This window comes from Rhinolophus sinicus, chromosome 17 (assembly GCF_057876585.1).
Source record: "Rhinolophus sinicus isolate RSI-liver-muscle chromosome 17, RSI-T2T, whole genome shotgun sequence".
Taxonomy (NCBI): domain Eukaryota; kingdom Metazoa; phylum Chordata; class Mammalia; order Chiroptera; family Rhinolophidae; genus Rhinolophus; species Rhinolophus sinicus.
Window position 1 is genome coordinate 25,559,008 of NC_142517.1, and position 144,179 is coordinate 25,703,186.

Here is a 144,179-nt window from a genome sequence, read left to right on the forward strand (position 1 = left end):
GATATTGATATGCAATATTTCATTGTTATTCAGTCATAAGTTTTTAACTTTCATTATGATTTCATCTTTGATTCACATCTTATTTGTTAAAAAACAAAATTCAATGGAGTAAATTTTAAAGATCTTATCATCTGAGGTTTTGCTTTCTGTGGTTTCAGTTACCTGCAATCAACTATGGTCTAAAAATACTAAATAGAAAATTCCAGAAATAAACAATTCATAAATTTTAAATTTAAATCATCTTGCTGAACTGATTACTCTCCTTTCTGGTAAAATTTAAAATCTATTTTATCTGACTACAATATTGCTACATCAGCTCTCTTTTGGTTAACATTTGTCTGATATATCTTTTTGCATCATTTTGCTTTTAACTCTTTTAAGTCTTATGTTTTAGGTATGTCTCTCAAACAGAAGATAGCTGGGTTTTATTTATTGTATTACAAATTTTTGTCTTCTAATTGGAGAATTAGGTCCAATTATATTTATTGTGAGTAATATATTTCTACCATCTTATTCTGTACTCTCTGTTTGTCTTTTTCTAATATTTAATTTTTTCTCTTGTCTTCCTTTAGATTGCCTTTTATTTAATTCTAGTTGTTTTCTCTCTGCAACATTTGACCTTATGCATTCCATTTCTTCTTCTTCTTTTGTTTTTTAGTAATTACACTAGTACTTATACATCTCTTACTGATGATCACTGTATTTTCAAACAAGTGAAGTTTTGCCATTGTTTGCTTAGTTCTTCCCTTCTTTTTCCTTTTCTCTTCCCTCTTTCCTTTTCTTCCTCTCTTTCCTCCCTCCCCTCTCTCTATATATTTCTTTCTTTCTTTCTTTTCTAACTGCATAGTCTAGGCTCTCTAAATACAATACTTATGTTGAATCAAACTTGTATATATAAAGTCTAAAATTAATATCATTATCCTCCTTTTCAATGTTAGGGATAAAGAAACTTTTCTCTACCTTTCTACCTTCTTCCAACTGGTCTAATAATCATATCAACATGAGACAGATTAATAAGAGAAAAACAACCAAATTTAATGACATACATACATACAGGAACCCCACATACATGACAGAGTCAGAAACCCCATCTACATGGGAGGTTCAGAGACAGGAAGGGAAAATTATATATTATTTGTTAAATGTCATAGGGCTGAGAGAAAAAGAAAGAGGCTGACAACTCCAGCACTACATCAAAAATGTATTGAGGGGGGAATACATATGAGGTATATCACTGAGATGCAGGTACTAAAGCATTATATAGAACAGGGCAGAACAAATATGGGTACTGGAGCGTGACTTGTCTCAGATAAGGGAAAATGCTTACCTTGGGCAGGGCAACTGCCTGTTCCAGGAGTCAGCATGCCATGGGACATAGAGGAGAGGTCAGTCAAACAGTCTCAAAGAGGATTTACGGGAAACAATCTCTGTCTAGCCTCTATCTAGCTCAAAGGTCTGCCAGTGGTCACGTCATAGAACGGTCTCTCCTCCACAGGTATATATGACATTCTGAACTAAGGATGCAGCAAGTCACCTTGGGACTACAGAGGGGGAGGAAGTTTATTGGCAGGATAGGAGGAGCAGATATTCAGTAATTAGATGTTTGCCCTCCCTTATATAAAGGTCATAAAAAGTTATCTCTGGTAGTAACTCTTCTTATGGGCAAGGCCCCAAATTTAAATTATCTAAGAAAGAGGTAAAAATTTTCCATGACCCTGCAGGGTCTCAATTGCCTTCACCTCAAAATAACACCAAAGTGGCACATCTTGGGGAAGCCTGTTTTGAACCCCTTCACAAATAACAGAAGTAAGCACTTTAGAGTGTTTTAACTTTAATTCATACTATCTTGAATTACATACCACGATTGTCCAATATTTTTTATCCCCATACATTGTTTTAGTCAATGGTTGCTTAGATTTACCTATGTTGTTATTGTATTGTTTGCTTATCATTCCTTCTTTCATAGTAGATCTTCTATCTAGTTTCATTTTGTTTCATAAATTCATTCTCAAGAATTTCCTTTAGTGAAAGTTAAGTGGTAATAATTCTCTAAGTTTTTGGCATAATCTAGCTGAGACCACTTTATTATAAATTTTTGCCTTGGAAGTTTTCAGGCCACAACAATTAGAATAACTTTTACATCCTGGAAGAAATCATCTAAAGCCTGGCTTGACCATGAATTTTCACCAGAAGCTTTTTGTTGTAAATGTACCGGTCTGAGTCAAGGCATAGGAAAGCAAATGTCTTTATGTTTGTGGGCCGGCGGTATGAGGGAGTAGGAATGGGGTTTGAGTTTTGTTCTTTCTTTTTCCTAGTTCACCTTTTCACTGCACTTTTTTTTTTTCAGTGGATCAGTTTTATGTAGGAATCTCTTATCTGACTTTTCATCTTGTTCTGTGCTAGGCTCTGTATGAAGCCCCTGGCGTTTACAAATCCTGTGAAAATTGAAGTTCTAGGTCTCCTAGGTTTGGTGAGACCTCCTGAGATAGGCAGATGCCCAAGGGCGGTGCCATCTTTAGCACTCACATACCTTTCTGGATTTCTGGCTCCCCATGTTTAGGGATTCTGAGGTTTTCTTTTACATTCTGGCTGGCTCAGTGGTGCATTTAAAGAACCTTTTAAAAATACTTTATCAAGCATTTGTAAATGTTGCATACAAAGGCAGCTTTTAAGAATCTACCCTGCATCTTGCCAGAACCAGTGCATTCCACTCTTAATAACTCATACGGGACAGCCATGAGGACTATTTTCTCCTCCATCCCCATAACTCAAAAAAACTGCACAACCTTAGACAATATCTGTAAACACCAGTTTTCTGAGTTTCCTTGCTGAGGGCTCTTTATTTGATTCCTTAAAAAAATAAATAAATAAAAAAGTCTTCTTAAGCTTGCAAAACTTTCTTCTGGAAAGAGATTTAGCGTTCTTGATTAAAAATTCTTAAATATCTGTAAACTTTAATGAGATTAAGACCAGCTGAAAGTCAGAGTCTAAAAACAACTTTATGCATTTTCTTTTGCTATATATTCTATATCCATTTTTCCCCCTGTGAAATATCCCTTCCAAGAGTGAATCTTTGAATTGACTTACTACTGGTTTCTTCTCTTGCAACAAGATAAAACTGTAAACCAAAATTAATTTTGGAATGTAATAGGAATAAAAGCATTTATTTGAGCAAAAAGAGCTGCAGCCTGGAAGACACAGATTCAGGTAGTAACCTAAATTGTGCTCCGCCGCCGAGAGAAAAGAGAGGTTCTTTATAATTTTCCTGCCTACAGTTCCCTTTTTAGTCTATTTTATGTAAATGAGTTTTGCAAATTATACACTTCTGGTAGGTCTAAATCGTGCAATTCTAATTGGTCTGTACTGATGCAAATAAGGATATAATTTGTGTAGTTCTGATTGGACAGAGCTAGTCTCAGTCCATTGGTCAAAAGAGGAAACCAGGGCTTCCCTGCAGTGGTTGACTTAGACTGCATAAACAAGCATGGTAAAGTGTTGGAAAACCAAGAGTTCAATCTGAGGCTCTTCCTGGTGTAAAGAGAAATGAGGGAGCCCCTGTCAGCAAATGGCCACTAGACTTTTATTATTCATAAAATTTGGGCTCTTTGTTGACCATGGGGAGTCCATCTCAGCAGATAAATTCCTTCTCAGGGTTCACATCAAATTAGTTTTTCTTCTCTGGGGTTCACAGTACCCATAACTGAATAGTCTGATAAGTTTTCATTAACAAATCTTTAATATAAAAATATTTAAGTCAATTTTTGAACTTTCAGCTCTAAGTCTAGAGGCACTGTAAACAAATCAAACCAACTTATTTTCCACTGATGTTCATGAACTGCGTAGATATATTATTACCTTTCAAAGGAACTTTTCCTGTTTAAAATTTTTCTGCATATTAGAAAACAAAACCTTGTTTGAAAAGTTCAAATTGAAATGTTAAGACCAAGCATATGAGTTTATTGCATTTCCTGATCATATGCAAATTTGGGGATTATTCTGGCCTTGGCATTCCCCCACCACCAACATTCATTGTTATGTTAATCAGAGGAAATGTATTAAATTTTTAATGCATCTGGCTCCTTATGAAGAAACTGAGGACTGGCTACATTAAAAAAAAGGGGAAAAAAAGAAAAAAGAAAGAAAGAAAAGACGTTTCTAATTCATTATAATTCATTGCTGATTATGTAAGGTTGAAATAACATTTTGGTAATTCAGCTGAAGGGTAATAAAAATGAAGCATTGAAGTATTAGAAGATCTAGCTTTCTCACTGAAAGAAAGTATTTTAGTAAATCACTGTTCTATGCTTCAATCCTTTCTGTAAAAATGAGGGTAACAATAACTCAGCATTTGAGTCCAAATGAACTGGGTTCAAATTCTAGGTGAGGCATTTCCCAGTGGTTTTAACTTAGCCAAGCTCCTTATGTTCATTTGTGGGGTAATTACACTCATATTATTGGTTGCTGTGAAGATTAAGTGGCATCTGCAACACACACCACGAAATAGTAAAGCATAGAACTATGGAGAGAGTGCTTTTGAAGTCCATTTATTGGATTTCTTTATATTAATCTAATGATTGTTTTAACTTCTTTTAATGTCTCTCCATTGCATTCCATTAACTATTTCATTAGCAAGAACCACTTTTTCTCCTTGCTTTCAGCTTTCTCTACTATAAAAAGGATGTAAAACTTATGAGTGCAAAGGGTCTCTTCTCTCAAGCAGTGAGTCGTTTTGATGTTGAAAGCAGATAATTGCAAGTTCAAGAAAACCCACAGGTATTTCAGTACGTTGGCAATTATATGTGATTCAAAGAAGGAAAAGGATCAATGATAAAGCTACTTATATACTTGGCACTAAATATTGAAGCTAAAGATTAGAGAAGCAAAAAAAAAAAAAAAAAATCAGGGGAGGTTCCGTTCTTCTGAGCCCCTTGACACTCATAGTTGTTTAAGGCAGCTTTTATGAAGGAATAGCTCTTGTGCAAAAAGTTTGTGTGTTTTTTTACCCCCCTTGAAAAGGAATCACAGATATTACATGAAAATAATGTGCTGCTTGGCTGCATTAAAATAACGAGGGTCCAGACACACTTCAGCTTCTTTTTCTCTGACTCTCTCACTCCCCATCCCAAAGCCCTCAGGTACACTCATTACAAGATTCCCTAGAGTCAGGAGGTGGGAGTAGTGAGTTGCAGTACAGAATGTAGCTCTTGACGTACTGGTCTGACCAACAAAAAGAAAGGAAGGGAAGAAAGAAGAGAGGGAAAGCAAAGAGGGAGAGGGGGGAACAAAAGAAGGACAGAAGGAAAGGGGGGGGGGCAAAGAAAAGAAAGGAAAAAAAGGAGGGAGGGAGAGAAAAAATTAAAAAATGAGAAAGGAAGGTTGTTTGGATGAAGAGAGGAAAAGGAGCAAGAAAGAGAACGAAAGAAGAATGTGAGAAAAAGAAAGAAGGTCCAACAGGGAAAGAAATAGAACCTTTACCAGCACTACAGAATCTCCTAGAGACAATGTATTGTATTCTTGAAAAACCCCGAAGCTAAGCAATTCCAAGAATGTTTGGCAAAACCCTTTTGGGAAGGGTGAGGTGGGGTACGGGGGGAGGGTATGTTTCTCACACACATACACACCCGGCCCCCATACAAGATGTGACAAGATCAGGGAGACCTAGCGGAAACCTTCAGGTCACCCAGAGAACTGCTCCTCTCGCTGGTCCTGCGGCGGCGAGGCGGGTGGGGGGTGGGGGGGGGGGTGAGAGCAACGAGACGCGCGGGGCGCGGAGATGAGCAAGTGGCGAAGCTTGACCGAGTGCAGGCGAGAGCAGCCGCCCAACTCCAGGCGCGGGATCTGCTGAGAGGCCACGGTGAGTCGCTCCGGGTGCGGGTCCGAGGGATGCCCGGGGTCCCCGTCGCCTCCGGGCCCGGGCCGAGGCGGGCCCGTAACCTTTCCGGAATCTGGCCTCGGCTCAGCGCTGCTACCCGCAGCCTGGAGCCGGCGCCGCTCGGGGCGCGCCTGGGCGGACACACGGACCGACCCGCGCTCGGCGGGGCTCTTGGCCCCGCGCGCTCATTGGTGGGGATGTGTCTGCTCAGCAGCCTCCAACTTCTCCCGAATCCCACTGGTGAGTCCCAAGAGAGCGAACTGGCACCTGGGAGCTGGGGGAGAAGGGTCTGAAGGGCGCGAGAGCCGGGGGGAGTTGGGTGTGTGTGTGTAGGGGGGTGGGGGTGGGACCGGAGCCGGAGGGCAGAGCCGCTGGGGGGAGCGTTTGCCCTGGAGGCGCGCCAAGCAGGGTCAGCGGATCAGGTCCGCTGCGATCCGAGCGCCCGGGACCCCGCGGCCGTGGGCGAGGGAGGCGTGCCTGGAGACAGAGCCGTAACTGGGACCTGAGTGGGGGAAAGGGGCCAAGAGGGTGACCTGGAGGAGGGCTCTGAAGTGCGGTCAGGTCGACTCTTCAGGTTCATTTCCATAGCTCTTGCCTGGGTTATGTTTGGTTGCCGAGATCAGCGCTACCGAATTGCAGAGGGGCTGATTTGGAGGCTGGAAATTTGCCATTCCGTTGAACAGACACTGATTTTTTTTTTTTAAGCAAGGTTTGTTTTCATTTTGATTTCTGTCGGATTTTCTCCTCATTTGTAACTCACTTTTCTATTTTTACTTTTCCTAACCTGAAGATCTTTTCATTATCCCACCTCTTCATCTTGCTTAGAATTTTAGTTTCCTGTTACATAATTTATGCGGTTAGCGTACTTAAATCACACAAGGGTTGGTTGGCAGGAGTAGGGGGGGGGAGTGCTTTTGTAGATAAAGTTTCCTTACTCGGTCTCAATCTATTTGTAGTATGTGAAAGTAAGCGTAATTGCAACCTTACGTTCTTTAGCCACTTGGTAAAGTCAAAGTCTGTGCTTCCCCCATATATGATGCAAATGTTAAGTTTATTAAACTGAAAAGTAGTACCTGGCTTACAGTCTCAGTATTTGGGAACTCCTCATCGGAAAAATCGGCCATGAAAGCGTGTAGCTTCTTCACTCTGTTGCATTATTGCTGGCTTCCATCACTTTTAAAACAATTGTCCAATAGTTTCTCAGATTCAATGCTGTGACTTTCATTGTTGCACAGCTATACTGCATGTGGGAGTAATGTGATTGGGACTTTGTATCCAGAACTCCATATTCCGGGCCGAGAAAACACCTACAAATTAATGTCCAGGGGAAAACAATGAGATGATTTCTCTTGAATACCTGCCTCCTTACTTACTTGGTTTAAATATGAAACCTGTTTCTCCTGCTTTCTGTGCCTCAGTTTCCATAATACAAACTATAATTGCATGGCATACCTTCAGGCACTTGCCGAAATGTTAAGGTGGTAATGTGTTGTGAAGATGAAAATTGCTTAGGTTTATAGACTTCCCTTTAACAAACCAGTTATTCTCTAAGTTCCTTGATTTGACTATATGATAAAGTGATGTGTATACTCAACTGGTATAAGCACTGTTGCTTTGTACTGCTTGGAAATTCAGCTTCTACGTAAGCAAAATAGTCATGTTTCCTTTCAGTGTTGTCAAGCTGAAGTTTGCAGGGTTCTTTTTTGGGTTAGATCTCCTAGTTCTCTATTTTCTCCTTCTTGGAAGTGTCTACTTTTTGGTTTAAGCTTTCTAACGTATCTCCAATTAAGCTGAAATATATTGAAAATGTAGGTATGTTTTGGCATATCCTGTTTATTATGGGACTACAAATATCTGTCTATGTCTATCTGTCTATCTATCTATCTTTTTTTGTGTGTAATTGCTCTCATTTCCAGCGCCTCTCTCAAATGGGGTTGGGTGTGGTTGAGTTGCACATTCAAGTATCTGAGGGGTTGATGATATGTTTCATCCTGAGGTTCAAGATTCTGACCTCTATTTTCTTAAAAGAAAATACTAGATCCACTGGAATTAACTGGAAATGAATAACAAAGTTAATTTGGGAGATTCAGTTTGCGTCATTTCTGCTTTTACTCAGTGATGTTGAAAAGAGTTGCTGCTTAGGAGCAAATGACTTAGAAAATTTGCAGAGGGTTTAGGAGAAGGGCCCATGGAGAGTTTGCAGGCGATTCAAAGATGATATTCTTTTGACGTAGGTAAAAGGACTAAAGAGCTTCAGTTACTGCCTTCATTTCCCTGTAACAATTTCCGCAGCCTTAGGTGCAGAACCATTAATAGCCCAGATGTTTTCCTGCAGAAGCCTGATGGTGCTAAAGAGCACCTTTAATTTAACCCCGTGGCTGCCCTGGTTCCTGGCCCTCAGTTTTCCTGGAGAAACTGAATGTTGTTTCTAAGAAAGAACTAAAAGGAGAAGTGGGTCAGATTTATACCAGGACCACTTTAGATTGTCTTCTGAAATATTATTAGAGTAGGGGGATAAATACTCAAGAAAGGGAAATATTTGTGCAAATGTGATTAACATTTAGATGTTCTTTAGGTCAGTCTTGACTTCTTCTGCGGGAACTAGAAAAATTACTCTTTTTATTGTTTGTCTCTCTGTATGGTGTCCAAGTGTTAACTTTGTTCCCATCTTTTCTTTACCCAACCACCACCCCTATTAAAACTACAAGAACTACAATCAATGCAATTCCATATCATAACCCCAGGGGCTGTGAGACTAAGCCAACATGAGATACATAACCATTAAGGAAAACATTTTAACATTCAGGTACATTGCATTCCACATTTATTGAGCAGACACAGTTTTCATGGTCTAATAAAATATTTTTGTTTGATAGTCTGTCCTTGGTTATAGCCTCATGTAATCAAGAGGACAGCATGCTTAAGACTTTGTATCCAGAACTTTAAAGCCCAGCTGTGGTTCACTTATTAATAACTCACTGGGGAGATTAAATTCTTAGTTGTCTGCTGGATCTCCCATGCCACACTTCACATGTAGATCCTGTTTCTACTTCATCCTTTGCCTCAGTTTCCACAAAACACACCCTCTGGGAATTGTGTATATTCATCAGAGATTTTCAACTGTAAGAGCATTTCTGAGCAGTCATTTCACCTAGTAACTAAATTATACGCCTAATTTGGAACTAAATTATATATTTAATTTGTATCAAGCTGTAAAAAGATAATCTGTTAGTTTACAATGTTCTTTACAGTCCTGCAGAAAAATTGCAGTTGTCTGGGCTTAGGTGGATGGCCCATAGAGAATCAACAGGCCTCTAAAAGAAACATAATTAAATCTGATATTTAGGCTTATAGCCCCTAAATTTTTCCCTAAACTTATGCAGTGTGATCTAAAGTGGCTCTTATTATATGATGATACAATTGTATTTCAAACAGTGACCAAATGTATTCTTCAGAAAGAACATTTACTAGTTGTGTAGTCTTGGGCAAGTTACCTGACTTTTCTGTGCCCCAGTTTCCTAAGACATGGAATTGGAATGTTAATATCCACCTTACAAAGATTAAATGAATTAGTACATGTAAAACACAAAGAACTATGATTGACACATGGGAAGTACTCAATAAATGTCAGCTATTATTAGTAGAAGTATTAATAGTAATTTAAATACAAGTTAAATATCTTAACCATCATTACCCTGACCTACAAGGTAGAATTTTTTTAAATTACATATTTTTTAACTTATTCAGTTGTGAAAAGAGACTATGGTTAATATTGTTCATCCCTGGAGGTAAACTGCTGACATTTGGTACAGTGAGTGACCTTTTTCAGAATGTTGTCTAAACAGTTAATAGATACCCATTTTGGCACTAGTCATAATTTTGAACTGTAAAATCAAAAGTTGTTTTTAAGACTAAACTATCACAAGTGTCATTTTTTGTTTTTATCTGTATTCCTATTTCACATTATTGCTTAGTCAAAGCCTCAAAGAGTGAGTCATTGATTTCCAAGCTTCTAAAGGAAGCTATTGGAAAATGATATAAAATTTACCTTTGACATTGTCCAAAGTTCAGAACAGTGAGTTTAAAACTTTCCTTAATGATAGTACACTAATTACTTGCTTACAAACTGCTGAAGGAATCCTACGTGAGTATTTAACTGAGTCTCCTTGTCTAATTTTGCTTGGATCTTCTGTCATATATCAAAACAAAAACAAAAGGTTGTGACGGGGACCTGTCAGATTCATCTGGCTCTATATTCTTCACTATCAGAATCAAGATTTTGACTTTCAACAAAAAACTTTTATTATTTAAAACAAATTAACCTTTTACTTTTATTCAGCCACATTAAGTATTTGGAAAATTGTATATGTATTTCCTCTTCTCTTTATTAATTTGTTATTAGTGTGTTTTTTTAAAAATTGTAATTTTTTGCAGATTTTAGGTGATGGGCAGATCAGAAAGTCAGATGGATATAACTGATATGAACACTCCAAAGCCAAAGAAGAAACCGCGATGGACCCCGCTGGAGATCAGTCTCTCTGTCCTCGTTCTTCTCCTCACCATCATCGCTGTCACGATGATAGCACTCTATGCAACCTATGACGGTGAGTTCCCCCGACACCAGTGCACACGGAAATACACAGGAGAGTGAAATCTTCATCTTACGCTTTTCCCGTCTACCAAACAAATGTGTTAAGGAGAAAGACAATGAAAGACAGAGCTACAAAGATTCATTTATAAAATGTGACATCAGTATGTCAAAACAATTAACTTGGACTAAAGTACAATGTCTTTTATGTTTGAGCTAACTTATTGATTGCCAAGTATATTTAGTGCACTTATGCTTACTTTATGGGAATTATAATGTACAATTTATTTGATTAAAGTATACACAATTTTATAACCAACTTCAATTAGTTCACTTTTATTGTGTCATTGAAATTCTAAAGCTTCGTAGGAATTTAAGCAGTCTGATTTGAGTCTTAGAAGTTTTTCACAATGAGGATTAGAAAAGATTGGTTCCTTAATGGCAAAAAACATGGTTACCAGACTAAAACAATAGAATAATTTAAAAGACCTGTGGCTGAGTGGGTAGAGAATGTAATAAATACATTTTTCTTCATAATAAAAATTTTAAACTTAGGATTTTCCTGTTTTATTTCTCTATGTTTTTTTCTAACTACTGACAATGGTATATAATATTCAGGTTTAGTTTTTGCTTCAAGGAATTGATTATTTAATTGGCAGTTTTTAGAAGAATAAAAGATAGGGAGAAATTAGAAAACTTGTATTGCAAATATTTATGCATATACTCTTCTTTTTGTAGATGGTATTTGCAAGTCATCAGACTGCATAAAATCAGGTAAGAAGAGGACTTTTAAATAGTTTTATAATTAATGTATAACATTTAAAAATCGAATGCTAATAGATATATCTCCAAGTTTGCTTTCTTGATGCTTTTATTCATTATAGATCACTTATTTATAGTGAAGGAAAATAAAAATGTATTTAAAAACTTGTTAATTAACTAGTCTAAAAAGGAATTCACCGTATTCAGCCCTGGAGTGTATGGTAGGGTGATAGAGAACTCTATCGCTAGCTCTATGGAGTTGGAAAGAGAAAATCAGCTTGTATGAAATAGTGAGCATTATCATTCAGTATGAAATTTCCCCATGCAAATCAGTAGAGGGATGAAAGGGGAGTAACAGTTAGTCATTTAAGCTACATAGAGAAATTGAGATTTGGGAGGCCTTGTAGTAGGGCTAGGATTTGGAAGTGGAGGTACAGAAGAGGGAATTCCAAACAAGGAAAAAGAACAACAGGAATAAATCATATCATGGAGATACAGTGAAAATGTAAAATTGATAGAGAGGGGCACATTACTGAGAGCTTTGAAAACCTATGTTTAGCCTTGATGTTGTAATAACAGAGAAATGGTTATTTTCCTGACGAGATCACTCAACAAGGCAAGAGTTGAAAGATGATTCTAGGAATGCTAGGCTGGGGAGATCGAATGAGAGGTAATAAGCCAGGAAGAGTAGGCAGGTCGGGACTGCCTACCTAATGCAGGTGTGAGCTGAGGAGGTCAGCCTCTGGCGGGATGAGAGAGCTATGGGACAACATGAAGGCAGAATTGGATGGCTCAATAGAACTGACTTGCTAAATGAAGGGTGTGGATAATTTGAAAATCACGACTACTTTTAAAACGTAAGGGATTCAGGAGAATGGTGGCAGTGCACGCAGAAATAGAGAAGGCAGGAGGTAAGTTTATTTTAGGGAAGGATTTGGTTAATATGGATTTGGACATGTTGAGTCTAAGCTAGAGTAACATCCAAGTGGGGACAGACAGCAGGAAGGTAGAGATGGGGTGTTGGAGAATCTCTTATGTGGTAGATTTAGCATCTGTCAGCTCAGAGGTGACAGCTGAAGACTTGGGAGAATTTAAGTTCCCAAAAGGAGAAAAAAAGAGCTGAACTGAAGAGGACATCAAAAATTAGAGTAGAAGACAAAGAAAAGTCAGAGAAGGGAACAGAGAAGTGTATGGAGCTACAGAGGTCACATCCATTAGTGTGTGGTGAGAAAAAAAAAGAAGAGCATTTTGAGAAGAAGAAAGGTGTAGCTGGACACAGCACCCTGGATGTGAATGCAATATTAATGCCCTTTGACAAGAGATTCTAAACTTCTTTCCTTCCAAGAAATAACATGCTCCAAGTGATGTTTAACCATTTTCTGTTGGATATTTTAAATTGCGTTTGTGTTATTCAGACCTTTGTAAAATAACGATGATAAAACATCTTGGGATTTTAGGTTATAGTCTGATATCCCAAATATGTTGCCCTTTCCTTTTCTATATTGCGTAATGATGATGATTTTTCCCCCTCGATCTCAAGTACACTAGCCATACTCCTGAGACCTGATGTAGGTAGATTGGGATATCAGCAACATAATAACAGGCACTTTCCCATCTTTGGGCTTTCCCAGAAAGTTTCTCTGTTACCCAGGGAAATGGTTGTAGAGGTACCTTGGCTGGGAGACGTCCATGGTCCCTATACCAGAGTTTTACGTGCCCAAATTGGCAGTTGCCATTTGCTCTATCCCCAAATCCTCTCCCTCCTTTCTCTCTACCAGCTGCCATACTATATGCTTATACCTAGCCTGTTTTGAGACTTCCAGTTGTATAATGAGCTCTATGTCCAAGTTTCTCAGTTCTTAATACACTTGACATGTTTAAGTCTCTTAATCTATATGTTCTCTTTCACACAGTTTCTTCTCCCTCTTACTCTTTTTTTCTCTTTTTGTTTTCTTGCATTTTGTTTTTGAAGAAACGAGATCCTCTGACTAGGTAGGTAGGCCTGACAATCTGAGCAGATTCCTCTAGTGGCACCCACCCCAACGAGCAATGTGATATTTGGAATCTGGAGTCTTAGATGTGACTTAATGTTTGGGAGTATGGCTTTGGTTTTTTTTATACCGTTTAGCAAGTCTCAGCTCATTAAAGTGTATTTAACCTGTATCCATTAATTGTAGCTTAGAAATCATACCAAGTGTAAAACACCTCCCTGAACTGTATCTTGGCAGTATACAAATGTATACAATAGAAATAGCCTCAGTGGTAAACAAGGTTGCTGAATAGCTTTGTGTTTTTCTTCATTCTGCTGTGTTGGTTCACAATCTGTTAGAATACTTTCTACTCATAGATCTTATTCTTCCTGGGTGGAAAAATGAAATTGAAACTCTCCCTTATGGATGCCGTCTTCACACCCATGCACACACACATAGTTCTCTGCTGGTTAAGAGATCTTTTCTGCCACAGAAAATACAACTATTGCTTTTGGAAATTACTGCAAATTAAGAAAACTCTAGGGGAAATCTTAGACAGAAAAATGCAATAAAGAAAGGGAGACAGTGGGAAGAGTGGAGTGGATGGAAAGGAAAAGGAAGGTGGAAAAAAAGATGTTGAAAAACATATAAAGTCTCCTACTAGCAATTCTGAAGCTTACTTTAAAAGAATGGGAGAATTCAAACCTGAGCGCAGAAGTTCTTGAGGATTGGAAAATTAATTATTGAGACCCAAGGTCCTTACTTTACGTGGAAGTTGGTTCTAACTTAATTCTTTCTAACGGGGGAAGGCAATATCACAATAAGTTCATGTAAGTCTTTTATCCTGAAAAGTCAAGGAATAGAAATCAGGCCATACCAAGGCAAAAATAAAATATTGCCGAAGCCTGTGGGTCACCTTGTGTTAAGCACTTAAATCTGAACATCTATGAATTTAAATACTCATAATATGCATAAAATGATGTTTATAATAGACACTTTAACTTCTCTGTATATGACATACAGCAATAGGAAAAACTACACCAGACCTAAAATAAAACACTACTTAACAAATAACAAGTTAAGGCAGTGTTCAAAACCCTGCTACTAAAGTATAAATAATATTATCCATCTCTTATTTACTAAGATTGTCAAAACCATGGAGTTGTAGAGCTTGTATGTGATTTCTCAAACTTCTCTATGTAAATCTAAATCCTGGAACTAGCTTCTATTGCAATGTAACCTTACTAACTCAAAATATTTCAAGGAATTTTACATGTTTTCAATCAGGGGTTCTCAGCTTCATTACTGTTGACATTTTGGGCTGGATAATTCTTTATCAGAGGCAGGCAACTGTCCTGTGCATTATAGGATGTTTAGCAGTGTCACTGGCTACTACCCACTATATTCCTAGTAGCAACCCACCTCCCAGCTGTGACATCTAAAAATGTCTCCAGATATTGTCAAATGTCCCCTGGGGCAGCATAATCACTCCGGTCAGGTACCACTGGCTTAAATGATCTCAAGAGATCATCTACTGTTTTTCCCCATGTAGTGACCAGAATAATGCCTCCCCAGAGGTGTCCATGTCCTATCCCAGGGGATCCAGTGAATGTGTTACCTTATGTGACCAAAGGCACTTTGCAGATGTGATTACATTAAGGATCTTTACGTGGGGAGATTATCCTGAATTATTTGGGTGGCATTACATGGTCACATATATATTATAAGGGGAAGGGAATATGAGGGTCAGAATCACCGAAAGAGATGTGGAAACAGAAGCAAAGGAAGCAAAGGTTGCAGTGATGTGGCCACAGCCAAGGAATGTGTAGAGCTCCTGGAAGCTAGAGAGGGAAAGGTATGGTTCTCCCCTAGAGTATCCAGAATAAACACAGCCCTGTTGACCCTTTTTAGACTTCTGACCCCCAGAATTATAAGGTAATAAATCTGTGTGGGTTTAAGCCACTAAGTTTATGATTATTTGTTATAGTGGCAATAGAGAACTAATAATACACCTCCCATAGTTCCTTTATTTTAAGACTATCTTTGAAGAGTTAAACACACAGACACACAGACACAGACACACAGACACAGACACACACACACACACACAGTGTTTCCTGCCAAACTGCTTTTTATTACTAATTGAGTTGTGTAATTTACAGGTATAGGGAAGGAATGTTAAATGGATTAAAAGGGGGGTATAATAACAGAATGGTGGATGCTAATAATAGAATAGAATAAAATAAAAACAGAAGATAGTGAAATTGAATAAATATAGCAAACACTTTTTTGACTGTTTCTGAGTCTGGCACTGTTTGAAGCAGTTATCATGTATTAACATATTTGATCCTAATAATGACTCTGTGAGGTAGGGACCATTATACTTTCTTTGTACAGATGAAAAAACTTGGGTTAGGATTCCAGCACAGGAGGCAGCCTGGCTCCAGAGCCGGTATTCAGCACCACTTCATGTCTCAAAGGAGCTGAGAGTTTGTCTAACTTTTAATACCCTACGCCTGTACAAACAGTATAAGAGCAGATTGCTTCCCCTCCTGATAGAATTTGGAGCTAAAAGATATAAGATGACTCTCCAAGAGTTGAAATATTTTTTTATTAGTTTCAGGTGTACAGAACAACATAGTGATCAGATGTTTACATAATTCACAAAGTGATAACACCAACAAATCTATTGCCCACTCGACACTGTACATAGTTATTAGAACGTTATTGACTATATTCCCCATGCTGCATCACACATCCCCATGACTATTTTTTAAATTATAGTTGACATTCAATATTAATTTATGTTAGTTTCATGTGTACAGTGTAGTGGCTAGACGTTTATATAATTTATGAAGTGATCCCCCACTAAGTCTACTACCCATCTGACACTATACACAGTTTTTACAGTACATACTACTGATTGTATTCTTCATACTGTACTTTACATCCCAGTGACACCCAGTAACTAGCACTTTTTGCTTCTTAATCCCTTCACCTTTCTCACCCAGCCCCCCAGCCCCTCCCATCTAGTAACCATCAGCATCTAGTAACCATCAGTTTGTTCTCTGTGTCTATGGGACTGTTTCTGTTTTGTTTGTTCTTTTATTTTTTTCTTTGGATTCCACATATAAGTGAATTCATATAGTATTTGTCTTTCTAAGGCTGACTTATTTCACTTAGCATAACATTCCCTAGGTCCACCCATGTTGTTGTAAATGGTAAGATTTCATTTTTTTATATATATATATATATATATATATATATACCACAATTTCTTTATCCAATCGTTTGTTGATGGGAATTCTTGTTGTTTCCATATGTTAACTATTGTAAATAGTGTGGCAGTGAATATAAGGGTGCATGTATCTTTTCAAATTAGTGTTTTGGATTTCTTTGGATAAATACCCAGGAGTGGAATTGCTGGGTCATAAGGTAGCTCTATTTTTAATTTTTTGAGGAACCTCCATGCTGTTTTCCATAGCGGCTGCACCAGTTTGCGACGCCACTAACAGTGCACAGTGTTCCTTTTTTCTACATCCTCACCAACACTTGTTGTTTATTGATTTATTGATGATAGCCATTCTGACAGGTGTGAAGTGGTATCTCATTGTGGATTTTATTTGCACTTTTGATGTTTAGTGATATTGAGCATCTTTTAATATGTCTATTGGCCACCTGTATGTACTCTTTGGAGAAATGTCTGTTCAGGTCCTCTGCCCATTTCTTGATTGGATTTGTTTTTTTTGGTGTTAAGCTACATAACTTTTATGGGGGCCTTTTATGATTCCATATATATATTTTAGGATTATTTGTTCTAGTTTTGTGAAAAATGCGATTGGTGTTTTTCTATTGATTGTTTTGGGTAGTAAGGACATTATAATGCTATAAATTCTTCCTATCCATGAGCATGATATATACTTCCATTTATTTGTATCTTTAATTTTTCTCATGAATGTCTTATAAATTTCTGAGCATAGATCCTTTACTTCCTTGGTTAAATTTAATCCTTCGTTTTGTTTTTTTTTTTTTAATGCAGTTGTAAATGGGATTGTTTTCTTAATTTGTCTCTCTGATAGTTCGTTATGGAGTATAAAAATGTAACCAGTTTCTGACTGTTCATTTTGTGTCCTGCTCCTTTTCATTTATTAGAACTCTAATAATTTTTGGATGAAATCTTTGGGGTTCTCTGTATATAGTATGTTTCTTGCACCTCTCTAGTAATCGTCCCTCCTCTGGGGCCCAGGGTGAGTGCCTGTGAGTGAGTGACTCTATGTGTAGGCCCTTTATGAGGACGTCTGGGTTACCAGCTGCCCTGTCTCACTGGGACAGACGAAGGGAATCCCCACTGATTTTCACTGCCAGATGTTATGGGGCCTCCTCTTCCCCTCACAGGACTCCTAGGCTGGGGAGCCTGGTGTGGGGCTGAGGCCCCTCTCTCTTCGGGGTGGGGGGGCCTCCGCTGCCGAGATGTCCCTCCCAGTGAGCAACCACTACCTGTGGGTTTGGTGTCAGACTGTTTCATGTCTCCACCCCTCCTACCCGTCCGGATGTGGCCTCTTCTTTATTTCCTTAGTTGTAGGGGTTTATGTTCAGCTAATCTTCAGATGATTCTCAAGGTTGATTGTTCTATAATTTGGTTGTAATTTTATTTCATCCTGGGAGGCAGTAGGCATAGCATTTTCCTATCCTGCCATCCTGGACCTTCCAAGAGTTGAAATATTTTAAGCCAGACTGAGAAAGAGGAGAATACATATTGGTTAGACCCAGAAACCAGTTACTTCACTGAAAGCAGTGAGCAGCTTCATCGGTCATTTTGGTACATCAAATGCAACATGGAACTGAGGGGTTTAAAAAGCCAATATTAGCAGTTTAGTCCTATACTCTCCAGGGGATAGAGAAGCCAAGGTACAGGAGTAATACAGTTCACAAGAGAGAACCAGATCACATGTAGTGTTGTGCACGTTGTACACTGCACAATGGGGACAGCCCTGAGAGACAAGCTCATGTAGCATCAAGGCCTGGATTAAACATCTCAGAACTATCCATTTCCTTTAATTCTGTACTAATCAGGCAAACTTTTGATGAATAGTTAATTATTAATACAAGGAAAGGAGGCATTCTCTTCATCTGAAAGAAATGTATGTTCAGCATGATGAATATATTTACATTTTTATTTATCACCTTTGTGTGGCTTGAGCTATGACCCTTGAATTAATTGAAAGTTCCAAATATCTGGTTATTTCTACAAGGACTAGATCCTGGCAATGCCCCAGGTGAAGTATCTTGGCACTCATTGGTCTTTTCTTGAGCAACAGTGAACCTCTGTCTCCCTGTGCGCCATGATCTCTCATTTCTTACCTACACCACAGAAGCCTCCATGAAGAAAAATGGCACAACTGGAAAAGTACAGGAAGTACTGCAGACTGACTCTTGAGGGCTGCCAGCTGAGTTACAAACTTTCAGAGTAGGAGATGAGGTTATTTTATTACGTAATTAAGTTTGAAAAAAACCATCCTTCAGGCAATAAAAATGCAGCAGGTATCTCAGTGGGAAGACTGCTGAAGCACACCTTTGTTAATTTAAATGTGGCAATTTGCTTCAGGCAACTTCCCTGACACCATTCTTCTGACAACTGTATATCAATATTTGCTTTAAAAATTCTCCAGTCAAAATTAGCATCTGTCAATCAAATTATTTCCAAGAAAGGGAGTCTATTATATGATAAATACACACATACATAACATACTTTTCTTACCTGCTGGGTAGTTTTTAAGCAGTAGTACACCATCGTGTGTTTTTTAATGCATGGTATGCATAAGGTATGGAAAACATAGATAAGTTGAATTAAGCGGTTAAAGGGAAACAAAATTAGTAATGCATTGTAAACTTATTAGAAATCCAAAGGTTTGTTTTGCAGCTGCAATAATTATCTATATGTAAAGGGGAGTAGATGTAAACTGGAATTTAGGCTGGGATGAGGACCCCATCTTTACTTTTAACATTTTAGAGTGTGAGATATGGGAAATCTCCTCTGTAATTGAAGGGTCTTGCCCTGTCATGCTTATCACCAAATCTAAGCTACTTTCCAATAAGCCTTTGACATCATGTGAAGCTCAAGTTGATAAAAATGTATAGACTATTTAAGGAAAATTAAAAAAACAGAATTAAAAAAATCATAAGTTGCATAGCCTTTGAATGGAAAAATTTCCTTCTCTGAGACTATTCAGAAAAGGAGATATGGGGTGCCTAGGGGAAGGGCTAGTTTTGATCCTATTTCTGACTGAAAACTTGAATAAATTCTCTCTGTTCAAAACCCCCTAACCCTATACCCACTAGGAGGGCTATCATAAAAAAGACAGACAATCTCAAGTGTTAGAGACTGGAACCATCATACATTGCTGGTGGAATGTAAAATATTTTAATACATCCCAGCTCAAAATGTAGAAAACCATTTTGGAAAACAGTGTGAACATTTTTATGCGAATTAAACATATGCTTTCCATACAACCCAGTACTTCCACTCCCAGGTATTTACTTAAGAGAAATGAAAACACATGTTGTCACAAGGACTTTTATGTTATTGTTCATTATTGCATTATTTTTTTTTTCATTATTGCATTATTAATAGTAGCCAAAACATGTCACAACTCTGATGTTTATCAACAGTAACTAAACAAAATGTAGTATGGCTGTAAACAAAAATACTACACAACAATAAAAAAAGGAGCAGACTATGACACATGCAATAATATGGATGAAACTCAAAAACATGCTAAGTGAAATAATGCAGACGCAAAAAACTCCATGCTATATAATTCTATTTATATAAAATTTCCAGAAAAGGCAAAATTGTAAAGGCAGAAAGCAGAATAGCTGTTGCTTAGGGCTGGGAATGGAGAAGGGATTGCTGCAAATGGGTACAACGGAATTTTCTGGGTTGATGAAAACATTCTAACACTGGGTCATGGTGATGGTTGCACAACTGTATAGATTTATTAAAAATCACTGGGTTAATTTATGGTATTCAAATTATAGCTCCATATGATGGTTAGGAAACCAAACCAAACCACTCTCATCCCTGTTATTCCATCTCTAATGTCCACTTATCAGTAATTATCTTGTAATTTGATCTCATGCTTGCTATTAAATGTTGAGTCCATTCACTCCCATTTTCACAATTCAAAATATGTGCAGTTTTCAGTGCCTACCAAATCTTTGCTAAATAATTCAAGCCTCTCACTTTGAGTGAAAACCTATTATTTGATTATATTAGGGCTCTACTGATGAAAAATCTACGGAAAATAGTAAATCAACTAGGAAGTTAAAAGCATTTCAGCATTGGACATTGGAAGCATTATTTGCATGCCCTGGGGTTTCACTTTCAGAAGAAGACAGAGATGTATGTGGGATAGCAGGACGAAGAGGACCTGCCATCTCTGAGTCAAAGTCAGAATTCAGGATCTACCAGAGAATAGTTACCAGGGATAATTCTGCTTCTGGACAAATGTGTTGTATTTTCATGCAGATTCTGTGAAATGTTTCCATTTTTACCTTGACTGCTAGTAAGTTGAAACTCAAATTTGTTTTGAACCTATATCTTTTGGACCTCTTTGTATACATTTGATTCACTAGCATTATTCCTGTTCATTTTTTTTTCTTTCTCATTGAATGTATATGAGTTAATTTACATTATGTATTCCTGTAAGGCCACTTTGAATTCTTTTACCAGCAATGTAAGTTAATAATTGGATGACTAGCCTATAGATAAATTCCACCAATAATATATGTGCAAGAGAAAGGCTATTAAATAGTAAACTTTATTTCAAATACATGCACGTGTTATGAATAATTAAGGCACAATCTTTTGAGAGATTACTGCTTTTTTTTTTGCTTTTTTTTTCCTACTAAGCCTACTTAGCATGGGAGCACGAAGATGTCAGTTTTGGCCACATTCTGTGTTGGTAGTATGCGATCTTAATTAAGTCCGTTTAGCGTTCTGCATTTCATTTTCCTTATCTACAGAATTGGAATTAAAAGTGTCTCACTTTATAGAGGAACATTAAAGACTAATGATAGCCCATTTCGTGTTACACATCCTTCAGGGAGATGTGCCATAGGTATAATGCACAGATGTATTCCATTTAATGTGTTCTTCTGTGAACGTTGCCAATGCCCCATTTAAAGCTATTTATTGAGAATCAAAAAGCAGTCAGTATATTTTTGAGGAGGAAGTTATGGCCAAAAAAGAGAGAGGGGGAGAGAAGAAGAGAGAGAGTAGTACATTTTAGATATTCTCAGGTAAAAACGTGTCATTCCTTAGTAACATTTTCCTTGACTACTGCACTCTATCTTAGCATGGGGGAGTGACCGTTTTGCCTGTGAGTCTGTTCAAATGAGCACATTCAGAAATGTGCACTTCGGATCCATGTTTCCTATAGAGCAAAACCTACCAACAGGCACCCCTGGATTTGAACTTGTGGCTAGTCTGCGCTTGTCCTTGCAGTCTCCCACCATTAACCCTTTCCTCATGACTGACTAGCCCCTAAGAGTAAATAAGCCAGAGGCCTGGAGCAAGAGGAGAATGACTAGATCCTTACTATTCAGAGTGTGGTCTATGGACCAGCAGCCTCGGTATCAGCTTCAGCTAGGAACTTGCAAAAATGCAAATTCTCAGGCTCCACCTGAGACGTATTGAACCTACACCTGCATTTTTAGTAAAGTCACCCAGAGAACGGTGTGCACAATAAAGTTCGAGAAGTTGCTGAAGAATAGTGATTCTCAACTATGGCTGCTGATCAGGTTAACGTGGGAAGCTTTTAAAATATGCCCACGCCAGATCTTCTCTCCTCCCTGACACACCAAGTTCCTATTCCTTCAGGGGACTGGTTTCTGTTAGGTGTTAGGAGGAAAAGCAATTTTGGTAAATAAGCGGACATTAAGGTATATAGGAATTCCCTGGACATTTGCATTTTTAAAAGAAGGTATATGTCAACTAACATTGTTTCAAGAGGTACAGACTATGCTCCTCACTGAAAACTAAGGCCGAGTGGGTGAGACACTGGGCCTGTTTAACTGCTAGTAATGGAGAAGCTGAACCTGAAATGTCTTCCTGAATGTTCCCAGTATAATGCGGGCATGAATGCTTTCATGGAGACTTCAGAACAATGTCTTTCCTCATCCATTTATTAATTAACTCATTTGGTTTTTTCCAAAAACATTCATTGAGCACCTTCTAAATACTGAGTACTTTTTGAGACACTGGGAATATGAACTAAGATACCCCTGCCCTCAGGAAAGTGATAGTCTGGTAAGCATAACAAACCAATAAACAAATTACCATATGGTGTCGATAGTGCTATGGTAGCAGTAAGCAGCCTGTGCTACAGGCATGCTGAGAAAAGAGCACCTAAACCACCTCAGTCATGGCAGTGGGCAGCTCGAGTAATTGTATAACTGGGCCAGAAAAGCCTTCTCTAGAGGACATGTCACCCCACTAAATTTGGAAAGATAATCCGAGATTGCCAGACCAATGGAGCAGAGGGCAGCATGTGCACAGGCTGGATGCAAGATGCAAGTGAGGGCTTGGTGAGTTCAGGACTTCAAGCGGTTCATGGTGGCTGGAGTGTAATGCGAGATGCATCAGGCTAGCAAGACATGAGGCCGGAAAAGTAAACAGGGACTAGGTCATATGCTTTGTGGGTTGCAATTCCTACTAGAGTTTATAGAAAATGGATATATTACAGGGAGCATCTGAAGGATGTTAAGCAGAGGTGCAGCATTTTCAAGATCTCCTGTCATCTAGCTCAGACTTGGTGAAGTGGAGGCAAAGATTTACCCATAAAAAGCAATAATATTTCCATGTCCTAGGAGTGAGGGAGAGCTTGGCAAGATTGAAGAACTGAGAGAATAGCTATAGGGCTAACTCACAAAGGGTATTTATGAGGTTGTGAGAGTGGGGGTGAGATAAGCAAGAGTTGGATCTCAGTCCATGTTAGTGTTTGGACCTTCTACTCATAGCAATGAGAAGTTATAGGAGGCAAGGTTTTAAGTGAGGCATGACTTGATCAGAATTGTTGAGAAAGATCACTAAAGAATGGCTGCAGGCAGGACATTAGACTACTGCCCACATCTGGATGAGAGCTAATGGGTGCTTCGATTTGAATGGTAACAGAGTAGAGAGAATGGATGGGTTTGAGAAATATTTAAGAGGTAGAATTCATAAGATAATAGTGTTTGTATAAATACGGCAGGTAGTGCAAAAGAAGTGAATTAAAGTATAACTCAAATTTCTGGCTTGGGAAACTGGAGATAAAGTGTGCTACTCACTGAGCCAGGGAACACAGAGCAAGAGCTGGTTTGGTAATGGGCTGGGGCCAATGCAGTGATAGATTCCCTGGGAGACAGTGTAGATCTGAGATACTGCTGAGCTCCATCTGTCAAAGTCCAGGGAAGTCAGGTGGGAAATAAGGATTTAGGCATCACCAGCATATGGGTGATGGGGTTGAGATTTCCCAGGAAAGAAATGGAGATTTTCAAAGGGGACAGAGGAAGAGTCAGGAAAGTAGAAGGAAAATCAGTAAAGTGCAGCTGAGAGGTTGAGTAAGATAAGAAATGAAAGAAGAGAGGAAAAGTTTGAAGATTCAGGTGGAAGATGGAAAAATGGGTGGCTCTTGCTTTTGGGATGTAGGAGAGCATATACCCAGAGAAAAGATGGCAGGACTGCTCTTAGACGGAGGAAGGCATCCTCTTCCTCTGTTACCAGGGGGAAGAGACAGTGATGGTTTGGATGCAAATACTGCGTTTGAAGGTTAGGAAGAAGAGGAAGCCATGTGGTTCATCATCCAGTCACTTCTGTTTTCTGTGTGAAGTCTGAGGCAAAACCTGCCCCTGGGAGTGAGCTGGCAGAGAAAGGAAGAAGAGTATTGAAAGCTGAAAAGGGTCAGTATGAGGAGTGGAAACGAAGGCTCACCGGGGCCATGTAGAAGGGCTGTGCACAGAATTGATGACCCTGTTGATGTTGAAGGCTATACGTTGAAATGGCATTAAGCCAGGCCGGTAAGGGACTTTCCCAGCATCATGATTAATATCTTCAACAGATATTTATTGAGCACTGTTCTAGGTCCTTCTGATGCAGAAATGAACAACACGTGGAGCTTACAATCAACAATGAGACAATCATCAATCAATCAATATATAAATATCTTAGTCTAAAGTTGGAAGGGAAAAGGAAGGCAGCTGGATAGAGTCGGGGTAGGTTCATTTGCAGGGGGCAAAAGAATGAAATACTTAGGTGAGATGGTGATTTAAACGATGGCACCACAGGATGTAGCACAGGAGGTAAAAGAAAGGCAAAGAAAAAGTAGAGTGAACATAGGGTGAGTGTTCTCAGTAAAGTTGAAGAGGAGGCATAGAGGGACTAAAGAAATTAAAAAAAAAAAAAAAGAAAGAAAGAAAAAACCTCTAAAGATTGGAAGGTCAGAGCACAGGTTACTCAAGTCAAAGAGTGCAGAAGTTGAACTGTTCTGGGTGATAATATCAGGAATTACCATGAAAATTCATGTTACAATGTGGAGTAGAGGCAAAGGTCATGAGAGTCTAGAAGCTTAAGAAATTCGTAAACTAGAGAGTAGCAGAGGATTTTTTGTCCACACGGTACCTGATGTTAGCTGGGAAGATGGTAGAACTTTCACAGAAGGGAAGACTGTGAGCGAGGTGTCAGTCTTTAATAAAGAGAAATGAATGTCAAAGAAGTTAGGAGATGACAGAGATAAAATAGTTGAATCTGGGGTGGTCAACTGGCAGATAGTGGAGAGTAATGATTTGGATGCTGCAGAGAGTGATAATAAAAGGCCCACGTTGCCTTTCAGTGTTGCGAAGTGTTAGAGGGAAAAAGAGCTTCAGGGAAAGGTAGTTTAGGTTAAATCAGAGAGCTGGAGGGAGCATTCTGTGAGTAGGCTTAGGGCTTAATACAGTCATGTCTTCTTGCCCCAGAGAATTCCAGAAATGCTCTTCTAATCCTGTTTTCTCTCACAATTTAAGCAACTAATCCCTTTTCTTTCCTTCTCTAAAGAGATAAGTTTGCAGGGTATACCCTTCTGAATGGAGGTAAATGTTTGCTACAAAAGTAAGATTCTAGAATCATAGGATGTGCAAACCAATCTAGAAATTAGTTCAGACAGGTTAGGGTTTTTGGCTCTTGTGTTGTCATACGTAATTATATCACCCAAGTGGGTAAAAGAAACCAGCAAGAGGAGATGTTGGCCTCATAAGTTATAAAAACAAAAAACAAAACGAAAACACTATGCTGAACACCTGAAACTAGTATAATATATTGAATGTCAGCTGTAACTGAAAAAAAAAACTTTTTTGTGTGTGTTTTTTGTTTTTAAAAAGAGGAGATGTAGGAGTGCCACCTGTCTGGCATATTGTTGTTTAACTCCATTTGCTAGAATTAGAATTATTAATGAATTCATTTTTATTTATCTTTTCACTAGCCTAGATAAAAACTCGAAGTGAATCAATGGGTTCATATCTCAAGATCTTCCTTCAAAATTAAAAAAAAAAAAAAAAAAAGAATTGTCACATTTCAGATATCAAAATGTCGTTTTAATAAACTCTTCAATCCAGAGTAGTACCTTAATTGTGAAGCAAATGAATAAAGGGTTTGTTCACAAACAGACTAGATGACTGGAAAGTCAAATTGAAGTCAGTTAGGAACAACCACTAGCCAGGAGAGGATCTATTTCTCTGTGCTTGATGCTTAAGGCAAAAGCAAGCAAGCCAACTATGAAATGGTAGAGATGGCCCAGGCCATATCTTTTATGTAGTTTCTTTGTTAATCGAGACTTTCCTGAACTTAAATTCTTTTTTAAAGAATTCCTAAATCATTAAAGACTTGTGCTTTAACATGTGCTTGAGGATATTTCCAAAAAAGAAAGCTTTTGTTAAATCCATTGGCTTAATTTTCTAGTATAATTGAAATCTGGATGCTTCTGATACCTCTGCAGGCTGAAACCAAAATGAATTTGTTGTCCCCAAACATGTGTATATAGCAATTAATGACTTCACTAACTTAGAAACCAAGAAGCAAAATAATAATTTATTTTTTTCAGAGAAATAATTTAATTATATTTGAGTGAATCAAATAAAGGACACAATATACAAAAGGTCATTAACTGAACCAAAAATTTCTCGAAGCACTGTATATGATATTCTGTAGCAAGGATATGACAATATATTGAAAAGAAATGGCTCAAGTGATACCCCAAAAGTCCCCTTAAACTCACATCTATGCAAATATGAATCTTTTAAAAGAGAATATAAGATAGTAGCAATAGATGCTATGAAACTTCTCATGATATATTTCAACTGTGGTAATAAAAGTAAAACAAACAAAATACATGTGAAGATTTGAACAGTTAACAAACTGGGTTAGTTCCATGCAGGGCGTGTGGCAGGATCGGGCGTATGGCAGGCCCAGGCACTCACTAAGGCTAAGGTCAGTGTCTCTGGCTCCATACCCAGTCAATTTCACACCTGGTGAACTGCCTCTGACCCTTGCTCTGGTAAGTGGGTTCCTACCTTGACCCTTGGGATCTCACTTCTGGTTCAGTTCTGGAAACGGAGCTTCTGCATTTCTTCCATCTTCTGGGACTGAAATGCAACTTAGCTCTTAACCTCAACACCTTTTGCCAGACCCTGAAGAATGTTCTGGGATCACCACATACTGTCTACTGTTTATAGCTCCTTCATCACAGCTGCCTGCTGGTTTCATCCTGTGTAGCTTCTTTCCATTGCTGTTAGCTCGGAGCTTCCTGTTTCTGATCCCTTGTAGTCTAAAATAAGATTCAGTCTCATTAGACTGGCACAGACTACTTCTACCTGAGCCCAGTTTATGTAGAAGACAAGCATTTTATATGGAAGAAAAATGTTTCTTCATTTGCGGAGGAAGGGACGGCTCATTAATTTTGTTTGCCAACACACAAAGACAAGGATCCTGCTTTTCCCTCAACCACCAGCCACTACACCTATTAATGTGAAAAACTTAGGAGGGAGGAATCAGTTATCTTGTTTTATTTAATACAAGAAAATCTAATTATGTGTGAACGTTCAAAATTTTTCATATATTGCCTATCTGACTTTAAATGAACAATAAAGTCATTTTTAATTCAAGTGTAGCAACAGAAAAAGAAACCAGTATCAAAATATTGAAAAATTCTGATATAGGACTTGTGTGATTTTTAAAGCTTTTAAATAACACATGGTGATAAGTTACTTTAAGAAGACCTAATTAACTGAGAATGAAGGAATCTTTTGGAAAGTCATTATAGACCCATCATTGTGCAAGGTGTTGGAATTAGAATCCTTGCTTTGGGTGGAGGGTTACAATTACCGTTGTTTTTATATTCTGTGGGTTACCTGGAAATATACTTTGAGCTATTTCTCAGAAATTGCACGTCTCATACTGATACCTCATTGCATTGTTGATGGTCTAAGACGCCATCTCTCACCCACCCATGTGGTCATACAAATGATGCCATGATGTATGAACCTTACAGAGGAGGTCAGAGGCAGCTTAACAAGTGCAATCCGCAAGAATTCTGTCTGGATTTGTGGAGGGAACTAGTCCAAGCTAGGGCTCATGAAAGCCTAAGTTGACTTGACAAATCATGTATTAAAGAGATGGTTTAGAACTTTGTGACCAGCCATAAAGATAGATTGAAAATAAAATGACAGCTGTTCCCAGGAGATGGCCATGATGAGAATTTCTAGGACAAGACTGGCTGTTTCCTTCACTCTCAGCAAACGTAAGTTGTCTTCCCTGTGATCAGATCCCTCTACTTCACTGGACAAGGTGACAAAGGCCAAGCCCCTGCTTGTTAGTTGCCACACGTCTGCTTCCACCAATCAGACAGTCAGGGCTTCTCCTGAGGTGCTGAAGCCTTGAGAATGTAGCTCTTCATCTTTTATTCATCCCACATCCTTCCTTCAGAGGATGGCTTACCTCTCCCCACTCAGAGAGAGCCACTCTTCTCTCCAGTCCTCTTTCGGTTGCCTCTTTTGTCAAGGCCATGACCCACCTTCTCTGCTTGGAATACAGCTCACTACCTGACTCATATATTTGTTGGATGGATGGATGGATGGATGGATGGATGGATGGATGGATGGATGAAATGCTCTCTGTCTCCTCCATTTTTGCCTAACTCCTTCTGCACTCCCAGCACACCCTATCCACTGCACACAGAACTTACATCTCACTTGTAGTCAGTTGTCCAATGTCTAGTTTTGCCCACTATCATGTGTTGACTATTTGTATCTTATTCATCATTGTTTCCAGCAATTAGCAAGGTGCATGGCACAGAGTAGATTGTCAATAAATATTGATTGAATAAATGAATATTTTACTCATTTTTTAAATATTTATTCTCAGGTTCCTTATTTTGAGGTCCCAAAACCATTGTTATCAAAGCAAAGTGATTCGTCAGGGCACCTGGTAAACACAGACAACAGTAAAGAAGTGTTTTCGGTCTGGCTTTCTCCCACTTATACAGTCAGATTTTTTCAGTTCAGTATTTCTCTGTCAAGTCTCCTCAGTTTAGCCCTTTTCTGTCTGATCCTTGCTGCCTTTGCTGGCAGTAAAGTCCATTATTCTCTTCTCAGGTGTTGAATTTACCTTGCAAATTCTATCCTCTTAAGCTAGAACTAGGTCAGCAAGGAAACAGTTTCTATATGTATTTCTTTTTCCCACTATTTTCCTGTTTCAGGGATTATTTTCAACTAATTTCCTACCCAGGTAAGTATTTCCAGCTCTCTGGGACTAAAATCTCCATTAGTCTGGCCTTTCTTTTCCGTCTCCCATTCTCTTGCAGCTTCTCCATTCTCAGTAACTCATTTCTGCACTCTCTTAATGATGCCCCAGTGCTCGCCTTCTCTTGGACGCCACTATTTAGCGAGGGTTGCTTTTCAACCATGGTCCTCTAAGGCTCCTCCATCTCTGGTTGCTTCCTTCGTAGCACGCTCACTCACATCCCAGTCAGCTCACCTGTACAAGCATAAGCTCATTTGCAGAAGCCCACTACAAGTGACTCTTTACCCGTAGTTTACATATAAAATAGGAACTTTACTTGTCATCTGAACACTGGGAAAGTTTGAGAGTTGAAAATGAGAACTGAGTATAACAACTCTTCAGATATAAATACAGTTACATTGTAGGAGTTCAGGTACGTTATGAAAGAAACAGCCTATTTCAGAGGAAAACCTGTAGGCTCTGTGAGGGCAGGGGTTATGTCTGTTTTTTCACCATGATATATCCAATTCTACATAGTGTCAGACATAGAGTAGTACTCAAAAATATTTGTGGAAATGAAATGGAAAGTTTCAGTCTTTTCATGCTCCACAAAGAGAAAATCTTTTTGGAGGAGGCAAATGATTTAACACAATCCTCTCGGACTTCTATCATAGAAAGGAGCTGTTTGTTCATTAAAAAATCTAAACATGTGGCGCCAACACTACCTTGTGTCAACTAAATGCTTAGTTTATTAATCTGTACGAAATTTAATAGCGCTCACTAAAAAGAGACTTTTTACAGTTTTGACTTCCTTTTAGGAAGCATTCTAAAATCACCGTTGACCCAGCTTATCCTTCTGCTGTGACCTTTTTGCACCAATCCCTAACCATAATGAATGCAAAGGCAGAGGTTTTGAGTTACTCTCAGTAATTACATATTATGGAAGCCGGTCTGATTATGCTCGTTCAGCAACATGTTCCAAGAAAACAAAATATTTAAGTGGGAAAAACATGGATATGTAATCTCATTGTTTCCCTTTCAGAGACATCCGCCAGTGTCCAGGGACCTTGGCATCTACCTGAGAGAGTTACCAATGGAACAATGTAGCCTTTTCATAACCTTCTATATATTCCCTTTAAAAAAGAACATGATTATTCATTAGCATTGTAATCAACACAAAGCCCTGATAACTAATTTTAAGTGATATATTATATTTAAATTGCAATGTAACCTCTAATAGCTTCTTGCTAGCAAAGAATCTTTTAGGATTCAAAATGCAAATTGGACCTGAAAAAGAAAAATTATTTTTAGACTTACGGCACTTCAACCTAACTGTAACACGGTTTCAGGGTTTTCATTTATTAGCACAATATGTTTTTGGTTATGAGAATTGGAGGAATTCCCTACTGGAAAATTATTGACTGTCCTCTCTTGGCTATGAGCCATTCATTTAAATAGGATATGAGATAAGACTGAAGAATTTCACTAATTTGGGGAGAGCCAACTAAGGATTATTATTGTGGGTCCATTAGACTTGGGATTTCTGTGATTATCTCAGCAATTTCTAAAATCCAGGGCCAAGTGAAGTGAAAAAAATTCATGTAGCTATACTCATGTTATGGAGCAATTAAAATTTTAATTGAGCATCAAAAAAGAAATCCAAAAAACAAAACAAAACAGTGGTTGCTATATAATTTAATTTGGATTATCTCCCTCTTATTGGTGTTATTTAGAGTTAGGCAGAATGATATTGTGGGGGGAAAAAGAAGAAATCAGCTTAAAATTAGACCTGAGCACAATCTATACTCATATTGGTGACCCTGAGCATGTAACAACTCTGTACCTAGATTTCCTGAAAATAGGGGTAATATGTCCTACTTTATAGAGTAATTATAAGGAAGAAAAATAATTAAAACCAGCATCATAGTTAAGAGCTCAGACTCTGGCCACCAGGTTGGCTGTTTGAACTCAAACCTCAGCTTTGCTACTTAACCATGTGACTGTAGGTGCAAATTTCTACATCTCTAAAATGGGTACAAAAATATAGTTACCATATAGAGTTAAATGTTAAAGAGTTTAGAAAAGTGCCTCTCGTGAGTGACACATGTCAAACATTGACTTCATTATTATTATGATTACATAAGTACCTTTGGCTGAACCCCAGTGAAAAATCGCCTAGTTAACATTCTGTATGTAAATCTGATAGAGAGTTCATCTCTAAATATGATAGTGAATGGATTCTAAGTTAACTATTTATAGGCTTGTGCCTGTGCATGCATGCGTGTGTGCGTGCATGTGTGTGCGTGCCTATGCATTTAAGGTAAATTGGTAACATGTATATAAGAGATATAATTATAAACTAGGTATTCATCCAGCTAGAGTCACACAAAAAGGTCTCCTTTCTTGAGAGTTGTAGTTCTACAGAGTAAATTCACTGTGCCTGAAAACTTCCCTCAGATTTACTTCTCTAAATCTACAGTTTCTAGACAGTTGTACAGGATGGCTTTTCTTGGTGCTGGTCAGTTAGACAGGTCTAAGACTGGACCTTGGCTTAGCTGGAACTTCAACAGAGGATGACAGAAGGTTTGAATTAACTGATAAACTAGAAGTCCAGATTGCATTCAGCATCAGGTATTCCTCTGCCCTACCCTAACCTTTCTTCAACCGGAATATCACCAAAACAATTTGGGGAGAGGGATTTCATTTAAAAGTGAGGAGTGGGTTGTGGAAGAATCCACAATGTTTATAATGAAAACCATTTGGTTTTTATTAGCATTAGTCTGTGTGCTTGCTAATTTTCAGTCATTTTCTCTTCAGAAATGGTCCCCCAGATTCTAGTTTCCACATTACTACCTTTTGAATGGAGTCCTTTGTGACCCGTTATGATTACATTGCATTTTCCTTGTGTTCTTTCAAAATGTTCTGACTTTGCCTTAGTTTTAGTTGGAGATGGTGGGAGGGAGCAGGATGGCAGCAGGGGAATGAGGTCAGCAATACTTTCAGGGTGTTGTTAAAGGAGATTTTTAAATTGTCAAAAATTGCCTCGTAAGAAACCTCAGGCTTAGTGTCTGTTAATAAAGCAAACATTTAGGATAGAGGATTGGGTCAGAAATGGCTGTCCTAGGGTCTTGCCAAGAGCATTTACTTCTGGATTCCCAACATTTCTCTGACCTCTCCTGGACACTTCCCGAGTAGTCATAAGCCAGACTGATTATAGTGATTTTAAGATACTGAAATGAAAATGGTGTTTCGTTGGGGTCAAATAGCCAAGGGCTTAGTCAAGTTAGAGAGACCAAGTTGAAAACACGTTTACTCACACACCATTCCCTAAACCTTACTTCCATGCAGAGCAAGAATAGTCAGTGAAGAAATTTCGCATGAAACCGGGTATGTGCTGTATGCATTATAAATAGATACCTAACCTATTTAAAAATGTCTGACATTAAAATATATTGTGACCAGGAGTTTTAAAAATACAGTAGTAATTGAGAAAAACATTACTTGTATGCCATTTCCACTTAATTTTGTTGCTTGTTTTACACATTTTTCTGGATATTTCAAAAAGCCTCAAACTGAAAATGGACAAAAATATAGAAGATCCTAATTATTTACTAATTGCCTATTAGTTAATTTGCCGACTGGCTAAAATTTATTTGTGATCCCCAATTCAGTACTTGTGGTACATACAGACATGCACAGGTCGGTGAAAGATTTGAGTTGCTATACACGCACATACCCAGCTGAGGTCCAACAAGGAGACTTAAGCATGCATCCTGCTCTTGGTCTATTTAGTGCCGCATTTTTCACATTTTCAGTGCTTTATGCTGGTGATTTCACTGTTTAAAATGGCTCTCCAGCACAGTGCTGAAATGCTGCCGGGTATTCCTAAGCACAGGAAGGCTGAGATGTGCCTTACAGAGAAAAGTCGAGTGTCACATTAACTTCGTTCAAGCATGAGTTATAGTGCTTTGGTTGTGAGTTCAAGATATAAGTAATATGTCTTTAAATGAAACAGAAACACACGTCACATATGATGATGTATTGACCAGTTGATGAAAATGTCTTATGATCTGAAGCTCATAGAAACCTTGTGTTTCCCTAAGAGTCAATGATTCAGTTTTTGTTAATTCAGTGTTAGTGGTGACTTTAAAACAAAATTCCACTGAATAATGAGATGTGACTGTATTTGTTTTGTAATTCCCATAAATTACATTGCATTCTTACCAAAAACATCAGTGACCTACTAAGTAGGACAGACCAAGGATTGTCTCTTCTTGAGGTACCATATAGCAGGGTTCCATGGTAGCTGGAATTCCACCGTGCCTAACCAGGTTCCGGTGACTGGTGGAGTGGGTGTGCTTCAATTCCTTTGTCTATGGGGATCTGGAGCCTCCTGAGATAAAGAGAGCTCATCCTAAAGGAACAGAAAGTCAAGCTCAACAAAAACATGCCTTGAACAAAGCCTTGGCCATCAAAGAGAAGTGATGCTGAATATAATGGAGTATTTGCTATTATAATCTCCCCCAAATCCTGGCCTCTTGGTCCTTGTGGTTTTTGGGAGAGGGAGGCATGCATAGAGGTAAAATCTGAAAGAACTCCTCACCTCAAGGCATAAGGAGCCCTCCTCGGGACTCCTGTAAGACAGTGAAAGATGGAAGAGAGGCATTTTCCATGTATCAAACAGCTCCAGCACCAGAGGGAACTAGGTCATGGATGGAGCCCAGGGCAGGAGGTGGTAGACGCCAAAGTCAGTATACAGCAGAGTGGAGGCCTGGGGAAAGTGGGCTTGTACAGGAGACACATGTGTGGCTCCCTGTAATACTGTGCCAGGGACTCATACAGACTAAGGTGCACTTAGAAATATGGGTTGTCATGATGTGAGCCCATTCACACTCACACGCTGGAAAGGCAAGAAGAAATATGCCTGATTTATCTAAATATGGGACCATCTTTACTTTCTGATATTGAATTCTCTTGTCCCCATTTTCCATGTTTCTCTATTGTTTGTTCTGATAGTTCTCTCCTGACTGCACATTAGACTCACCCAGGAAGCCTTAAAAAAATGCCTGGAACACCTCAAAGATTCTGATTTAATTGATCAGAAGTGGGTCCTGGGCATCTGTATATTTAAAAGGCTTCTAAAATGATTTACATGGTTAGCCAGGGTTGAAAAGTACTGCTCTAACAACTTCCCTGAGATTTTTTCCCTCCCCCTAATGCAGTGTATTCTATCCAAAGGTAAGTTAGTCAGAAACCCTGCTTCCATGTCCACCATCTGGGTGTATCTTTGAGTACGAATGGCTTCCATGCCACTTTTCTGTCTGCTTGTCCCTCTGTGAGGAATTCATCAGTTTTTTACCTTTCCTTCTTCCTGGTCACTACAGACCCTCCAAGTTTTGATGTTTTCTCCTGCCTATGACCCAGCACTAGTTGCTTGTGATAAGTCTGACACTGGGGAAGGAGGGAAGCTGTAGCTATGAGAGTGCCAGGGAGAAGAGGAAGTCAAAAAGAGGCAGGGCTGGGGGGAAATAAGGGGTAATTGGGAAGCAATGGGAAAGAGGAAAGGGAAAGAGTATAAGTTACTGCTTTTCACATGTTCCCATCTGCAGTATCCGAAGTATGGGGGGCAGAGGATGAGCTCAGAGTCACACACACCTAAGTACAAGTCCTGGTGCCCCATCGTGTTTCCCCAAAAATAAGACCTAGCCAGACAATCAGCTCTAATGCGTCTTTTGGAGCAAAAATTAATATAAGACCCCATCATATTTTACTATAATATAAGATGGGGTATATTATAATATAATATAATATAATATAATATAATATAATACCTTATATTAATTTTTGCTCCAAAAGACACATTAGAGCTGACTGTCTGGCTAGGTCTTATTTTGGGGGAAATAGGGTAGCTACTTGATCTTAGAGAAATTACTTAATCTTGTATAGTAGCCCCTTCTTATCCAGGGGAATGTGTTCCAAGACCCCAGTGGATACCTGAAATCATAGATAAGTGTCGAACCCTATAGATACTGTTTTTCCTATATTTACATACCTTTTTACTTAAAGAAGAACTTTACAGCTTATCTTTGGCATATCTGAATTGCCAGCATCACTAGTCTTGTGTTTTGGGGCCATTATTCAACAAAATAAGGGTTACTTGAGCACAAACACTGAGATACGGATACAGCCAATCTGATAATGGAGATGGCTACTAAGTGACTTGTAGGCAGTATCTACTGGACACTGATTCACATCTGATCAAGATGGAGCAGGACGGTGCGAGATTTCATCATGCTACTCAGAACAATGTGCAATTTAAAATATATGAATTGTTTATTTCTGGAATTTTCCATTTAATATTTTTGGTCCTCAGTTGATTTCAAGTAACCGAAACCAGGGAAAGCAACACCACGGGTAAGGGGGGACTACTGTACAACTGAAAAGTGGTGATGGTGAGGGATTCAAAACAGATCTGCCTGATTTAAACACCCCAAACATTTTGCCAGCTTATATTGCATCTCCTAATCCATACCCACACAATAGACCCTTGGTAATGAATACAGTAATTAATAACTTCCCAGATGGGAGTTGAGCTTGTTTTTAAATTCCTATAGTCAAATAAGTTGGGAGAATGTTACAAGAAGATTAGTTTGGAAAATAATGGTATGTCATTTACTATCAGCCTGGAACATTCAGAATTGTCATTCATAAGAAATAAGCTCATTATTAGTAGAAGATTACTTTTCTTGCCTTTATGTGACTTTCCTTAAATTAAAAATAGACTTTTTTTATTATTGCAAAAGCAATATGTGTTTATCTAATACAAATTGGAGAGTAAAGATAAGCAAATAATACAAAATTAAACACACTCATAATTTCTCCACCCAGGTATAACTGCTGCAAATGCCCTTTAGACTTTCTGGGCTTTTATGCAGATTTTTTTTAAAAATCACACTAAACTGTCTCTTTTACTTTACAAACATCTGGTCCACAGCATTCCATGTCAATATATTTGCCTTTACTACATCAATTTTTATATCTTCTTATTAAGGTGAGTAATTTTATTTTTAAACACCACACTTGTTTATTCAGAAGTCACAGACCCACAGATAAGGAAACAACTGAAGAGCCCAGATGTGGCTGTGTAGAGAGGTTGAGTAATTCAAAACAAAGGACAAAACATAAAAACAATTACAACCAGTTTGACAGTTTTGCGTCTGTTTCCTATGGCCTTTCTACCCACAATTCTACCGCTGACTTCAAAGAAAAGTCAGCACAGAGGAGGTCCGGAGGATAAGGTGCAAAGCCTGAATCAAACCCACGATAAGAGATTAAAGGGAGGGTGATCAAAGACCCAGCATAAAAGTGCTAGCCCGTGACTTGCCTTGGCCCATGGCCCCAAAATAGTCGTCAGAACAGAGAGCTCTCTTTGAAGTGATTGGAAGCCCTCATGCCCGGATGAGTTCTCTGGTCAGAGGGAGATTTAAAAAGTGGCGCAGGAAGGAGTTTGCAAAGTTGCCCCTTCCTATCTCTTGTCTGCATATTCCTCACAAATTGTTTGAATGCTGCTTCTTTGATTTGTTGTCCAGAGATAAGTGCTTTAACTGTACGGGGTATCAAGTGAAGAATTCAGCCTAAGAGGAGAAGGATCATGGTCTTGTTTCCTGTGGGAGATCTGGGAAGTACAGATGCATTCACCTGGCAGGGGATTTGCACTCATGAGCATATATCTGAAACCACCACTTCTCCTTTTTTGTTCAGGGTGTTTAAAAGGGCATGTGTTATTTCCAAATAGACAGTAAGATTTGTTCATTATTCTTGTTCATTCTACTTGGTCACTACTTGTCCACTACTTGTCCATTGCTCTCTCAACTAAGTTTATTGCTCTTCGTGGTGTTAGGACATAAATCATCCAATTTCCCCAGAGAGGGGAAGACACTAAAAGTATTCCCCAAATGGCAGTAGCCTTTACAATATTCAGCTTAAATTTTTAAAAGTATTTTGAAAGACAAGAGTTACATAAAATTGCTAAAAATGGATGCTTAGAACGTCTTTAGTTAGTACATCTTTCAGGCTCCAATTTTCTGGTCTTTCACTTTACATGATAATCTTTTATGTATTTAAGGTCTTTATTTTCACTTCCCCTGTCATCATATTTTCATTCCCTTCAAAGTTCAAGGGAATTACTTTTTCTCTCCACCTTTTCATAGGTCAATTTTCTAATCTTTACCCGAGATTTCAAGTTAAAGTTTTTACTGACAAGTCGGGATTGAGCATGATGTTAGGGTCTGTGAGAGACTGGGAATATGCCTCCCCTCCTTTACCAGAACCACAGACCAGTTGAGGAGATAATGAGTTTTCCAACAACAACAACAAAAAATGAAAATGATGCTAGTTGATACGAGCTTTTTCATGAAGAATGAAGATTTGAACTGGGACTTGAAAATGCCTGAAATTTCTAAGTATGGAAAAATAAAAAAGGATGTTTTAGTAGGAGTTGAGGCACCATGGTCAAAGGTGCAGAAGCAGAAAATTATAAGGCGTTTCACAGCAGAAACAATACATTCATTTAATTGGAGCAGGTGGCTCATATGAGGACGGAATGAGAGAGAAGCTTCGCTAGATATGTTAGAGAGCCTGGATTTTATAATGAATGCAAAAGGATTATATTAAGAACCTTGAAATGGAAAATGACATGCTGAAATGTTATGAAGACATCAATCTGACTGGAACACAGGGTAGGTCGGGTGGGGAGAGACCTGGGTCCATAGTTTGGGTGAAAAGGCAAGAGTAAAGCCTGAGAGAAGGAGGGAGGGCCTGAAAGAGAATGGAAATGGTGAGGAATGGAAGGATGAGATGGATTCTGGAGTTCATGAAATGAGAGTTGGTCTCATCTGCAGGAGCAAGGGAGGAGAGTATGTAGGAGGAAAGATTAGAGATGATTCAGGAACATTGTCACACATAAACATAGTTGCACACCTTTTACTGAGGTGCAAAGTGATGGGACTACAAAGAGGTTAATTAAGTTCATCAACAGAATGGTTAGGAAGGCAGAGTAACCCAAAGTAGCCTCCTCTAAGCATTAAAGACCAAGTGAGGCAATGAGCTCTCAGTTCACAGAAGTATTTCCTGAAGTTTGGAGTAATGGGAGCTTCAGGGAAGAGATTGGACATAAGCTGAACCTTGAATAGTGGGTAGAAATTGGAGAGAGTGGGAGGAGTTAAAAGGGTGAGGTGGGGGCGGAGCAGAAGCAAAGGCACAAAGTAGGGAAATACAGGAGTGTTTGTGGCACTCGCCCTTCAGGTTGGAGTGGAGAGTTTGTATAAAAACACAGACGAAAAGAAAAGGGAAGGTGGTAGCCTTTGATTGGTTTAGTAAAGATTTAGAGGCCGAGTTAAAGTGTTGTAATTTAACCTGAGGAATGTCAAGCCCCTGATATTTGAGGAAGGGAATGGCCAGTGCAAAAAAGGGTGTGTTGGGAAGTTTAATCTGTGAAAGACATGTGGAACATGTGGAACGTATAAAAGTAGGAAGATAGTACTAGCAAGATGAGTAGTTGGGTGACTTCTAGTCCAAAGAGAATGAAGATGTAAACTAGGTTGACACTGATTGTGGGAAGAGAACAGAAAAGAGACAATGTTGTTACTGATAAGCCCAAGGGCAAGGGAGACGTAGAGTTTTACCCAAGGTTTCAACCCTGGGAAGCCATGATAAATTACAATTGTGCTGTATATCGAAGTATCACAGTCCAGAGAAAACTGGTTTGGAGGCACCCCAGAGAGTTCAGTACTAAAGAGATGGTGCCGGAGATGGCAGCCAAGCAAGCAGGTCCAGAGGGTTAGAGGTGGGGGCTGGAGACTCAATAGATGTACCATTCCAAGTTGAAAAATTCCACATAGCTCAGCAGTTGTGTGAAGTATTTTTAATTAAATAATTTATTTATTCAGAAAGTGAAGTAGTTTCAAAAGCTCGTTTGAGAACTTACACTCTCTTGATACAGATGAATTCTCAAGTGCCCTTTTGTTTTCCTTGCAAAACACTTGAAGTTACATGAGAAAGTGGAGAGAGCAGTGGGAGGGTTTTCTCACTGTTCCAGGTGTAGAAATTGTGGGCATTAGACCTCTTGTACATAATATTCTTCCCTTCAGTGGTAATAATTCATATTTTATACATCTTTCTCTCAGTTGCAGCACCTAGCACAGTCTCAGTGTTTTGTACATTGGAAGTTCTCAATATTGGTTGATTTGCATTTTCATTGCAGTTCTCAAAGATAAGAGTGGACATAAGAAAAACTAACAAGCTTTCAGCCAATTTTGTAATGACAGACTCTACATAAACAAATGCAAATTTGATGTCAAATTTGAATTGCAAAAATTTTGTAAGCCAGGTCCAAGAAGTAATAACCTTAGCATCAGATCTTTACTAAAATGAAAAATAAATCCATTAACAATCCCTCACTCCTTGGAGTCTCAGAGACATTCAAAATTCACAGCCTCTTGAAGAGCAGAGTCAGCAGCTAAAGGTATCAGAGTGAAGAGTGAGTGACTGTGTTAACCCCAGGACCAGGATGGCCAAAGCAGACCTATGTTCTTTTTTTCATCTGAGACAGAAACTAGCAAGGACCTCAGTGATTTGGGAGAGGGGGTAAGATACAGGATAGTAGGACCCAGACCACTCAAGGGTAAAACCAACCAACTATATAGTAAAGGAGGACTATACACAAATAATATTAATTATTCCACCTTGAACTGACAGTTACATAAGAAAAAGGAGATTCAGGCCAGTTGACTGCTCATGAGGGGGGAAAAACATACTTCTTTTTTCCCCTTCCAAACTATTTAAGAAATATACCCTTTGTTTTATCTCATCCTTTCCCCGGTCTCTCAGCTGCCCGACTCATCCAGAACATGGATACTACTGCTGAACCTTGTTCAGACTTTTTCAAATATGCCTGTGGAGGTTGGTTGAAACGCAACGTCATTCCTGAGACTAGCTCCCGTTACGGCAACTTTGACATTTTAAGAGATGAACTGGAAGTCATTTTGAAAGGTTAGTAGAGTTTGTGTCTCTGCATCAAAGATTTCCCTCTTAATATATCCATTTTTTAAGAAATGCTCTTAGCTATTACAAGGAACATTGCACAAAATGGAAGTTGATAATCCCTTCAAGTTTTATGTACCGCCACCTGGTCACCGTGAGGGTAGTAGACACTGAAATGGATATGTGGGCATCTCTAGGCTTTCCTGCTTTCATGTGTAGGTAGACAAACAATAAAGCCCTATCCTCCCTAGAGATGGCATCTTTATGCCATTCTACAGAAGAAGAAATTTAAGTGATTACCACTAAACACCATCTCCATGATCTTTCTACCCTGGCGCTGGGTTGAAGTCGCTGTAAGACGTTATTAGTAAGACTTGCCTTCCCAGAGGTGGTATATTTTTTCTAACCCAGCTAAGACATTCTCCCTGTGAAGTTGAGAAAGTGATGTCTAGTCCTCTACAGTTCTCCACCCTCTGTCCTCCTCTTCTAGAAGTTACTTTGTCGAAAAAACAAGTTTTGCTATTTTCTATCATCCAAAACAAGAACAATCTGTTCAATTCATTTGGAGCATGAATAGTACAAGCACACAAAGGTAATTATTTTTCAGCCATGTAGAGGACTATCATATTAAATTCCAAATTCCTCTGCATTATTATTTCTCTTTTTAATCTCAGTTCCAAAGAAAGTAACTTCTCTATGGCAGAGCAGTACACATCACTGTTCACAAAAAAAGATAATCTAGTGAAAAATACTTTCTTGTAACTTGGCTAATGAAACTAACTCCCAGTTCTGCGCTAGGAATAATGATCAGGTAAGGGGTTTGTTGTTTCCTGTAGGGTTTCAGCACAGGGAGGGAGAGAACATACAAACAAAGAAACAAGTTAGTTACTGAACCTGTGTTGAAAATGTTAATTGCAGCTGCAAATGAGCCATTGATATTGATGTATTTTATTAAATGCCCGATTTCAGATGTTCTTCAGGAACCCAAAACTGAAGACATAATAGCAGTGCAGAAAGCAAAAACATTGTACAGATCGTGCATGAATGAATGTAAGTGCTCTGAATTTTGTTTAATTAAGAGTGTCTATACAATATGCATACACTTCTTAATGAATTTTAATTGTTTTCAAAAGCTGCTATTGACAGCAGAGGCGGAATGCCTCTACTCCAACTTCTACAAGATATATATGAATGGCCAGTAGCAACAGAAAACTGGGAGCAAACCTATGGTAAGGCAGTTTTCCTTCTTTTTTAAAAAAAAAATAATTTCCAATCAAATCTATGTTATTATTATGTTATAGTATCATATGAATGCACTAAAGCATCTAAAGATATATATATATATTTCACCTTTCATTGCTATAGGTACTTCTTGGACAGCCGAGAAATCCATTGCACAACTGAATTCTAAATATGGGAAAAAAGTCATTATTAATTTTTTCATTGGCACTGATGATAAGAACTCTGTGAACCATATAATTCATGTAAGTTCATGTGGCTGTCAGCCAAAGTTACCTTTAAATTGTAATAAAACTTCCACACACGTTATTGATATTTAGAAATAATGCATATTCTCATTTGAATTGCATGAGCAAGGTGGTAATAAATTAATGCTCTGTCCCCGATATCTGGATTCCCCATTTCTAAAGTATTTTCTTAATACTATGTTTTAGACATTCATCTCTTCTTCCTGCTTCCTTTGTTTTAGATAACTCTCCCTTCATAAAAATAAATGGTAAGAAATGAAAGACTTCAGGCCAGTCCTATGTAGAAAAAGCACCAAATTTCTTTGTATGTTCATATAAGGAGCATGGTCTGGTAATAAGTAATGCAGGTCTGGAAACCAGAAATTCCTAATTGCTTCCGAAAAAGAACATAGAGAAGGGATTTTGGACACAGTTTTGCTTCTCACTAAAGAATGTTTGTACTTTTTCCTCAATTAAGGTAAATAAAATGCTATTCTCTTAAAATGGCTTTGGTTAGATTTTTTTTTAAAGTGTAAACCATTCATTTAGGTTTATCTGAAGTGTCACCTAAAATGAGATTAATACTTAATGAGTATACTTGGATTGGATTAAAATACCTATAAAGCTTTTACATGGTCTCCTGTAAAAGAAACTAAACTAAAAGTTGCAGGTCATAGAATCATATTTATGTCACTATTGCATAAATCTTCATGGCCACTTTAATTAAAATCATGAAAGGCATTGACTCCAGCTTTCCTCTACAGTGGACCCCTTTTCTGCCTTCCCACATTCTCTCCTTGGGCCATCAAATGCGAGCATCATGCATGATCATCATGAGGGGAATTTTTAAGAGGGTCAAGAGGTTGGGAAAGGAACAGGGCCCTCCTTGTAGAGATGTCTTCTGGCTCTTTCCATGCCAGTCCTCTGGGTGATGTTTCTTTCGGCCCTGCTAGGATTCTCATTTCAACCCATAAATTCTGATTTGCCCCTGTACCATCTTCTTACCTTGCAATGCATAGGAAGCGACCTCACAAAGCTGCGAGTGTGTCCAGGTAGCTCTCACTTGGTATAAAGGTGGGCTAGACACGCAGCTGGCACTGGCTCTACTGAAGTCCTGAGCAAAGCAGCTTTGGAGAGAACCAAGGAGGTGTCTCCTCTATCCCTGTAGGGTAGAGGATCTCAAAAAAATTTCTGGCAAGATTCCACTAGCCAAAAAGTTCTAGAGTTACTATAGAGGTTTCCCATCTTTTATTTTTTTCCATCCCGGTTAAGGGTGAGGGTGGAAGAGAATGTCCCCCACAGTAGCATATAAGAATCTCAAGAAGTGGGAACATCCTGGAAATGTGTAAAGTAGAAACTCCCCAGTCCTAAACTTTCACCTGTTTTTGTTAACCTGCACCATCAGTTCTGCATTAAAAATCCTTCCCGGTATAGTTTCTGTTCGTTTTCTTTGGTTTTCCTCAAATACCTGCAGCACAACCTTCCAGATTATCTAACTACCCATCAGTTTAACACTTAGAAGTAGTGAGAAAACCATTTCCTGATTACATATAGTCACTCAGTATCTAATTTATGAACAGCAAGGACACTTGGGATCTTGCTCAGACATAGGCATGCTTCTATTTTGTCCAACTGTTCTGTATCAACTGAATGGTTTGTTTTCACCTTTTGTACTTTTTTTGTAGATTGACCAACCTCGACTTGGCCTCCCTTCCAGAGACTACTATGAATGCACTGGAATATATAAAGAGGTAAAAAAAAAAAAAAAAGTGAAATAAAAATAAAACAACAAAATCATTTGGTATAAACTGATATATAATGAAGAAGAATAAGGCTGAGGATAAACTTTAACCCTCCATGTTCTTTACTCTGGACAAATACTTAAAATCACACAGAAAAGTGAACTCCCTTTTCAGTGGTAGAATGAACATTTTCAGTGGAATGAATAGAGGGATTTTAAGAAACAAGGAAACTTGAAATTCCTTACTTGAGTCTTTAGTCTTTGTATTTGTCCTATGACCTATTTTGGAAAGTCAATTTTAAATGCTTTAATTCTGCCTATAAATTGGATGTTTTGAAAAATGAACTTTAATCGTGGTCTAGAGCGGTACCGATGAGGACCAAGAAATGGTCCAGTATGAGCCACATTGTACTGTGTGGCATGTTTCCAGAGCCCTCTGCTTTGACGTTCACAGGACGCCCTAGGTAGGGACATCGGGTTCAAACAGACCTTTGCAGATACCTTCTGACTCAGACGTTGGTCAACTAGCCCAGCCAAGGTGCTTCTGACTGTCTTGCAGCCTTACCTCTCTCAGGCTGGTGTTGATGTGCTCCTGCTTAGTGATGTAAAGGGACAAAAGAAGACAACTCAGTAACATAGTATATTATTATATATTGGGGAAGGTGTTGGCTCTATAAATGTTTTCTTCCTAATTATTTAGTAGCTCAGGAGTAAGTGAAGTTTCCCTTTGACGATCCTAATGGGTCACAGTGTAGTGGTGTGGCTGAAATTACTCCCTAGTTGAAATGATTAGCTAAATATGTTTATGCTAAGTGTTTATTTTGCATAATTAAGTTCAAGTAACATGGAATAAATTCACTATAAAGTGTCTTTTTGAGGGGCTACACAATATTGAAATGTAGAAAAAGATGTGTTATAGAAGACCACAATTAATAGTGCAACAAACAATTAATAGCACAGACAATCAAATGGGTGGGGGATACTTGAGTTCATTATAATCTAGTTACTGTGTGGGTTGCAACTATTGGCTTTACCAGCCTTCCTATTGCAGAGTTGAGGGTGATTGAGGAATTTTGGCTCATCCTACTACATTTTCATCATCATCATCAGTTGGATGCCTTTCATATTTAAGATCATGTCCTAAAAACATATCAAATGTTTTCAATCCTAAAAATATACCAATATTTTTGTATTTTAACATTTCTGATGTAAAGATACCCAGCAGTCGGTATATACATTTGATGTGGTAAAGTTTCTTTTCTGTTGTTGTTTTTTGCAAAAGCTGTGAAGATGATGGTGTATTTGTGCATTTCGTATTCAATGCTATCTCATAACCTAGAACAGGTCACAGACTGGCAGTCATAGGCTTGAGTCTGATATACAGGCACTTTTGTGTAACTTGCAGTTTCTTGTTTGTTTTCATTTGGATTAATTTCCAATATTTTAAAAAGTTGAAAGATTTCACTTAAGAATCTAAATTTCTTGATAAATTAGTAGCACTGGAAACCCTAGGCCTGCATTGCCATGTGGCAGCTGTTGGGCAGAGCTATGTTGTATTTGCCCCCTTCGGGTAAGGCATTTGTTCTCATCTTCATCCATATGGTTCATTAATTTATGTTGACTTCCTGGTTCCTGAAGCATTTAAGTTTGTGATTTAGTTGGGTCCTAGCTAAGCTGCAGTAACAGAGACATGAAAATACTGTAGCTTAAACAAGAGAGAAGTTTGTTTCTGGTTCCTGTTACAGTCCAAAAGTCAGCAGGCAGTCCAGTTGAGGTAGGAAACTCTGTTTCATGGGAATGGCCAGAACCACAGCTTTCTTTGACCTTGTTGCTCGAACATCAACCTCTTCTAGTGTTTTATATTAGTCTAACGGGTCGAAATTGGTTCACTAGTGCCTTGTTCACATTTCAGGCCACAGGAAAAAGAAGAGGGAAATTGTAAACAAACGATTTCTTTTATGTCAGTGAGGAAGAAGTTGTATACATTCCATTGGTTAAAACACTGTCATGTGGCCACAACTAAATGTTAAGGAGGCTGGGAAATGTAGTCGTAAGCTGGGTGTCATGTATGTGCCTTATTAAAATTGGGTTGATGGGGAGAGAGGTTCCATTACTAAAAAGAAGTAAGGGTGCTTAGATATCAGTGACATTTAGCAATCTCTGCCACAGTTTGCATCTACTGGCCTGGGAAATACTATATCTGTAGCCAAATAACAGTGGTGATCAAATCTAGGGTCAGAACTATGTTTATGGAGACTATGGGTAAGAAATCTGAGGTCCAGAGGTTTGCCCTAGAACACTCAGCAAAACAGTTGTAGAACCACAGGTAGAACTTTTGTCCCGGTCTATTGCTCCTTGCAGTTCATCTTTCCAGCTTCGTAAGAGTAGTATTTCATACTAGTAGAGTTCTTTAAATAAGAAAATGATTTAGAAAACTCAGCAGCATTGGCACTTACAGTCTGGAAGTTATTATCAGCTCAAATTAGGTGCCCTCACATGCTCTGAATCAGACTTGCAAACAGAATATGCTTGCAGCCTTGCTGTCCCTCCACAACTATGGCTATTTGGTCACTGCACTCTTTCCTGCTAAGCTCAAACCTCAGAATCCTTCTCTACTTAGTGCTCCAAGCAACCTCCTTCCAGTTGAAGGCAGTTGGCATATAAGAGAAAATATAATTGTCATCCTGGAAATGCGTAATTACTAGACTATTTCTGTACCTTTCCCCTCTTTTAAAATTCATTCTTTTGGGGTTGGGGGAAAGGGGAGAGATCCATGGAAAAAATTCCAATTTTCTCCTTATATCCCCCATGATATTTGCTACTCTTTCCCAAACACTACTACCTGTAATCCCTCATTTGATTTCTTCTGCATTCCCAGCCAACTATCAAATAAAAATTAATTCCAGTTTTCAACTATTCTGCTATCTCTGAAAGAAGTCAACTCTTTTAAGTATTTTTTCTTAGTGTTTTATTGCTTCATGGAGCAAAAAATGGTGAAAAGGATAGAACAACAAAACAACACTGAGTGTAGAAGTTAGAAAGCTGGAAGAAATCTTACCATCATCGATTCAGTATATCACTGGCCTTCATTGATTTTCTCACCTATAAGCTTTTATGTATGCTGTTCCTTTTGCCTGGAACATTTCACACACACACATGCCCAGCTCTCTTCCTCTTATTTTACCCTTTCAATCTAAGTTTGAATTTTGCTTCTTCATGAAGGCCTTTCCTGTAACATTTGACTAGATGAAGATACCTATATGTTCCTATAGCACATGGGTTTCTGTGTACTTTTTTTACTTAATGTCATTTTTTTTTCTTCTAGAAAACTGTAAGTTTAGTGGGAGCACTGTCAGGTCTCACTTATCCTTTGCTTTATTCCCAGTACCCACTTTGGTTAGAAATTATCAAATAAATATTGCTGAATCAGTGGGTGAATAGTTGAGGGGGAAATGGAGGGGAAAAGAGCGGAAAAAAAGAAGATAGAAGAACCCAGTCTCTTAGGGACCCCTCCTAGTTCCTCACCTTGATTCTTGGGGAAGAATGAGCTCTGGGGCATCCATAGCTAATGGAATACCTTTCCTGAGCATCTTACAAACATCTTATAAACCATGTATCCCTTTTCTTCTTTTCAATCTCCAGCTGTTTCTCTGCTACAGTCAATTTGCCTGAGATAGTCACACATTCAGTGAGTCTTATATACTTTTGCATTCCACATTACTTCACTGAAAATAACCAAGAGAAGTTTTGAGGTCTGACATGAGTTCACCACCTTTTTCAACAAAAGACGTGCTCTGTCTTTGACTCGAGAAGCCTGGTTCCTTTGCCTGTCATTCTAGCCAATGATTTTCAAACTATAGTGTGGAGTCTGGTTCTGCAGATGTGCCTCAGGGGTTGGGGAGAGTCATTGATCAAAAGCACCCTAATCATAAATCTCCTTAATCAAAAAATATTACCTAAGCCCATTTCCCAGCATCCTTTTTGATCCCGCTTTTCAGAATATCCAGCTCATCCAGGGAATCTTCTTCCATAATTCTAAAACTTCTTATGAACAATGAAAATAGCACCTACAGTTACCAAAAAAAAACGCCCATTCCACTTTATAGAAGCATATTTTTCACTTTCGATAGCCTAGGAATGGAATTGTTGTGTTGTGATATTTGTATGGCATTCAAAACACAAAATATCTTGTTTCATTATACCACGAGGTTATGAAAATAGATAATGCATTTTTTTCAAGCACCGCCTTCTTTGAAGACAAAACCTACTTTTCTCTTGTTAAAAGGCCTTTCAAACCTGTTATGTGCTTTTATTTCTGGCAGTTTTAAATGCTATATTTTGAGAAATGCATGGTGTATTCCTCTGGTTATTGTTCGAAACTTGAATACCTGAGTTCCTTTTAGTTTTCTGTACTTTCCGTTTCCCTTAAAGAGGGAGCATATCCTAAGGCAATAGAAACCCAACGATTTATGTTCTTATATTATTTACATGACAGAATCGTATGTTTTCTTCAATAATTAAGGTTCCTCATGCACAGACTTTAAGAGCTAAATGGGACATTAGAGGACTTAGTGCAACCCTTCATTTTTCAAATGAGGGAACAGAGACCCAAAGAAGTAAAATGACTTGTTTAAATGCCATAGATCGCAAGATCCACGTGTCAGCTAGGAACATTAATTGTAAACAATAGAAACCTATTCTGATTAACTTAAAATTTTGTTTAAAAAAAAAAAATTTGTCTGTCTCACCTAACTGTAAAGTTCTAGGGATGAACCAGGCATGGTTGGTTCCAGAGGTTCAATTGAGTCATCTTATCTTTTCTTTTCCCATTCTTAAGGTTCTAGTTTCTATTGTGTTTGGCTTCCTTCTCTTGCATTTTGTCTCCATGTGAATCAAAGATAACCATTGGAAGCTTCAAAATATAGAAAAAAAGAAATTTCTTCTCTCCTAATGGCTATCGATTTCTCAGAAAAGGACCCTGATTGGCTCTGCTTGAGCTATCTGTTTTTCTCTAAACCAATCACTATGTGATTTATCAGAGAACCAGGTTCTTTGATAAATTAGTTGGTAGTGCCAACTCATGTCTATGACTCAGAAAGGGAGGCCCCTTGGTCAACAGTTCTACCAACAGGAAACAGAATAGAGGGTTCTGTTGTGAGAAGATAAGGAGAAAACACTATTTATTGTAGCCCACCTTACCATTTTCTGTCTCCTGGTTCCCAATGTAGCTTTCCTACCAGATGGTGCTATTTCTACAAAAAAAAACACACAAAAAACCTGAGAGCAAGTCTCATTTAAAAGTAATAATTAAGCCAGCTCATGTTAATGATACAAGTTGCCAAACAAGACTGAATCAACATTATCTTTTATCATCTATAAAAGTTTATAATTTAAAACTGTTAACTCAGTGTTCTGCAGGCCAAATATTAGGTAGAAGACCATAGAGACATCTGTGTGAATATTGAACAAATACATACACTGAAAATTGACATCTTACCAGTTTGGATGTACCTGTGTGTCTCCTGTTGTGTAAAGTTTCCTTTTCTAGGAGATAAATAGAACTTCCTAAATGTCATGACAGAAGGAACTGTTCTCAAAATGGGTTTATCAAGAAGCTGTCATCCTGGATCTCCCTTGTTAAAGATATAGAACCTGATTTCTATAGAAGTAGTAGTGAGATTTAAAACAATTCTATCCCTTATAAGGGTATAAATTTCTACGCTAGGAAAATAATATGAAAGAAACACATGGCCCATAAAAAATAATCATCCTATTCATGGAAGTTTAAAATGGAACAATTAAATGCTTCATGTGAGAAAGTACTTGTATACTGATTCCCTGAAAGGAATGATGACTGTAATTTTCTTGAAAAATCACCCACCTTCAGAAGAGTCTCTGAACTCGGCACTGAGAATGAATTGGAATTGGTCTCAAAGCTTCCCCTTCTCTACCTCTTTAGCCCATCAGGGGTGTTATCTTGTCCTCCTTTACAAAGAAATCTGCAGGTGAGGAATCCAAAATGTTTGAGTGCAATTGGGTTATAGATATATTGATGGTCTGTGTCTGAGTAGGTAGAGGAGGCGAGGGGTTCCCAACTTTGTGTGTGCAAATGACAGGGTTCTGTGTAGCCACACCATCTTGTATACAGACTTCAGGAAAGTCCACCATGATTGATTTTACTTGTTTATACATCAACAAAATATTTATTTGAACAGACTATTTCAGGGCTAAAAGAAACATGAGAAAACCACTGGTCTAGCAGATGAGAGCCTGAGGAGGTGAGATAAGCGTTGGAAAATAGAAGCTCTGGTATGTAATGCTGTGGAGCCTGGCAGGGGTGAAGGGTGCCAGAGTCGTGAAGACATTTAGAGCTCTTAGAAAAACTGCGGGTTCATAAAAAATGAACACATTCTAGGCATGAGGATAGAGGACTTGGAACATGGTCAGAATGGTCAAAACCAGAAAGAGACGGCCCAGGGGCCAGTATGTCTGACTAAGAGAAAACACAGACCAGAGAAATTCTCTAAGCTGTGCCTACTCAGGAGGCAGCACAAGTGGAGATTTGCAGTCCTGTAGATGAGCAGGTACAAGCTGGAACTGACTGAAACCTGGAGAGGATTTTGTTTGCCCACTTACCCAAATAGAAACTGAGAGCAACTGCTCTAGACTTGGGCTGAAAATAGAAGTCTGATGACATAGGAAATGAGTAAAACTTACTTACGTAGTATACTTAAATTTTAATTTCTTTTTCTTTTTCATTCAAAATGTGTTCATTGAGCTTCTGCTGTGTGACATATACTTTTCTATGCAGTGGGGATACCAACAAAAAAAGGCAGGAAAGGTCCTTTTCCACATGGAACTCATGTTCTAATGGGAGGAGCTAGACAACAAAGAAACAAGTAAATAATTTAAGGAAATAAGATAAATGGAGATAGTGTTAATAAGCAACTAAAACAAGATGATATGATAGCAAGTGAATTACTAGGATAAGGGGATAATTTAGATGTAATTTGATTTGGTTTTTAAAAAGATCACTCTGGCTGCTGCTTGCTTGACTTGATAAAAACAGATCCTGCCCGGGAAACTGCTGACCTCATTTTGTCCTTTCCGGACACCAGGTAACTAAAAGTCAGGAGATTTCACCCAGGTCAGGTTATCTGTATTTAACAAAACAAAAATGAGCTTTTTAACTTGGGAATTAATTAGTGGCTATGACAAGAAAATTGTTTGAGATCGACTGAACCAAGTTTGTAAAAAGAACTACATGCAACTTCCCAAACATATGCAGCAAACCTTAGAAGTTACACAATAACTTCTCATGAATCTGCAGGTTCTCTTTATTAATAACCTGATGAAAGCTCCAAACAGTCCCCATGCTGTTTGTGTTCTGTGTTTCTCCTGCTCAAGTCTCTCTGTGCTGGCAGCTGCATGCTCCCTGATATGCTGTTGAAAGTGGGAAAAATTCCAAGCCTTTTTGATAGGAAACATATCTTCCTTGCTATGTCTTCTGTGTGTTTCTCCAGAAAACTTTGTGTAACGTTATTAAGTATCCCCCAGTATCAGTGGTAGGAATAGTATAGTTCTGTGACTTTTCAGTCACTTCATGCTTCATATTATATCGGTTTTCTTCCTAAAAAGGAGAAAGCAGAAAATTGGTAAGAACTGGGTGTCCCGGAATAGAATCTTTGGAAGTGAAACTCCTGATGCGTAGGTTGTTGGCACACAAAGGTACCAAATATCAGCCAATCTGACTATGGAACTATCTGTTTTTCACTGGGTCTTGCTGTTACTCATTAATAAAGATACTGAAGTTTGAAGGACAATAGTTAAATGGCGTCGCTCTCTTTCTCTATGGCAACTCCAACAAATATCAGCTTTTTTCACAAGCGGAAGGAACCCAACTTCTGAACAGAGCTAATGTATAAATACCATTGGTTGGTCCTGCAAAATGAATAGAGTTCTAATTAGAGTAACAATTCATGGTGTTCGGTATTGATAAATATCTATCATCTCATTGAGATTGTGTAATTTAAAAACTCACAAAACTGCTATTATGGATTTTATCCAACCATTTAAAACCAATTATCATCTTTGGACCTGGTATTTATAAGCACTGGGGTTTACAATGTTTTATTTTTAATGGAAGGGCTACATAGATATTTAGACATTTTTTGTGTTTGTTTTTTTTGTTTGTTTTGTTTTGACATAAAGGATTCACTACATCAAGGCTGCAACCAGGCTGCCTTGTGACTCAAAGAAGATAGGTGACTCTGGCCGTTCTCCTAATATCTAATTGCTGTCCTAGTGACAAAAAAGAGAAATTGAATTTCAATTTTAAAAATATTCTGCCCAATGTACTGTTTAAATGTTAAAATATGTGTTGATTACCTTTTCCTCAATCATGACAATTACTACCATTTGGCATTTTACATAACTAGATGTATCTCCAGGAAGAAAATTAATACCTTAAGGTAGAATTATATCTCGTAGAAAAGATTCAACAGCAGCAGTAAGCCTGGGTTCTGACAGCTACTATATAAATTTGGAAGCTGGAAAAATCAAGATACAAGGCACATGTTTTAATCAGTCACATTGGAATAGTTGCCAGGTAATGGAGCTCATTAAAGGAAGTAGTGTGTTCCATGTAGCTGTATAAATATTTAAGGCTCCCAGAATCTGGTGCTTCCAATTTTCTGGGTAACTTGACCAGCTCAGCCGACCAGAAGCATCACACATACTTGTCTCATGGCACGTTCCATAGTCTTTAGATACGTCCATAAGAAGATGATACTGGAGTAAAACCAGTTTGCAGAGTCAACAAAGTGCAAGAGAGCATTCTTTTTAATTGTTTTCTCACCTGATTAACAAAAAAAAGCATCCCGTAGAGTAAAAAAACTCAGTAGGTTGATATTGGAAAATTCAAATCACCATTTCCTTCATAGTCAGTACTAATTCCCTGCTGAATGCAGATAAATTTATATGATTTGAAATACAGTTAATTCAAAATGCTGCATGCTTATATTTCACAATAGTTGCTCCCATGAGGTATGAACTTAGACACATTTGTTTACTTCAATGTGAAACAAGAATTCTGATTACCTTTGAGAAGAATGGAGTTGACAAAAATACACATAAAAATATTCTATTATCCTGTTACCTTCGTGATTAGGTTTTTTAATACAAACTCACAGCTGAAAAATAGTGTGTTCTACTGAGTAGCAGATCCACAGATAGAGATGCTCGCCAGACAGCCCCAGCATCGCAGGGTATCCATGAAAGAGAGAACCCTCTCCCCAGGGAACTGTTTTCTTAGCATTTAGTAAAGGTCATGGAATGCCAGTATCTAAACCTTACTTAAAGGTGTCCTCTTGACTTTCAAATTGATAAAAACCCTGTACATTTTGCTTAGATTATAGCTTGATAAAATATTTTCATCTCCTTGTAAGTTTTATGTTTGATCCTCTTAATGAGTCACTGTAAATTCAGATGTGCCTTTGCACTCACAATGAATGTAAACAGACCCCATCACTGACAGTTGATTAGCAGAGATATAAAACCCTCTTGAAATTGTGAAAGTGTTGAGCGCTGTATAGCCTTCCTTTGTATTTACCTTATAAACAAGTCTTAGGAGCATACAAGTGCCATCTATCCCAAACTTGTGTGACATGGCTTTCCTAATCATGGTTGATTGTCGTCAAGCTGGTGCTGGGAGCTTGAGTTTTGAGTACATTTTAATGAGGTGGGATCATCATTTATTTTCATAGTTGATAGGTAATAATGGCTAAATGGCAGTGGGTTGAGATTTATGAAGGTGGCATTCAATCTCCGGGAGTTGATGCCACTCTGAACTTGAATAAGGCATTTATGTATTCTGTAAAAGGTTGATAATGTAAGTAGTTTATAGCTTACCTTCACAAAGTTAAAATGTTTGGGAAGATAAAATGGAAAGAATTTGGATTCGTAGAAGAAAGCTGATATCCAAATCTATGCTATCTCAGAGAGAAATTTCATAGTAATGGGAGCCAAGTAGTGAATTAACTAAAACCCACAGATTTATGTTGGAGAAGCTCATGCGAACACAGCCTCATTGAAAAAAGAAGAAAGTTGCTTTGCCAGAGTGGACAGCTAAAGATATCCTGATAATATTATATGGGTTTGTGGCCATCTATTCAATGAATAGTTGAAAAAATATACATATGTGAACAGACAAAACTTGAGAAAAGGAAATTTGGTAAAGGAATATATTACTATTTAACAAAAAAATACTAGGTTATTGCTTACCAAGTGTTTTGCAACTGCATTTTTATTAAGGCAATATAGTAACTTTAAAATAACTTGATTAAAAATTGAAAATTACAAAATCTCCATAACCAAGCAGTTATAAATCACTTAGTGCTTTCAAAGGGATACTTTATTGTATTACTCTACTTCAAAGACACGTTGACTTTTTAAGAACCTGTGCATGTCATTTCTTTTAAGACTTAAGAAAGGATTTCTATTTTACTGTGCTTTATCTGTTACCAAAAATTAATATTGAGTTGAAAATAAATTTTTAAGTTAAAGCACTGTGATGAATATTTAGAATGTTTGACAGCAATTTATTGTTATTTATTTCTTGCAGGCTTGTACAGCATATGTGGATTTTATGATTTCTGTGGCCAAATTGATTCGTCAGGAAAGAGGACTGCCCATTGATGACAGCCAGGTTTCTTTGGAAATGCATAGAGTTATGGAATTGGAAAAAGAAATTGCCAATGTAAAACACATAATCTATGATACAATGAATAATGTTAACCACTTTTTTTTTTTCTTTCTTCACTCTATCCTATTTTAAGAGTAAAAGGTGCATTTCCTTAACCAACAGATAAAAATGCATAGCTCAGTAATGGATCATTGACTTTAAGAGGACCTTTGAAACTGAAATTTTATAGTAAACTGGGTTTCTGACATCTAGGTTTGACAAATATTAAACTAGATACACTGAATCACCTGCTATAAGTGGATTACATCAAAATTCTACTTACAGCCCAACTGTTGTTGAGATGTCCTGGAGGCTCGGGACACATTTGATTGCTAATTGTTCAGCAAAGCTTTTTCAGTCTTGATACTTACAACTTTACTTTTTTTTTTTTTTAAGTTTATAGTAATCACAGAGATTGTCTCTATCCCTTCGCTAAGAAGTATTAGCCCCTGAATGTGGCCCCATGTGATGTCACTGAGTTCAGACTGTAGGCTGCTCAGCTCAGGGGAGACCCTATAGGAAGAGTTTATCAGCAAAGCCCTGGGGTGTATTCATAAATTTCCTCCAGTCCCACAGGAGCCGTTGGAGTCTGAGTTGGCACTTTCTTGTCTGACTGACTGGGTCTGCAGTCTCAAGTGAGTGAACTCTCTTGAAGCAGGATCCAGGTTATTGATTGAACCCCTGGTTAATTTCAGTCTAGAATCCACCGAGCTCTCTTTGACATTGCAAACAACAACCTGCACTCCTAAATCCCTGTCTGCTTGCCACCGTCATCAGAATCTTGAAGACTGAAGCTCTTTGAGGGCAATTTTAGCTTTTCTGGCGCTACATGAAGCCAAAAATCCCCAATCAGAGCGAGACTTTGCTTGGAGCTGCAGCTGGATGAATGGCAGTTTGATAGGTTACATGTGGTTCTGTGTTGAAAACAGAATTGTTAGAGGAGAACAGTTTATTGCACTGGATTTTTACCACTTGCACCTTCCCAGAGTATGTTCTCCTTCTATACGCTTCATCTCTGTGGTACTTGTATCTTACCTCAGAATTATTTGTGTCTATATTTTCTCTCTTCTCTGAGACTTTAAGATTGGGGTGATGCCTTAGTCACCATTGAATCATCTATGTATCTCTAACAGTGTCCAGCTTATTTTTGCATGCAGGAGACGTTCAGTAAATAATTTTTTAAATAAATAAATAAGTGATCTAAAGAGGAAATTGGAACCATTGTCACTGAAAAATAATCCTAATTTTAAACTTTTACCTTTTGTTGCTTCTCACTTAAAATTGCTTTTACTTATTTCAACCATGAATTGGAGGGGGTTGTTATTGCAATTTTCTTTTTTGATTCAGTTAAAAAATAAAACTGGATGCTGTTAAGTATAGAGCACTAAACTGATTAGGCAGGATGGGAGGAGAATCACGAAAGTAGAAGATGCTAGCACTCTCCTCAGATAATATGCAATCTAACTGCTCTATGTACTAGGAATTGTTTTTCTCTCACTTGCTTTAAATTCTCTTGCAGAGACCATTGCAGTTTTTTGTTTTGTTTTGTTTTGTTTTACTGTCTGAATTTTAACTGGGATACTGAATGGTAGCGGTGGGGGATGGGAGACAGTATTTGATAAATTGGACATGACTATATTCCAAAAAATTTATTGTTATATGAAACAAACACAGCTGAGCTGGCCATTAGCCATAGAAGGAAGAAGGCCTGCAAATATTGCTTATGTGGTTTGGCAGTTCTCAAATATAAAAGATTTTTTTTTTTTTAATACTCAACACGAGCCAAATCTTGATAATTGTTACTGAATATACTTAAAACCTCTTAAATTTCACTTTCCTTTTTGATATCACAAAATAAATTACAAAACAAGCACAGAATAGAACTTAAATCAAATTATATTGTACCTATCCCATGTTTCTTTTTCCCTCAAATATATAATTTTCTAAAGAATTCTTAGTTCTAAAATAATGATCAAAAATTAAATCCATAGGCTACAGCTAAACCTGAAGATCGAAATGATCCAATGCTTCTTTATAACAAAATGACATTAGACCAGATCCAAAATAACTTTTCACTAGAGATCAATGGGAAGGTAAGTAGCAAGTTTTATGTATTCTCTTTGTGCCATTTCTAAAAATTATAATATTGAAATAGTTTGTTAAAATTCAATTTATTTATTGAAGTAAATTGAACATCAAATGAACTTAGATGACACCAACCATTTGACTTCATGACAAGACGTGGAAAAAAAACTATTTGAAATTTTTATGTTTATATTTAGTTAGAGGGAATTTCAAAGGGAAAAGTCCTTTCAAAGAAAACATTAAAACTGAAAATTCTTCTCAAAGACCATTTAATAGCCATCAAACTTGGACAGTCAAATAATAAAAGCACTAAATTTCTTTTCAACGCCTAAAAAGAATAATTTATTCATAGAACTTGCTATGTTCTTACCAAGGCCATCTATGGAGGTGTTCAGAGTAATAATGGAGAAATAGAACACAAGAAATAAGAAAAATCTGTCTCACAGATTCCATTTATAAACAGCAATTGATGGCTTTTTGCTTAGTTGTAATTTGTTAGCTAGTATCTAATTATCTCTTTTGGGGGCTGTTCATGTACACTTGTGTATTAGTTGATGCACACAATCGGGAAATAAAGCAATATCCATGGGAAAATCTACAAACTGTCACATTCAGTGATAGATTCTTTTTGGCACTAACTATAATAAACAAGAACTTTTAAAAAGCATAACCTATTGAGTTAATAATTTCTCACATAACTTTTTAATGTAGTATGTGCTTAATAAATATGTTTTGCAAGAATAGTCCAAATCATCAAAATATGTGATCAGCATATTGATATGTGTGCACACACACACACACACACACACACACGGTGCCAAAAAAAATGTATGCACATTTTAAGAAAGGAGAATACTGTCTTAAAATTGTAATACAATGAATGAGACTAGCATTCATTTGATTAACACCATCTTTTGAGTGCACATCATACTACACATTGCTACCGTAATTCAATTCCACTTAGATAACATCTCTTAAAATGTGTACATTTTTTTGGCACCCCCGGTGTATATATAGTCATAGAGCCTAAAATATTGGTAATCTTAAACATTCTCAAGCACTGAAATGTGGCATGTCAGCCAGATTTGCATGATCTCCACTTCTGCTGTTTTTCTTATATCCAATGGTGGTTGAATAACCACAATTCCCATTTAAAATATAATAGACAAGATTCCATCTTTTGGTACCTCCAAACCTAGTTTCCGAAGTATAAAAACTTCATACCTATAGGCCCACTACTGGTAGTTTAAAATGTGTTTTGTTTGGCTTTGTTGGACCATCTGTGATGTATCTATACCATCACTATACCTCTGCTTTGACTGCACTTTGTTTTAATTTATAACAGGATCTCCACTGAGATGTATTACTATAGTTGAATGAATTCTTTATTGATATCCACTTTTAAAAGATAAACATTAAAAAAAAGATAAACATTTTATACCCGTTTAAATTTTTTTTGCATAAACCAAGGAAGTGTTATTTTCAAAGCTAAATGGTTTTCTTCTTTTTTTATTGGTTAGACCAAGAAGATGACACTGAGCCTAATTTCTATTTGTATATTCTCTACACTTTGAGGCTTTTCCTCTGTTCTTAAGTGGTTGGTTTAATTCTGCTATCAAAACAATCATGACGCAGAACTAATTTTTATTGAAAACCAGTTGAAACAATTGAGGAAAAATCCCAAACAAGTATCAAACTGATGACTGTGATAATTATATTGTGATGCAACTGACATCCTCACCATGTCTCACCCCGTAACCATAACTGAGTGTTGGAATCAACAAGAGCAATCCATAATTACTAAATGTTTTGTGCCTGCTTTCTTCCAGTCATTCAGCTGGTCAAATTTCACAAACGAAATTATGTCAACTGTGAATATTAATATTACAAATGAGGAAGATGTGATTGTTTATGCTCCAGAATATTTAACCAAACTTAAAATCATTCTTAACAAATATTCTGCCAGGTAGGTATGTCAGAGTGCCCATGTCCTCAGAGTTTACATTTAATATCACTCTTTAGAAGCTTTACAGCCTCATCTTTTCTGTTGCTGGGTGGTGGGTTTTTTTATACAGAGATCTTCAAAATTTAATGTCCTGGCGGTTCATAATGGATCTTGTAAGCAGCCTCAGCAGAAACTACAAGGAGTCCAGAAATGCTTTCCGCAAGGTGAAGAAACAATCTCTCTTATCTTAAGACTTACAACATAAAGAGATACATGGTTATGAAGGTGCCATGTACACTGCTAGAATTTGGTGAACTTTGCCAAGTGACAAAATGCCAAATGTTGATTATTTTGCCCACGTTTAGCCTATGATGCCTTGAAAAGCCAGTTTTCATGGGCTTTGCCATCCTATGATTATCTATTGTGGCATCATGATTGAAATGCCCTGAAAGGATATGCATTTGGTTATGTGAGCAGTTCATGAAAGATACTGGCTTGGTTTTTTTGTTGTGATAAAAGTAATCGCAGGGTTCTGTCAATTAACTTGATTTTACAGGTGCTCATAGCACACTAGATATACAGACAGATGGACTACATTGACGTGAACACTCCACTGAGAACAAACCTACCTGGAGACAGCCTTAAGGCCTTTTATTAGAATGTACCTACATCTAAACAATCATCATTTAGACCTGTTGTGAGGGGAGAGGGCAGGAGGCATTGAGAAAGGAGAAATTGTAGCAAACATATTGATTGATGTCATGGAAAGGAATTACCTCTAATTTATTGAAATTTTTTAATTTTATCCTTTAAAAGAAAATATAGACACATTTTTGAAATTAAAGAATGTAAAAATGGTGTTTCGCTAAATTTTCGTTGCCTAAGTTTGTCTCCTTATTGATTCTTAACTGTGTACATATGTAGTTCTTTTAAGTATTGGAAGTTCAGCTAAAACATTAAAAAAAAATAAGAATATGTTTTCTTGTATACCAGATTTCTCCCCTGTTACGTTTATTGAACATTACTTCACATTTATGTTTATGCCATGGTAACAGTGTTATTTTTGTTTGTTTGTTTTGGGGTTTTTTTGTTGTTGTTTTCTCCAAAGCTGTCTGGAAGGATATTAACTTGTAATAGCCAGAAGTTCTATTGGGATAGGTACTGAAAATATACTTTATTTTCAGATCATATATAAACAAACAATCCAATTGGATTACATTTTATCATATGCAAGGACAACGTGCCTTGTGAGGAGAAGCAATGAATATTGAAGAACTTAGGAGACATAAAGAATAGAGTCCTGTGAGGTTTATGCTCTTACCATGCTATAGCCGTCTACTGATCAAATGCCATTTCCTTTTGTTCTCCCATAGGCCCTTTATGGCACAACATCAGAAACAGCAACTTGGAGACGTTGTGCAAACTATGTCAATGGGAACATGGAAAATGCTGTGGGAAGGCTTTATGTAGAAGCAGCATTTGCGGGAGAGAGTAAACACGTGGTAATGTTTTCAGCACAGTACACTCGCAGATATTTGTTTTTATTGATAGGCAATTACAATCGTCCATAATTCGGCTAAAATTTTATTAATTGTCAGAGAGTCTTTGAATTATAATTTACCATTATTTCCCAGTAATTCTCATCCTCCCTGTCCCAAGGGTCTGGTTATATTTCTGATTCTAATATCGTTTAGTCTAAAGCCAACTGTCCATTTTCCGGAAGCAGTAGATTCAGAGTACCCAGTCACATGTTCTATTGATATAATCATTTATAAACTCTTCTATTAACAAAATTGACCAAGAATCCATGTTTTCTTAAAAATCTAGAGGGTGAATCTGGGTTTATTTGAAGTGTAGGAAATGTACTCCATTTTTTATTGTTACTGAAGTGAAATCAATGGAGCTTAAATATATGGTGAAAGAATCTATGAAAATGCTGCTTCATGCTTAACTTCAAATTGTAATGACAGCTAATATTTTATGTTAGTCCTTCTTTTATGATAATGGAAACCATTACATTCTAAACATGATTTTTTAAATGTGCATATTAAGGCCTATTTAATCATCAGTGTTGATAGGAGCAATATTGCTTTAAAAATATATTTATCCACATATATCCATTTGTTTAGGTCACAGTTGTCTATAAATTTACATTTATTAACATATTATTGAGTCGCATAAAGATAGCTTATAGCTCTATTTTTTTAAATTTGTGTTAAAAAAAATTATTTAATGGCCCAAATTTCTCTACTGTTCTTTTAATTTGAGGTTGAGGATTTGATTGCACAGATCCGGGACGTTTTTATTCAGACTTTAGATGAACTCACTTGGATGGATGCTGAAACGAAAAAGAGAGCTGAAGAAAAGGTAAAAAGCAAGACAGGGCTATCAAAGAAAATTTTCTTTATAAGGAAATAATAAGAAACTTTGGGAAAAAAACATAATCAAGAATTGCATAAAATAAAAGCAAGCTCCTTCAGGATGTAATATTTCCAGGAACAGTTTTCAATGATAAAGGGTTTTTTTTTCTATAATTTTCACCTTTTATCTCTTGGCAACCAGCTTCTACTCTCCATATTCAGTTTAAAACGGAAAGATCCCGTTTTCCTCTTTTTTTTTTTTTTTTAAGGAAGATTTCAGAAAACAAGAGGAAAATCTTATGTGAACAAGAACAGAATGAAAAGATACTATCAGTGGTTCCTATTTTTCCTCCTCTTATGGAAGACATCTCATTCATTCTCAATATCTAAAAATATGCCCTCAATTTTTAATGTAAATTCCTAGCTAAAGTTTTTTGAAACATGCCCCATTTAGTTTTTTATATATCACCTGGGGAGAAAAAAAATACTGTATTTCTGTTCAAGCAACTGTATTTGAGTATTATAAGGTGCTGTAGTTAGAAGAATGTTGAAGGAGTCTTTTTATAACTATTCCTATCTACCCCCATTTTACACCTTCTATTGGGACTTCTAATATTGTGCATAAGAATAAAGGTGATATTTCAAAGGAAATCTTAGGTTTAAATTTACTATATTTACTATGATCATTTGTCTTGATAATTATATAAAACTAGAAGGAACAACATGTCCAGTGAAAACTACGTGCTCTATGAGCATTCTCATGAAGACTGATTATTCCTCTGCAGCTAGGGTTGCAGAAAGAACAGACTATTCTTTGAACTGATACAGGAGTTCAAAAATTGTTATAATAAGAGAATCAAGCTGTAGTCTAGTTCTCTTTCAGGATTAAATCATGTGGAAGGACTATCTTTTTCAGCACTCACCGAGCCCTGGGTGGGTTAGGTCTGGAATTTAGGTCCCCCCCCACCCCACCCCTATCTCCCAGTATAGCTACCTTTCCATCACTCTGACTAAGTCCTCAGAAATTCAGGCTGGATTTGCTCCTTTCATGTTCTAGCTCTCCGTGGTATGGCTCTGTTTGATATAGCCAATTGGATTGTTCTAGATCATCATTTCCCAAGGTGGTGTTACAAAACACTGGACCTGCCAAGATATTCCACAAAAGAGAGTCCCATGGTCAAAAGAATTTAGGAAACACTTCCTGAAGGAAGGCTTTCCTGATCCCGTCCTAGTCTAGGTTACATGGTCCTAGGGTGTGATTTTTATGGCACCACACATCACGCTTGAGAGTTCATTCTCATTTCATTGCCCATCATTGACCTTTACGATAAGCTCTCTGGTGGCAGAAATTTTTACCTGGCATTGTAGTCTCAACCTGGAAAATTGTAGACCCTTGAGCATATACTGAATAAATAAATGTACAAATTAATTCCTCCTCTTGGATACTTATAATAACCTAATTTTGACCCTAAGAAATCCAGCAATAAAGAAACCTGCTTAATGTTTTTGTCACAGTATTTGCCCAATGTGTTTGACAATAAATTCTTTTTATGTAGTAGCTTTTATTTCAGTAGAGTTTGTGCCCCTTAGAACACTTTTTCAGGAAATGTCTTCTAGAAAATAAAGTACCCTTGAGAGGAGGCTGATTTATAATGAGCCAATGGTGTGGAAACCTGTAAAAAGGTGACTTGGCCTAACTGACTTAGTGATACATATTCTGTCCAATCCACCGGGGAAACCTTGGCCTTATAAAACAGACCTGTAACAAAACCGTATCCATTTTATGGCAAACCCAATAACTCAGAGATACAAGCTTAATTCTCCATGAAAATTTTAAATTCAAAGAGCAATGTGATACGATAGAATCAAAAATCAAATATCTTTGAGAAAAATGCGAAATAAAAAACAGAAAGAATAAGTAGTAAACAAGCAGTGATCATAAAATAATAAAAATAAGCAATTTTAAAATAAACATAAAAGTTAGAAATGGCAGTAAGCAAGTAGGAAATATGAGCTGGTAACAAGGAAAACCCTTGTTAATGTCATTCATTTAACTTTGAGAAGACAGATGCACAGCTCTGGAGACCGAAAGAGAACATAAAAATCCGAGAACCAATATTCAGGAAGAATATTAGCACTAAACCTGTAAGTCCATCTGTTTTTTCAGCCAAATCAGTTAAGTGGAAAGATCATTGTAAGCTGCTAGAATGGAAGATTTAAATATTACCCTCCTGTAAACTGAAGAAAAAGGCCTTTCAGAGAAAAATTTCATGAAAGTACAATACATGTAGAACAATGACTTCTCAGCTTTTGTTTTGATTTTCCTGGGAAAGCCGCAGCCTATGAGAATAGGGCAGTAGAAGCTGAATTTCAGACTGGTTTATTTTGAACCCCACAAAGAAGTCACTCCTAAGATCTCTGTTTAAGTGTTGTCAAATACTCTTTTTGTAAACAATATGGGTTAAGTTATTCAGTTGATATTCATGAGCAAATTATAATGTTTGCATTTGAAAGTTACATAATCATCCTAACATTCAATATTGTAATATTCATAGGCCTTGGCAGTTAAAGAAAGAATCGGCTATCCTGATGAAATTATTTCAGATGATAACAAACTGAATAATGAATACCTTGAGGTAAGTCTCTATAAAAGCTGTGGGCTAATGACACCCAGGGCTCATGCAATGCCTTTTCTGTCAACAATGTAATAGGAATTATGTGACGTAGCCTAAAACCAGAAGTTTTATTATAAAAAGCCTTTAGAACTAAAGACAGATCAGCGTTTGTTTTAGTGTTAGACTTTTATTTCATTTCCTTGGTCTGTATTTGGTTTTTGTTATTTTGGTTTCCATATATCCCATTTTAAGAGCAGTAAGAAAAACATGGTGTCCTTTAAAGAGTATCCAGGGTAGACATCCAATTGTTGAACAATAGGCAGGACTCAGCCTCCTTATCTGTTTTCCACAGTGCTGAAAAGTAAAATCTTCAGGTTTCCATCTACTTTCTAATCATTCCTCCACTGGATAATCCCGGTCATGCATTCTCTATTTAAAAAACAAACAAACAAACAAATCTAATATTTGGGAACCAGAGACTATTTTATTCTCCTCTGGTAATGTAACGAAGAAAAGAGAAGAGAGTTAATTAAAGTCATTACTGTACTGATTTCAGATGAGGTGAGGGTCCTTTTGCTAACCTTGTGGTCACCACAACTACTTGAAACCCTGGTGACGACAAACTGATCCTTGTGCAGAGTCAGGAGGACAATGATTCCTAATCCATTGATTACTAGTCTAACATGGGGTTTTGGAAGCCACAGTGTCCTCTCCTGCTGCATTTGAAAGTTACATAATCATCCTAACATTCTGTTCCATTTGCAGAAAAGCTTGACTATTCCTTTTAAATGAGCTGGCTACAGCATGTTATCCTGGAGACCCTTATCGTAGGACACTAGTGGCTGGGACTGCAGACTCAAAGCTAAACTGTGCAAATCCCAACTCCACCGCTCAGAAACTTGGGCAAGTGCACTTGTCCGTGCCTCAGGTTCCTCAACTTTTAAATGGTGATAACAGCCCATCTTTATGAGATTCTTAAAAGGATTAAAAGAGTGTAATCTATATTTAAAGTTCCTAGAACAGTGCCTGGCACATAGTAGGTCTCTTAATCGCTGCTTATTAGTGGCATAATAAGAATATTTTATTATCACATCAGGTATGTAAGAATGAATATCAATATAGTAAGGCATGCCTAACACTTGGTTCCATTTAATTAATTATGCAAAAAAATAGACACAGCTAGAACAGCAGTGACCTGTAATATACAACTAGTGAACTAAATCCTTCTTTGGTAAGTTTTAATGATCTCTGTTAACTTTATTAACTGATAGAATTTAAGAAAATGTCCCCTATGTTTTTAGCAAAAGTTTTGAAGATACTTATTTTAATATTTTTCCCCCAATTTTTTTATATAACATAGTTGAACTACAAGGAAGATGAATACTTTGAGAACATAATTCAAAATTTGAAGTTCAGCCAAAATAAACAACTAAAGAAGCTTCGAGAAAAGGTGGACAAGGATGAGTATGTATATTCCAGTTTCTAACATGTTCATTCAGAAGAGGGCCTTTTCCTTGCTGGATTCAGAGAAAGAGCCTGACTTGGAATACTGTTAAAAAGTACAGCTGTCCTCCTTGTATGGTGTACTTTTAAGAGCATCTAAGAATATGCTAAAGATGAGTCAGGGATTTAACCAAATTTCAAAATTTTTTTGTTAAGGTGTGTGTCCTCATTTGTTTGGTTTCTTTTCATTTTATTGCCTGTCCCCTCTGCTTTTTTTGTGGACAAGTGTTCTTGAGAAAGAACACCTTAATCTAAGTAACCCATAGCTCCTTCAAGCCTCCCCTGAGGCCTTACTTACTGTACTCAGAGTTTTCTTCTGCCCGTAGCCCCACCTGTTATCAGACAGTCATTCCACAGCCCCCACCCCTTCCTAGATTGTCTCATGTAACACTTCTCTTACCCTAGTGGTAGCCAAATATGAGATACCAGGAATCATTCTTGTTTATAGCTTTCAAATACTCTTAATCTCTGCTTATTAGCGGCATTAGTACTTCACATTAACTATTAGTTTCGTGTTTATTTTTCAGTCAAATGGATGTGTCTAACGTATTTATCAACATTTATGTTTGTGTACTTAACTCCCTAGAATTGCTTATGTTGACTTCTCACTAGGCCCTGAGCTCCTAGAGAATAGGGTCTTTTCCTTTTGATTATTCAGCACAGTGCTGACTACATAGAAGGTTTTCAGTTGAAACTGAAGTAATGAATGAGTGAGCAAGGGAAAAATAAATATACTAAGTTGATTTGTGTGGTAACTGAAACAATAACATGCCAGTGAGGTGCTTGGTTCATTTATGCATTAATTTATTCTTCCATTTATTCATTTATTAAACTAATATATTAGAACACTGACTAAGTCCAGGTATCGTTGATCACTGGGAAAATCAAAGGTGAACTTTGATTATATTACCTTACATTATAAGGTAATATAATCAAGGTAGTATTGAAGAGGGGAAAAAGATCCCTTCTTGAATAATTCTTGAGTTCTTATGCCTGGACTAATAATAAAATTGACGTAAGATTAGGTTAACAGAAGAAAAAGCAATTTGATACATGCACATGGGAGATCTTAAATGATACTCTGAGAATTGATGAACCAACCAGCTTTTTATGCTGTTTTAGGCAAAGAAACAATAAATTTGTGAAGAATTGGCAGGACAAAGAAACTTAAGTTTTTGTGCTCATTAATAAAGAATCTATATGAAGTTAGGGCTTGGGTAGTAAATTAATTTTTTTAAAAAAGGCTTTGTTTATACAAGCTTTTTGGCCCTGAATTCCTTAACTCTAGGGGTAAGGGTATCTCTCTCAGCCTCTTGGAGCAAAGAGGGCACTTTTCACAGGAGAGATTTATTTCATGCATTTAAGGAGACAAGAGAGGGTCAGTGTGCCCTTCTTGCATCAGCTGCTTGTCAAATAACTCTAATTCAAAGCAATTGATATTTTGGGGTGTCTTGCCCTGAGCCCCAACAATAGGAAAGACATAATGTAATAAACTGTATGATAGGAAGGGAAATGTGCCAAGAAATGTACAAAGTACCGTACACCAAATACAGGTTGGACAAAATTCCTAAATGAAAATCCAATACATTTCAGTCCTTACATAGGTACCCTGAAAGACTGATTTTTTTTTTTTTTTTTCTGACCTCTGGGTTTGTACTGGAGCAAAGGTTGTCTTGTCTGATGCTATAAAAAGGGGCTGCAAATGTCAGAGAATGTTTATTGTCTGAGCTGGGAACGAAGGAAGGAGAATGGGTGCATATGTTTCATGTTATAATCCGTTATCAAATTCTTTCTCTAGAAACCCACAGTCATCGGAAAGAATACTCTGTGGTTTAAATTTATAATCTGAAAAGTTTCTTACAAGTCTGAATATTTTCATTTCTTTAAACTACATATACAGTGCTCGCTCCGGCAGCACATATACTAAACTACATATACTTACATTTAATCATTGTTAGCACTATGTAAATTATCCACAGACAATATCGTCAAGTATTCTTTCTGAAAATTGCTAATATAACCTGCATCCATATGACACCAGAAGATTTCTTTATAATTTTAAAAGTAGTTGTTGAAATATCGCTTGATGTTTTCTTTTGAAGTTGATGTAGTCCCAGTTCCATAATTATTTTGTATTAATAATATAGTTTGCACTTTTCTTTCCCTTTGATCATATGTGTTGATTCTCTGCGAGTCCTTTTCTCTTTACCATAGCTAATCAAAAACCAAACTATATTTTAATGAATGTTTGGTTACTAGCATGCATAGCTCAGTAGTGCTTTTTCGATCATTTCTATGAGCTTCTGATAGTCAATCACAAGTGTAATATGACTTCTAAGGTCTTCTCTGCTCTTCCAGGCTAGTTTTTCTTCCTTCCCCATCTAATGACCGTATACTGACAAGGGTTCAAAATTCTGAGTGTACATTAGAGTCACCTGAGGATCATTAGGAACAATACTCCTTACCCAATCTCACCACCCTAGATCGTGACGTGCTTGCCTGTGGTACAGCAAGTCCTTGAATAACGTCGTTTTGTTCACTGTGGTTTTGTTATATAACATTGATTAAGTAGGAACTTTTAATTCTTGTTTGTATCAATGAGCGTATGGTAAAATCGGTTTCTTTAAATGTTTCACCACAGTTCCAAGAACCTATCGAGGATGTTAAGTGAGGACTTACTCTACTGGAATTCTTTTTAAGCACCACTCCCCTCCTCAAGTGAGAACCCTTGAGTTAATGTTAGTGCATTTTTGTATTGAATCATGCCTGTTCATATTTAGTTTTGTGAAATTTTTTTATAAGATAATGTCTTTAATTTGGTAGTTTAGGCTTAAAATTTATTTCTTGTCTTCTAAAATATTAGAAGCAGTTTTGACAGTGATTGCATCAAATCATTGCATGTGCCCTATAGGACACAGCATAATACATTTTCTCATTTTGTTGAGGTTTCTTATAGTGAAAGTTTCTGACTTATTTTGTACCAGCTTAATGGTAATAAGGTCGCAGTGTTTCCTTTCCCTTTGTTTTTTTATGTAGTGTCAAGTTCAAGTCTTCACTGTTTATGTTCAGGCAGATAATACCTATTGCCTCCACTTTGTTCACATAGCCGGTAGTTACCTCTCAGAGAATTACATTTTCGGATGCTCAAGTCCTAAATCCCAAGGTTTTACAGGAGAAATAAGTGTCTGTACCCACAACTGATGGGACAGAAATGAGAGAAACTACTGATCGTTGTAGGCTTATATTATTCGCTATTGTATAGAAATGATAATGCATTAAAATTTTAAGGCAGCAATTAATTTAAATAAGTTCAGTCCATTAACCAAATAGTAACTTCTAGACCTTTTCTTTTTTCACTACCCATGCTCTCACTGGGAAAATTTGTACACTTCTTGGCATCTTCTACCATTGTTATGATCACTGAAAATTTGTATTTGGCCCAGGTTCATTTGCTGGGCTCCAAACCCAAATGTCTAGTTGCCTGTAAAACACCTCCATGTAAGTGTTCCATTAACCCTAAAAACATAGCGTTTGCCATTTTAAGCAAAAAATTGATCATCTTTATCCCCGTATCTCCATATTTCCCCATGTTTTTCAATAAATTCTGTCTTACTGTTACCAAGATAGAAACCAGAGGCTCATCTTATCATGCTTGACTGATGCTTTCCTCTCGTCTCTGACATCTATGTAATATCTACTTTAACTTCTCATCCACAAAAAAAGAAAAAAGAAAATGGTTCACATCTACTCTCTGCTAGTTAAATATTTCATAGGCATCGGGAGTGGGGATCTCCATCTTACCATCTCTCTTTTCACTGCCTTAATTCAGACATTTCTCATTGTTCACCAGAGTTCTTACAGTATTTTTCCTAGTTTTATCACCAACCATCTCACATTCCTTCAGCTTATTTTTCTTATTACTGCCCTAGAGAACTTTTAAAGGCACAAAATGAGTCATATTATTTCCTGATGAAAACCTTTCACTATGTCCTTGTTGCCAATCTCATGAAGTGGTGATAAGGCTCTATGTAACTCCCACTAGCTCTCCAGGATTCTTTTAGATTCACCCTCCCCTCAGCATTGCCTCAAAGATACAGCCATAGGAAGTACTTCCAAGTCGTTGCTCCGTCTTTTCCTCCTCTTTGTCCCTTACCTTGGACGACGCTTTCTTTCCTTGTTCATTACACACATGGTTTGACTCGACTCAAGCATTACTTCTGGACTCATACCACACCCCCCCATCACATTTTTCTCTTTACCTTGTGCCTGCATTATACCATGTTTCAGTCACGGCACCAGTACATTTTATTACATTTAGCTTCTTGGAAGCAGAAACCACGTATTTGTGTCACCAGAGCTCGAACGTTGATGAACAGAATATATAGACTCTTCCTCAATGTTTATGGAGTGAATAAATGGCAAAATGGTCATTTTGTAACAATGCTCAGTTCACAAAGTGAACTGTTACATGAGGACTTACTCTACTGGAATTCTTTTTAAGTACCACTCCCTTCCTCAAGTGAGAACCCTTGAGTTAAAGTGAACTTTGTGAACTCGGCCACTAAAGTAAAGGTTGCCACATTTAAGCATTTCGCCATGATGATTAGTGAAAATATGCAACATAGTCTCTGCTGCTCTCTATTGAGCAAATTCAAAAATTTGAGGAAGTCTGCGTGTGATATATTTGAGTTCATCATTTGGATAACAAGGCCTCCTTCTGCCCATTTAACTAGTTGGCAACTACAAAGGACAGGGATTTCAATTTCAAAAGCTCGTGGTTCATGTGGTTTCTGAGTGCCTGGCAGGAGTTTCCTAAATTTTCTCAAACATTATGTTCTCTGGGGATTTGGTGCCAGACTGTAAAGAATTTCAAACATGTCATATTATCAGATAGGAACAGTGCTAAATTGAGAGCATAATATTCGTTAGCAACATTACTTAGCTCTACAGTGACGCACCACTTAATGACAGGGTCTGATCTGAGAAAGGTGTTGTTAGACAATTTCATCATTGTGTGAAGCTCATAGCGTGCACTCACGCTGACCTGGATGGTACAGCCTATGATACACGCAGGCTCTACGGTATGGTCTGTTGCTCCCAGGCTCCAAGCCTGCACAGCAAGTTACTGAACAAAACAGCACAAGATTGCATGAAGCACAAGAGGAAATGATGCAATCAAGAGATACAGTAAACAAGAGATGGGTAAGGCTGTTGCCAGTGTGACATGGCATACTATTACAGTGAAGATTTTGGTTTTAAGTAGAAACAATATGCTCTACAATGACAATTCAAAGTATAGTATAATAAATACAGTGTAGTAAATCCTAAATAAACCAGTAACATAGTCATTTCTTATCATTATCAAGTATTCTATATTGTACATAATTGTATGTGCTATGCTTTTATATGACTGGCAGCTCAGTAAGTTTTACACCAGCATCGCCACAAACACATGAGTAATGCCTCGTACTGTGATATTACCAGGGCTACAATGTCACCAGGTGATAGGAATTTTCCAGCTCTATGATAATCTTATGGGGCACCATCACATATGCGTCCATCACTAACCGAAACGTTATGTGGAACATGACTGTACGAGGTCACATCTGTAATGTTATCTATAATGATTTACTTCCAGTAACATGATTATTCACTTCCGTAAACCTCTAAAGAGAAAAAATATACAAGAACAACACAAAATGAATTCCTTTTCTTGTTTTTAGATTTGATGTTATTTTGTTAGTTTCTCAGGACAAAACTTTTCTATAACATAATTGGAACAGGTGCCAGTGTTTGTAAGTCATGGCCGTTGAGCCATGGAGTTACTTTTTATAAACCACAAAGACTTATTTCATTGCTGAAACTTTCCTGCTGTTATACAGCAAAATAAAAACACACTGACATTGACAGTGGCCAATTCAAGAAACATTTTACTGAGCAGCTGCCATGCGTGCAAAGCACTGTGCTATAAACACTGGGGAGGATGAAGGCATGAATAAGATACTGCCCTCAACTCAAGAGCTCACCACCTAGTAAAAGAGGCAGATGAGTAACAATTAAGTCTGATGAAAGGCAGAGTTGGTTGGTGCTATTACAAGGAAACAAAGCGCTAGGACAGCACTTTTTTCAAAACCACAATTAAACCTTTACTTATTAGTAAAACATTCCCTGGAAACAACATGTCAGCATTTAAATTAATAGTGAGGTGAGCAGAGGATACTGAAAACAAAACAAAACCCTTGGTTCCTTTCTATCTTCCCTTTCATTGCTTTAAGCCTGCTGTTTTTTCTAATTGGATGGTAAGGAGACCCTGGAATAAGTGGTACCCTGAAGCTGGTAGCCCCAGCTGTGGCTCTCTATGGTGCTTCCTGAAAGGCCAGTGCCACCAAAAATGACAGGGAGGTTGGTACCCTGTGAAGTGACACTGTAATTTTGCCACTGCAACGAGTCAATAATACTCTTTCAGTGCCACAGTTCTGCCAGTTGCTACCTGTGGCCTTTCAAAAGCCCTGTGGTTTCCTTTATTTATAAAATAACAGGTTGATTTAGATGGTATAGCATCTCTAAGACTCTTTCCAGTGTTAGAATTCTATGACCTTTACTGTGAAGTTTTGATAGGAGTCGGTACGTTTTCTTTCTTGGCTTCTCCACATCAAGTGAGCTGAGAGGAAAAGAACATCTTCGTGAGAGGTATGGAAGTACCTCACCACTTTCTAAAATATTCCTTCTGATTTTGCCCTTCACTGATGCTTCTAGAATCAGTCTTCTTTCTAATTAAGTCCTGTATTGGTGAACTTAATTATCCAAAGGAAAACAGCTACAGAAAACTCATGGGTAAATGAGATGGCACCAAGCTGGAGCGTTAATAAGACCTATCCAGCATAGATATGAAGAGTGCTAGAGATTTTGGACAACTGAATCTCCATGAGTGTAGATTTATAGGGAAGATTTGTATAAAAAGGTTATTTGGCTCAGCAAATACTACTCAGCCAGAAAGAAAAAACAACAGATAGATTAAACTTGGACAAATGACTCTTAAAGTCCCCATGCAGTATCCACGTGGTGTGCTCATGGTCTGCACATGTTGTCATAGATGAAAACTTTAGATTTTCATCTTTTATACTCTCATGAAACCAACAGACTTTGCAGTTTTCCAATGTGTTTGGGGGTTAAAAGCAAAACACATTTTATCAGTAAAAATATTTCTGCTTTTGAATTAGTGCCCAAAGAGGATTTTGTTTTGTTTTATTTTCAGAGGAGAAAGGGGAAGTAGAGAGGGATGGTAAATAATTTCAAGGTTTACGTTTTAAACTGGGAGAACTTTGCAAAAGAATTCTGGAACGTTGTTTTATGCCAGTGTACCCTGTTGGGAGGAGAATGTCCAGATGGCACGTGGCTTCTAGTTGCCATGGCTCGCTACGGTTTGCGTGAGGCCCTACGCCGTGCCCTCCACCCTCCCTGGGTTCCTGGAGGAGAAGAGTCAGCACTCTCGAGGCCCGGAGGACCCATTGACATGCCTAGGCCCAACCATGTATGGAGTGCCTGTCATGTTCCCAAACACTGTTCTAAGCCCTAGAGATACAATTAAAAACAAAACATGAAGTAAGCAACTAGGACTACATCAAACTAAAAAGCTTCTGCACAGCAAAGGAAATCCTATATCTGATAAGCAGTTAATGTCCAAAATATGTAAGGAATTCCTGCAACTCAATTACGAAAAATAACTAGCAACCCAATTTAAAAATGAGCCTAAGGACTCGAATAGACATTTCTCCAAAGAAGACATACAGATGGCCACCAGGTATATGGAAAGATGCTCAAATATCACTAATCGTTGGGCAATGCATATCAGAACCGCAGTGAGAGGTCAGGATGGCTATTTACAAAAACAAACAAACAAAAGAATGTGAGATTGTGGATGAACACGGATGAACCTGAGGACATTACGCTCAGTGAAGTAAACCAGACAGAAAAAGACAAATACAACATGATTCTATGTATACAAGGAATCTAAAATAGTCAAATTCATAAAATCAAAGAATGGAATTGTGATTTTCAGGGGCTAGGGGTGGGAAGTTATTAATCAACAGGCATAAAGTTTCATTTAAACAAGATGAGTAAGTTCAAGAGATCTGTATAGCATGGTACCTGTACTCAACAATAATGCACTGGACACTTAAAATGTGTTAAGAAGATAGATTTCATGGTCGGTCTTCTTATGACAATTAAAAAAAGAAAAAGCCTAGAACATCTCTGCCTTCACGGAGTTACCATCTGATGAGCCTCATAGATGGTAGACTTAAAATGTCGTGATGTCATTGCTAAGGGTTAGATGAGATGGAAGAGGTTTCAGTTCTTTCCTGAAAGGTCCCGAGATTATTCTAAATCAGGAGGAAAAAGTCACCAAAAGAAAATTCTGGCAGAAATGATCCACCCACCCATATATCTCCCAAATTGGGAATTTCTCTGAATTTGGCACATCACACACATGAGGGTGCACACATGTGCATATACACACACATCAAGTTATTAAAGACTGAAAACAGTGTGCTTCTTGCCAAACAAAACCTCACACAACCAACTGATGACTTCTAGAAGAAAATCAGAGTAATGATTTCTGTCGCCTTTTTTTTGAAAGAGAAGTAGATTCTCGGAGCCCTGGCTCTCACCTTTTAGACAGTAAGATGATTCACTCAGAATACTTCAGTTATGTTAACAACTCGTATGCAATGACAATGAACAGTTTAATGAGGCCCTTTGGTCCTACTGTGCTTTTGTCTGTGGGTAAAAATTTGCACCTTTTAGAACAGTGAAAAGAACTGTGCTTGGACTCAGGGAGCCATGGCAGGTGGGATGGTGGGAGGTGGGGAGTAGAGGAAGTGAGCAGCCTTGAGTTAAGATTTCTGTTCTGAAGCTTAATAGCTGCGTGAGCTTAGACAACCTACAGAAAAGCTCAATGATTCCTTCATAAACTGGGGTGAACAACACCTACTTTTTCCCTGTGGGGTTGTTGTGTTGTGTGTTGTGTAATGTGCCTGCCACATAACTTAGGTGCTCATTATGGTAGCTGTTGTTGTGATTGTTTGGTCATGATGGGACTTCAGGGTGGTGTGGAAGCGAGCGTCCTAAAGCTTGTTAGAGTCAGTGTGAAGAGGTTCAGAATAGCCACCCCAGAATGTGCCACTTCGACGCAGATTATCTTAAGCTGAAGACAATCAAGGCCCAAAAGATTCAGAAAAAGCTTTCTTCCTCCCCCTTAACTACCTAAAAGAACTTATGGAAGGCCTGGTCTAGGGAGAGACCTAACACTAGAGATAACTACAAAGAGTATGGGCTGGGGGCACTTACATGTGGTAAGCTGGGGGCCACTCCCAGGGGACTGTTGGTTTAAACTCCTCTTGCTGTCCCATTGTCTGTGTGGTATGGCAAACATTTGTTTATCAAATATTTGCCCTTCCCATCTTTCTGTGAATTGGGTTCTTTCCCTTGGAGTCTCCAGGCTTCTAACCCCTTCTCCTTAGCTCAGGATGGCGTATAAGTCTCAATGTCCTGATTGTCTTTGGGCCTTAGTGGGCCTTATGTCTATGTGAGACTCCTGTACATGCATAATTAAATTTGTTTTTCTCTTGTTAATCTGGTTTATGTTAAGTTAATTACTAGACCAGACAAAAGAATCTAGAAAAGTAGAGAAAAAATTGTTCCTCCCTTACAGAAGCAACTTAAAAATGAGCACTTTCATTTTTAAAGCGGTTAGCAAGAAAATGGCATTTATCATTGTAATGAAATTTTATATATGATTCAGATCAACAGCTTAGAAGTAGGGGATTTGATTGCAAAATAAGAGGGTCCTCTTTCTCCTTAGTTTACATATTTTCCTGTTTCATCACTTAGTTTATAAGTATATTAAGAAAAAGAGTTTGATTACCATACTTTCTACCACTGAAAATTGGAGGTGTCACCTATCTTATGTGGATGATTTGAAAGATGAAGTTATATAGAAAACTTTGAAGTCTTGATGAGAATATATTAATAAATGTAAAGGATTACAGTGGTTATTGTGATTACAAAGTGAGAATTCTCCTTTCTAGGAATGCTTGAGGAAGACAGAGAAAACCACTATATTTCGTTGATGATTTCAAAGGAGTTGCTTCAAGCCCACTAGATGCTGAGAAATTGAACACTTTCAGGGAAAAGGGCATTAACCATTTTGTTGTTTTAAGGTTTAAAGTTACACATGAGTGGGTGAAAGAGAAGTTTTGTTCCAGGTGCTTTTGCCATCCAGTGGATTTATTACATCCAAAAGGCTATCAGATCAGGCTGTTGACTTCTGCATTTCTTTCCTGCTATAAAAATGATGATTGTGTGCTTTCATTGTATCACCGCTTAGGTTCTTCAGGGTAATAAGCGATGGAAGAGAAACACCTGGTCCCCCTCTCAAGAGTGTTTCAGTTATATTTCCCATCTACATTGTTAGTTCAGCTTTGAAAGCCATGCTACCTATAGTGGCCCTTCTTTGTTCCAGTGTTGAAAGCCCCAAAGAATAAGTTCACCTGACAAAATTATGTTTCAGAAGTTAAAAATAAAGTTTTCTTACTTCTTGCTTTCCCACTTTTTGCTTTCTACCATACTATACACATCCTTACTCCTACACATACAGACCATGGGAGGCAGGAAATGAAATCAAAGAACAGGGTGATGTTTGCCTCATATCTTAGGTTTGATACCAGCTCAAGGGGCTTCATAGTATCTGGCCTCCACATTTTAAAGGTGCCTTCAGGTAGCCAGCCCTACCCATTACTTTAGGATAAGAATCACCAACCACCATTTGGTTTTCTCTTCTGTGCATTTTCTCTTTTCTATATTGCTATTCAGGATCGAATTTGTCTGTGTTCTATAAATGGAAGTTTCTCTTGAAACTTTGAGGCTGCATCCAAATGAAACTACCTTATGATTTTTGTTACATCATCATTTAATTTGAAAAAATATTTTCTTTGCAACGTTAATTTAGCTTTTTGACCACATATGTTAAACATGGAGCCTGTAGCTGTTCTCTTCACTTTTTTAAAGATGTAATGATCAAATCACAATACTTTCAGTTCTGATCATTCCCAAGGACAATAGTCCTGTGCAACTGAATCTGGGTAAGTTCCCCGGGGGTGATCTGAGGACACACCGTGCCAGATCTCAAGGAAGAAAAGGCAAACATTAAACACTAGCCCTCTGTGAACCTCACCACCATAATTCTAATTTTATTTGAGGGCTCTGTGGTCATAAATAGCTACCTATTTTCTTGAAGGTATAATTCACAGTGGACATTTTAATATGGAAAAACCTCCCTGCTGGAAAGTTACAAAACATTAATCAAAATGCAATCTTAAACCCTTTAAAATAATGTAACAGAAGTGCAGGAAAGCACCAAAACAAAAGTTATGACATTTACTTCTACAAAAGCAATAAACATGAAATGGTAATATAAACTTCATTCATCTATGTCCTGCTTTTGAGATCTGTTGCTGTCTGCAACATTACTTTCATATGCCTAGTTCCTTTCCTCTGCAATATACTTATTTAACACTTTTTTTGGTGTGGCACCTTTTGTATTTCATTATGAGCATTGTGCCTGAATCCAGCACCAAATAATTTGCATATTATTTGTGGTTATCCGTAAAAGCCCATGTGGCATATACTATCACTACATCACAAGTTCGTAATTGAGAAACTGAACCTTAAAACAACTGAGACCTGCAAACATGTTAAATTAACTTTTATAATAATTAAAGTACTTATAAGCTGTTTATGCATAAAATCTGCTGTCACATTTCCTATCAAAATGCTGAGGACACATCAGAAATACCTTTCTAAAGTCACTGCAAGAAAGAGTGTTTCTCTTCAGTAGTATGAGCACATTTTCCATTTTGCGCCCATGAAAGATAACTTAGAACCATACTTGAATGTGAGTTGTAATAACTGTGTGAATATATATATATATATACACACACATGAGTATATAAAAACATAGGCCTAATAATACATCATTTTTGCTGATCATGATTTTTATTTATATAAATATTGTCTTTCATAATACTTTTTGGTCACACAAACAAAATCTACTTGTGTTACATAGTTTCTGATCTCTGGACTTTAGTCTAGCACCCCTGGGTTTACAAATGCATGTTTTTGTTGTGAGTCACCACAAATCATGTGGAAAGCAAGTGGAGTTTAATTAAAATAAATAAAATGTTATGTTTGTAATTATCAGCCTTCAAGAAATTAAAATATTGATGATTCAGCTGTAATGAACTTAGGGAGGATGCTATGTCAGCCACACCATCCTATTTGAAAATGCTTTTTCTCTATTTAAAACAACAACATCAAACTAAAAAAGAAACACATTGATCAACCATTGTCCCCACCCACACCTTCTATCTTCAAACTTATTTTATTCCTAAAGAAAAATTCACAGAACGTTATCTGGATTTTTTTTTTAAGTCCAAAATCCTTTATATAAATGTCTGAGTCGTGTTATTGGAGACAAAACCCACACTTAATTAGAATGTATCAGACATTTGTTATATATGGCCCTGCCTCGGTTATTTTTAAGTGATCAAAACAGGACTCATATCTGACATTCCACAATAGTTACTGAAACTGTAGCTAAAATGATGATTTGGACAGCTGACTTTGTACTGCTTACCTTGCAAAGCACTGTCTGGAAACAGTTCTGATTTAACCTCATTGTACTAATTCCTGTATACTCTTCCTGTGAGTAAGATAATAATTGCCACACTAATTGTTTTCCTAAAAGTTGAGTAACTACAATAAAGCCATTAGATAATAATATATGATTGTCTTAAGATTGTCTTAAGAGGTTATCTGAAGTCAGTTTCCATTTTTCAATTAGTATATAAGGATATATAAATACATATATCTGAACAGAAATATAGGGAACATTGACCTATTTTTTAGCTTAACACTACTCTCAAATTATTGTCTGGGAGCTGTTTTTTCCCCCCATTTTCTAGTTCAGTCTTGTATTACAGTTATTTATGCATCTTTCTCATCTCCTCAACTAAACTAGTCTTCTGAAGTCAGAAGTTGTATTTTATAAAATCTGTACTTTCTATACAAAGCCTAAGTCATGGTGTACTCAGACAAAGCCATTTAAGAATCACCTGGATTTTATTTTACAGTCATCATACAAAAATGTACCTCTGTACAATTAGTTGGAATGTCTCTTTTTAAAAACATAATTTTAAATGGCAGTGATCGGAGGCACATTACCCAAAGCTAACTACCTGTGAAGGGTATATCCTAGTCTCCAAAAAGGCTCTTTGTAAACTAAAAATTTAAATATTTTTAAATATACTTGAATGTGAAATTTTAACTACCTCTACTTCAATATTCTGTCAACTGCTCCAGAACTGTTGACCATAGTTACCTAGTATCAGGAACATAAAGCTAAACACATTTCAATATAATCTTAATACATTGCAATTTCTGAAGACATACATTTCAATGGGTTTTGTACTGTCGGATGCCTGACTCATTTGCATGAATGTTATGCAAATAAAATAACAGATTGCAGACCTGGATATATTTTGATTTTTCAAGAAATAGAAATGAAATGCTTTCAAATGAGCTTCCTCACCTAGTGAGCTAATTTTAATTTGTTGATCATATTTCAAACAGAAAGTTAGAGTCATCTAGGAATAGTAATAACAATGCTTTTATTGTGGTGAGCAGATTGAATCAGAGAATGTATTATCATTTGTAACGGTTTTGTATGTTTTCTACAGGTGGATCAGCGGAGCAGCTGTAGTCAATGCATTTTATTCTTCAAGCAGAAATCAGATGGGTAAGGTCTATTCCTAAATAATCTTTCACATCCATTTATTATTTCCAACCTGTAGTGAATTGCATGACCAGCTTATAATATTCCCCATAAAAGCACAGCTGAGGCTGAGTTGCTGATTTATTGAATATATTCCTTGTAAATAAATACATTTAGGTACCTCTTTCACTATAATTGCACATTTTAAATTAGTACATATCACATTAAATAGTTTGTTTTTTACAGTATTCTCATTTGTAGCTAAATGGTTTATCTTATTTCTAAGTACTTTTATTTCTAAATACTTTTCAAAAGTCCCTTATATCTCTAGGAAGTTATATTGACTGTAGGACTTCCTAAGCTTCAGCATCTTAAAATGGTTTAGGGTTCCAATAGCCAGCTTTTCGGAGGTTTAATTTTCTTGGCAATTCTGTATGCTAGCTCTGGTGGATATAGTCCTGTTCTGTATCATCGCGTTTGTTTGTTTGTTTCTAGAAGATACCAAGGGGCTCAGAAAGTTGTAAAGTCAATTATATTAGATTGAACCATGTGAAATTATATTTACTTAACCACTGTTGACCAAAAAAGAAAAACAGTTTCATATGTTCCCTAATAACAATATGGCAGAAATATGCGTAGAAGTTAATACATGAATGAATGATATAATGAACAACTAAATGGCCTAATATAACTAAGATCTATTTTATTCCTTTCTTGGGAAGTCTTTGACATCTTTAAACTCTCTCTTAAGTATCATGTAAATGGGCCAATTTTCCCTAAGTGTTTTTAGTATCTAGAACAGCACCCAACTGATTCAGTATTAGCAGAGATATTCTAAACAATATATCCAGCTTCTCCAGGTGTACTTGGTCCAGCCCTTTATTTCTAAGTGTGGTCAAGAATTAAAAGGAAAGATAATTTCAGCATTATTTAAACTACTCTTTTTGTATTTCAGAGTCTACCCTAAGCATCATTTTTCTTAAATTCTGTTACTAATTACATTAGAAATAATGAAAAATCCTGCCACATTTTTTACCACTGGTTAAAAAATAAATTTTAAAAGAAATGATAACCCTTATTTTATTTTAAAGTTAGATTATACCTTTCCCCATTGCTTTTAAAACTAGGAAGAGTTAGATTAAGAATTAAGTTAAATTAAGAAGATATCTACATTTTCTTCTAGTACTTTTATGGTTTTTATTTTTGGAGCAATTCTTTAATCCATTTGGAATTTATTCTGGTATGTGACATGAAAATGAATTATAACCAGAAAACGTTGTCTTCATATAACGTGTAGATAATAAGTAAGGCATGTGCACGGGGTTAAAATCAATTAGCTCAAAGTCTAGACTGATAACGTTTCACAGCTAGTGAAATAATAACCTAAACTCGGACTAGATCCTGTTTAATGATCAACTCAGAACCCATGCAGCCTTTCCTTTGTATTGCAGTCCTGGAAACCATTCAGATCTTTTCTTAGAAGTGCCTCTATCACTGGAGAGTCTTCTTTTTGAAAACCTCTTTTTGATATTCCACTATTCTGTCAGTGGAAGATATAGTTCATTCTGGGCTTGGACTTAAACAGGATAATTAACTTGGAATGGAATCCCAAGGCAATGCAAGGCAGCCTGGACTTTGGTTCTGCTTTAGGGCGGACTAGGGATAGAACTTCACTTTAATCCAACTCAGGAAGGGCCCTGGATCCTATCAGACCTAGCGCTGCATCATCCCAACAAGAAGAGCCAGGTTGACCCTCTGTACGGCCATTCCGGCATGTGTTTTCCTTCATCCCTTCTCTAGAACAGGTCTACACAGTTCAAGGCAAAACAGGACTTTGTTTTGGTTCTGATTTACCCCATATCTTTGGAGATGGCTCAAAATTAGCCCATATCAGAGATTCTCTGATCAGAAAAGACCTGGGAATGTTTTCATTTTGGATTTAATACCTTCAAACCAAACAAGCACACAGCAAAAAGAAAAAGGGAAAAGTGGCCTCACATTTCACCAAGTAGACAACTATTCTCTGAATAATCAAGACTTGGCTATAATAAGCATTCTTAATATATAAGAGGGACCTTTTAAAGATTCTTAAGATAAATTCATCTGATGGAAATTTGAAATTCGAGAAATTCTTAACCTCTTTTCATATGCTTGTCTGCTAATAATAGCAGTTCAGAGAAAGGGAAAGTGTCATGCAAGAGGAGAAATCTTTGACATGTAATGTTTTCTCCTTGAAAATTCATTTAAATCTTCAAATGGGCATTGTCTTAACTAAAAATAATTGAAGATCTTATCATCTTTCTTCTTGATAAAAGTGTGTGTGTGTGTGTGTGTGTGTGTATACCTATGTAACTTTTGCAACACTGGCTTAATGGATTTGATATCATTAGAATTGGGATGGAATAGCGTGTGTCTCATAAATGACCCTCCCACACTCACACAAGTACCTTAAATTAGATTGCGTAAAATTGGATTGGTCTTTTTGTGTTATGGTAAAAAAGAACTTGTTTTATTATCATACAGGGAGTTATTCATGTTAATAATTTCTACTTTTTAATTCAGTTCCCATCACTTTTTGTCATAACTCATACATGTAGGCTACATTCCAAATTTTATGCACTTCCACCACTTCACATCAATAAAAAAAGTCAATTTACAGGACAGGATGGCACACTGAAAGTGTTTAATTTATTGGTTCCTATTCCTTGTGCATTTGCTCCATGGAGCTCTAGAAACTTTTCATGCAGGTAGGAAAGTTGCACTCGAATGTTTTGTAAAATGTTTCTCTGTAAGTTCCAGGCACTACTCAGGCATCTTATTAAACCTGAAAGGCTTATCGAAGGATATGGTCAAGTCAGAAGTGAAGTCTTATGACTGCTGCATTCTCTTTTTTCATTATTAATCAGAAAGTTTTTTTATTTTTAGGAAATCTATGGATTATTTATATTTAGTGTCTCAGCCTGGATATAAGGTCTATTATGGCCTTGAGATAAATTTTCTAAAGTTGTCTTGTTCATTCTTAGGAGTCTTATTTTCAGACTTGAAAATTAAGAGTAAATATTTCCAAACATATTCCTGTTCCATTTAGTATATAAAAAAAAAAAAAAAAAAGTTTCACTTTTTTCTACCAAAAAAACTGATTTTACCCAATTGCAATCTTAAGCTTTATATCAAAGATTCTAAAGTTAAATTGTTTGCTCCCTTAAAAAGATAAACTAGGAAAGTGAGGGGGTGGGGCGGGGAGAAACACAGTCTTTTGTTTCATGGACCAATGACTTATTTAATTAACTAACTTGTTGACATCCATGAGCATAAAAAATGCAGGACTAAGCAGTTGGTTATTATCAACAGTTGTGAAGTCTACTAGTAACAGTGATAAGGCTAATGGGGAAAATCACAGATATTTAGCTGACAGAGTAAAAAGAAATCATAATTTGCAAAGCAGAACTTGAAAACTAGTATTTAATCTGAGCCATAAAAATCTTATCATTTGCCTGAAGAATGGCGAATCGGGTATAATTAAAGCAGCAGGATCTTTACAGTTAATGTTTAGTCTTGTTACCATGTTTCATAAGAGCATTTTGTATAATGGGTGGATCTTAATCAAAGCACATAGTTTGGGAGATAGTGTTCACTTTAAGTGAATAAAATACTGCACGTGTTTTTTATGTATAAGCTAAAAATAATTTCTCGGCACTTTTGATAGCTCAGGCAGCTACATGTAAGGTATAACTTTCATCAAAATTCACCAAAGTGTTTTTTTTATTATTATTATTATTTTGTCATTTTGAATGTTACAGCAACTTGACAGATTCTTTTTTAAAGGTCTAGAGAGCAATTAAAATGCCCAGCTTATTTTTAAAGTCCTCTGTAAATATCTAATAGTTATCCCTGAAACATGTGTAAGGCTATGTCATATTCACCCCACCAGAAAGACAAAGAAACAATATTTTCTACGCTGTGTTAAGTAGATCTTAAATTTCTTAAAGTCAGGGCCCTTCTCGTTTATTCCTGGTATCCCACATAGCAATGGCCCAAGGTTGAGTGCAATAGATGTTTTACTAATGATTTCATTACAGAGCATAATGTTTCAGTTATTCAGTGAATGCTAGAGTTTTAAAACATGAAAAAGAAAATCATGAAGTTATGAATATTATATATGAGGGAAGGGGAGGTCAAGAGGGAGACAAAGAATTAGGGAAGGACCCTGGAGTCAGGCCAGGAAAAAGATTCTGTGTTTTGTTACAGAGCCATGATAAGCCATCCACGGTTTTTTGGCAAGGGAGTGGTAATGACCAGAGTTGCACTTCAGTCTGGCTGCAGGATAGATTAGATTTAGCATAGATTATAATTGGGTGAGACAGGAAGTGAGAAGACCAAGTGGGAAATTAATTCTTATGACAAGGAATGAGCATGTGAGCTAGGATGGTGTCAGTAAGACTGAGAGGATGACAGAAACAGAGGAACTGCTACTAGAAGGAAGGGATATGATCTGGTCTTTTCCTAAGCAGACTACACAAGACTGTGTAAAAGAAAGGGAGCATCTAAGATAAGTAGAAAATGTTCACTTTGGATGAACTGAGACCCTTCAAATGCCATTAACAGAAATAATAAAGTCAAAAGAGTTATGGCTTAGAGGGGGAAGTGAGGAGTTTGATGTTTGAAACATGAAATTTAAAGAGGTAGTAAGACAGCTAAGTGTAGAAATTTAGCAAGTTAATGTAGATGTCAAGGTAGACATATAAAAATTATTTATTTACTAAAGTTTTTGGGACACCATAATAAATTCATTTATTCATTTGCTTATTATTGGTTATTTATTTATTCAACACATTTTCTAAGCACCTAGAATGTTCCAGGCAGCATTCTATTTTTAGGTACTAGAGATAGTGAACTGGAAAGACAAATGAACTCAAAAACAAACCAACGTGTATGGACACACAAATCTCTGCTCTCAAAGAGCTAATAGTTGAGGTGCTGGAAGGTGGAGCAGTCAAGAAAAAGGGGGACAACAACCATAAATAAGGAAATAAATACTCATAGATGCCTTGATGAAAATAAAATATGTGTATATGATTGGGGGATACCTTCAATTGAGTGGCTCTGTTTATCTAGTAAGTTTTGGTAGATGGATAAAATGTTAGCGATAACATTGAAAGTAATACTTGTGTTGTTAAGTGGCTATTTCTCCCAAATATTTACAATGAGAAAACAGACCTTCTGAATGAAGATGATCATTTCCCCTTGCTCTAAATTCCTTAGAGCAGAAAACAGTCTAACAGAGGCTGTCAAGTGAATTGTGATTATAAATCACAGATTATGGTGCTGATCCAGGATGAACTCTTGTTGTCATCAATAATAAAAGACCTGCATTTATTTCTATCACAAAATATTTTTGTATATAATTAAGTTAAATGGAAATACTGGAAAAGAGCTTGGCAGGCAAAAAGCCAACCCCAGGCCTGCCTGCCATCACAAAATAATGCCGTACATGATCCTTAACCATCTTCTTTCCTTGTAGTCTTCCCAGCTGGCATCCTGCAGCCCCCTTTCTTCAGTGTCCAGCAGTCTAACTCCTTGAACTATGGGGGCATCGGCATGGTCATAGGACATGAAATCACCCATGGCTTTGATGACAGTGGTAAAGTGCAGTTGACCTTCCTTTGACTAAGATAGAGCCTAATAAACCTAATGAAAAGTTATTATAATTTATCAATACAAAACACATTGATTCACCTGCATATCATTGACCTAATAATCATCACCATACTTTTAGTGTTCCTTTTAAAGTGTCGAGAAGATCAGAAATCCCTAACAGTGAGGTAAGAAGTATGTGCTTCACACTGATACAATAAAACAAATACATTGAGCAAACATCAAGGATAACATTTGGTTTTATTTCATGATTGTTTATGTCTTATCTCGCCAGACTTTTAGAGCACAGTGTCCGTGTCTTAAAATCAGTAAGATGTCCATAGTCATAAAACTCTTAAACTGCTTGTGGTCAGGGACTTCTTCCTTTATTTTTTTTCCATCTTTAACTTGCAAACAGTAGGCACTTAAATGTTTATATGCTGCAAAATAGATTTTTGATTGGCAAAATAGATTTTGAGTTTCACTGATATTTGAGAGTAATATAAGTAAAGTCAGGAGATATGAAAAGAGGTGATAGTAGAAGGTATGATAAAGATTGGTTTGTAAGTGGAAAGAAAATAGGAAGAAAACAATGGAGAGAGAGTAATTAAGCCTTAACTAGACCTAACGTTAGAGAGCCAGAGAAAGAAAAGGAGACAGGAAGGGTACAAGTTTGAAAAGGATTTACTAAGTGTCTGACAACTAAATTAACTAAACAGTACTCTTCACAGGTAGGTACTAATACTTTTTTTCATTTCTTTTTAATGGAAAAAAATAAAGGTACATAAAAGATTTGCTCAAAGTTACAAAGCTAGGAATTGGTGGAACCAAGATGTGAGTTCAGGTAGTTTGTCTTCATAGCCCTTTTCTTACTCACTACATCATAGACAACTATTAAAAAGATGATGTAATTCAGTGTCAAAATAGATCAATGCTATTGTAGCTCAAAAAAACGGGAAAGAGCAATGTGCTTAGAGTTGGCAGGAAAGTTCCAGGAGGAAAGGTGACTTTTTCTTTGTGCTTGAAGTAGAAGCTGAGTCTACAAAGTGTCATGAGGGTTTGAGATATGAAGCGAATGCCAGAATAAAAATATTGACCTTTTAAAATTTCAAAACATCAAATTAAACAGACTTGGTTCAGGTGAAAACCATGGAACAGAAACAAGGCACGATTTTAAGAGTGTTTATCTGGTGGCCTCAGCTAAGATATCAAGAGCCAAGTGGGTGAAATATTTGGATTAATACTAAAGCATTTCAGCAGAAAGCCCTGGCAGTCCAGGTTTCATCAACGCTGGATGAGAAAGCATAACAGTTCCTCTCATTATTTGTCCAATTTAATGTTCTCTCACACATGGTATTTTAGTTCTTACCATTTAAATTAAAGATATCTTATTGTAATTTTTGACATAATGAGTTCTCGTTTTACTTAAACAAATACAGGCAGACATTTTAACAAGGATGGAGACCTCGTTGACTGGTGGACTCAACAGTCTGCAAATAATTTTAAAGACCAGTCTCAGTGCATGGTGTACCAGTACGGAAACTTCTCCTGGAGCCTAGCCGGTGGACAGCATGTATGTCATCAGCCTTCTCATGACAAATGTTAGATACGGTCAATCTTAAGTGAATTATTGATGCTTTCGCAACAATCAGAATACAGTTAAGGGTCTTTTAAGCGTATGTTTTGTTTTATTTTTTAACAGCTCAATGGGATGAATACACTGGGAGAAAACATTGCTGATAATGGAGGTATTGGCCAAGCATACAGAGTGAGTAATAATATTTTCTTCCCATATGTATCATATCTAATCATTCATGTAAAGCCTTTTGCAAAGGACATATATCATGTGAGCAATAAATGATGAAAGTGGGAAATGTGAGGAGGAAGAGGATTGTTACTGTGCTACCCTGGCAGGGGCAATACAGTGTGACTGAGCCAAACACGAGAAGCTGAGGAGAGGAGGAAACATAGAATGTTACAGCAACAGAAACCAGGAGATATGCAGGTCCACAGAGGAGGCGACCTTTTTCTGCGAAATAATCTCTGAAATAAATGTATTACAAAAGATGCTCCATTATAAAGGATTATTTCAGAGTCATTGATCAACGTACTGAACAGGACCCTCAGTTTTCACAAGTGAAGCGGTATTTGGGAACCATCATTAGCATAATTCACAGGCGTAATATTAAACCACAGTCCAGTTACAATGATACAGTGAGGGACTAAGTGACATTCAGCATGTGGCCTTTTAGTCATCCAAACTATTATAGCCAGAGGAGTTTATCATGAGCCATCCCTTAGAATCTCATTTAGCTTTCCATTCATTTTTGCATTTGAGGGCTTTCCTCTGTATTTTGCACTACTCTAGGTGCTGAAGACACAGCTACAAACCCTCCATAAAAGATGACATTATTTGATGGTTTAAATAAGAATTAAAAGATGGCTTAATAGATACCAAATGCGAAAGACAAAAGTAGGGATTTTCACAAAAAGTGGAGGAATACTGGCCTTGGAAGCAGCAATGAGGAGTGAGGGTAATTTCCAATGCTTCTTCCAACCCTGAGAGAACCCAGATGTGGAAGAACCAGCAGAGTCTACTCGAGAGAATACAGGGGACAAGGTGTCTCCAGGATAGAATCAGGCTTCTCTGAGGAGAAGATGGATCAAATGTTCCACAGATAAATGAGGATGTAGGATTATTTGTTCACCATAGAAATATTTGGGTTAGAGGGGAGAAGGGGAGCCTCAGTGGTTGGGTCAGGAAAGAAGAAGCAGCAGAGCAGTGTGGGAAAGACGACTGATAGGGCCTGTCACTTGGCAGAACATGGATGATCAGAGTATGAGGCTTGGGAGATTAGCTGGCTGCAAAGTTTGCAAAAAGAATGAATCCTAGCCATGTCCCAGGAGGTGGTAGATTACTACTTTATTGAATGCTTGGTAATTTTTTTACTGGATGCCTGACATTGTGCATTTTACCTCTTTGGGTGATGGATATTTTTGTTTTCCTATCAATATTCTTGAGCTTTATTCTAGGACACAGTTAAATTCCTCAGAAATGGTTTGATCCTTTTGGATCTTGCTCTTACAACTTATTAGGTGAGACTAGGAATGTAATCGAAAAAGTTACTCTCCAGTGCTGAGGCAAGACCCTACTGTGTGAATCTTGAGGTCCTTCATTTTTGTCAGGTGTGAGTACCAGGCTTTTTTTTTTTAATTTTTTTTACTTGAGGAATGTTGGGGAACAGTGTGTTTCTCCAGGGCCCATCAGCTCCAAGTCAAGTCGTTGTCCTTCAATCTAGTTGTGGAGGCACAGCTCAGCTCCAAGTTCAGTCGCCATTTTCAATCTTTAGTTGCAGGGGAAGCAGCCCACCATCCCATGTGGGAATTGAACTGGCAACCTTGTTGTTAAGAGCTCGCACTCTAACCAGCTGAGTCATCTAGCTGCCCCTCCAGCAGCTCAGCAGCAGCTCATTGTCTTCAATCTAGTTGTGGAGGGTGCAGCTCACTGGCCCATGTGGGAATCGAACCCGCAACCCTATTGTTAAGAGCTCGTGTTCTAACCAACAGAGCCATCCAGCTGCCCCTAGTACCAGACATTTTTATCTCTGATCCTTGTGCTTAATTCCTTCCCTAGTCCTGGATAGTTTGCTTATATGCATACTCACATACTCAGCTGAATGCTTGAGGGGACCATCTGATCTCTTAAGATCCTCTAATCTGTGCAGCTTTCTCCTCTTCAGTACCCTGTCCTTGAGTTCCTGAACTCTCAGTTCCTTCTCCTCAACTCAGGGAGTCCCTTGGACTCTGATTGGGCTTCCTTTCTCTGCATTGTAGCCTGTATATGCTCAAGCAATAAGCTGGGCCAATCAGGGCTTGTCTTATTTGTTTACCAACTCACAGAGATCACACTCTCCTTTTTCCTGATGTCCAGTGTCATGCAAGCCATTGTTTCATATGTATTTGTCCATCAGTTGGTTGTTTGAGCAGGAGAGTAAATCCAGTCCTTATCCCTCCAACTTGCCTGGAAGCAGAAGGCGTTGGGACTCTTAATACTCCCATGGTTATTCTAACATGCAGCCAGATTAAGAATCACAGCTGTAAAAATCCGGCCAAAATCTGGGTTCAGTAGACTTCCATGGGGATCCTCCCTTAGAACAAGTACAGAATTATTAAGCAAATCACAATTGTGCAAATATTTTTTATACATGAAATCAAAACATTTAATGGCCTGACCCCTGCTAGATGGTGAGCTCCCTAAGAGTGAGCAGGTTCAAGTATCCCCCATTTACCCAGCATCTTTATATAGTAGAGACTCAATAAATTTATGTTAATGGCAAGTAGAAAGGGAAATAGATTTTCTGCATATCTAATTGATCACTTTCTCTTATATTAAATTGGAAGTGATATATCTCAAAAAGTGTGTTGTCAACCTATTTCTTAAGTATATTTAGTAGAGGAAAACTACATTTATCAATAGTTTCCATAAATCCTTTAGAATTGAGAGCATTTTCTGATATTCAAGTAATCTAAATTCCTTCTTCCTAATGTAACTGAGGTTCAGTTTTGCCTAGTGTTCAGGGTGCCAAAATAATTACTCATCCTTATTTTTAGAATCATAGGATACTAGGCCTCTAAGTGATCTTAAGAGAATCCCTTGACTTTGGCAAGAATCATTCAAAGTCTAGAGTAAGTATATTTTGCTAAGAGTAGTAACTAAGCTAAATATAGCAATTATGGACTCCCTTGGCAATCCATTCTTCCAACTATCAATAGCTGGACTTATCTATTAATAGAACAACATTTAGATAAGTTTTTCACTACTTATTTAAGTCATCCATTCATTCAACTAACATTTATTGATCACCTGACATGTGTTAGCCTCTTGTGACCTGTTAATTGGTATCCTCTTCTTTACAGAGCATTTATAAATAAATTCTAGTTTTCTTTCTAATCCATGAAATAGTTGTAGGTTGCCATATCTAAATATATTATTATGATGATTCTGACACAAAAGGTTAACTACTTGGTTACATGGCATGTGTGTGTGTGTGTGTGTGTGTGTGTGTGTGTGTGTGTGTAAATTTGGAAATTATAAACATCATGTTTCTGTTTCATCAAATGCCTAGGCCTATCAAAATTATGTTAAAAAGAATGGCGAAGAAAAATTACTTCCTGGACTTGACCTAAATCACAAACAACTATTCTTCTTGAACTTTGCCCAGGTATTGTACCTTTCTTGATTGATAAATATGAAAATCATTTTGAATTATAATTTTATAGTAAGTTAGATATCACATGCTGAGTTTTCTTGTTTTAATCAATTGTGGCAGATTGTTTGACTTGACTAAATCTAATAACAGGTTGTCAGATCAGATTAATGACAATTATGCTCCTGGTTGCCTATCTTTAAACATTATTTAAAGGGTAAATTGCTGAGGAATACAGAATTCCAATTTAAGTTTTACAACAGGAAGTTGACTTTTCCCCCTGCCTGCCCAAACAAGTAACCCTTGATTAAACCTAAGCACACTATGTTCCTTTTTCTATTCCTATCCCTAGGTGTGGTGTGGGACCTACAGGCCAGAATACGCAGTCAACTCCATTAAAACAGATGTCCACAGTCCAGGCAATTTCAGGTGCGTGGGTTTGAACAGCAGTCAAGGTGCTCCAGTTGACTCCATTACTTCCAGTTTTGGAAATCGGCCTTTTCTAACTCTGATTCTATAAATTTGGAAATCTAGCAGTTTGGTTTGTTTTTGTTTTGTTTTTTTTTAATTTTGAGGGTTTCAGATAGGATCAACAGAACACATCAGGGTAAATGTCACATTTGTACAAGTGTAGGCCTTACTGCTTGTATCTTCAGAGTACACGTGATTTAGGCTCTGTGCAAAGATTTCACCTCGGAACAGTGGCTCTATTTGAAGTTACCACAAAGATATTCCTAAGAGGCTGTGAAAGGTTTAGGCCTAGGACCAATGAGTAGCTAGCTGTATCAAAAGAAAGATTTCCATTCGACATAAAGGGAAACTTTCTGGTAATTAGAGGTTGTCTCACATGGAATAAAGTTATCGCCAAAGCTCCAGGAGAGAGTACCTTGAAGTAGAGATCAGAGAACAACCCATCAAGGACACTGGAGAAAAATGCTCTGCAGAATGGAAGGTTGAGTTAGAAGATATCTAAAGTCCTTCCCTAATCAGAAAACCTAAGAGAACATTGGATTGAAAGAGAATCACTCTAACCAATATTTGAATGTTATAGCCTAAATCCTTATGTATCCATTTTAGGATGAAATTCCTAATACTACCCTTTCCCCAGGTATTATAATATGTCATCACTGATTTGCTGATTAAAAACAGCCCTTCTCAGGCAAGAATATCTGCAAAGCAAATTTAAAATTCTGTAGGATAGTTGGAAAACAGAGTTTGAGAACAAAAGAGATACCACTGGGCTGAATTTTAAAAGCCCTTCCTAAATAAACATAGACATAATGCCCACATCATTCACTCCTAAGGAAAAACCATATTTAATTGTGAAACAATAAAAGATCACATTTAAAAATTAAAGAATTTATTCATTTTGTTCTAGTATCATCATTGTCATCATCATCATTTAGTATTTGCCTTAACAGTTCTTTCAAAATTTATTCACTGTTTAGTGTATGTCCATTATGTGTGTAATCCAAGCAAAATTTAGTCTTGCTAGAATATCCAAATTAACTGCTTTTTCAGTGATGAGCAACAAAAGTCACTGGATCCATTGACAATACGGTTTATCCAAGTAGCTTTTAATTTCAATTTTGAAAAGTTGTCTTTTTTCTTACTGAAGTCTTTGGAAGTTAAGGTGTAAGAATCTACTTCTGAGGAAAACAGCAATTATAAATTCACATAAATTACCATAACAATCTAAACTGTCGAAACTCTGCCCTGCATACCTCATGAACTAAAGCATATGTCCATTAAAGCCTAAGTGAATTTAAGTAATATTGTAATATCTGGTATATCTGGTGTCCTCGGAGAATGGAGGTTGCAAGTTCATTTTTTGACAGCTACAATTTGTCTCTTGAGTATTAACATTTTTGTCTTAACCACTAGATTAAAATTTCTATGTTTAAAATACATATTCTACTTTCTTGCCTTACTAACACAGTATCTTAAATAAAAACTAACATTTTTTTTTTTTTTGAAGATACAAACTGTTGTTATGATTAATAGTTATGGTTTTGCTGTTTATTAGTTTAGTGAAATCCTCACAACCTACAGTGTGGGCAGCTATTTATTCCTACACTAAAGAGTCACCCATGGTGATGCTTTTAGATTTTTCATTTGGGCATTTTATTAAGGTTTTGTTTGTTTGTTTCATCCCTAGTTCTCTTTCCTCTTACAACATTGCCTGCTTTTGGCCATCTCATTCTGCCATTCTAATTAACTCAGAAAACATATCCCTACATTTGTATGGAAAAAACGAAAGCATGCTTCGAAGTAAGATACATTTGAGTTTCAACCAGGGCTCTGCCACTTTTGAGCTGTTAGTTAACCTCTGTGTCTCAATTTCTTGATGTATAAAATAAGTATTAAATTATTACGAGAGTTGCTAGGAGGATTAATATTAACGTATCTGAAGTGCCTATTACATGTGTGTGTTTGAAAATTAGTACTAGGGTTGGTTTTAGATAAATGAATGAACAGAATAAGAATTTCTGTGAATAAAGTAACAAGGCCTTCGCAATATTCTATGTTAGCTGACAGTCAAGGGCTTTTTGTTGTTCATTTCTTATGTCTGGATAGTTGAGAATGTCAATAACTGTTTACTCACTGGTTAAGTGATATGTAGGTAAATGTAACTGTTTCCTACCACCAATCTTAAACTGACAATTTTATTATAAATATGTAGATTTTTTTATTTGTAAAAGATTTATTAACTTATTATAAATATGTAAAATTATTTGCAACTTTCATTTTCTTTGTTCTGGCCCAAAAGATGTCTCTTTGACTATTTTTCATTCAAATTAAGAGGAGTGTGTGTGTTTATTTGTTTTTTTAAAGGGTAAATGGAATGCCAACCTTTTGTAAAGGAAATATTTTCTCTGGAGGTAAAGGGATTTCCTTGGCAAAACGTTGAGGTTACATTTAGTTTTGGAAACAGGCTGCTTCCTGGCTGGCTAAAGTAAAACATATTTTTTAAGGAACCTTGAAAACTAAGAGGCATTGAGTGGCTACTAAAAAAAAAGTCTAATGATTTATGTAGAAATTTCTGAAATAGTGAATGAAGCATATGCTGATCAATGTGAACTTACTTTAAAAAGAATTATGAACATTAATTAATGGTAAAGATTTGATAGTTTATTCAGAAATGAATCTAATTAACTAAAAGAATTATGAACATTAATGGTAAAGATTGGACAGTTTATTCATAAATGAATCTAGTCATTCATTTAAAAGTAGTAACAAAAGGTTGTCAGAGGATCCATTAATTGCAAAAAGCTCATAGACGTACATAATTCAAAATTCCAGTTAATTGCAGACACGAGTAGTCAGATAAGTTATAGGATACAAAGTCCATTCTTAGCCACACGATGTTCAACTCCGTATCTCTTAGATTTTTTGTTTTTTGTTTTTTGTGTTTTCCAGTTTTAATGGGAAATAAATGACACACATATATCACTATATAAGTTTAAAGCATACAGCATGATTGTTTGATTTACATGTATATTATAAAATGATTACCACAATAGGTTCAGCTAACATCCATAACTGGAAGTTTGTACCTTTTCAGCCGTTTTCTTCCAATTCTTCCTCCCCTGACTCTCCACCTAGAGATGTTTTTAATACAAGTGATTATTTGCCAAGGGAATAAACAGCAGCAATAAAATAAAATAGTTTATATAATAAAGTGAAAAGTTCAAAGTAAATCACTCTAAGAAATAATCAGTAAAAGCCTTTATTATCTTCTGTTATTATAAACACAAACTCAAAAACTATATAGTTTTCATATAGCATGAAATATGTTAATGAAATATGATCCTACTCTCAGAGAAGGGATTCATTTTTTATTAATAATGTATTCACTCTTTAAAATAGATTATTTATGTCATACACCCAAAGATTTGATGTTATAAACAACCAAGCAATAACCAGAATCCTAGGAAAGTAAATGAAGCCCAGGTACGTTGTTGACCTAATTATTCAGAATCACATTATCTAAGTGAAGCCTTTGGCTAGAAAGAGAGGTGATAGCATAGAGAGGGAGAGCTGAGTGTACATTAGATCGACTATTGTACTGCTAACTCCTAGTGGTGGAAGATTCCTTTTAATCTTTAGGACTCCTCTGGGAGTCCTAAAAACCAAAAAACGTTTACATCTTCCTTGAAGGATAGGGGAGTTGTGGTGGGAGGTACTGAGAGGTAGTCGATGTGGTAATGAGTGACACATTAGGAAGTCAGACTTTGAGAAATTCGATATGGATCTTTCTTTCCTAGAATGGGGATAGGGAAAGGAAATGCTTTCTTTCTGTCCTAATTGGCCCATAGTAGTAATTAAACAACAAAAATGCTAAGCAATGTTTTTCTTCATAATACCCTGTTTACTCCTGTACGAGTCATCACCATGATCCAGCGACAGGTTCTTTCATCCAGTGTGTAATGAGTCCTGCCATATGCAAAGCACTGTGCTAGGCTTGGGGGGTGCAGCAGGGAGCAAGGTATGCCTAGTATTTTGCCCTCATAGAGAGTCCAGTGTAGGGGGTATGTCAGGAAGTAAAGGAGGAGAACAAATCATTGTAAACTGTGAGACGTGCGGGGACAGGGCTAGTACAGCGGGGAGGAACTAATGTGAACAGCATTTGAGGAAAGGCTCTGAGGAGCTGTGTTTAAGCAGAGGCATGAAGGCTGAGGAGGAGTTAGCCATGGAGTCGCCGGGGAGTAACTTGCCAGGGAGTGGGCCCGGCAGGAGCAGCAGGCTCTGAAGAGGGAAAGAACTTGGCGAGTTTGAGAATGGAAAGTAGGTCAGTGTAGTTTGAGCCTCATGAAAAATGGGAAAAGAAAGGTACCATGAGGAGGCCAGGAAGGTCGGCTGGAGCCATCAGGACGTTGGAGACTTTGGTGAGGAGGTTGAATCTCCTTAAAGCAAGCCTCCTGGAAGGCTCGAAATAAGGGAACTATGGAATTTGATCTAAATTTGGACGATCACTCTGACTGCTGTGTGGAGAATGGGTTAGAGGGGAGAGAAGTGCTAAGAGTTATACATGTTAGCACATCTACCAGGTATGGAGAGCTCTGTAAATTAGAAGGTACTCGTGTCACTTGCTCCCAGTTGTCTCCCTACTCCAGTCCGCTTGCTTCCCGGCCACCTACTCCCAACCCAAGGTGGATGTGGTGGATGTTCCCAATGGGAGAAGAATGGAAGGAGCTGGTTCAGGATGGATGGGAAAACATCACTTCTGTATCATTGTACTAACCTGTGTCTCCCCTCAAACGCTGCTTGGTGTCAACAGTGGGTTAGACAGTGTTGTTTTTGTCCATTGGGGCCAGAAACAAGAATAAATTGGCATTATGCCAGCCCTTTCCAGTTATTCAGGCTGAATCCAGTTTCCGATATTTATGGAGTTCTTTGGGAAGAGAAGAAAATAGTTGTTATCATCTCTATTAAATCAGCAAATACCCATTTAAAGTCTCTTATATTTAAATTATTGTGTGAGCCCTTTCAGGAGATAGTGAAAAATCATGGCTTTGTTCTTTGAGCAAACTCTTCTTATGTTAACTGCAATTCCAAATATGAATTATACATTTATTTTACCAACACATAGAGGATGTTTTTAAATTAACTCTCCGTGAAAATCCTAAGATGCAGGTACTATTATTGTATGCATTTTACAGAAAAGGAGACTGAGGCACAGAGGGGCTAAATAAATACAACTGATAAGAAGGATGCAAGCCATACAATCTATCTTTAAAATCTGGTCTCTTAACTCCTATACTTCGTTGCCTTTCCATTTAACAGTTCTGTTCATGAGAAGAACGGATTAATTCTACCAATTTCTTTTCTTGTTTTCCTTTTAAACTATACATTCCAAATTAACTCACTTGGCCTACATAGAAATATTCTATAGCACTCCCACATGGTATGGACATCAGTACCAAATACTGCTGCTGACTTTTGTTTGTTTTTTTCACAGGATTATTGGGACTTTGCAGAACTCCCCTGAGTTTTCAGAAGCCTTTCATTGCCTCAAGAATTCATACATGAATCCAGAAAAAAAATGCCGGGTTTGGTGATCAGAAGAAGTGGGGCAACCCTTGGCTAGACTTGTCAACACCACAGAAATGAGGAACTCTGTCCAAGGGAGTGGGCCATAGAGGCCACTGTAATTACATGGGGATAGTTAAGAGAGAGGAGCGCATCATAATAAAAATGAAGTTAGGTTATTCTGGAAAAGGGGTGGAGCTCCGGGTCTAATGTCCATCAAATCAATCATTTCGCACTGTGTAAATAATGCTTAATCTCTAAAGATAATATTACCATTCATTTCTGTTTCTCATATGATCTGCCAGTTTGATGTTGTCTCTTGAAAACAGAGTTAACTACTATGTAGAGTGGGATTTCTAATCAAAGGGAGAAAGAAGAGGTTGAAGAAGACTATTGGCACCAAAAGCACAGCAGTCATGCGCGAGTTAAAAACTCATTGCTGAAGTATTTGTTTCTACTTTTATTTGCAACATTTACGCTTCTTCAAATCTCTTCCAAAGAATTCTTCTACATACTGGGGGCTTGAGACTGATAGAGTTTTAAACTAACTGTGCCAACCATCGGTTATTCATTCTGAGATCACTTTATTTGAGGCACTTAGGGCTGATGAGTGTCTCAAACTGCTTTTGTTGTACCTGCTTTGACTGATATCAAGATTCTTGAGGCTCCCTGAAATTTTCTAAGCAATTTCTTGATATCTCTCTCTCTCTCTCTCTCTCTCTCTCTCTCTCTCTCTTTCTCTCTCTCTCTCTCTCTCTCTTTCTCTCTCTCTCTCTCTCTCTCTCTCTCAAAACTTGGTCTTTTTAAGAGATTTGTAGTAATGTATAAATAATAATTTTTATATTTAATTATTAACTACATTTATGACTAAGTGATTGTTATAGGTAATCATTGAATATTGAAGTTTCAGACTGAGATAAATAGTTATAAACCAAGATCTGTAAAGTGATATACAGATGAAAATTTTGAGACTTTTTAAATTTATAAATCATATTGATGAAAAGATTTAAGGACAAACTTTGGGTTAAAAATTGCCATTGGACAGTTGTCTAAAGATACATAAGACCTGTGGTTTACAAGCAGGATTTTCAAAATTAAATCTGTCCCTGAGGTGGCGATAATAAAAGGGCAAAACTGTATCTATGTAGCTCTGCATCTCATCTTTTCAGATGCAAATATTTTGATAATAAATGGAAATTGTGAGCCCATTACTCACTAAGCCTGTTGTGCCAGCCATGTAGCTTTGGAACACGCATTTCTGAATAGAAATGAGGTGTTTCCATGCCTCTGATAGACCAGCTTCTAAAATTCTAACTCTGTAGATTTCTGGGAGGGACTGGTTAGTCCCTGATAGATCATCTCTTGGGGCTTTTATGATCTTTTTTCCTGTCCTGTTGACTGGTTTAGTTAATTCCATTACTTGATTAATATTTTACAAAAGAGATACATGTCCAAGATCTTTATTTATCCCAACAAAATATGAAAATGAGGATTTTGTGTCTTTCCTGTTTGTTGATTTTACCGCTTCTTGAAAAATGCCCATTTACCTTTTTTTAAAAAAAATGTTATTGAAAGATAACATATAATACAAAAATTTCGTAAAGCATACGTGTACGGTCCAATGAACTTTCTTCAACTGAACACAGTCCGGTAACCAGCACCTATAAGAAATAAAACATTACCTACCAGCTTTCTAGAAGTGCCTTCTCCCAACCATCAACCTGCAAGGACAACTACGGTCCCAACTTCTAATATCATACATTAGTTTTGCCTGTTTTTGTCTTTTATGTAAATAGAATCAACCAGCATACATTCTTTTGTGTCTAGCTTCTTTCAGCGTTACATGTGTGAGATTCATCTATATTTTTGCATTTGATTGTGGATCTTTCATTCTCATTGCTAAATAATATTCTATTGTGTGACTGTAGTACAATCCATCCATTCCATTCTTGATAGCCACTTGAGAACTTTCCAATTTGAGGATTTTAGAAATAGTGCAATAATGAACATGCTTGCATATTACCATCTTTTTTTACTTGAATATTTAATGAACTCATTTCCACAAGTGCTTCCTAAAGTTATGAATATTGAAAATATAGTTTCAAACTAATTGTGGATATTCTTATCCTTTTCCCCTTTATCACTACCACCATTATGAAAATTTAACATGTGTATATTTTCTTTAAGTAAACTGAAAATATTCATAAGTAATATTAGTAGCTGGAGCAATAGGAGCGGTCAGCTATGAAGAGAACTATCTTTGAATGGTTTAGTTTCTATCCTGTCAGAGCAGCTGAAGTCATGAAGAGCTACTAGTACAAATTATGAAAAGGCAAACTCTCCACTGCTAACTCTCTAAAATGTCAGGCTCCCGTCCATATGGAGGGGCTTGAGTGAAATGTTCTTGGGGGAAAGGGGAGCTTCTCTAGTGTCTGGATCTCCTGTCTCTAGAAATATTAGATTTTCTGAGACTAAGGGACAGAACAGAGTCAGAAGACCAATATCTCCCCATCCCTCACATATGAGAATATTGTCCTGAGCACTGGGGTTGAGTTCTGTGGGGCCTTATGGTCTCCCAGTCATCTGGAGTTGTTCCATCGAGTAAGGCCTAGCTATAATCTCACACATAAATCCAGTTTCACCATGACTGACTCTTGGTCAAAGAAAGAGTTTAGAAGCTGAGACACTACCTGTTGGGAGCCAATGTAATTCTGGGGTAAGGCTAGGAAGACATTCTCAGCGACACCATTGGTCAGGAGTCTGCCTCTGCTGCAATGTCCATGTGGATTCCAGGTGTAAGGTGGAAAGAATGTTATCCTGGGAGAAGATTCCTTTCTTCTAATCCTATTCCACCACTAACGTCAAGCTGACCTTTGGCATTTGATCTGCTTTCTTGGGCCTTTGCTTTTCTACCAGAAATAAAAAATCAGATTCTATCAGTAGTTCTCAGCAAGAGACGGAGAATGTGTGCTGCCTCACACATAATCTGTCCCCAGTTAAGAATAACTGGATAAGATAATTTCAAAATTCCCATGTATGTGCCTGAGTCTAATTTGACCACATTATAGTGCAAAGAAAAGGACCAAAGTTTTATTTACTTATGGTCTGTGCTGTTCTGTTAGTTTTCTCAAAAGCCTTAATTATTTCTGTTGTTACAGATGGTGTTCTCAAAGTAGGTAACTTGAAAATAAGACTCCACCCTGTCGAACATGGAAAATCAGGAAGTTTTCTCAGGTTCCAGTCTCAAAAATACAAAATAAAACCAGTTTCTTAAATATTACTGCTTTTCTGAAATACTGGCCTCTCCCACCCCCATTAAACTTACACAGCATTTATGTCTTGAAAAATGTTCAAGCCAAATGGAGCTTTTATCTCTGTTTCTTATACTTCCTGCTAGCCAAATTGAATCTTTTTAAAAATGAATGATAATAAACTATTTTGCCAATATTTTCTTGGTTTCACCACCCCATTCTTCCAAAGATACCATGGTTTTCTGATCTAATGTCTTTTCAAAAGTTCAATGAAAAGGCTGGCAGATGCTGCAGGGAGTCTCGGACAGAAACAGATGGCTTAGGCAGAACCAAGTGTCATTGTGCACCGTCCCTGAACTGAGCAGCTTGACTTTTCGATCAGGTGAAGGGAGGAGCCACACGTGATGGCAAAGTGGCCCATGTTTATTGCATTCTAATCTTTTCTTTAACAACGTTGTTTTCATTTCAACACCTTTGTATTTTGCATTTCCTCACCAACTGAGAAACACTACTTTTACTTGCAACTCATAGCCAAACTACTGTGCCTCTATTGTTTGACAAAGCTCATCCTCCAAGCTGTGTCAGGGAAGCCTGAGAGAAAAACGGGCACTGGCTCTGAAGGAAATGATGGCCTCTCGGCTTCGGCCGGGTAGAAGACGAAGTCTAGCCACTGTGACTAATTTTTGTATTTCTGGATTTCTTTTCTACCCAGAAACTAACAATTTTTCAGGTATCAATCATGTTAACGTCTGATTCTACTCCTATAAATGCACTTGGTAACATCTCTGTTCCAATCATCTCAAATTATAATGCATCTTAAAAGTTTACTCTATATCCAGGAAGACAAACATGGAGTTAAGCACCTGGATTATCAGTTACCTTAGTGTAATTCCTTCAACACACGTGCTATCAGTACTCTATGTCCTCTGAAATACAACATCAAAAATATAACGCGCCGATGTTTATGGGAGCTTTATAATATCAAAGAAAGGGAGAAAAAATTAAATAGCAGGAAACGTTTGATTTGTTCAAAGAAAATATGAAAAGGGTGCAATGTTAGATGTACATTAAAATATCAATTTTGTTAAAATGTTGTTGCATAGAATAAGAGTTGGAAGAATATATGCCAAAAATTAATAGGGGACATATCTGACTGGTGGTATTACAGGTGATTCTTATTTCCAACCCCCCACCCCCGCATTTTAACTATTTCTATAAGGTGAAAATATTGTATGTTAAAAGTCATCTAAAAATTTTACTTGCAGGAAAGGAGGAAGTAAGGGAGCAAAGATGGAATGGAGGTAATAAGGATAATTTGACTGCGAAAGAGAAATAATTCCTTTGAATTTAAGATGTGCTCATTTATTTAACAAGCTATTCAGTTTCGTGTCTTGTACAACTTAGACCCAAGGAATCTGGTGCACTGGATTTTGGTCAGCAGCTCCCTCCCTCCACCCCGACAGGCCAGATCTCAGTTTCATGAGGTGGCATTGACACACACTGCTTAACACAGAGCAGGGGAATTTGGCAGGCCTTCTGCTGACTGTGCTTATAGTGGCTCTGTGAGAACAAAGCGTGTACTCTTGAGGTTTTTGTTTTGTTTTGTTTTTCTGAAAATGCTAAAGGGTTGATTGATATGTCCATACTTTCCTACCTGGTCTCTCCGCATACAAAACCCTAGTATTTGCCAAACCAATACCAAGGTTAAAGACACAGCCTATAAATGCCATACAGAAGCCAGTAGATTATACAGTGATCAGACTAAATTCCTCACCTGGTAGGCACCATGATTTACCTGGGGGTAAGATGCTCGAATTTAGAGGCTGAACAGGGAGGACGCAGAAGGATACAGCTAATCCCAGGTGACTCACTGTTTACATGTGCTTATATTTGACTTTGGTTGCAAATGTGAAAATCAAACTTATGCTCATTTAGACATTTTGTTGAGCCACACTACCAAACGTGGGTATGTATGAGTCATTGGGCCTTCTTTCCATGTGTCGACTTTATTATTGCAGACTGGCTTTCCCCGAAAGAAAGCCATGATGGTCAGCCACACTCAGACTCCAAGACTGTCTGCTTTCTTCCCAGGGGAAGGACAGGCTCTAACTGCAGTCCACATTAGACAAATCCTAGAGAAAACCTAATTGGCTTATTTTGGACACATGCCCACCCCTTTGGCTAGTGCCTGGGGGAGTGGGCACGTTGTAGAAATTATGATCATTGATCCCCCACAGAATTGGAGAAGTAGAGTTTCCCAAAAGAAGAAAAGTACCATTTCTAGAAAAGAAACAGATGTTCAAAACACTGGTAAGACTAGATACTTCTTAAATGCTTGGCAAAATATCTCAGTTTGGATTACACTGTGCATGTTACATTTTTAATAAGTGTCAACTTTAATGTTGTGTGACAAAAATGAAGACTATGTATTTTAGCTATATTTAGTATTTAAGAAAATTAAAAAATATTAATAAAGGAGGGTGGCAAGGAGGAGAAACAATGCTTTGTTTTTATGGTGAGTGAGGTACGGAATCTAGGTTGTTTGCATCAAGTTTCCATTTAATGTCACTGACCCGTGAATAAATGTTAGTACCCCTGATATTACAGATGGTGGATTTGAATTTCACACAGGTTAACGGATTTGTCCAAATTTATACAGTAGATGACAAGCCCAGAGGCCAAACCAAAGTATGCTGAAGTCCAAAATCTACCTAAATTTACCATCAAAGCTCTCTATGTCCTTATAAAATGCATTTTAGACTGTCAAGATCAACTCATTTGTAGCTAATTAGTCCCAAACCATGTCTTTTAAGAAAAATGAATGAAAAAAATAAAATTTTACGACTATTTTTCTTCACATAAACCTTTGTTATTTTTAAAAGAACATTAAGTATTTTAAACAATTACATCAGTAACCACTTAATAAGCATCTATGTTCAAGGTACTACATTAGAAGCAAGAATAAAAATAGCTGAAAAAGAAAAAAAGAAAGAAAAACAGGATAAAGTACTATTCTTCGCCTGGCACTACAATTATCCACTACATTCGTTCACTTATTCCTTGAAACATCAGGCACCTTTGATGTGTGATGCACTATATCACACATTGGAAGATTATCTCTACCGGACCCACTAAAAGACAAAAATAAATGAAAACATCTGGCCTTTTCACATAATAGAGACATTTAAAACATACACAAATAAATACAATTGCATGTGTAATATGCCAAGAGAGAAAAAGAAAAATTGAGAATTCAGAGAAATTTTCTTTCCTAGCATGCCAAAGACATTCTGCAGGAAGTACACTTAAGTTGCATTTGACCCTATGGATGGGATTTTGACAATTGGAAATAGAGGCAAGGAGATATTTTGGCTAAGTGTACCTCGTATACAAAATTAAGCAACAAAAGAGTAAGAATTCCATGATTATGTAGCAACGCTAGCTCTGGATAAACAGCAAACGGGAGCATACACTCTGAGACTGCTGACGGTTCTCCACAGTTGGCTCTTTGACATGTCCTGTCCCAAGAAAAGTGTTCCTTATTTATGCAAATATTTAATGCTCTTCTCAAATTGTATACCTTATCATTCTACTTTTAAAGAAGTCCTGTACATTTCTTACATTTGCTAGAAGTTGTGTTTATTATAAGGATAGCATTCATCTTATTCCTGGGAACTTAGAATTCTACTCTTATTCCGGTCCTAGTGCTAAATCACTGCATGGAGCAAGTAACTAATTTTCTGCATTTCCATTGTCTCAGAATTGAAATCAGTGTTAGGATCAAGGTCTCCTCAAAACCAGAAGGTACGCAGATGCAATGTTTTGCAAACCAAACTCCTTGGAGATGGCGAACGATATCTTCATGAAGAGGAACTAGGCCACAGTGTCATGGAAAAATTGGAATCCAGCAAAAGCCAGCTAGACCCAGGGACACCCAGGGTCAAAGCTTGGCTACGCAGCTAGCATTTGGCTCCTCTAAGCCTCAATTTCCTCTTCAAAATGGTCATAATCACAGGCACCTCTCGGGGAAGGATACTGTACCAGTTGCCAAAAAAAATTGTATTTTCGACTGCATTGAAATTTAATACCTTGATCATTACCTCTGACTTTTCCTTGACACTAATTAAGTCTGTGAGTCTTTAAAAACATAAGGACTTTTGGCTAAAAGACTAGAATTTTGGTGTTTTTTTTTTTTTCTTTTTACCATCTTATCTTTTATGTTGCTCTAGGCGAGTCACTTGATCCCTTTTATATCATTTTTTTCACTAGCTACTCTTGAAACAGAGAAGACACAAAACATGCAATCCTTACATAGCAAAGAATTTCTTTAAAAGTAAAAAGAGTAAAGCAAGAACACATGCAGAACAAAGGTGAAGTTTTAAGAGAGATGATAACTTGGGGAAATATAGTTTATGCAAGTATCTTCACTTTTCTCAGAAACTTTATCCCAGAGACTTTGGGAAAATGATTTAACACTTTTGAAGCTTAATTTGCTTAGAAGTACAGTGTAAAAATGTAGACACACTTTTGTCACTTAGGTATGTGCCATGTTTCCCCAAAAATAAGACCTAGCCGGACCATCAGCTTGAATGCATCTTTTGGAGCAAAAATTAGTATAAGACTTAGTCTTATACTGTATAATATCTGTCTTATAATATACTGTATAATATTATATTAAAATAAGATCGGGTTTTATATTAGTTTTTGTTCCAAAAGATGCATTAGAGCTAATGGTCCAGCTAGGTTATTTTCGGGGAAACACGGTGTAGGTAGAATAATGCCCCCCTCCACAGGTGTCCACATTCTAATTCACAGAACCTGTGAATACATGTAGGTTAGGGCGCAGAGCAAAGGGGAATTTAATGTTCCAAGTGGACTTAAAGTCGCTGATCATCTGACCTTAAGAAGCTGATTATCCTGGGTCATCCAGGCAGGCCCAGTACAATCAATAGGGTCCTTAAAAGTGAAGAGAGGCAAAAGAGGGTAGAGTGATGCGATGTGAGAACGCTACCAGCTGTGGCCAGCTGTGAAGATGGAGAAAGAGTGTCACAGGATGAGTGCAGGCAGCCTCTGCAAGCTGGCAAGGGAATGGATTCCTCCCTAGAAGCTCCAGAAGGAAAACAGCCCTGAAGGCACCTTTGACACTAGGAGACCCCTATCCCCGATTTCTGACCTTCAGAAATGTCAAATAATAAATTTCTGTTATTTTAAACCACTAAATTTGTGGTAATTTGTTATGTCAGCTCCAGAAAATATGTACATAAATATGCATTCTACAATACCTCAGAATTATTTAAACTTTTTTAAAATTATGCTTAGCTTAGATATTAACTTCTAATGACAAAATATATGCAACAATAAAATCAGTCAAAAATATTTACTATTCTTCTATTATATGTTCTTAAATAGTGAGGTATATGGATACAAAATCAATTTGAGATAAGTAGATACGAGTTGCCATTATTCTAAACAAATATGAGTAGTCATAATTGGTTCACTCACACAAAGACTGAAACATTGGCCTTTATGAAATAAACATAATTCATCTTACAGAGGTTAGCTATTTGACACTTAACAAGCCTTGCCTATCACCCACCTTTCATCTCAGCATGCAAACTAATTAACTACTGAGACGACCGTCCTTGTATAAGCACTAATATGTCAGGAAAATATTTATGACTTTATCCAATAAAGTAGCTCAAATATAAATTGTTTAAGCAAAGCTTTGAGAAAATAGAAACCCAGGACCATGGAAATCATAAAGCAGCCTTGATATTATATTGCACTTGGCACATTACATTTTCCTGAAAGTTTATTTATAGATATTATTTTTACTTTAGACAAGCTAATGAATTGCTATGTCTCAGGAACTTCTGCATTCAGCCTCAGGAGTCTGTCATGAAAAAGACCTATCCCCCTAATGCTCACACATTGACGATAAAGAGATAGTGACACTGGCAAGTACGTACTGTCCTTGGTAGCAACAAGAATGTTCCTGATTTTTTTAAACACCTATAAGTTCCATATTTACATTACTCAGGACTTCCTCAATACTTCAGTTCTGTACGGTGCAAAATGAATGAACAAAGCCCAGATCATAAGGTGCTAGAGCCAGCTCTTAACCTGCTCATGAAAGCCGATTTTTAAATTTTCAAGAATTGTATGAGCTAGTTGATGTCATGTCAGATTCATAGCTTGAAATCATCCAGAACTATAAACCAGGGTTGGCCAGTTGGTTGGTTGGTTGGTTGGTTGGTTGGTTGGTTGGTTGGTTGATTTTTCCCAGAGAGCCAACTATTCAACATTTACAAGCACATCACTGGCTTTGACCAAAGGCAACTCACAATCTAGTAAGCAAAACCAGGGTAGCCATCTAAAATAACACACAATCTAAAGGAGTTCCTATATACCTTAGATACAGGTTTGTGTGTGTGTAGCTTTTCCCATACATGGCTGTAGTTTTCTTATTCTAACATGTTAGAATTTTCTAATAGATGAAAGCAAAGCACCTTGAGGAAGGGACATCTCTTTCTAATTCACACAGTGAGCTTATTGCTGCCGTGAGGGGTTAAGATATCAGAATAACTGTAATAGAGGATTTAATCATGATGGCAATGATGCAGGAATTTGAATGAGACTCCATCCATTTGCACATATCTGCAAATGCTTTAGGAGGATGCATCATGAAGCTAGGTCTTAAAGATAGATTTTTCTATGGGAAAAGAGTGGAATTAGAATTGCAAGAGACAAGAACAAATGAGTCAAGGGTAGTTGCTGGGACAGTTCTTCAAAGAGTCAATTGGCTTGTCTAAAACTAACCAGAAGAAAATGCATTTTTCAAGGTAGTTGGGGGCCCGACTATAGGGATCTGGAATTCAAAACTAAGAAGTTTTCTTTATCATTGAACCTTCAGGGCTTGGTACCTAGTACATTGTAGTACATTGTAGGTACCTCAAATTTTATTCTGTTTGGGAAACATGAGCTGAGTTTATGCCATTATCCTTAATTCTTCTACCACAACACATCTGATAAAATGTCTTCAATACATCCCAGCTAAGCTAATCCCAAACCAATTCTTGCATCATTTTATAAAGTGACTTTCATAACCTTTCCCCGGTAAGATATTTTGCCAGACTAAAATTAAGAGGTTAAAGTTAAGAAACTAAAGATAAGTAAACATAATAGAAATTGGGACAAAAGGTTATAAGAAGGGAGATTGCCTTACTAGGGTGGTTCTCATCCTGTCCTGGAGAATTGAATCAGAACCAGTAAAAGGTACTCAAAGTGAGGCAACACTAAAGAAACAGTGGAGTTGAATGAAATGGGATACACTAGTGAAGAGGTCCATTTAATTTCGACCTCAAGATTGCCTGTTCCCTAACTAGAAAGTGTGCTACGCTAGAGCTCTTCCCTCTTCTGGGAATCCCAGCAAATGACAAAGGCCAAGGGTCGGGGTCATCAAGGCTTGGAGTTCTACCAGATAAACTAGATCAAGATAAATAGATAAAAGAGATCAAGAACTCTTGTGGGGTCTCCAGTCATAAAGCAGGGAGAAATGGCAGAGAAAGCATCATGGTAAATGGTAAATGTCACCAAACAGTCTTGCTCTGTCTTACCTCCCATCCATCCTGCAGGAACAAATTTCTGATCCTCTCAACTTTCTCCTAAATATTTCTGAGATTCCTATGTTCCATGTAAAACCAAATCTAGTTCTCTGGATCACTCAAGAACTCCCTCCTCTCTGGCTTCAGTTTTCTGCAAAGACTTCTCCTATTAATGTCAATTCCTAATGCAACAGCTATGCTCCAAGGCCCACAAAGGGGGCTACTGCTGCTAACCCCCATCAAAGGGGAAGCCAGCCACAGCTACCTGTCTTCATGATACAGCTCTCAGAGTGCTGAGGCTAGGCACTGAGGGCTCTGTCACCTCATTTGAGGGCTCTGTCTCTTGTTACTGCCAAAGATTCCAGAATAGGATTTTTCCATTGTTTCAACGACCATGTTATTGACATCTTGCTTTGTCACATCCCACAAAGATTTTTACTGGGGACCTACAACTCAAATTTGAACTCATGGAAACATTCTGAGTGACACACAACGCACCGAGCTCAGAATCTCCCTTCTGCCAAGCGAAACTTTTGAATCACAAGTCTCACTTCCTTTAAGACACATCATTTTCTGGGATACTCTAAACAAACTTCTGTTGAGCATGCCTCATGCCCAGACAAGGCTGATATTCAGAAGGTTGGCACCTAAATGGGTGTGCTATGTGCTTACAGATGGCACCCATTCTGATTGGTCAGTAGGAAACATTTTGGCTAGTCTCCTGCCTCCAGGACTTCCTAAATCTTAGGGCAAATACATGGAGGCTCAGAGAACGCCACTTTAAAAAATATTGCAGGAAAGTATATTTTCCATGCCTTAGTTCCTTAACAATGGGAAAAATATAAGACAGCTATATGATAATAAAGATATTGATTATTACTTTAGGGTGTGTCAATGCTTCTCATTTCCAAGGATGTTTACCATAGAACAGGGTGAACTATGACAAACTGATCTCTTTTGATACTGAAATGTGGGCAAAAGTCCCAATGTGGTTCGTCAGGTAAAAACTGCTGTGTCCCAGTTTCCATTCTCCTCTTCCTTTTTATAACAGAATTCCTAAGCTTTGTCTGAGCACATGGCCACGCAGCTACAGACTATATTTTCCAGCCATGTGTCCCTAACTGGCTGTGTGCATTGGGAAGAATCACCCTCTCTGGGTTCTGTTTCCTCATCTGTAAGAAAATAAGCAAACAAAACACTAAAGGCTGGAGAGGAGGGACTTGAACTAGATTTCTGGGGCATCCGCCACCTCTAGTATTCCATGGGTCTCTAAGTGTAAATTTTATCTCTTTGATGATGTTGACAGTCTCAGAAACCAGGTATTTTAAGAGCTACCTATACTTTGGGTATTCTTATTTTAGAAGATCTACCTAACTTCCTATCAAACGTATGGAAATGTACTCAGATTCTACTGAAATATAATTCATGTGTAACTCTATGTGAATTTCATATTTGCAGCCAATAACTTTTTTCAAGTCTAAGATATTTTACTGACCTTAACACTATGCCTATAGGGCCCAATGAAGCATTGATCCTCCAAAGAACCATTCTCCAGATTCTGCAGAACAGATTTTAGTACGGCTCAGTGGGTTCCACCATGCAGTGCTCCTACGAAGTAGAACATATATTTAAATACTCTGGTCTTAAATCCCAGTGGTTGCACAAATCACTACACTCACTTGGGAAGTCAGAGGAGCCAGAATAAGGATTGGCAGAAAGGGTACCCTAACCTGATGCGGGAACCCAGAGCTATTTAAGCGAGTGCGGTTCGGCAGCCTTGATGACTCTTATGTGCTCTCAGAACATGACTTTGGGAGCAAGGTTGGTATCTTTAAAGGGTCTGGATATTTGAAAGGGAACTTAATTTTATGTGGAAACGTTTACAGTACTTGAGGTATAAGAAAATGGGATGTAGACACCTGAAAAATTACATGGGTTATTAGACTAATTGGTCTCTGATCCAAAGAAATTCAGTGGGTTGCATCCTTCCTATGAAAGGTGAGGCAGCTTGCTCAATCAATATATACATTAACTTCCATGAGCTCCCCAGAGAGAACTGTCCCTAAAACATTAAGTTGGTGCAACAGTAATTGCAGTTTAAAAGGTTGAAAATAATTGCAAACCGCAATTACTTTGGCACCAACCTAATACATATTTGCCCTATTATTACTCAGAAGGCCAATCCAGCTGGAGACACTCTTGGGAGGTTCATGAAAAGGAGAGCACTTCTTCAAAAGGACCATCTGCCTGGGAATCTTCTCTGACCCTGAGCAGAAAGCAAAACACCTCATGGCCTCTAAACCCAGACTCAGCCCAGCCAGGAGTCCAGCCAGGTTTGCCCACTCACACCGTTCACTTCTTAGGATTCCAGCTCTTCCAATATAAGTCATCTAGGGGTCACTGCAGACATCTGAGCTGGTGAAGACTTTGTCAACCCACGAAATTCTTAATAGGCTTACCAACATGCTATGCAACAGTCAAAATAAATCATTTGTGGCAACATATACTTCCAAAACATCTATTACCACAGGTTGACCTGGTGACTAATAAGCTTATTTACCACTTGGATCTACAGAGGGAAGATGGAGATGACTATTTTCTTGACACTAATAAAACCTGGGTATTTACACAATGACTGCAAGATACCAGCTTTATTAAGAAATATATAACTAACATAATCATCTTTTTGTTTGAATGCCTGTGGCTTATGTACCATGAAGAACAAACTTTGAATTACTTGGCCTTCCCAGCCTTGAGCATTAAAAGATAACTTTTTTTTTAAATCTAAGATTGCAAATAAAGTTGTCATGTAAGGCCAGTAGTGAAAATTAGGGAAAACTATTTTAAAACCATGGTTCATATTGAAATCAACTGGCTTTGGCAAGCATCTAACTAATTACAAACCTATTTTGTAATTGGAATTAGGCCAAGCTATTAAGATAGCCTATATAAAACATACTGGACTAATAAAGGAAGAACTCAAAAATTAGGATGAACCCAAAATGAGCAGAGCAGCTGCGGAACACCTGTTAGATAATGAAAATTGAAGTCAAATGGTAAAAATAGCTAGAGGAATGGTTGAAACATATAGCAATAAACCATGTCTCAAAGATGACTATTTACAGAAAGAGAAGGAACACTGCAAGGAGAAGAAAAGAATTCAAGTTTCCCAAGGTAGTGAATTCTATTTCAAATAGTCCACGCTTAAATCACAGAGGAGCTCAGCAGGAACCAATAACTTGATTTGATAGAAATGGGGAAAAGAGCAGAAAATTCATGTCCTATTTATAAGTACATGTAGAGAAATTGACAATTAGAAAATTAAAATAATCCTATTGCTGTTTCTTATTAAGACACCAAAGGAAAGAGACTAGGACAGGAAGAAACTTATCATGAAGGAGGCTGTGACCTTGGGCAAGTTACTTAACCTCTATGTATTTCAATTTCTCTTTTAAATTGAAGGACTTGGACAGATGCCGTCTAAAGTTTGTTCCGGCTCCAACACTGTATTTCACCAAAAACTTGTGAATTCTCAGCAAATAAGACTAAATAAAAGGAATGGTATATTATGGTGAATGATAAGCCCAAGAAAGAGCCTACGGGAAGCCCATGCTTTTTTAAATTTTTCATTGTATTAGGTCCTTCATGCCTCTATTCAAAATTCTCTCCTAATTTCCTGAATAGGACATTGTTTCCTGTGTCTAATAGACAATATGGCTGCCTTCACAGTATGGTGCAAAGTTGCCTAGAAATTTTTCAGTGTACTTTGTTTTGAAGTGGATTCTCTATTTTTCCCCCCTTTTTAAAAATAAGGATATTCTTTTACATAACCTCAGTTCAGTTACCATCTGTATTTTTTTTTTTTTTTTTCAGTTTTATTGGGGACTATTGGGGAATAGTGTGTTTCTCCAGGGCCCATCAGCTCCAAGTCATTGTCCTTCAATCTAGTTGTAGAGGGCACAGCTCAGCTCCAAGTCCAGACACCCAGTTTTCAATCTTTAGTTGCAGGGGGCGCAGCCCACCATCCCATGCAGGAATTGAATGGGCAACCTTGTTGAGATACCATGCTCTAACCAACTGAACCATCCGACTGCCCTGAAGTGGACTCTTAACAGCACAACCACAACCAAAAACATTTATCCTTACCTTATCACAATAATTACTGTTTAAGAAGCAGAGTTTACCTGTTATCTCTTCCATCAGGATCAGTTCTAAGACATAAGTGAAGAGAGTCCTTGGAGCTTTGCGCTTCTCACTCGTAACTTTAATAGCATTCTTTCCTCAGTACCCCCCCTCTAGCCTCATCTGACCTTCACATACAGAACCATGCCTGTGCAGACACCTCCTGTACCCAGAAGCACAGGCTTCCCGTGGGGAAAAAAGGCAAGTTTGTCAAAGGCTGACACCCAGCACTGATCACAATACCTGACTCAGAGTAGGAGGTTAATAAATACCAGGTAAATGGCTCACAAGCATTTTAAGAGTAACAAACTTGATCTTGTCGAATTCCCTCAAGATCCTGCTGCCTCATCCAATAAGTAGCCCCTCCCTGCAAGAGCCACTGGATGCTAATGTGTTTACATGATAATCTCCCAGGTCAGAAGAAAGCATTTTAAAAGATAATAAGTGCCTTAACTATAATGCCTAATCCAGGAGTCAGAATGGGAAACAGAAGCACCGTTCAGAATCCTTCCATTTTTACAATATATATGCAGCCTCATTTTTCAAGCACTTATCTTAAAATATTACAATATGATGTTTTAAAATCTTCACTTATTTAAAGTTACCAGTATGGGCAATGTTAAAACTTGGATAGAGGAAAGGAGAATGGAAAACGGAGTGGGAGAGAAGGATAGTTCTATTTTTGAGCTCTGCTGAATTACAGGTAGAGTTCTGGGTACTTTACATACAGTGTCTCATTGAAGCCTGAAGCTGTTAGACATTCCATTTACAGACAAGCAAACCGAGGCTTGTAGAAGCTGATTTGCTTCTACAAGCTTACTTTGCTGGAAAAATGGCAGAGCTGGGACTGAAATCCAGCTTTTTGTTTTGTTTTTCTTTTTTCTTTTTTTACTATTTATCTCTTTCAGGAAAACCTTTTCATTTGTGTCTGGCTCAGGTGTCACATACAATCAAAGGAATCACAGTAAATCCCTATTTCCTTGGTTATGGAATATCTGTCTCTCTCTGCCAGGCCTTGTACTTTGCCCCTACAGGGCCCATCACAACACTTCAAAGAAATTTCTATTTCTGATTCACCGTGTCTTATACCAATCCCTGACAATGATATGCCACTGCTATGCGTTGAATTGTGTCTCCCCACCCCAAAAGATGTTGAAGTCCTAACCCACTGTACCTTATTTGGAAATAGGGTCTTTGCAGATAATTAAGTTACGATGAGTTCATCAGGGTGAGCCCTAATCCAATATGACTGGTGTCCATATAAACAGGGGAAATTTGGACCCTAACAGACATGTACACAGGGAGAATGCCACATGAAGAGGAAGGCAGAGATCAGGGTGATGCTTCTACATGCCAAGGGACACCAACATTTGCCAGCAAACCACCAGAAACTAGGAGAAAGGCGTGGAAGCCATTCTCCTGCCCAGCCCTCAGAAGGAACTAACCTTGCTGACACCCTGCTTTTGGATTTCTAGCCTCCAGAGCCATAGACGATAAATTTCTGTTTTTTTAAGCCACTCTTCTTGTACTTTGCCATGGCAGTCCCAGGAAACTAAGACAGCTGCCACGCAGTAAACACTACGAATACATAGGGCAACAAGAGAACAGCTGCAAATTATGTAACAAAAAATTATTCAGAAAGATCAAATAAAGATTCAGAAGGCAAAAGTAATCCAATATTTGTTCAATATGTGTTCTTCTACTCTGATGACTACAGTATTCAGAAAATGAGGCCATCAGATGTAACCAAGTATTTTAATTACATTAATTGCTCACAAAAATAAAAGCTTTTAGTCTGGTAAGTAATTTTAATGCCTCCTAGAACTATCTTCTCCAAGACGCATGCATGTGAAATTGACAAATGTGTTTTTAATTCACAGAGGAAATTGATATTTCCCAGAAACTGGAAGATATTTAACTATTGAAACTCAGCCATAAATTTCGGCTCAGTGCAGGCAGGTTATAATTTGAAGGCCTAGGGAATAAACAGTGACAGGCAAGGACATGCTTCATAGATAACCTTTTCCCAGTATCCTCTAACAGCCCAACTCAGGCCACACTTTTACATGCATTTCCAGTTTGCTTAAAATCATAAAGGGAATAGAGTTCAAATAATTGTAGAAAATAAGATTGTGCTTAGTGAACATAATTCAATGTGTTGGCAAACACTGAAATTCATTTGTGAATTAGCTGGAAAATCACCAAACGCAGAGTTAAGGTAACTTCCATCACGTATCATGTGAGGTTGCTTAGGATTCAAAAAAAGAAAGAGATCATGATAATCAGTTATATAGATCAGCATATTCTGTATTTTCCTCTGTCTTATTTCTCATCATCCTCCAACCACCACATTTCTTCCAGTTCCAGCTCATCAGAATGCGTTATTCAAGACAATATTTAAAATTTACTGAGCAACTATTAATTTTTTTCAATAATTTAGTAAATATGTATTTTACTTATTTCGTAGGATAGGCACTGTCCTAGGATATGGTGGTAAACTGAACAGGTGCAATTTCTACCCTCATAAAACCTACCCTTGAGCTAATTTGTAAGCTTGTGTTAGAGGCAAAGGGAGTGCTTAGAAATGTAACATACCCACAAAAAGTTTATGGTGTATTGTGATGGCCAGACCCACACAAGATTTCTCAAATAACAATACAAAAGACAACACAGGAGTAAGAGCCCAATAGGTGATATTAACAATTACTGCTGAGTTACATGAAAAAAATCATTGTTTATCACAGACGCCTACTGTTTTTTTGCATAAACTCACTCATCTTCTGTGAATTTTCGCAGTCCTCATTCTGTATCCATGATTACAGCAGAGGCAGCCATGCTTTAATGCAATCCTGACCCTGGGGCTACACACATCAGTTATAATCATCTATAATATAAAATGGATTATGTAAGTGCTATAATGGAGGTTAAACCCAGATAGCAGCTAAGGTTTTGCTGTCCCCTGAGATCAAGAGAAGATCAACAAAATCCCCATTTTTGTCCTATAACTTATAAACAATTTTAGCCCCCATGCTCTGCTCTGCCAACTTATTTTTTAGTCTGCCTTGTGAGTGTACCTTCATTTCCACCAAATTTTCAAACCAAACGTGCTTCCCAAAAGTAAATAATAAAATAAAATAAAAGCCTCACTCTCATGAGGGTTTTAGTAAATAATAAAATAAAATAAAATAAAAGCCTCACTCTCATGAGGGTTTTAGATGTGTGGCATACCTCACTGAGTGCTTGAAAAATACAGACAGGATGTATGTCATAATGATTGTCATTCAGGGTCTCTGCTCCCGCTCCCCACACAAGGACGCAGGATATGATGAGGCCAAAAAGGAACACCCACGGAGCCATAGATAGGGAAGTCATACCACTATATTCTCTCTGGCGGCTGGGTTGGAGACACAGGAAGCAGGAGCCACACGATCCACAATCTGCCGTCCACTTCTTTGCCAACAAACCCCTTGCTAACTGCAATCCGTGCTTACTAGCTTAGCCATGGCAATTATATTAGTGACTAATGACTAACTGGTTACAGCTGATGGCCAACTAGTCACAGCTGATGGCCATCTACTACCCGAGCCAGCACCTTTCCACGTGAGGCCGAGCACCTGGAAACTGCTCTCTGGGACTCTGTCCCCACAATGATACAAACCTTAAAATGGAATACCAATGTCCCAACACCTTCTCATCTCAGGGCACTCACAAACTCCCATTCATAGCTCATGCACAGAAATTGGGCCACCTCTGTTGTCATGTGGGTCTCAGCTCCCACTCCCCGCACAAGACCACAGGATATGGTGAGGCCAAAAGGGAACAACAACCGAGCCATAGAGAGGGGAGTCATACTGCTGCATTCTCGCTGGCGACTGGGTTGGAGACACAGGAAGCAGGAGCCACATGATCCACAACCTGCCATCTGCTTCTCTGCCCTCCAACCTCACTTGCTAACTGCAATCCACGCTTGTTAGCTTAGCCACGACAGGTATATCGTGGCTAATGGCTAACTGGTAACAGCTGATGGCCAACCAGTTACAGCTGATGGCCTTCTAACTACCTGAGCCAGCACCTTTCCACGTGAGGCTGAGAGCCTGGAAACTGCTCTCTGGGATTCTGTCCCCACATCCGTTATTGCCAGATCTTTTGCTCCTCTATTACCTGTGTAGGGGACTATCAAGAACTTATCCTAAACAAAGGTAATTTCTTCCCTAACTATAGACTATTAACCAAGTACTTTGGAAAAACATAAAAAGGAGACAGTCATTCTGAGAAGACTTGAGTGAGAAGGTGACATTTAGTTGGGTTTCAAATGATTAGCAAGTTTCCTCGGGCCAAAATGATTTGAAGGGCATCCTGAGTGGAGGAGATCACATGAGAAAGGAAAGAGAAATGGAAGAACACAGAGCAGATTTCGGGAGCCTTAAGTGATATCCCAGGCAACTTGCAAGTAAAATTCCAGGTCAGATTGAAAAGGTGCCTTGTAGTGAGGGAGAGAGAGGATTTTTGTAAGACTGTCTAGATCCCCAAAAGCTTTTGCTTTTCACTATATGACTAATCTGTTTCAAGTTATGAGCTCTACAAATTGGTTCATATGAATTCAACAACACACATTAGGTACTTAGTATGTGACAGGCCCACTGTTAAGAATTGGTGCTATAAGATGAATAAATGCTCAAAATGTTAATACACTGGGAAGAATTAAGTGCAGAGCTTTCTATGGAGTCTGCCAGGACAGACACCTGTCTGTACCTGTAGGTGCATCAAGATATTGATCCCTTCAGCCTTTGGGGAAACTAGGAAGAACCTGGGGTGGCCAGAATCTCCATCTAGTTGCCTCCCTTGATATTAACTATTGTAAATAGTGCTGCAGTGAACATAGGAGTGCGTATATCTTTTCAAATTAGTGTTTCAGATTTTTTTCAGGTAAATACGCAGAAGTGGAATTGTTGGGTTGTAATTCTGTTTTTATTTTTTGAGAAAACTCCAAACTATTTTCCATAGTGGCTGCACCAATTTGCAATCCCACCAACAGTGCATGAGGGTTCCCTTTTCGCCACATCCTCGCCAACACTTGCTATTTGTGTATTTATCGATGATGGCCATTCTGACAGCTATGAGGTGATATCTCATTGTGGTTTTAATTTGCATTTCTCTGATAATTAGTGACGTTGAATATCTTTCCATCTGACTATTAGCCATAGCCAAGATATGGCAGCAACCTTATTGCCTATCAATAGACAATTGGAAACAAGAGGTGGTACATATATACAATGGAATACTACTCGGCCGTAACGAAGAATGAAATCTTAAACCATTTGCAATAACATGGATGGAGCTAGAGCAGGGGTGTCCAAACTTTTTTCAACGTTTTTCACCAAGGACCATATGCGGTAAAATACACAAACAGCCGTGCCACTCACTGGAGGTGAAGTACGTATTGCCTCAACTGGTTTATTTAAGTAAACTAAATATATTTTTGGAATTTGCTGCGGGCCAATTAACAATGGATTGCGGGCCGCAGTTGGCCCGTGGGCCACAGTTTAGACACTCCCGAGCTAGAGGATACTGAGCTAAATGAAGTAAATCAGACTGAGAAAGACAAATACCATATTATCTCACTTATATGTGGAATCTAAAGAACAATATAAATGAACAAATCAAACAGAAACAGACTCATAGATACAGAGAAAAACTGATGGTTATAAGATGGGAGGGGTGTTGGGGCAGGGTGAAAAGGGGAAAGGGATTAAGAAATGCAAATTGGTAGTTACAAAATAGTCAGGGGAATATGAAGTACAGTGTAGAGAATATAGTTAATAATATCGCAACATCTATGTATAGTGCCAGGTGGATACTAGACTATTTGGGGGGATGTTGTGGGGACAAAGCCCCAGAGAGCAGTTTCCAGGCTCTCGGCCTCACTTGGAAAGGTGCTGACTCAGGTAGTAGATGGCCGTCAGCTGTAGCCGGTTAGCCAATTGGCCACTGATATAACTGCGGTGGCTGAGCTGGTTGGTGAGTCGAGTCGAGTGGAGTAGGTCAGTTGGCAGGAAAGCGGACAGCAGTTCACACGTCGTGTGAATCCAGCCTCCAGTGAGACTATAGTGGTATTACTCCCCTATCTATGGCTCCATAGGTGTTCCTTTTTGGCCTAGCCACATCTTGCATTCTTATGTGGGGAGCGGGAGCTGAGACCCTGCAGGCTGCCCTGCACAACAGATGTCATGCGGGGTGTCCTGTCATGCTCCCACATAAGAACGCAGGATAGGGTGAGGCCAAAGGAAGACCCACGGTGCCATAGGTAGGGGAGTCATACCACTATAGTCTTGCTGGCGACTGGGTTGGAGACACAGGAAGCAGGAGCCACACTGTCCGCAACCCGTCGTCCTAACTGCAATCCGCACTTGCCAGCCATCACCATCTTGCTAGCCCCCCATTTGCTGCTAGCGTAGCCACAGCAGTTATATTAGTGGCCAATGGCTCACTGGTTACAGCTGACGGCCACCTAGCCACAGCTGATGGCCATCCAATCACAGTTGATGGGCATTTACTACCTGAGCCAGCACCTTTCCACGTGAGGCCGAGAGCCTAGAAACTGCACTCCTGGCTCTGTCCCCACAGGGGATTATTTCTTAAATTATATAAATGTCTAACCACTATGCTGTACACCTGAAACTAATGTAAAATAATATTGAAGGTAACTGAAAAATAAATTTAAAAACAAAACAATTTTACAGGGTACTGAGCAACTATTATTTTTTTCATGACTTCAACAAATATTTGCTTCTAGAGTGAGCCAGTCACTGTCCTAAGATACAGGAATAAACAGAACAGGTCCAATTTCTGCCCTCATAAAACCTACCCTTGAATTTAGTTATAAACTTATGCTTGGTGCAAAAGGAATTTTTATCGAGTTTTTGTGGAAGGCGATCAAAAGGACAACGGATTCAGCACAATGGGTGTTTATATGGGAGGAGCTTCTACAACGAGCAAGCCATGCATCAGAGAAGAGTAGGTACAAGTTTAGAGAATTGAAAATAGTTGCATCTGGTCTTTGGGGAAGAGATTTTATAGCTAAAAACTACTAGAAGTTTTGAATTTCAATGATTTATTTTCTGCTGTATCTCCAAACTTTTCCCTTGTTGAACACCCCAAAATATGAGCCTTGACAAAGTGTTAGCAGTGGGAAAGTCAGAAGTGGGGTGTTCATGGGTGCTTTACTGGAGATTTTCTCTACTTGCCAGCATTAATTTTATTTTCTTATATCTATGTGCATTTTTAATTTTATTTTTAAGTTTTATCTTTTCTTTAATGTTCCATAAAAGCGTGTTGCTCATCTTCAAGGATGCAAAATCTTTTCTCTCCAAGGGAATTAAAGGTAGCTTTCTTTTTGGAGTTTTTGTGTTTTCTGCATACTTCCGGTTTCTTCAAGTTGTCTATTTTTGTGTGTGTTTTTGTCTTTATCTTTTATGTTGAGTGTCCTCGGGTATTTTATTATCTGTTCATCTTTTAAGCAAAATGCAATAAAAAAGCAGATTTGAAGCTCTGAGTGGGGTTTGTTGACTATGGGCTCGGGCCTTTTGATCTTTAACCTAAGGCTTGAAAACTAGCAATCCCCAGGCTGAGTCTGAAACAAGTGCGTCTGTGTTTGGTTTTTCAATCAGATTTGCGGGCCTTTAACCGCAGATGTAACCTTGAACTACCCACAAATCCCACCACTCCTTTTTGATTTAAGCTAATTTTAAGCTTGAAATTCCTACCTAATAATCAAAACCTAGCTTATCCTTTAACACAAGCTCAGATGTCCCTTGCTCTGTAACACTTCCTCTAACACCATCAGGCTGACTTAAACTATACCTGCTCTGGGTTCCATCAAGTTTCGTTTCTCCATCAGAGCCCTTACCACGGTCCTCCTTAGTGAGCTAGATACTTGATGTGTACATGACTCCATGTAGCTGTATGTTCGTGGAAGCAGGGTCTCTATTTCAGGCACGTTAGTCTCTCATGTGGTAGCTTTGGTAAAAGCTTAAGAAAAGGTTACTTGAAAACCTTTGTGATCAATGGGGCAAGGTTGAAGGAAGTAAAGGAGAACAGGGGAGCACAGATCAAATTTGATACTCATCCCTGAGTATTTGATTATTTAAATCGTGAACTATAATTGCCACCCCACCCCACGCCACCCCCCCGAACCCCCATAGTAAGCAACATGCCATGCCAGGCTGCAATGTGGCTTCAATATACTTCCAAATCATTTCACAGAGCATAATCTGTTTCACATGATAGAACATTTTCTCAAAGTGTAACAGAAAGAAGGAAAATCAAAAACTCCAACGTATCCAAATGGAAGAGGGACTAGTTTTGCATTTGAAGAGGTAATTTATCCTTGTTTGGGGCCGTGCGCCCTTGGAGAATGCAAATCAGATAAAGGATAAATCTTGGGACATCTGCAAAGGTGCCCAGGCACAATAGATCATAGTTTGCAGCAAATATTTTGAAAGAAGTTTTCAGGTATCTGAGGCCTTCGCATTTCTGCTGCTATCATTTCACCATGGCCTCACTTGCAAAGTATCTGTGACGTTCCTGAGTGCCATGCGTTTGTTTGGGTTTTTTTACTTATTTTTATTAAAATATATTTGACATACAACATTGGTAAGTTTAAGGTATACACATATTAATTTGATACAGTTACACTACAGTATGATTGTTATTGTACCATTAGCTAACATCACATAATTGTCGTTTCTTCTAGTGTTGGACACTATTAAGATCTAGTCTTTTAATAAATTTAATGTTCATAATACAGTTTTGTGGTCTACAATCATTGTATTCTGTATTAGATCTCCAGCACTTATTTATCTACTAATTGCAAGTATGCACTCTTAAACATCTCTCCTACGCCCCCACCCTCCCAGCCCCTGGTAACCACCATTTTACTCCCCACTTTTACAAGTTTGTTGTTTTCTTCTTAGGTTCCACATATCACACAGTATTTGTCTTTGTCTGGTTCATCTCACTTAACATAATACCCTCCAGGTCCATTAATGTTGTTGCAAATGGCAGGATTTCTAAGCTGCATAGATTTTTCCCACGCGTGGTACCCATTTCCACTTAAAGCTCCAGAACACAATCTGCTTTCTCATCCATACAGCATGCCATCCTTAGCTCAACTGATCTTTTCCTTTTTCATTCAGCCACTCATCCTGGCCCAATTAAACAGCGTTAGCTAACTCTTTCTTTTTTTCCTATTAATCTTTCCCTCCCAGGATGGTTTGAACATTGTGGTTTTTAAATTTTTGAGAGAGCCCCAGGCGTTAACCAAATATAGACTCATTCACATGAACAGTAAACAACGTATGTTTGGATTCACACAAATTTATGACTCTGCAAAGACCTTGAAGAACCAGATGGGTTTTAAGCACTGTATCTCCAAGTACTCTCAAACTTGACATGGTAGTGAAAGAACAGAGTGGGGTACCCGAGGCCTGAGTCACCATCAAGCCAGCGATTCGTACAAAGAGGGTGGCCTCAGGAACCAGTTAGCCGCTCTATAAGCCCCAGTCCCCATCTGTGAAATTGGTGAAATAATTGCGTATTTTCAGAAGACGTTGAAGATCAAATGAAATAATGTGGTTGGCACAGACCTCGTAAATATTAGTTGCTGTATTTTTTATTAACAAGACCACCAAGGCTGAAACATAGTGTCATACAAATAAACTACAAGAACACTTGTCCATAGTTTTAGAAACCAGTTATACCTCTGTACCTGCCAAGTCCAAAGCAGGATAAACTGGTTGAATGAAACCAGAAATGTTCAGAATTGAATGTTTAAACAAATACATTTTAATGCAACATTTGGGAACCAGAATTATAAAGGAATTGGAAGCATATGGTTTTCAATTTTTTTTATTATTATAAAGAAAACTTTAGAAGGAATACAATAAACTGCTAGGTCAAAAGCAGTTTTTTAAGGAATCTTTTGCTTTTATTAGACTCTGAAATGTGACAGACCCTAAAATTCAAATCTTTCCTCCCTCCAAAAGGTGAATATCGTGGCCCGTAGGCAGAAACCACTGTGGTCATATTAAGCAGGGCCTCGACGGTAATGACAAAGGACTCTGGTAACAAACGAACAAAAGAATAAAACTGTCTAAGAGGCAATTAGCTTAGCCAATTTTATTTGCCTTTCTGGGCCAAAACAACAACAAAAAGCAATAGTTTTAAGACATTATAGAATATATTTTGCTTTCCATGTGTTTATTTTGTTTAGTCTAAGTCGGTAGTAAGTTGACATATACAAAATAGCTAATGTTGTGTTTCCTGAGTATTTGGATAACTTGCTTGATTTAAAATTAATCTAAATTAGCTTTCCTCTAACCATCACCCACAGAATATTGTTCCTGGAATGTTAATAAATATGGTAGGAGAACAGTGCACCAGCACAAATGAGTTTGAAATAGAGGCATTCATTATACATACTTATCAGCATGTCAAACGCACATTAGCATACAGAAGACTGTAAGATGTCCTGTGCTGAAGAAAGCTTTTTTTTTTTCTTTCATACACAGTTTCCCCAAATTATTTGAGCCTGGTCTCCATTTTCCCAGTTCCTTTTATAGCATCCGACAGAACACAGTTTGCAGAATTCCAATTTGAGGATGTATTGCTTACAATTGGGCAGGACTCATCAACAGGCTGTCAAGCTGAATGAAGATTGTCAGGGTTCTACATATTAATAATAATTAACAGCAACAATAATAATGTGTACCACCAATTGAGCACTTGCTAAATCTTAAGGAAAGTGATTCTTTCCCACTCCTTACTTTTTTTTTTTTTAACTTGGAGAGTTTCCCTCAATTCTCCAGGCCTCCAGGACCACCCTTTACTCTTCTCCTTGGAGGTGGAATGCCATGGTTGGCCATCCACCATTGGTCAACATTTCTTAGTTAAGTGGAGGTGATTAGATCAAAAGTGGAAGCAAAAAAAGACACTAAGCTACTTCTCTTTCCTTTTCGTCTGGACCAAGGGTAGTTAGGACCCTGGGTTATGTGTCTGTTCTTCTGAAGCAAATTCTCTCAGGTAGATTGTTTTAAGGCCAAGAATGAAAGGTAGGGCATTAGAAAGCTCGTTTCATTATTCAAACTAAGTTATATCTTGCAACCTAGCCCTTATCATTGATAATGGTGATATTTGAGCTCTCCATGGAACAACTTTATTATATTTCAAATGGTTCAGATCTTGAGCAGTGAAGAAGGATGTTGTTTTGGGTCCCCCTCAAAACCTCAATAGTATATATCATTAATTCTGCATGATATTCTACATGCATCATCTCATTTAGTCCTCCCAACAACTTTTTAACATAGATACAATAAGTCCTCTTTTTACAAATGAGGAAATTGAAACAAAGAGGGTAAGAAACTTACCAGAGGTGATGTAGTGAGTGACTAATCCCATCATTAGTGAATGTAACATCGGGCGCATTATTTAATTGCACTGTTACTATAACTAGTGCATTGAATAGGGTGGTGCCTGTGTTTGGACCCCTTTTTTTATTTATATCTCAATTCTTCTTCTATTGCACATATCAATCTAAAAGACCAACCTGTTATATGGATGAACGTTAAAAACAAAACAAAACAAGAGATAACTTTGGTCAATGAGTGAGATACTCAGGGAAGGTCTAAAATCAGAAAGCTCGAAATCAAAAATGTCAAACTGACAGCCAGCCCACAGGCATGTCTTGTTTGGCTCCCAAACTGTTAAAGATTTGAATTAGTTGTTTCCATAAAAATATAGATTTTTGGCTTCTCTTGGGAAATGTGAACATCTGGGCAGCTGAAGAGCTGCTATCCCCTTTTTGGGTGGAGCATGTGGAGCACAGTCCCCCTTGGTCTTTACCGTCACTTCATTTTCGTTCTTTGCTTGCATGTACTCCCGTAAACGTTTCAACTTGCAGCCCTGGTGCCAGATAGAACACCTCCTATGTCCACCCCTTTTTCTCCTGTGGAACATCATGGCCATTGCAAGAATCCTAAGGCTGGATGTCAACGACTAAATGAGCACTAGGTGTCCATGTGAAGCAGCAGAGCTATAAGTGGCAGCTCTACAGAAGGGATGCCGTTCACTGCGGGAGGTCATTTCAATCCCATGAGCAAAACTGTTCAAGTTGAACCCTGTAGAGACTTCAGGGAGTGAGGAGAACAGCAGGACATGTGGGGGTCTGAGTCTACCACAACCACTCAGCTCAGTCTGCATCTGCATTAGGTCGAGACGTCTCTGTAAATGTTATTAAATCATTGTCAAACCATTGCTCCCAAGCCCTCAATAGTCTCATCTCCAACACTGACACTTCTTTTTATATCAGCGTCTTATATGTAGTAACTGCTCACTAAAAGTTTGTTCAAAGAATAAACGAATAGACAAACTATGTCTATTTGATTGTTCTGCCTTAAGAAATCCTTCTCACCCCTATCCCATCACTAGGACGAGCATAATTATTTCCCATTAAGGTTAGGTATTACCTTCTTCCAGGGGAATCTACATTCAAAGGATTCTCTAATAGTGACGGGGAAAATCTGTTTCCTCTTGTAGGTATGTCAAGCATCAGAAAGCAGGGAGTATAAACATTTGAAGGAGACACTTTCTCATCCTGAAATGAGGGCTTACAGACCTCATTTCAAGATTTAAAAATATGGCAAGTTCAAAATTTCAATAAACCATGCCTTATATTTAAACATGAACAACTGTAGAATTTCTGAACATGAGATGGAGCTGGAAGGAATTTTAGCAAGAAATCATCAGACAACCTGTCATGGCAATTATGACATTGAAATGCCACCTGTACCAGGTTATTATAAATATAAATTTGCTGAATGGCTGTGCAATGTTAAGTAGAGTGTGTTTCTTCAAACAGCTGGTCATTGAAAACTTATCAACATTGGATTTTAATAAGGGAAATATTTAAATTGTTCTTCAGTGTCATATAAACCTGTCAGAGAGAAGGCATACTTTGGGGGTAATGGCAGATAAACACCATATTAAAATTGTATTTTCTGATTAAGAACATTGGCTTCCATTTTACAAGGCTTGGCTTACACTAATTATTTGAGTAGGCTGAAAGGTCATCTGCAAATCTTTAATAGTCAAATGATCAGAACTGCCTTCCAAGCTGCTGGAGGGGCTGAAATAATCTAAGTAACTCACACTAGACAGACTTATTATCAGGGGGTTTCTTTAAGAATGTGCCACTCTGACCATTAGAATATTCAGTGAACAGACTTTCTCAAAAGGTTACGAAAGTGCTTGCTGATAGCCATTTCCTAAGTTAAAAATATCATATAATAATGTTAGCAGTGGGGTTAAACTGTGTTATTTTAAAAGGCACTAAGTTTGACAGCTGCAAAAAACAGCTGGGTAGTTCCTAAAGGGAAGGGGCCCAGGAAATTTAAACAAATCTCTTACTCCTTTCTCGTTTAATACAGAGCAAATCAGCATCAAGTGAGCTTCCAGCGGGAGATCTATTAACCCACTGGAATCAAGTGAGCAGTGACATTTGAAGAGGCCGTGGTTAGAGTGTATTCATTACCAGGTAGCCTACTGTTCATAGCTGGCCAGACATTACAGTAATCCCCTCTTATCCTTGGGGATACATTCCGAGACCCTCAGTGGATGCCTGAAATTGCAGATAGTACCGAACCCTATATATACTATGTTTTTTCCTATACATACATATCTATGATAAAGTTTAATTTATAAAATAGGCACAGCAAGAGATTAACAAAAATAACTAATAATAAAATAGGACAATCATCACAATATACTGTAATAAATGTTATGTGAATGTGGTCTCTCTCACTCTCTCAAAATATCTTACTGTATTGTACTCACCTTTTCATTTCAAAGAAGCTCTCTAAGGCCTCTCTTTGGCATATCCGAATTGCCAGCGTCACTACTCTTGTACTTTGGGGCCATCACTAAGTAAACTAAAGGTTTGTTGAACACAAGCACTATGGTATCTTGATAGTCTATCTGAAAACCAAGACGACTACTAAGTGATAAATGGGTGGGGAGTGTATCCAGCGTGAATACAATGGACAAAGGGACGATTTACGTCCTGGGTGAGATTTCATTCCTCTGCTCAAACGACATGCAATTTAAAACTTATGAATTGTTTATTGCTGGAGTTTTCCATTTATTATCTTTGGACCGCAGTTAGCCGCAGGTGACTGAAACCGTGGGAAACCAAAATTGCGGATAAGGGGGGACCACTGTAGGCTAGCTAACGCAGGTCACCTTTCCAGTGCTCTTATCCCTGCTACAGAAGCTGGCAAAGCTAAATACTCATGATCCCAACCCAGACCCCTTCAATTTAGAAACAGCCATGTGACACATTTAGGCCAATGAGGCAAGAGAAAAATGTACTGGGAGATTTGGGCAAAGCACTGTTTTTAATTTTGCTCTTATAAAAACTTTAAAAAATGCCTGATACCTATTTCCTCCTCTTTGTCATTTTTTAATATGCATGTTCATGTCTGGGGCATTGGAAGGAATTTTATGACCTTATTGAGTCTCTAAACCAATGTCAGAGATCCACTTCCTCCTAGTTATGGCACTATGAAAAGGGGATTTTTGTTTGTTTGTTTGTTACTTTCAGCCAAAATACACAGGACTAGTAACACCTTTTCTTTGTGGTTTTTAGTCTCTGTAATAACGTTTCACTAGGTAGATTTCTCTCTCTCAAGGGAAAAAAAAATCTTTAAACATACATGGTTTATAGCTGGTCCACTCTCACTCTGGAAAATATGTCTGAAGGTCCCTCTTTATTACACAATTTTCTTGGGGAGTTTTCCTCTTGTGTTTCATGTGGAATAGTCTATAGTTTCCTTCACTTCAGTCTGTCCAAAAATGTTTCTTTTTTTAAAATTTAAAACACTAATTATCCATATGAGATCTGCTCATTCTTGCTTTTTGACAGAGGATTTTAAATTTTATTTTGTATCTTAGATAGGTAATATAGTCCTCTGGTTCATAAAACAAAACAGTGTAAAAGGAATACAGTGAAAAGTTTCCTGCCCCATTGTCAGAACCAATATTCAAAACTATTGTCAGGTCTTTTTCTTTCAAATAAAATTATTAGGCACATGATAATTGCAAAACAAACAAAAAAAATGTCGTGCTTACTACTCCCTGAATCCAACTTGCTCCCCTCATCCTCAATCACTTTCTAGTTTCTTATTTATTCCAAAGATTTTTAATTCCGATACTAGGTAATATAAACTGCACCCTATTTTCCTGCCTTTCCTACACAAAAGTTAGCCTAACACACTGCTCCGGGCCTTGTTTGCTTTTTGGAACCACAGATCCTGAAGGCTTTCCTTATCTGTGACTGGCACCCATATATTTACAATGGCAAGGTATTCCACTGTTTAAATGTACATGAGATATTTCACTAATCCTCCTTTGATGAACACTTGGACAGTTTCAACAAACAATGCCGGAACAAAAAGCTTCATACACACGTCATATTGCACAAGGAAAGAAATGTCTGTAGGATAAACACCCAGAAGTGGGCTTGCCTGGTATAAATACGGTAGTAATTCTGATTGTTAGTGTCAAATTGTCCACAGGAGGTATACCAATTTACAGTCCCACTAGCAATAGATGAATATGACTGAAGACAAACTTAGGTTTTACCAATCCACTAGGTGTGGAATGGTATCTCAATATAGATTTAACTCGCATTTATTTTATTATGAGTACTTTTTAATATCTTTTCATAAGTTTTCTTTTTCTCTTTTCTGTATCTGTTCCTATGCCTTGCCAATTTAAAACAATTATATACAGAGGGTGCCAAAAAAATGTATCCACATTTTAAGAAAGGAAAAAACTATTAAAATTGTAAAACTCAATATATACCAATAACAAAAGATGAATACAAGTCATGTTTGACCTCTGCATTTACAAGAGGTGCTCAAAGTGGTTACCATCTGCGTCCAGACACTTCTGTTTACTGCGAACTACTGCTTGAGCAACATTGACCAAAGTGTCCACTTGTATACATTTTTTGGCACCCCCAGTATATACATTTTCATTTAAAGGAGCTCCTATGTATTGAAGATATTAGTTCTCATTTGTAATATAAACTGAAGATATTTTTCTCAGTTATTTTTTTTAACATATTTCTGGTGTTTTTGTGTGTGTGTTTTTTTTTCCTTTTGGCCATGCAGAATTTTGGGTTTTTACTTAGTTATTCTTTTATGATGTCTAAAATTTAAGTTATAGAAAGGCCTGCCTTATTAAAATTCTGTTAAGAAACGTATCCATGTATTCTTTTAGTAATTGTACGTGCTTTTTTTTTTTTTTACATATAAATATTTGATCCATTTGGAATTTACTATGTGAGGTAGAGATCCAACCTTTTTTTTTCCAGTTATTTACAAAATTATACCAATGACAGTTACTGCGTGAAAGGTCATATTTTTAGGGGCTTTAAATGTGAATTTTAAATATCTGGCTAAATGTAGTGGTTTTATGATTTTCTAAGCTAAAATTCATAAAAGAAAAAGGTTTTAGAAAAGTACTTACTGGTTTGTACACAAGCCACTTGAAGATGGAAATGAAAATTTAAATTTGTTCTTGAGATTCTGTCTCTAAATAAATAGTAAATATATTGAAATTGATATAGAACATATGTAAGGAAAATGTTAGGGAAATATTGCTGTAGCTTTTTATTATTTCCTTTTCATGGATTTAAGGCAAACGATTAGCAAAGATTACACATGGAACTCAAAGTAAAATAACCATTTTTATTATAAGTGAATGAACAACCTAAAATGGAATTTGATACACTTTTGGTTCAGTGACATTTCCAAGCCCCACCCCCAATCTACTAAATCAAAATATCTAGAGCTGGGACCAGAGGATCTATTTTTATCACAAGTTCTCAGATGATTGTATTGCAGACATGCCTGCAAAAGTGAGTGAACTCAAATCTAGGAAACTCTGAGTTCTAGCCTGAAAAAGAAAAGACAGAAGCCAAGTTCAGAGCCACAGATCTGGAAAGAAAGAGAAGAAATGATTGGACCCAACCCATTGTCTTCATTCTAATTAAAGCATACACATGTGCCTTGTCTCTCCAAATGACTCAGTCATCCACAAACACCATTTGAAGCTCAATTTCAAAGTCATCACTCCAACAATCAAGAATTCTTGTCTTTCCACAAATGATCTGTCTGGCTTTTATTTGAGTCACTTTCTTTTATGTTAAATCCGACCCCAAGAAATGAATATTCCTTGAGCTTTAAAAGTGTGCCAGGCACTCACATACCTTAATCTTTTAATTTGGCTTTCCCACAAACCTTGTAAAGTGGATATTATGGTTTCATATTTACAGTTAAGAAAAAGGAGCCTCAGAGAGACTAATATAACTATCTCAAGGACACTCAGTAAGTGCTAGAACAAGTATTCAGAACAAGGACCATTTTGTCACATCTTTCTATGGAGAAGAAAATGATTGCCCAGCGTCTCTCTGTGACCCATTAGACAAAACCCATGATCATTTGAAGATAAAGTAACCAAGCAAATGTTAGTTTACACTTACAAATATTTAATTAGCATTCTCTTAGATACTATTTGGTACCTAAGCAGACTATTTCTAAAAACATCCCTCCAAACTCATCCCTGTGTGTCTCTTCACCTGCCTGGTGTTCTCTCAGCATCGTCCTCTATGCTCCAATCTACGTTCATATTGCTTGCTCTGTCACTAGAATGGAAGCTTTACCAAGGCAGAGTCTTGTCTTGGTCTGTCTTGTTTCCACTATATTCCCAGTGCCTGGAACACCAGAAGTGCACAGTCTATATTTCCTGAAGGAATAACTAATTGTAAGTTAATTTTTTATTCACACTGGCTTGTTTTCTCTACAACTGCTCAGGTCTGGGGTTTGGTTTTGTTTTCAGGTCCTAAGCATAAAGTTGGGTGTTTGGTTTGATAGCTGGTTTAATCCACTAACTATAGTATCTCCTTGCTATACATAGTAACTCCTTGCTATATATATATATATATATATATACATATATATATATATATATATATATATATATATATATATATATGTATATATATATATATATATATAGTATCTCTGCTCCTTGGGAAGATGAAGATCTGCAGAAAGCAGAGCTCAGGAAATCATTATCATAACATCTAAGATGTCTCTACTCTTCTAACTGGTGTCCCTCTGCTTTTACTTTTTTTCTTTCTGTATAATTTCCCCTCTCTCTCCATTACACACAATCTAGAACACTGCCATTTACTAAGGACTCCCTATGCCAGGGAGTGTAATTCATATTTTTATAAGGTATCTCTTTTAAATCATCCCATAAACTCAGTGAGGTGTCTTTCCCCATTTTTTACAGAGGAATATGAAGTTTGGAGAGATAATGTTGCCTGTCCAAGGAGAGGAGCTAGGCGTCAAAAACAGATTTACATCAATTTAAATCTCAAGCTTTCCTCACAATGTGTTCAGTGTAATGTGTTTATGGGTTCTTTGGCTACTATTGTCCAAAGACCTGTTTCATGAGACAAAGGTAAGGGAAATGTCACCTTTCTTTCCTTTGCTTAATTGTGTTACATATGGTTCATTCCACAACCCACCACGGTCTGTGAGAAATGTAACCTCAGTCATTTTGTGGGATGTATCAGTTAGAAAATGCCTTCAATGGTATGTATCTGAGACTTAAAGTGGCTTAAATAAATTATGGTTATCCTATCCAGTGAAAGAAATCTGAAAGTAAGGAGTCCAGATATGACAGCTCCACAAAGTCATCTAATTCCCAGGATCCTTCCAATTTTCAGTTCCATCATTTTTAGTTCACAATTTCCATCCAAAAAAAAAAATTGATTCATGGTCCTAGATGACTGTTTGATCCACTCATGACATCTGAACTCCAGACAGGCAGCAAGGAGGAAAGGTGAAGAGACACGCACTGTTAAAGCACTTACCCAAAGGCCCAACCCATCCTAGTCCTCCACGCTTTGTGTCAAATGTGACCATGGAAACCTCCTCCCTAGCTCCCACTCATTGGTACTTGGTGATCAGTTTCTAACAGCCATGCAGGGTCCTCCAATATGAGGTTCTGCCACTTGCAGGATGAATTGAAGAAAAGTGCATCATGGAAATAGAACAAAATGTGATTCTCAGCCACCACGTTACTCACCACCCATTCCTTATTCGCAATCTTCAGCAGTCTACTAGTTATTTTTTGCAGATAACAAATAACCCCAAAACTTAATAGCTTAAAATAAAGCCAGATATTTGCTCATGATTCTTCAATTTGAGCAGCTGTTGGTGGGAAATTCTCATTTTTGTTCCATGTGGTATTGACTGGGAACATTCCTGCAACTGCTTTCATCTGGGAGCGCTACTAGAACTAGAAAATCCAAGATGGTCTTTCCTTTCCCCTCAGGGCCTCTCTGTGTGCCTCTTATCACTTAATGGTCTAGTCCTTCTTCTTGCATGGTGGTGGGATCCTAAGAGGGAGTATTCCAAGAAGGAGTAAAGAGAAGCTTACCGTCCTCTAAGGAGCTGGACCTGACACTAGCAAAGCATAATTTCTTCTTATTCTATGGATTGAAACAAACCATAAGGCCAACGCAAATTCAAATGGAGAAGAAAGAACCTTTACCTCTTAAAGGAAAGTGACCAGTGCAACCCAACATTCTATGCCTTCTCTTTGAGATTGGACCACTCTTCTCCTCTTTAAATATCAGCTTCCATATACTGCTTTCTCTCAGAACCAGCCTATGATAATTTCTTGATGGACCTAACCTTTCAAAACAAAGATTTCCAGGCCTGAAAGACAAAAGATGCTAACACAATCCATGTTTCTCCCACTCCGCAAGGGAGCCTGTAAGAATAGTCTTCTTAAGAAAGAAAAAATATGTATTTTTTCCTTTTGCAACTGACAAAACAGCTGCCAAAAATGTCAAAAAAAAATTCATTATTTCAATAACTTACCCACTTACAGTCCCACTCGTGTTTTTAAATATAGTTAGCGCTTCATTCTCTGTTGTGCTTTGGTAGAGTATAGCGATAAGAAAACAAAACTTCATGATGTTTTAAAGACTTATTTTGACAGTTTCAACCTCATTTGCATTCGAGCATAATTATCATACTCCTTAGAAGAAGCAGAAAAATAATTGAGTTGGCCCTCACTTCCTTCTCCTTCTCACTGTTTAAAATAATACATATGGGGAATCATTAGTGTAGAAATCCAGCTCCAAGTAGCTCAGGCAAAAAGAGAACTTATTGGTTCCTAAACCTGGGATGTCAGGGTTAAGTCTGATTTCAACTGTAGCTGGGTAGATGTGCTCCAACATTATCATCCCTGTTCTGTGTTTCCATGTTCTTGGCTAGGATTCTCAACCACTTGGCTTCGTTCCCTCCTGCTGCATGTGACCTTCTTCCAGGTAACCAGCGAGATAGCTGCCAGCAGCCTCGACATAATTTTCAAGATTATCCCCTCCCAGGAACAGTAACTTCTCTTCCCATCCTAATAATAATCCCAGGGAAGCCTTTAATTTCCTTCTTTAGGAAATTAATGTCCACTTTTGGATGGATTACTTTCCCAGAGGTGTGGTGTAGTATACAGAAACATGACCCCCCACCCCCACCCAAGTTGTTCACATTCTAATCTCTGTCATCTGTGAAGGTTATTTTCTTTTCTTTTCTTTTTTATTGGGGTGACAATTGTTAGTAAAGTTACATAGATTTCAGGTGTACAATTGTGTATTACATCATCTATAAATCCCATTGTGTGTTCACCACCCAGAGTCAGTTCTTCCATCACCATATATTTGATCCCCCTTACCCTCATCTCCCACCCCCCACCCCCCTTACCCTCTGGTAACTTTCTATGGCAAATGGGACTTTGCAAAAATGATTAAATTGAGGAGCTTGAGATAGTAAGATCATCCTGGATCACCCAGGGGGGCCCAGTGTATTCACAAGGATCCTCATAAGAGGGATGCAGGGAGAGTCAGGGTCTGAGAAAAGGTGATGTGATGATAGAAGCAGACATTGGATTGATGTGCTTTGAAGATGGAAGGAGCCACAAGCCAAGGAACACAGGTGGTCTTTAGAAGCTGAGAAAGCCAAGGAAACAGATTCTCCCCTAGAGCCTCCAGATGGAACCAGCTCTGCTGACACCAATTTTAGACTCTGGCTTCTAGAACTGTAAAAAATTAAATTTTTGTAATTTTATGTCCCTAAATTTGTGGTCATTTGTTCCAGCAGCATAGGAAACTAATACAAGTTGTGTTTCCTTATTTGGCTCACTTTAGTTTACATATTTTGATCTGTGGTCAAGGAGGGCGTAGCAGTTTCCAGAGGGTGGCAGGAGTGGGAGTGCATGATTGATGGTATAGTCAGGACAACATTAAACCAGGCAGAATTTCCCCAGAAGGACAATTCCTCTGTGATAAGAGCAAATTGACAGAAAAGAAGGCTTAATACAGAAAAAGAACAAGCAAACTACAACTCCACAAACACTAGCTACCACAATCTAGTACTACCCAAAGTAAAAATGCTAAGAGTCTGGCAGAAGGAAAGACTGAAGGGAGGCAAGGGCATTAGCACTTACAGCTGGGTCTGGATAACCAAAACTCCACAGCAGTAACAGCCAATGTTTTCCTGCTCTCATGTCCTAAACGACAGATAATTAGGAAGAATAAAGCACATGTCTTATATGCATATAAAGGGCATGTCTTAGAATGAGTAGGACCTAGGCTCAACTCCTTCACTAAGAGCTAACACTCTAACCTTGGTTTCCAACAGTAAAGTGAGACCGGGTGCTTCATCCGCTCTTCCATAAAGAATGCCTAGTGTCATAGATGAGGAAACTGAACACCCACACTGGGAACCTGGGAGCCCCATGAGGAACGCTATGCAAGTGAAAATTTCCTGGAGTATGATTCTTTATTAGTTAAAATTGAGGTTACCATTTGTTTGAATATAAACCTAATATTTTTAGAAATCCTCTGAATTAAATTATTTCCTCTTCTCAAGTATTTGAGTTAACTGAGGCTCCAGGAATACTTACCATTTTTACTCTAGCTTCAAACACTCTATGATTTCAATGATTTACATGTGTACTCCAGTTATGGGGCTGGGACCAGACCTCCCATTGTAAGAGAATCACCAGCTTTGCTATCCCCGTTGTCTGCCACCTGACATCCGCGCTAGGAGGAGAGCATTGTTGGCAATAGAGAGAATTTAATTCTGGTAACGAAGAAGCTGCAGCCATGTTCCTTTCAGAAGACACTTCAGAGCCTCACAAAGGGAGGGCTAAAGTTTTGGTGGTTTTAAAACATGTCTGCCAATTCTTTGATAGTCTTCCCATCAAGCCCTCTTCCCTTGAAATGGGGCAGAACTTTGTGACTGCCTTGACTAAGAGAATTCATCTGAAGTGAAACTGTGGGGACTTCTGAGGCTAAGTGAGAAAAGACAATACAGCTTCCACCACCTGCTCTCTCCCACTACCCAGCTGCCATAGAGTGAGGACGCCCAAGCCAAGTGGAGAGGTAACATATAGGTGTTCTGGCCAAAAGTCTCCGCTAAGATTCCTACCATCAATTGCCACATCTATACGTGAGAAAGGCTGTGAGATGACTCCAGTCATGGTCATTGTTGAGATAACTTAGTCATTGTCTGATTGTAGCAGCAGGGAGCCCATGAGCAAAAACAGCTTAACAGTCTAGTCAGCTCACAGAACCAGAAGTAAGAATAATGTTCTTTTTCAAGAGAAAATAACCAAATTTAATACATACATATGCGTGGGAACCCCGCATACATGAGATAGAGACCCCACATGCACGAGTCGTTCAGAATAGAAAGGGAGATTGAGGTATATGAGGCATCCTGGGCTAGGGAATAAAGATGTTACTGTTGCAGTTGCTTTATACAGCTAAGTTTTCGCAACAATAGATAATAAAAACAAGGGTAATGTCTGTAAGACAGAATCCCTGGAAAGAAAAAAGGATGGAATATGTAGCTCTGAGAGCATAACCTTCACGTATCCAGGGCCCCAGATTCCACCATGCACCTCTGATTTCACTTTTCATGTTGGATTATAACATGTCCATTTTTTCCTTCACTTTCCTGTCTGGAAGATAGCAAGCGATTCACAAATGGATGGGGAAAAGGGAGTGAAAAGACAGGGACATTGGTACCTGAACTCAAATGATGACAGCAATAGTCCCAGGACCCCACTGAAATTTTTCATGCGTGCAATTTGGTGAATAGCTCTAAGTAGTGCAATGCCGCCTGAAGAGACAATGTCACCAACTCCATAAACTACGAACTGCGTGACAATGTTAGTTCATAGCCTACGACTCATTTCTCACACTGGAGTACATGAAACAACAGAACCCACAGGGTATATGTTCTGGAAGTACCAACTGTACTCTAATCATTCATTTTACAAATATTGATGGAAGACCTGTTACATGCTAGGCACAAAGGTAAGCAATCCAGAACAAAATTTGATATTAAAGTAAACACAGATGTATTATGGAGAAGAATGCAAACAGCATGGATTTTTAAGGAAAAAAGAAAGAACCCTCAAAGGATAGTCACCCTTGCAGAGGCATCATGCTTTATCCCCAGAACCTCCAATGTAGGTACAAGTATTCACTCTTCTCAGCTGGTAGGAGTGCCGAGTGTTAGACATTCTCATTGAAAGGCATTAATAAAAATGCATATACTGTAATGTCTTCTTGTACCGTAGGTCAAATGGTAGCTCATAGCCTAATCTGCAGACGTGTCTTATTGGAACCACAGAGTGATTTGTTTCTGTTTTGTTTTTTTATAACTTTAACTAAGTGGCTGAGATTTAAACTCAGGAATATCATTTACTAAGTTGGATTTCTGGCTTCTCCTGAAATAAACTGAAAGAGCTAGCAACCTTGGGCCATCTCCTCACATGGCAACAGCTGGTGCTGAGCTGAAGCTTCCCCTTTTTGTTTAGACAAGACCTGGTCCCAGTAGCTTGCCACTTCCCGTCCACACCACCAACCAGACTCACGAGCTGCGTCTCTTGTCCATGGAACCTGCCTGGGCCTGGGAAGTATTTGAACCTACATCCCAAATTTCAGGGTAAATTGTTTGGGTCATTTCCCAAAATTTAACACTGTGTATTTCAAATTTCAAAAAATTATTTACAATTTTCAGGATATAGTCTCAACAGTCAGATCTAGAGATTGGGCCTTATCTGCCCAAGTCCCAAATCAGAGAATCAATCAGAGAGCTGGAAGGGACCACTTTTCTGATCATGGTTATAGGATTCTGAAGGCTGCCACACAACCACGGGGATCAGAAAGAGCCCCAAGATTCCCAACTTCCTCTCAAGGAAAGAAGCACACTCAAAATGTGCATTTTCCCTAAACACAGTCCTAGGAAAATCAGGCAAAGAGAGAATAAAAGAAGGTAAAATTAGGTTATTACAGAGCATGCACTCTCCTTACAGGTCACAGACTCCTTTCCACAGCCTTGACAAAGGGGGAGACGGTTCCCAAATGTCTTTGGATTCTGTCAAGAACAGGTGGGGGCAGCTTCCTCACCAAGACGTGGACAGCCAGGTCATTGAGTTCAAGTTCCCACAACACTGTGTGTGTGTGTGTGTGTGTGTGTGTGTGTGTGTGTGTATGTGTGTGTGTGTGTGTGTGTACCTGTGTGTCACAGTATCCACCTCAGGGGCAGTGAATGTTGACCATGAGTCATGATTTTGTTTTCTGGGCTCAGTAGCCTGTGGTCTGGCAGCAATCGAGATCTGGGGTTTTGCAACAGCTGGTCACGTCACCTGGGAAGGCAACTGAGCATGCATTGGGATCATTTTTATCAGCTCGTGAGCACAAGGCTTGCCTGCCAAAAGGCCATGTTTCTCAGCCAGGAAAACAGTATTCCTATCTGGAATTAGTGTGGAGTGTTAAATACCAGCGTCTAAATTCTTATGCCACATAGTCTTAAATTGCTTGCATAGTCTCTAATTCCAATTATGGCGACTCATTTCTAAAGAGAACCGCTACTTCTTTCCAGATGCTACTATAACTCTGGAGAGGCTCATCAGCATATAGGGTGGAGATGAAGTCTCATTCTGTCTCTTTAACTTATTTTAACTTTTCTCATGGTTTTAGGGAACAGCTGCCCTTCAGGAATTTAATACATAAACTGCTCTCTACCAAGCAATCGTTACAGGCTCCTTCATATCACCTTGTAGCCCTGGCCTTCCCAGACCTCTTTTTTACCGTCTTCTGTGGAAGTCTCTCTAACCCCTTGATCTTGCATTTGTCTCTCCCTGAACCTTCTCCAGACTCTCCGTGGAAAGAGGCACAGTGTCCTTTGGACGGTGGCCCTGGGAGAAACGCTGATTATGTGATGACCACAGGCACTGCCTGTTCCCTGCAAACAGCACACAGCAAAGACAGAAGGATGCCCCAGGGGACTGCTGGCTCCCCTGTTGCTGTGGGAACCTGTTTTAACATGTTTGGGATAACGAAACCAGCTAGTTTGGTTAACAGCTGTAACATAAAATCGTACCAAACATACTTAGCTAACAAGCCAAATATTTGAGCCATAATTTAGTCTTGGAAGACAGTTAAGGGTCTGAAAAATCATAATAGGTCTATCAGTACCACTGATTGGGAACTCTTATAAGCTCTCTCATCTAAATGTCCTCAAAATAAGATGCTTCTTTTGAAGGCAGTCTTATGTTAACAAGGGGAGATTTTAAGACAAAAGGCAGTTACATGTATTGGAGAAGAGGAGAGTGAAATTTTTTATTTAGGTCATTATCTAAAGAAAGAAAAAATATAGCTGCCTGGTGATTCCAAATCCAAAAGTAGTATTGACAAAATTCTAGATAAAATTTATTGCAACAAATGTGTGTGACTGTCACTTTGACATGCAATGATTTGCTTTTAATAGTGATTTTTCGTCTCATCACATGTGGGCCTCTTATCACAAAGTACTGACTCCTATAGTAATAATTCTTCTACTATAACCTTTTTTGTCTGCTTCTGTAGTGTTCTTAAGGCTTGTGGTCTTGAGTCCTGTATAAGATGCAAATAAGACTGAAAGGGGAGATACCTTTTGTTATTATCAGTGGTTATCACAAGGGAAAAAAAAAAAAACCTTAGGAAGGATTGATTGTCAGTAGAGGATAAAAATGGGATTTGAAAGAGGCCCTGGAGAGGCAAAGATAGAGAGCAAGGAATGGAGTGTGTGTGTGTGTGTGTGTGTGTGTGTGTGTGTGTGTGTGTATGTTGGGGGCAGTGTTAAAATGGCAGGAGGCAATTCTAGAAAGGAATTGAAAAAAACCCTCCTCCTGCCACTACTCTTTCCGCATTCAATCACTTCCCAGTTTTGCCACAGTTAGCCCTACTTCTAAGGTCTCTTAGAACTTGCCCACCTACCGACCTTGCTCCAACCTATTTAACTTGTACAGTAAGAAGAAGGCCCAAGATAGTTATTCTGTGCCCAAAACAAGGAAGAAGTATTGAGAAGAGTAAACAAGGAAACTACAAGTGGGTGAATATTGCATAGGGACAAAGAATACTGGATTGGTTCTAAGAAATGCCACACTATTCAGACAAGGTCACAGGTTACCAGTTTCCAGGACATTCTTGGGGTCCTTACTCCCAGCAAGGGAATCATTGCATTCAATCCTATGAGAAGCCAAGTATACCCTCCTGATGAAACAGCATACAGCATGTCTGGAGATTAGGATATTGTTCTAGGACAAAGAGGGACATACGTAGAGGCTGTTCTGAGAAGGCTAGAAAGTCATGATTACCCCACAGACCGGCCCAGACAATTGAATCAGTGTGTGGGAAATGCAGAAGAAAAGCATTTTATTAACATAATTTTCTTTTTTATTGAGTTACAACTGGTAATTCTTTTCTCATCATCACAAATTCACCCAACAAACATCAGAAGAAGAGATAATTGCTTTTGATTATATACATTATTTTCCTTAGGATAGGGGATGGGTGGAGATGAATATTGAGAAGAAGGAACCAGAAGCCATAAACTAGACCATATTCTCGATTCCCACCTAGAAGGATGCAGGATGTTTGGAGCAATATCAAAATCATCTGCTAAACCTCCATGCTCTTTGGTCTACCGCAAACTGATACTCTCCAAATCATAAATATACACGTTTTTCCAAAAAAAGAGAATAAATACTATTGTTTTATTCACTCCATTTTTCTTAAAGATGTTGAGTTTCACCAAATATACAATAGTATGGAAAATCTTTTTCAGCTCTTTTTCTACTTTTTCTTCTTTAAAAAGATGAGTTTTTTGGTGTGACATTCTTCTGAATTTTATTTTTGAGGCAATTTCTGTAAATAACCTAAAACATCGTTTTGTGGATAATTTCCCTCTCAACTAAAAAGAGCTCATCCATTCCAGTTGATATTGGTAGGGGGGGAAAATAGCCACCTGTTTCATCTTGCTTACTTATTTCCATAAACTGTAAAGAATGAGGAGTGCCTGAAAGGTACTTATGTTCCAGGAGATGTTTAAGCAAAAGAGAAAAATGTACAAAATGAATGCCATCTTGGGACTGCACCTCTACAATGACAATAAAACATACAGTTATCACCCTAGAAAGTAATGCCATGATGTCCAAACAGGGGACCTCACCTTGTGATACCAGCCACACAGAGAGGAACACAGCCTATGCATGCATGAATCCAGACGCTATCTTGTCCTTGGACCCCAAAGAGAATGACGTACGTTGTGCTCCCTAGAACCAGGTATCCCTGGGAAGGCCAATTATTTGGAGAGACCTACTAAGGATTCTAATCCACTTTGGGTAATGCCACTGGGTGTGATATGGACTGGTCTAGGGAGCCAAAGAGAACTGATTTCAAGATGACAAAGGGAAGGCCCAAGGGACCTGAAATGTTTGAATTCAGAAGAGAGCTGCTTTAAGATGACTTTTTGACACAGACTCCAAATCCTGGAAATAAGAACTAGAAAACACCAGTTCATGAATAGGAATTGTTTTGAGCAAAGTAGTGAAAGAAATAAGCTCAGTAAGCATTTTGTTATTTTAAAGTGATGATTGCAGCCAAAAGGACTTAGATAGAGTCATGGTTTGGAGGTGCAATGTATCATTAAGAAAAGCTGGTGATACTTAGTACACATTTTGTGGTTGTTGTCTACAAGGTTAATGATACCCTTCCACAAAACAAAGACTTAGGTCTTAGAGCTGTAAAAGTCCTGAAAGGTCATTCTAGTTCAGTCTCTTAATTTAACAGAGAAAGAAAATAAAGTCCAGAAAGGCTAAGTGACTCGAATAAAATCACATAGGCAGTTAGTGACAGGCCTGGGTACACACATCTTTCTCCACATGACATATATATATACATATCTGTACATATATATGTATACATATATGAGTACATTCCTTTCTTAGAGATTCAATACGCACATTCTGATATTAAAAATTCTGAGTAAACTTTCGGTAAAGAAATCTGTTCAACTTCACTAAACTCAGCTTTTCCCAAACTTATTTGACCATGAAGCTCTTTTTGCCATGCAATAATTAACATCTCATAAAACAAAATCATGAAAATTCTGCATCAAAATTTCATTTGGATTCATAATTATTCAATTTGGCCTACTAGTTCATTTGATCAACCTTAGTTAATTCAAGCTAGAAATGTGGGCAACAAATAAAAACAGTTTGTTAAATAAAACCCCATGCAGTTTTACTCACTCAACCAGCTCATTAAAGGGAGAGTATAAAACAAATCAATCATGGGGATGTAACGTACAGCATGGGGAATATGGTCAGTAATATTGTGACAGCGTGGTATGGTGTCAGGTGGCTGCTGGACTTATCATGGTGATCACTTCTTTAGGTATACAAATGTTGAATAACTATGGTGTGCCCCTGAAACTAATATAATATTGTATGTTAGTTATATTTTTAATAAAAATCTTTAAAGAAAAAGTAACAGTGAAATCCCAAGGTTACATCTATGCAGATCTGCTGCAGAGCACAGAATCGATGGTGGCCTCTGTATTTTCATACATTTGCAAACTAATACAGCATTGGCCCACTTTTGTCAACGGCAAAGAGCCACAGCCTTACACATATACCAACTTATCTGAAGAGACTTGTCTGCAGCATTTACTGATAGGCATCTTTTGGCATAAAACAGAAAGTGGGTATGCCATACAACAAAGCAATGTCTGTAGTCCTTAATGTATTATTAAGAATACATTTAGGGGCCAGCCTGGTGGCTCAGGCGGTTGGAGCTCCGTGCTCCTAACTCCGAAGGCTGCCGGTTCAATTCCCATATGGGCCAGTGGGCTCTCAACCACAAAGTTGCTGGTTCAACTCCTCGAGTCCCACAAGGGATGTTGGGCTCCACCCCCTGCAACTAAAATTGAACATGGCACCTTGAGCTGAGCTGCCTCCTGGATGGCTCAGTTGGTTGGAGCGCATCCTTTCAACCACAAAGTTACCGGTTTGACTCCCGCAAGGGATGGTGGGCTGTGCTCCCTGCAGCTAGAAAATGGCAACTGGACCTGGAGCTGAGCTGTGCCCTCCACAACTAAAATTGAAAGGACAACAACTTGACTTGGAAAAAAGAAAAAAAAGTCCTGGAAGTACACACTGTTCCCCAATAAAGTCCTGTTCCCCTTCCCCAATAAAATATTTTTTTTTTTTTAAAAAGAATATATTTAGCTTGAGCCATGGATCTTTATCTCTAAACTAAACAAAAAGAGATGCAGCTTAATGCCTTATAGATGTGTGTTCAAGCTTTGCTCTATTTTAAAAGCTACTCCTCAGTTCCTGTGGCATTCTCATTTCACTTTTGTGAAATGGGAGTATTAGGCTGGTATATGGTATGGAAATTTCTATATTCTTAAGTGTTTATATAATCTGGCCCAAGACAGACTGGAGAGGCAGCATCCCTTTTGCCCAATGTGGCAGAATCCTCTGTTAGGTGCAGATACTACTCATTTCATCCTACATGGCAGAAAAATTTCTAGCAGTATCATGCATACACCAGCCAGTCTGAAGGAAGCATCTGAGTCCCCTTGAGATGAGCATATTTCACACACACACACACACACACACACACACACACACACACCAAACTCACAACCGCCTGGAAGGTATTTGACATTCCCTTGGGCTTAAAATGGACCCAGCAACTACTGTTTGATGTAGTAATTTTAGGAGCCTTATTGCCAGTTGAGGCAAGATTCTGTCCAAGCTTCATCTGCTAGCAATTTGTATTCACGTTGATTCCCCATAGTCCAATCCTCTACTGATAGCTGTTAAATTAAATAGAGAAGTGCCTAGATAAACTCATATGATTATCATAGTCTAATACCGCTAAATTGAACCTGGGGTAACTTAAAAGGAAATTACACTTACATCTCCAATCAATGGACCAATGTTATGACTCACTTTGTACTCAGCAATTCTTTTTTATTTTGTTGAGCTCCACTGCTGAATGGATATTTTGAGACTGAGGAGGAAAGGATTATTAGTTATAACCTGGCCCTTAATACTGCTTTTGTGTATGTCTCCATACCAATAATTGGCACTGTGAGAATTGGATGGTAATAAGATTGTTAGTAAGGATAGTATCTCTACAGTTCCATAGGACATGTTCTGAGTTCCAAAGAATTTATAGAACTTGAAGCAATTGTCTTTGAAGAGTTGTTTCTCCCTAACTTTCTGCCTCATAGAATAGCTGAAATCAACCTTGATTGCTTTGTAAAACTGGTAAATTGGGGAACTGGCTGCTCTGTATTTTAGTTCTTCTAAGACTGCTTGCAACTCATAAAGTCTGAAGAGAATAGCAAGATGATGTGTTGTACTGAGACCAGGTCAAAGCCAAGTTCTACAATAACCCATGCTTTGGGTACTAATGGATTAGTATAAATCTCAGTAGAATCACCGAGTTTAACTGTTTGGGTAAATAATGAATACATGTTTGGTGATATTTTCACTCAGTTTTCTTTTAAAGAGGCAATTATAGAAGTACTGATTTCTATTGAGACTGAGGGAGATAGTTCATTTAATACAGTACTATTAAGATAATATTCCTACTGTTTAAAATATGTAGTATTTTTCCAACTAGCATCCAGTATCCATTTTAAAATTACATATCCATCATAAAACAGTCTAAGTCAAAGCTATTCTGTTTTACCCCATTACCAAGGCAGCAAAAATTCACCATTTTAAAATGTATCCATTTCTTCATTTCCCGCCGCTCTACAATCTCGTAACATTGGAAAGTGCCATGGCTCAGTCATTGGGCCCCTTCTCTATCTACACTCACATCTCTGGTGATCTCATCTATGTATTAAATGTTATCGATATGCTGATGACTTTAAAATGCATATCTCCAGCTCAGACATCCCTCCAAAATTTCGAGCTCTTGTATCCAAATTCCTAGTCAACAGCTCCACTTGTATTTCTAATAAAATCTAAAACTCACCATTCCCAAAACTGAACTCTTGGTCTTTCTTGCAAAAGCTACTCTGCCCATAGCCTTCTTCTTAGGAGATAGCAGCTTTGTTCTTCTAATTATTCAAGTCAAACTCTTCAGTCACCCTGGACTCCTCTCTTTCATACCTCACATCTAATCTAACTGGAAATAAAGTTGATTCTATCACCAAAATAGTTCTAGATATCAGTATGGACTCATGTTAATTTTACTATATGTACAGACAGATAGATACATAAATGTAGTACCTGTGTTCATGTACAGTGGTAGGTGGAAGAATGATCCCTTTGCAATGATATCTATATCCTAATCTAATCATTGGAACCTGTGACGTGTTACCTTACATGGCAAAAGGGACTTTGCAGATGTGATTAAGTTGAGAACCTTGAGATGGGGAGATTAACTTGGATTATTTGGCTAGGTCCAATGTAATCACAACAGTCTTTAACAGAGTCAGAGGAGGAGATGTGACAACAAAAGCTCAGTGTCAGAGTGATGTAATGTGGATTTGAAGTTGCTTTTGAAGATGGAAGAAAGGGCCATGAACCAAGGAATGGAGGAAGCTTCTAGAAGACAGAAAAGGCAAGGAAACAAATTTTCTCCTAGAGCCTCCAGAACCCAGCCAACATCCTGATTTCAGCACTCTGAAATCCATTTCAGACTTTTGACCTTCAGAACTGTATGATGAACAGATGTTGTTCTAAGTCACTAAGTTTGTGATAATGTGTTATAGCAGCATAGGGAACTAATACACTTGGGTTAGTAAGATACATCTGTTTCCTAGCTCTGTCTGCTGAGAGGGTCCAGAAGCAGTGACATCCCAGTAGTAATGAGTCCACCTAGGACCCAGATCCTGGCTTCCTAAATATCATCCTGTAAAACAAGGTACCAGGGCTCCTTGGGGAAATAGTTGATTCTAGTGCTGGGGCAGAATAAATGCAGGATGAGACTGGAGTGTTTTATAGCACCAGAAAGTAAGAAAGTGCTCTAAAAAATGGGGACACATCAAAAGGGCACAGGAGCAAGACTGAAAGACTTTCCAAAGGCCAAAGCTGACACAATTGGAGCAGCAAAATAACAATAGTATTACATTATAACCCAGGGGGGAAAGTCCATGAATCCATACTAATATAAATAAATGATAAAATACATACATACATTGGTGAGAAAGGAAAAATCTTTCTCACAAAAAATGTTTTAATTAATAAATGTAGAAAGAATGAGGGAATTAGAAATTCACCATTAAAACACCACAGCAAACATTTCTATAGGCAAAATCCACAGAGATTAATGCTAGACTTTAAGGAGAAACAAGATATGTGCATAGCTTCAAAGTATCTCCCCCAAATAGTTATTAATTACAGTAATGATTTTATCATATGTCCACAAATTATTTGATATTACTCTCTGATATTAGGAGGTGAATTCCTCACTTTTTAAGTCTAGGATGGACTTAGTGACTTGACTTGCTGCTAAGGAATAGTGTATGGAAAGAAAAATAGTAATGTCACAGTGGAGAAATCTAGAAGACACCACCTCAACCAAGCGATCACAGTTGCATCACTGGTAATAAGTCATGGTAATATCGTACCCCCTGGTAGGATGTGATGAGAAAGGTCCATCATCTCTGTGGTGTTCATCTCCCAAATCTATAATCTGAGTATAATTATGAAAAAATATCATATAAACCCAAACTGAGAGAGAATCTACAAAATACCTGACCAATGCTTCACAAAAGAGGCAAGATCATGAAAGACAAGGCAAAACCGAGAAGCTGTCACAGATTAGAGGAGACTCAAGGGATGTGACAACTGGGGTCAATAGGGTATACTGGATGGGATCCTGGAGCAGAAAAAGGACACTCGTAGAAAACTGATGAAATCCAAACAGTCTGCTTCTCCTGCTTCCAATGTAAACTGCCCTCCATGAGAGTAGGAATCTTTAAATAAAAAAGACATTTATCCACTGATATATCCACAGCACCTAGAACAGCATCTGCCATGTGGCAGATGCATAATAAATTGTTTTTGTTAAAATGAATTTAATCTGACACATTCAGATTCCTAAAGTATGAAACAGTCTTCAAATAGCGCCAGAATCCCTAGAAGTTTCCATATAAATTATCTCTGTTCACGTATCTGTATACAGAGAGTGCCAAAATAATATATACACATTTTAAGAAAGAAAAAATTGTATTAAAATTATGCTGATGGTAACCACTTTGAGCACCTCTTGTAATTGCAGAAGTCAAACGTGACTTGTATTCATCTTTTGTTGTCAGTATATATTATTACAATTTTAATACAGTTCTTTTCCTTTCTTAAAATGTGTATACATTTTTGGCACCTTCTATATATATTTTCCTTTGTATCAAACTTTATTATTTAGGTTTAATAATTATTTTCAAAATTTATGATAT

The 144,179-nt window shown here is 37.8% G+C and overlaps 1 protein-coding gene across 3 annotated transcripts; it reads left to right on the forward strand.

Annotated features, from left to right (window-relative positions):
- The first annotated feature begins 5,673 nt into the window (after nt 1-5,673).
- On the forward strand, nt 5,674-96,791 carry MME (membrane metalloendopeptidase). Of its 3 annotated transcripts, none has more exons than XM_019731986.3 (23): nt 5,674-5,854; nt 10,307-10,476; nt 11,199-11,234; nt 39,870-40,031; nt 40,992-41,072; nt 41,156-41,251; nt 41,388-41,506; nt 43,174-43,239; nt 53,851-53,985; nt 55,962-56,063; nt 57,885-58,021; nt 58,131-58,224; nt 59,374-59,502; nt 60,269-60,367; nt 62,916-62,996; nt 64,336-64,439; nt 78,275-78,333; nt 83,831-83,950; nt 85,383-85,516; nt 85,646-85,711; nt 89,070-89,165; nt 89,503-89,579; nt 95,113-95,475. In XM_019731986.3, the coding sequence occupies exons 2-23, from the start codon at nt 10,317-10,319 to the stop codon at nt 95,210-95,212; spliced, it is 2,253 nt and encodes a 750-aa protein (XP_019587545.2). In that variant the 5' UTR covers nt 5,674-5,854; nt 10,307-10,316; the 3' UTR covers nt 95,213-95,475. The 3 variants fall into 3 exon arrangements, with proteins under 3 accessions (XP_019587545.2, XP_019587546.2, XP_019587544.2); XM_019731987.3 differs by lacking the exon at nt 5,674-5,854 and adding an exon at nt 5,975-6,112; XM_019731985.3 differs by lacking the exon at nt 5,674-5,854 and adding an exon at nt 6,237-6,581 and having other exon boundaries at nt 95,113-96,791.
- Nucleotides 96,792-144,179: the final 47,388 nt, after the last annotated feature.

Bases quoted from the DNA above. Each gene is read 5' to 3' on its own strand.
- MME (XM_019731986.3), top strand. From the start codon at position 10,317: ATGGGCAGATCAGAAAGTCAGATGGATATAACTGATATGAACACTCCA. The intron at 78,334-83,830 runs GTAAGGTCTATT...CTTTCCTTGTAG, and splicing joins TTCAAGCAGAAATCAGATGG to TCTTCCCAGCTGGCATCCTG. The intron at 83,951-85,382 runs GTAAAGTGCAGT...AAACAAATACAG, and splicing joins CCATGGCTTTGATGACAGTG to GCAGACATTTTAACAAGGAT.